This window comes from Lissotriton vulgaris, chromosome 4_1 (genome assembly GCF_964263255.1).
Source record: "Lissotriton vulgaris chromosome 4_1, aLisVul1.2, whole genome shotgun sequence".
Lineage (NCBI taxonomy): Eukaryota > Metazoa > Chordata > Amphibia > Caudata > Salamandridae > Lissotriton > Lissotriton vulgaris.
The window spans coordinates 66,365,728-66,509,906 of NC_141691.1; the positions used below are offsets into that span (position 1 = coordinate 66,365,728).

General features: G+C 47.4%; 1 protein-coding gene across 1 annotated transcript; it reads right to left on the reverse strand.

The window, feature by feature from the left end:
- Positions 1-40,729: 40,729 nt before the first annotated feature.
- LOC147718382 (transforming growth factor beta activator LRRC32-like) lies at positions 40,730-100,829 on the reverse strand. The gene is made up of 2 exons (XM_086966712.1): positions 100,692-100,829; positions 40,730-43,042 (listed from the first exon to the last, which is right to left on the reverse strand). The coding sequence occupies exons 1-2, from the start codon at positions 100,827-100,829 to the stop codon at positions 41,078-41,080; spliced, it is 2,103 nt and encodes a 700-aa protein (XP_086822838.1). The 3' UTR covers positions 40,730-41,077.
- Between the last annotated feature and the right edge of the window lie 43,350 nt (positions 100,830-144,179).

Consider the following 144,179-nt stretch of genomic DNA (forward strand, 5'->3'; position numbering starts at 1 on the left):
ACTTACGCCCTTCTTTGTCGATGTGTTGAGTCTAACAATAGAATGGGACCCCAGCTCGAATCAAAATGAGAGTCCCCTGGCGAACGAGGAGTAACCCTTGATGGAGACCTGTCCCGACACCTCCTGCGCGGCTGTGTCGGCTCGGGCTGAGCTAAGTGGGTTTCCTATAGGAATGCAATGTCCAACCCTCTACTTACCAGGCAAGAGTGTATCAGGTGGCGTTTGTAGGAGGGATGCATCCCCCCCGACGTTCCAAGTGAGTTATCATTTTTAACCTTAAATTGCATTAACTTCTTTTTTAATAGTTTAAATAAGTTATTTTAATTGAACAAGTCCCCAGATTTTGTTTTGAGTCCCTACTGCTATTATTTTCTATGGGGGGTGTTGCAGTACCAGTAGTTGGCATGTGGTGTGCTTGACTTACTCCAGCTTTGAGCAGAAGTACATTAACTACTGTTTTGGGTCCTTTTTGGCTTTAGTAACGATGGAAATGCAGTTTGTGACTAGCAATGGGCTTACTCTTTTGTGGGTGGGTGCACATCCCTTTCTACACCCCTCACTAACCTTTCCTATGCCCTCCTTACTCCTCCCTAAAACCCTCCCATTCAGAACCCTTTTTCCAGCTACTCCCAGGGCCCCTCCCCCATTTATTACTAAGTAGTAAACTTACATGTGTGACGATGTCGTATTAGAAAAGATAGGTGAGGTGGAAATTTGCACTCATAGGTTTGTGAATTGCATTTTATAGCACTTTAGTATTACTTTTGTAGTACAAAACACGGTTTTCGAATAAGTCCCTATGTGTTTTATTTTCTGCATTTATTTTAAAAATGGAAAAAACAGAAACATCTTTTTTGCCCCACTGTCAATCAAACCTGCTAGGACAATGTCTATGCAGATGTACAGAATGGTGAATTAAACAGAAAGGGGTGAGATTCCTCAACGGGTAGTGAGCGTGCCCATGTTTGATTTACAATGCTAATTTTAACAGTGCATTGTTATATTAGGTATGGCTGCTTATAGTGCTAAAATATGGTAAGCCACCAGAGGAATTACATTGACCAGTTAAATAAACATGGAACAATACCAGATGCTGCTTAATTTATCACAGAACAGAGAATAAAACATGATAAATGCAGATAAAATTAGCACAAATAAAACATAAATACAAACAAAATATCTATAGAATAAATACTTTAAAACAATGAGTTCTGCCAATAATACACGATGAATGGGAAAATATAAGGAGATGCTAAGTAGGCATGAGGAAAGGTGCTACATACATCATGTATGTGTGTATTTATGTATGAATGTATGTGGTATTTCTATGGCGGGAACCTACACAAAAGGCAGCTGACCACTCAGCACTGTCAAGGTCCAGCAAGAGGAGCCTCCTTGAAGGTGAGATTGGTGTCCACGGTGAATCCACTTGATTTGCTATTCACTGAAATTTGTGGGTTCGAAGCCATCAAAGTTTAACATAATTAGCCATATGTACTATTTATTGTCAGTCCTTCTAGGCAAATAACAGATGATCATGTGCAGGAAGACTTTGAGGCATTGGACAACTGAAACAAGGGAGATTTCCAAAAAGAGAGGTGTGTATTATCAGCATAATAGCAAATCTTTGATTTGCTTATTGGTGAGAAGAGCGCCAAGATGTTCCATGTCATGGTTGAAGATTACAGGTGACAGTATGGAACCCTGGGGGATTATGCAAGTGATGGGGATTTTTTGGTACCTAAAGGACCCCATGCAAACAAATAAGTGTCAGGTCGAAAGGTAGGAGCAGAAACAGTGAAGGACTTTGCTGTTGAATCTTATTGGATAATCCAGGGAGCCTATCAGGGTTGGATGGTCGACAGTGTTGAAGGCAACTGAGAGGTGCAGCAATATCAGGAGGCAGAGGTCACCTTCATCTGTGGTCAGGAAAGCATCGCCTAGAATGTTGAAGGTAGTAGTCTCCGTTCTACAGCCTGATCTGAAGTCAGGCTGGTAGTCATGCAGTAGATGGTTAGCAATAATGTGACCTTGGAGACGAACACAGGCTGATTTTTACATAATTTTGCTGAAGAATGGTAGGTGAGCAATGGGTTTGTAGCAGGTGAGGGAGGGCATCCGGTCTAGAGCAGGCTCCTTTAGAATTGGGAGGATCTGGCCTTTCTAGAGACCTTCTGGAAAGATGCCTTGAGTGAGGGAGGCATATTCTTCTCCTCTCCCCTAATTGTCATTTGATGATCACCTTTATTTGTTACGTGTCTTTTTGTCCACCCTTTCATTCCTTTTACTGTAAAGCGCTCTGCTACCTTCGGGTCTTGTTGGCGCTATAGAAAACTTCTAAATAAATAAAATAAAATAAATAATATTCAATGGTGGGTCAGGGTGAAAAGGCATCCCGAGAGAGATCTTTGATGAAGGGCAAGGGTAAGACATCATGCTCATGAGAAGTGGTTTGAGGAAGTAGAATATGTCAGTGAGATCTTTAACCCCTTCCATGCTGATGATGGCCCCCAGCCGTCATGCACTACGGTGCTCGTGTGCTGATGACGGCTGGGGGCCGTCATGAACCCGCCCACTCGCGATTCTGCCGCACAGGCGCAGAATCGTGGCCGCATGGAAGGGGTTAAGAGATAACGCTTCTGTGAGGAAAGGTAGTGTATCTGGTTGTGCAACATCATTGAGTAATACACTTTCCAACCCCTTTAGGACCCTTAGAATTTCATCTGTCAAACCCTCAGCTCAATCTTGGGTAGCTGTGGCACTGACCAGCAAGGCTTACACAGAGGAACAAGTGTAAATCATTTAAACAGCACCAAAACAATTGTAGAAGAAATTGATGCGACACTAAAGAAATCCAACACCAATTTAGAAAAATTGACTATATTTTTATAAGAATTCAGACTCTAGAATGAAAAACATCCACTGGCAGGTTCCGGAGATTTAGATTTTACTATCAATAATAAGTCAAAGCAATTTCACCCAACCACGAACAAGCCTTAACCAAGTCAGTGAATTGGACACTTTTTCAAAGAAAACTTAGGTAAGTGTCAATGAGGTTGGTTAGAAGTACTTGCAGTGACCAACTGCAGCAGTGAGCTTAATCAGGGGGGCAGCAAGGTCCTCAAGAACAGTTATCTCCATGTAAGGAGCAGTTCTTCCGCTATTCCAGACACTTTATCCGCATTGCAATGGATTCCTATGGAGTGCTCCTGATGTAAGGAATGAAGGATGCTGAAGATGCTCTAAGGAAGCTATGGATGCTATGCAGTCAACGGGGGTCTTCCTGCAGGGATTCCTCAGTCCATGAAGATGGTGAGGGGGTCCTGGTTGCACGGTTGCCACTGGACTACCAGTTGCCCAGTGTCGCAGTAACAGGCCAATCCTTCCGGGGTCGATAACTCACCTTCATAGGATCCCAGCAACTCTCCGACAGCAGTCCCGGGCTCAGCAAACTCGGGTGCAACTCTGTGGGTCAGGTCTTGGTCCTCAGTGCTGAATGGCGGGGGTGGTAGCAGCTTGAAGACTTTGGGCTCCCAAAATTGCCCCAGCAGGCTTCTTCAGCTGTTGTGTGACTGCGCTGAAAACAGGAGGCCAGTCAGTTGGCCATTGGAGTTCTCTTGGCTTGCCTGTGCTCTGGAGACAGCTTGCCCTTGATTAGGCACAGTCCCTCTCTTAGCTAGCCACCACAATCAATCAATCAATCATGGCATTTATATTGCGCACTACTCACCCGGAAGGGTCTCAAGGCGCGTGGGGGGGGGGTCTGCTACTGCTCGAACAGCCAGGTCTTGAGCTGTTTCCTGAAGGCGAGGTGGTCCTGGGTCAGTCGCAGGTGGACGGGCAGGGAGTTCCATGTCTTAGCCGCCAGGTAGGAGAAGGATCTTCCTCCGGGGGTGGCTCTCTGGATGCGAGGCACGACGGCGAGGGCGAGGTTCGCCGATCGCAGCTGGCGGGTGGGTGTGTAGAAGGTCAGGCGTCGTTGAGGTACCTAGGGCCCAGGTCGTGGAGGGATTTGTGTGCGTGGGTGAGGAGTCTGAACGTGATCCTCTTGTTGACAGGGAGCCAGTGTAGGTCTCTCAGGTGGCTCGAGATGTGGCTGCGTCGGGGGACGTCCAGGATGAGTCAGGCGGAGGCATTCTGGATGCGCTGGAGTCTCTTCTGAAGCTTGGCTGTTGTTACGGCGTAGAGGGTGTTTCCATAGTCCAGTCTGCTGGTGATGAGGGCCTGGGTGACCGTCTTCCTTGTCTCGGTGGGAGTCCATTGGAAGATCTTGTGGAGCATGCGGAGTGTGTGGAAGCAAGATGAGGAGACGGCGTTGGCTTGCCTGGTCATCGATAGGGAGGAGTCCAGGATGATGCCCAAGTGCGTGCGTGGTCTGTTGGCTTGGGTGCGGTGCCTAGGGCTGGGGGCCACCAGGAGTCGTCCCATGCGGAGGGGGATGTTCCCAGGATGAGGACTTCTGTCTTGTCCGTGTTCAACTTTAGGCGGCTGCTGTTCATCCATTCGGCGACGTCTTTCATCCCTTCGTGAAGGTTCGCTTTGGCGGTGTCGGGGTCTTTGGTGAGGGAGAGGATCAGCTGGGTGTCATCGGCGTAGGAAATGATGTTCAGGTTGTGGTTGCGGCGATGGCAGCTAGTGGTTTCATGTAGATGTTGAAGAGAGTGGGGCTGAGCGAATATCCTTGCGGGACGCCGCAGATGACTTCGGTGGCCTCCGAGCGGAACGGCGGGAGGCGTACTCTTTGTGTTCTTCCGGAGAGGAATGAGGTGATCCAGTCCAGCGCCTTCCCCTGGATGCCGGTGTCGTTGAGTCCTTGGACTAGGGTGCGGTGGCAAACAGTATCGAATGCAGCGGAGAGGTCTAGGAGGATGAGTGCCGCTGTTTCACCTTTGTCGAGCAGGGCACGGATGTCGTCAGTGGCTGCGATGAGGGCGGTCTCGGTGCTGTGATTGGCTCTGAATCCGGACTGCGATGGGTCGAGGGATCCGTTCGTCTCGAGGAAGGCGGCCAGTTGCTTGTTGACGACCTTTTCGATGACTTTGGCCGGGAAGGGACGGAGCGAGATGGGGCGGAAGTTCTTGAGGTCGGTCGGGTCCATTGTTGGTTTCTTCAGTAGTGCGCTGAGCTCGGCGTGCTTCCAGCTCTCAGGGAAGGTGGCTGTGTTGAAGGAGGTGTTGATGATGTCTCGGAGATGGGGTGCGATGGTGGGGGCCGCTTTGTTGAAGATGTGGTGGGGGCGCGGGTCGGTCGGCGATCCGGGGTGGATGGTGTTCATCATGCTAGTCGTGTCTTCGGGGGTCACCTCGGTCCATGTCTGGAGGATGGCGGCTGGGTGCGTAGGTTCGACCGGTGGGTGCGGGGGTTGAGCGCTGAAACTGTTGTGGATGTCGGAGATCTTGCGGTGGAAGTACGAGGCGAGGGAGTCGCAGAGGTCCTGTGAGGGGGTGATGTCGTTGTTGCCGGTGCTGGGGTTGGAGAATTCCTTGACGATGTTGAAGAGCTCCTTGCTGTCATGGGCGTTCTTGTCCAGTCGTTCCTTCAGAGATTTCTTTTTTGTGGTGCGGATGAGCTGGTGATGTCTGCGGGTGGCGAGTTAGAGGGCGGTCATGTTGTCGGTGGTCTTGTTGAGGAGCCAGGTCTTCTCGAGGGTGCGGCAGGCCTTCTTGGAGTCCTTGAGTTCGTCTGGGAACTAGGGAGCCTTCTTGCTTCTAGGTCTGGTGAGTGGGTCCTTCAGTGGGGCGAGGTCGTCAGCACTTGTGGTCAGCCACTGCGTGAGGTTGCAGGCTGCTGTGTTAGGGTCCGTTGTTCTGACGGGTGGGTTCTGGCTGAGGGAGGTGGCGAGCTGGTCGGCTGTGATCTTGCTCCAGTTCCTGTGGGGAACCTGCTTCGGGTGGTGGTGGACCGTGTTCTTTGCGAAGCTGAAATGGACGCAGCTGTGGTCTGTCCAGTTGAGTACGGTGGAGTGACTGAAGGAGACATGCTTGCTGGAGGAGAAGATAGGATCGAGCGTGTGGCCGGCGAAGTGGGTGGGGGTGTTGACCAGCTGCTTGAGTCCGAGGTTGGCGAGGTTGTCCAGCAGGGTGGTGGTGTTGCGGTCGTTGTTGTTCTCCAGGTGGAAGTTGAGGTCCCCGAGGAGGATGTAATCGGTGGAGGGGAGGGCGTGTGGGCTGATGAAGTCTGTGATGTCATCGCAGAACTGTGAACGCGGTCCCGGGGGTCTGTAGATGAGGGAGCCTCTGAGGGTCGTCTTGGGGTCGGTGTGGATCTGGAAGTGGAGGTATTCCGCGGCGCTGAATGTGATGCTGGAGTCAGTCGAGATGCGAATGGCACTCTTGTGTACGATGGCGATGCCTCCTCCGGTCTGGTTGATGCGGTCTCTCCTGATGATCTTGTAGCCGTCCGGGATGGCTATGGCGATGTCGGGGGCTGAGGAGGCGTTCATCCAGGTTTCCGTGAGGAAGGCGACGTCTGGGGATGCGGTGTCGAGGAGGTTCCAGAGTTCCACGGCGTGGCGGTGGATGGAGCAGGTGTTGAGCATGATGCACTTGAGGTGGTTGTTGCTTCCAGTCTTGGCAGGTGCGGTGCAGGTTCGGTGGTAGGAGAAGTTGCAGGATCGGCAGACGAAGGGTCCATGGGTGTGTCGCGGGGATGCTTGGTAGCATCCGGGGGCTCGGGCGGTGTTGAGTGCGATGAGTGTGGCGAAGTTGTAGGTCCTGCGGGGGGGCTGGTGGGCGCGGGGGCCAGGGGGTCTGGCGCTGGGCGCGGTCCAGGCGCTGACGGGCGCAGGCGGGCTTACCTTTGCCGCACCTTCGGCGCTCAAACGGTGCTCCCGCTGCGCGCGACCGCTGCGCTGTCGCTGAGGGGGCGTCATAAATAAGGAGCCGGGAGGGAGGGTCAGGCGGGGTGGCCAATGGGCAGGGAGGGGAGGCGGGACTGGAGGCGGAGGAGGAGACTGGGGCAGCGGCGGGAGAACGGGGGTCAAGTGACCTGGTCTGCGGCGGCGGTCAGCGGGTGAGGAAGGTGCAGCAGTGGCAAGCAGAGAGCGGCAGGCGGTACCTACGAGGCAGGCAGGCTGCTGGCAGAAGGCAGCGACGTCCCTCAGCACACACAGCGTTAGGCAGGCACCAGGCAGCGGCAAGCAGGCAGGCGGCAGAGCAGTGGGGAGGAGCTACCAGCTGTGGGGGCACAGGGGGTCACACTGACCAGTCCGCCACAGTCCCTTTAAATAAGGAGCCGGGAGGGAGGGTCAGGCGGGGTGGCCAATGGGCAGGGAGGGGAGGCGGGACTGGAGGCGGAGGAGGAGACTGGGGCGGCGGCGGGAGAACGGGGGTCAAGTGACCGGGTCAGCGGCGGCGGTCAGCAGGTGAGGAAGGGGCAGCAGCGGCAAGCAGAGAGCGGCAGGCGGTACCTACGAGGCAGGCAGGCTGCAGGCAGAAGGCAGCGACGTCCCTCAGCACACACAGCGGTAGGCAGGCGCCAGGCAGCGGCAAGCAGGCAGGCGGCAGAGCAGTAGGGAGGAGCGACCGGCTGTGGGGGCACAGGGGGTCACACTGACCAGTCCGCCACAGTCCCTTTAAATAAGGAGCCGGGAGGGAGGGTCAGGCGGGGTGGCCAATGGGCAGGGTGGGGAGGCGGGACTGGAGGCAGAGGAGGAGACTGGGGCGGCGGCGGGAGAACGGGGTCAAATGACCGGGTCAGCGGCGGCGGTCAGCGGGTGAGGAAGGGGCAGCAGCGGCAAGCAGAGAGCGGCAGGCCGTACCTACGAGGCAGGCAGGCTGCAGGCAGAAGGCAGCGACGTCCCTCAGCACACACAGCGGTAGGCAGGCGCCAGGCAGCGGCAAGCAGGCAGGCGGCAGAGCAGTGGGGAGGAGCGACTGGCTGTGGGGGAGGAGCGTCACCTCACTGAACAAAAAGCAAACTAAATGATAATAACTAATGTTATTATCATTTAAGTTTTCCTTTGCAGTCAGTGGCTCTGTGGGCGGGTGGGGCACGGCAGGGGAGAGGAGTGCTTAAGTGGGCCTGCCAAACAGTCATGCCCACTTTGCATCTTCCCCACCAGGCTGCATTACGTAGCCTGGTGAGGAACATGCAAAGCCTCCTATTCCCCATCTGAGCGCCGAGCGATGGCACTCTGACCAATTACAACGCTGCATTGCAGCGTTGTGATTGTCTTAGAGGAACCTGGGTGCTTTCTGCTGCTGGCCGAGACTGCAAGAAGATGGATGAGGACAGAGAACAGAGGAGAAGCGGCTGCAGGCCATTTCAGGTAAGTGTTTTTTTTTCTTTGTTGTTGTCTCTTGTCCCCTGTCTCCCCCTCCCCGCATCACCACCTGAATCCGGTAGCAGTCGCTACTGCCACCACATGCAGCAGGTGCCATCCTTGACCGTGCAAAAGACACACAATTGATGGACGGAATGCAGAACAAATCAAAACATTCACCCCTAGTCAAGAGATCTGGGTTAAATCCATCATTCTTTTGCTCACCATGCCACTCCAGTTTAGACCTGGCCATATGCAAATCAGTCTTGACCCTGTGCCTCATAGGAACAGTCCAGCCCGGACTGCCAAGCCAGGTCCTCCCTGGACCAGAAACAAGCCTTCTAGGACCGGTTTCAGGGTTTCACCCCTCCAGGTGTGGCTACCTCAGGGCTAGACTCCCCTGAGGAAACCAGTTTGCCAACTGGTTTCTGCTCAGTGCTTCTCATGCCAGCCTGCCTACTCAACAATGGGGCAGCTCTTCCCCTGTTGTTACAGATATGCACTGTAAAGGCGGCTTCACCTTTGAAGCCTTCCTTTTGGGGCTAACACATAAATGGCTTCCTGCAGGGAGAAGGTGACACCTCCCTGGCCTGCAATACCTCATTATTCTCCTTCCAGAGAGTTGTTGGCACGTCCCTCCAGAAGGGCATAAAGCTGCTTCACGGAGCAGGCTCCATGGGTGCCTGGGAAGGCGCAGGAGTTTTAAAGGCAACAAAGTGGCAGCTTTGCTTAAGCTGCTAACTGCAACAAGTTACATTATTTTCGACTTGAGATACAAGTCAAGCTTAACGTAACAAGTTTTTTGATACCTTGGAGTGCCCACCTTGGTTACACTATTCAAGAGTTAGCACAGCTGAAAGGTCAGCGTTTAATCCTGTACTCCCCAGTTTGGCAACCAAGCCTTTCTATAGTAAAAACAGTTATTTTCCATGTTTTATTATCAGCTAATGTAAATTACATGCCCTGCCTGTGCCCATGCCCTATGTTGGATCCAGCCTTATAGAACTTGGTAGGCCTGCCAGAGGGGTGACTTACACACGTCCAGGGAAAGTTGTGGTTTTACCACTGCTTTCAATGGCAAAGTTGGGCTAGTGGTGTGGTACTGCCTGTGAGAAGTTGACCTGATATGCAGTGCTCACTATTCTAGTGATCACTATGTATCAGTCCAAACGACCCTTATTGATGATTGGTTGTAAGTCAACCTTATAGACCAGCTATCCTAGTAGCATGGACAAGAGCAGTCTTTAGGCTAAACTCTAGAAGGCGTGTTAAGCCAGCTGTTATACCATCACATATACCCCTTGAACACCAAGTGAAAGGACACTACACAAGTTGTTATGAAAATAAAAGGATATTCATTATAACACAACAGCCCTGGACTCTTTATGAGGACAGGGCGCTAAGCACAATACAAAGCTCTTACAGAAATACTGAAAGTTGCACAATTTACGCAAATGCCCGAGGGGCACGAAAAACCATATACTCTAAAAGTGGAATGCGAAATTACTAGCAGGTAAGTACTACTCTCATAGACTTTAGAAATGCTGGACCTACAATGCTGAACCCTTAGATTAGAAGCAGGAGGCCTAGGGACGTCGTGTGCAGAGTGGAAACTCTCACGCGTAATGCGGGACAAAGTCTATGGAGGCTAGTAAATGCAAAAGTTAGTGTTCTCGGGCGAACCCGACTAGGTAGGTCAAAAACAAAAGTGGATCTACACACTTAGAGAGTGGATCTACGCTGGAGCACTGTGGTACTCGGTTTACCTAGGCCAGGGGCTGCGGCTGCATAGGGTTCAAGTGTCGACGGGAATCCTCGTTGACGAACCAGGAGCCTGAAGTTGAAGTTGCTGGCAGGCGACCAGTGAAGATGTTCCGGGCTGATCCAAGGACTGGATCAGCTGAAGAAGAGTACCTGTAAGCAGAGGGGACCAAGTTCTGAATCACTAGCCAGTGATTAGGTGGGCACCAGGATAGCACTGGACGAGGTCACTCAGCCAGGCGAAGAGGTGACACTGGATTCTGCTGCTGCACGGACCAGGGGCGCTGATGTCGACCAGGCTGGAGGTCTGCGAGCTGTCCCACGTCGGATGTCTGCTGCTGGCGATGCTGGATCCGGTGAAGGAGGCAACAAGCCTTGGCTACGGCAAGCCCACGTGGCGACACAAAATGGCGTCTTGAGTGGACCAGGAGGGTCCGAGGAGGGTCCCCTTCAGGAGGAGACTAGGGCCAGTCTAGAGGAGCTAGACCAGTGGTGAAAACAACGTAGGTCATCGTCTGGAGGGTCACTAGCCAACGGGCAAGTGACCGGACAACGTAGCAGCAACCCAGGAGCAAAATGGCCCCACGCAGATCTGGTGGATGCTGGGGGGCTGGACTTCGGTGCTCGTGCTGCTTGGGGTTGGGGCTTCTCTTACCCCAGTGCACCCACTCGAGGGTCCCTCGGTGGTCGTGCTGGTTCAGTGTCGTGCTGGTTCTGATGATCGCCGGGTCCTCTGGTCTCGTCGCACCTACGATTCTCAGCTGTGCTGTAGAGGCAGGTTGAGGTCAGAGAGGGCAGGGAGTCCGGGTCTCGTCGAGCTGGGCAGTCTGGTTCCGGAGGAAGGACGTTTCAGCAAACCGCAAGATACTTAGGTGGTGCCTGCTGCTGCAGGGTGACTACTCCTTAGTCACAAGGGAGAAATCTTAGGAAGAAGTCTTGAGTTCCTTTCGTAGAAAGTAGTTTCAGGATTCAAAGATGATCTAATTTGGAAGGGTCCCCGCTCCTACCTTTATTCTAAAGAAAGGGGCTGGTACGCGACTAGGTCCTGCCCATGGGTGGGACCAGGAAGGGGGGTGGTTACACCCCTCTCCCCTGTCCGGACTGTCCCCAGCTCAGGGGCTGGTGTGCCCCTGGAACTGGTTCAAGCCGGCATATGCACAGTGAGCACTGGGGTGCCACTTGCAGTCACCTTCCTATTCAGCCCTGCCTACCTAGGATACACAAAACCCTGTCTGGGATGGTGCTAGTACCGCCCCTGACAGGAAACCCTTTGTCCAAGCTCTCCTCGCTGGAAGGACTCCCAGCAGCAGGAGGTCAGACTTGTGTCTGTGGTGGCAGCATCCATTTTGTGATGCTGAGGCTTGAGTTAACTTTAACCGGGTTCACAGTTACATACATGTCGTGTCCCTCTAGAAGGGTGGAATGCTAACCCCGTCGCCAGAATTGGCGAGGGGTTAGTATTCCAATTCGTATGACACCTTACTCGACATGTTTTGATAAAGCGATACCAAAGTTGGCAAATAACCGCGAGGATTATAAGGCACTTAAGAGTATATGGTACGCGTTATCATATAACAGCTATTAGGACTTGGTTCCGCAAGCTGCAGACGGGCTCAGCTCATGCCAGAGCACCATCTCACATAATTCCAAGCACTCTGCCTTCAGGATTGTCAAGGCCTGCTATAGGAGTGACTGATAGGAATATATGTGTCCATTTTAGGGTTAGATATAGGTATACTATATCTAAAGCAAAGGGTGATTACACCACCTTGCCCCAGCTGTCGTGTAGCCAGTTGTGTCAGATTTAGACGGCCAGCCAGGGGTGGCATAATACATGCTGCAGCCCCTGGTAGGCCCTGGGTACACCTATGCCCTGAGTTACAGGGTCTGATAAGGTGGCCCAGTACCAATTAGTAAATGCACCTAAGGTACATGTGTCATTTTAGTGAGAGAACAGCTAGGCTGTGGGTCTGATTAGCAGGCCCACAGCCAGGGAAGTCGTAAACCAGTGAAGCAAAAAGCAAAAATCTGGGGTGATCGTAGGATTGCAGACCCTACTCTCCTACATGACCCCCCCCCAAACTTTGGGACAATAAACTAACCTTGACCAGGTGAGTCTTCTTGCTCTAAGTGGAAATACCTGGAGAGCCCATCTGCATTGCCATGATCAGTGCCAGGTCTATGCTCCACTGTAAAATCCATCCCCTGTAGGGAAATGGACCACCTAAGCAGTTTGGGGTTTCACCCTTCATCTGATTTAGCCACAAGAGGGGCTTATGGTCGGTCTGAATCTTAAATGAGTGCCAAACAAGTATGGCCTCAGTTTCTTCAGGGCCCAAACCACAGCAAAGGCCTCCCTCTCAATAGCTGACCAATTGTTCTCTCTGGGGGTCAGCCTACTGCTAATAAAAGCAATTGGCTGGTCATGACCATCAAAATTCAGCTGAGATAGAACAGCTCCCACACCCAACTCAGAAGCATCTGTTTGGACAATGAATGGTTTGGAGTAGTCTGGACTCTTTAGGATAGGTGCTGTGCACATGGCCTGCTTTAGGTCATCGAATGCTTTTTGATAGCCTGCTGTCCACTGAACTTTCTTTGGCATCTTTTTACTTGTCAGGTCATTAAGTGGAGTCACAATTGATCCATAATTTCTGACAAATGTCCTGTAATAACCAGTCAGGCCCAAGAAAGCTCGAACCTGAGTCTGGGTGGTTGGAGGAGCCCAGTCCTTGATGGACTGTATCTTGCTCTCCAGTGGCTGAACCTGGCCGCCACCTACAAGGTGGCCCAGGTATACAACCTGTGTCTGCCCTATCTGGCACTTTGTGGCCTTGATAGTGAGACCTGCTGCTTGCAGTGCCTCTAACACTTTCCTCAGGTGGACCAGGTGATCCTCCCAGGTGGAACTAAAGACAGCTATATCATCAAGATATGCTGCACAGAAGTCATCCAGCCCAGTGAGAACTTGATTCACCAGCCTTTGGAAGGTGGCAGGTGCATTTTTCAGACCAAAGGGCGTTACCACAAATTGATAATGCCCACCAGGGGTTGAAAATGCTGTTTTGGGCTTGGCTTCCTCAGCTAACCTGATTTGCCAATACCCAGCTGTCAGGTCAAATGTACTTAAGTAGTTGGCAGAAGCCAATCTATCTATAAGTTCATCTGCCCTTGGTATTGGGTGGGCATCAGTCCTAGTGACTGCATTGAGGCCTCTGTAGTCTACGCAAAACCTCATCTCTTTCTTACCACCCTGGGTGTGAGGCTTTGGCACTAGAACTACTGGACTAGCCCAAGGGCTATCTGAGGGCTCAGTGACTCCCAGCTCCAACATTTTCTGCACTTCTGATTTAATGCAGTCTCTGACATGATCAGGCTGCCTGTAGATTTTACTCTTAACTGGCAGACTGTCACCAGTGTCAACCTCATGGGTACACCAATTGGTTTGACTGGGTGTCAGAGAGAACATATGTCTAAAGGATTGAAGAACTTGTTTGTAATCCTTTTGCTGATGTTCAGAGAGGCTGCCACAAAAGACAACACCATCTACTGACCCATCATCAGGGTTCTGAGTGAGCAGGTCTGGGAGAGGGTCACTCTCCTCCTCCTGTCCCTCATCTGTGGCCATGAGCAAGCTGATGTCCTTCCTGTCGACATATGCCTTGAGCCTATTCACATGGAGCACCCTGAGGGGGATCCTGGGAGTTCCAAGGTCCACCAGGTAGGTGACCTCTCCCTTTTGCTCAATGACTGTGTGGGGCCCAGACCATTTGTCTTTGAGTGCTGCTGGGGCCACTGGGCTCCAACACCCACACCTTCTTTCCAGGCTTGTACACAGTCAGGACAGCCTTTTGGTCATGCCAAGCTTTTTGGAGTTCTTGGCTTGCCTCAAGGTTTTTAGATGCCTTTTCCATATACTCAGCCATCCTGGAGCGGAGACCAAATACTTAGTCCACTATGTTGGTTGCAGGCTTTTTGAGAGGTCTCTCCCATCCTTCCTTCACCAAACACAGGGGTCCTCTCACAGGATGCCCATACAGAAGTTCAAAAGGGCTGTAGCCAACCCCCTTCTGTGGGACCTCTCTGTAAGCAAACAAAAGGCAGGGTATCAGGACATCCCATCTACGCCTGAGCTTTTCAGGTAGTCCATGAATCATCCCTTTTAGGGTCCTGTTGAACCTTTCAACAAGCCCATTGCACTGTGGATGATAGGGTGTGGTGAACTTGTAGTTGACACCACATTCCTTCCACATAGCAGTCAGATATCCTGACATTAAGTTTGCATCTCTGTCAGAGACAACCTCCTTAGGGAAGCCCACTCTGGAGAACACTCCAACTAGGGCTCTTGCCACAACAGGTGCTGTAGTGGTCCTAAGGGGAATAGCTTCAGGATACCTGGTGGCATGGTCCACCACCACCAGTATAAACGTGTGCCCTGATGCTGTCTGGGGTTCCATTGGACCAACAATGTCAATCCCCACTCTTTCAAAGGGTACCCCCACCACAGGTAGTGGGATGAGGGGGGCCTTTGTTGTGCCACCTGACTTACCACTGGCTTGGCAAGTGACACAGGAGCAACAAAACACCCTGGTATCTTCATTCATGTGAGGCCAGTGAAAGTGTGAGTCAAGTCTGTCCCAAGTCTTATTCTGGCCTAAGTGTCCTGCAAGGGGAATCTCATGGGCCAAGGTAAGAAGGAAACCTCTCTGAGACAAGGGGATAACCAGCCTCCTGGTTGCACCAGGCTTGGGGTCTCTTGCCTCTGAGTACAGGAGTCCATCATCCCAGTATACCCTATGGGCACCTGTGGCGTTCCCTGCAACCTCAGCAGCAGCCTGCTGTCTGAGGGGTTCAAGAGAAGGGCAGTCTAACTGTGCCTTCCCCAGGTCTTCTCTGGAGGGCCCCCCTGAACCCAGAAACTCAACCTGATCAGGTTCAAGTTCTTGTTGGCTCAGTTTCCCTCAGCTCTTTGAGGTCAGCCTCCTCTGAGACTTGATCCACAACCTGGGGCAAGGGGGAAGGCAATGCCTCAACCCTACTGCTCTTCTTCTTGGAAGGTGTCTGGTCCCTTGTTCCATGATCCAGCACCTGTTCAGTGGGGCATCTTCTGGCCTGTGACCTAGTCACAGCAAGGACATGTGCTGGCAAACCTAACATTTCCATGTGAATCCTCTGCTCCACTTCTGACCATAGTGATGACTCCAAATCATTGCCCAACAAACATTCAAATGGGAGGTCTGAACTAACCACAACTTTCTTTTGGCCACTTACCCCTCCCCAGGAGAAATCAACAATTGCCTTACTATGGTGGGTAGTGACATTGCTGGCATTGGTCACTAGGTAGTCTGTACCTAGCATGATCTGACCAGGGTCCACAAAGTTAGGTGTCACCATTATGACACTGGCACAAGTGTCCCTGTAGGCCTGAGCCATTTTTCCATTTATACAAGGTGTCTGTCTGTATTTGCCCAAAGTATTGGGACTTGCATCAGGGGATATATCCACATCCCCTGTACAGACAAGGACAGCCTGAGTGAGTGTGCCAACTAAGTTGTCATACCCCTCAGATCCCAAGGTTAACCCAACTAATCCCCTGGGAGGTGCACTACCACTACTGGCTGTACTAGGGGGTGCAGTTGCCTTAGGGGCTGTAGTGGTAGGAGTTTGCCCTCCTTTCTTTGTGCACTCACTAAACCAGTGAGTTTTACTTTTACAGTATTGGCACCACCTTTTAGACTGGCCTTCTTGAGTCTTCTTTTTCTGCTGTGAAGCCTGACCCCCACCATCTTTGGTTTGTTGGGGGCCTGTCGAAGACTTCTGGTCATTTTGCTCATTCTTATTATTACCCTTCTGGTCTGCTTTCTTCTGACCACCCTGGTTCTGAGCCTGGTTCTGCTTGACCCTTGTTCTGACCCATCTGTCTGCCTTCTTTCCCAATTCTTGGGGAGAGGTCAGATCTGAGTCAACAAGGTGCTGATGCAACAACTGGTTCTGACAGTTATTTAAAATCTGTTCCCTCATGATCAGATTGTACAACCCTGTATAATCAGTAACCTTACTGCCCAGCAACCAGCCTTCCAAAGCCTTAGTGGCACAATCCACAAAATCAGACCAATCCTGAGACTGAATTTTCGGGGTATCCCTGAACAGCAACCTGTACTGCTCAGTGGTTAAGCCAAACCCTTCAATCAGTGTATTTTTCAGGACTTGGTAATTGTTAGCATCCTCAGCTCTAGTAGTGAGGAGCTTATCTCTACCTTTGCCTTCAAAGGAGAGACACAAGATAGCTGCCCACTGACTCTGGGGGACGCACTGGACAGTGCAGGCCCTCTCCAAAGCAGTCATCCATTTGTGGATGTCATCCCCTTGTTTAAAGGGGGGCACTATCCTACTCAGGTGTCCAGTGTCTAAACTCCTGTCCTTTTCTCTAGGTAAAATGCTGCCACCAGTGGGGTCTGTCCCACTCAATTTCTGCTCTCTAGCAAAGGCAAGTCTCTCTTTGGCCAGGGCAAGTTCTTCTCTTTCAATCCTCAGATTGACTTCCCTCATCTTAGCTTCATGCTCTCTCCTCTGAGGGGATGTCATCCCTCTGTGAGAAGAGGTCTGAGAGACATTGGTTCGAATGGATCTGTTAGAGCCTCTGGATAGAGACCTAACTCGTCCACTCCCAATGTTAAGCCTGCCTGAGAGTGGGCCTGGGGCTCCCCCAAGTCCATTCTCATGCCTAATTAAGTTGGTCCTGGTGAGTCTACTGACTTCTACCTGACCCTTGTCTGCCTCATCCCCTGACAACTCCTGATCCTCCTCCTCTCCTTCACTAACTGTTCCGTTGAGTTGGAGGTCAGGGTCCCCAAGGGTTCCCTCTAAGGGGGGCATGTTCCCATCTGGATTAGAAGGGCCTGTATTAGAAGCCCTCCTGGAATCATAAGTCTCTAAGAGACCAATCAGGAATGGGATGGTAGGGTTAGAACCCTGTTTTAGCTTCCTGGAGGTACACACTTGTCTCATCTCCTGGAAGCTAAGAGCTGCATATCTTGATATGACCTGTGGAGGGTCAACTGACACAAGGGGGGCCTCTGAATTCCCTCCTTTGTCTGACATGCTTCTAGTGTGGTGTAAGTGATGCACCAACCTACACTATTTGTTTGCCTACTGATCCCTTGCTAAGAGTTGTAGTCAGGGTGTGCTAGGCCCTGTTGAACTACAACAGCTGGTTCAGTAGAACTCAGAGTATTCTAAGCTAAGTTATATGTACCTTGGTACTTATGTGATCTTTCAAATGATATTCTTAGGATACGTGTGGTAAAACAACAGCAAGCTCAAATCCCAACCGCTGCTCACCAATGTGAGAAGTTGGCCTGATATGCAGTGCTCACTATTCTAGTGATCACTATGTATCAGTCCAAACGACCCTTATTGATGATTGGTTGTAAGTCAACCTTATAGACCAGCTATCCTAGTAGCATGGACAAGAGCAGTCTTTAGGCTAAACTCTAGAGGGCGTGTTAAGCCAGCTGTTATACCATCACATATACCCCTTGAACACCAAGTGAAAGGACACCACACAAGTTGTTATGAAAATAAAAGGATATTTATTATAACACAACAGCCCTGGACTCTTTATGAGGATAGGGCGCTAAGCACAATACAAAGCTCTTAAAGAAATACTGAAAGTCGCACAATTTACACAAATGCCCGAGGGGCACGAAAAACCATATACTCTAAAAGTGGAATGCAAAATTACTAGCAGGTAAGTACTACTCTCATAGACTTTAGAAACGCTGGACCTACAATGCTGAACCCTTAGATTAGAAGCAGGAGGCCTAGGGACGTAGTGTGCAGAGTGGAAACTCTCACGCGTAATGCGGGACAAAGTCTATGGAGGCTAGTAAATGCAAAAGTTAGTGTTCTCGGGCGAACCCGACTAGGTAGGTCAAAAACAAAAGTGGATCTAGACACTTAGAGAGTGGATCTACGCTGGAGCACCGTGGTACTCGGTTTACCTAGCCCAGGGGCTGCGGCTGCATAGGGTTCAAGTGTCGTCGGTAATCCTCGTTGACGAACCAGGAGCCTGAAGTTGAAGTTGCTGGCAGGCGACCAGTGAAGATGTTCCGGGCTGATCCAAGGACTGGATCAGCTGAAGAAGAGTACCTGTAAGCAGAGGGGACCAAGTTCTCAATCACTAGCCAGTGATTAGGTGGGCACCCGGATGGCACCGGACGAGGTCACTCAGCCAGGCGAAGAGGTGACACTGGATTCTGCTGCTGCACGGACCAGGGCGCTGATATCGACCAGGCTGGAGGTCTGCGAGCTGTCCCACGTCGGATGTCTGCTGCTGGCGATGCTGGATCCGGTGAAGGAGGCAACAAGCCTTGGCTACGGCAAGCCCACGTGGCGACACAAAATGGCGTCTTGAGTGGACCAGGAGGGTCCGAGGAGGGTCCCCTTCAGGAGGTGACTAGGGCCAGTCTAGAGGAGCTAGACCAGCGGTGAAAACAACGTAGGTCGTCGTCTGGAGGGTCACTAGCCAACGGGCAAGTGACCGGACAACGTAGCAGCAACCCAGGAGCAAAAGGGCCCCACGCAGATCTGGTGGATGCTGGGGGGCTGGACTTCGGTGCTCGTGCTGCTTGGGGTTGGGGCTTCTCTTACCCCAGTGCACCCACTCGAGGGTCCCTCGGTGGTCGTGCTGGTTCAGTGTCGTGCTGGTTCTGATGATCGCCGGGTACCCTGGTCTCGTCGCACCTACGGTTCTCAGCTGTGCTGTAGAGGCAGGTTGAGGTCAGAGAGGACAGGGAGTCCGGGTCTCGTCGAGCTGGGCAGTCTGGTTCCGGAGGAAGGACGTTTCAGCAAACCGCAAGATACTTAGGTGGTGCCTGCTGCTGCAGGGTGACTACTCCTTAGTCACAAGGGAGAAATATTAGGAAGAAGTCTTGAGTTCCTTTCGTAGAAAGTATTTTCAGGATTCAAAGATGATCTAATTTGGAAGGGTCCCCGCTCCTACCTTTATTCTAAAGAAAGGGGCTGGTACGCGACTAGGTCCTGCCCATGGGTGGGACCAGGAAGGGGGGTGGTTACACCCCTCTCCCCTGTCCGGACTTTCCCCAGCTCAGGGGCTGGTGTGCCCCTGGAACTGGTTCAAGCCGGCATATGCACAGTGAGCATCGGGGTGCCACTTGCAGTCACCTTCCTATTCAGCCCTGCCTACCTAGGATACACAAAACCCTGTCTGGGATGGTGCTATCACCGCCCCTGACAGGAAACCCTTTGTCCAAGCTCTCCTCGCTGGAAGGACTCCCAGCAGCAGGAGGTCAGACTTGTGTCTGTGGTGGCAGCATCCATTTTGTGATGCTGAGGCTTGAGTTAACTTTAACCGGGGTTCACAGTTTCATACATGTCGTGTCCCTCTGGAAGGGTGGAATGCTAACCCCATCGCCAGAATTGGCGAGGGGTTAGTATTCCAATTCGTATGAAACCTTACTCGACATGTTTTGATAAAGCGATACCAAAGTTGGCAAATAACCGCGAGGATTATAAGGCACTTAAGAGTATATGGTACGCGTTATCATAGAACAGCTATTAGGACTTGGTTCCGCAAGCTGCAGACGGGCTCAGCTCATGCCAGAGCACCATCTCACATAATTCCAAGCACTCTGCCTTCAGGATTGTCAAGGCCTGCCATAGGAGTGACTGATAGGAATATATGTGTCCATTTTAGGGTTAGATATAGGTATACTATATCTAAAGCAAAGGGTGATTACACCACCTTGCCCCAGCTGTCGTGCAGCCAGTTGTGTCAGATTTAGACGGCCAGCCAGGGGTGGCATAATACATGCTGCAGCCCCTGGTAGGCCCTGGGTACACCTATGCCCTGAGTTACAGGGTCTGATAAGGTGGCCCAGTACCAATTGGTAAATGCACCTAAGGTACACGTGTCAATTTAGTGAGAGAACAGCTAGGCTGTGGGTCTGATTAGCAGGCCCACAGCCAGGGAAGTCGTAAACCAGTGAAGCAAAAAGCAAAAATCTGGGGTGATCATAGGATTGCAGACCCTACTCTCCTACACTGCCCTACCAGTCTGTAGGGGAAGACTGGGGAACTTCATTTATCTGAGGGTCCTCCAGGGTGGCAAAATCAGTGCTGTAAGCCCTGGGATACCCCTCTAACATACATGCCCTGGGTACCAGGATACCATTTACTTGGGACTTACAGCTAAGTTAGCCGGTTCCATTTGGGTACAGCCAATTTGACATACACATTAGGGCTAGGGCACCAGAACTGAGGTCTGGTTAGCAGACCTCAGTGCACCTTCACAGTCAAAAAGCAAGAAGCATCAGTAAAAAACTATGGGGTGACCATACAAACAGAGGCATTTTCTTACAGTTTGAAGGATGGTCATTGTAGGATTCTACAGAAGGGGAGAACATAAGAGATGAAGCAGACTTGGTGTTGAAGAGGTTCATGGCATTGCAATTTTTCTGTTGAGTGAGTAATAGGTGGGCGTGGCATGGAATTGATGCAGTGTTTGTGCTGAACTATGTTCTGCTGCTGTTGGTGACTTCAATGATAGTGTTGGTGTAGTACTTTGCATTAACAGTATCATGAGGTCATCTGGAGTTGTTTTTCTTCAATTCTTTTTACTGTCTGCGGATGGATTGTTTCTTGTAAGCAATGTCTTTAGAGTTCCAGGGTGTTGAAGACGTTGCCTTGCATGTGCATGTTTTAATTGGGGTATGGGTGTTCACATAGTTTTCCAAAAAGGTGCTGACGTTGTTTAGAAGGGTGCGGGTATCAGACATGGAGTTGATCGGGTGAGAGAAGAGCTCAAGCATTAGGTTGTCTAAGGAGGAGTGTTTGAAGGATCCAAAGGTTTGGTCGTATATTTTGGGTTGACCTTGGTTTGTTGGTAGGAAGCTGAGCAGGGAGATAGGGAATGCAAGGTGGTCAATCCATTCCAGGAGTTTGGGTGTTTTTCATTGGACTGTTGTTTATGTTGAGAAGACAAGGTCGAAGATGTGACATTTGAACTGTGTTGGGTGTGAAACCTGCTATGCCACGTTGAGCGTGTTGATGAGGTTGAGGAAGGTGTCTCTTGTTGCGTAGTCACTGAGGTTGAAGTCCCCCAAGAGGCATGTCAGATAAGTGAGGTGGCAAAGAGATCTGAGAATTTATCAATGAAGTTCTTGTTCTACTCAGGAGGCCTGTTGATGACATAGAAGGCGGTGATCTGAGTAGCAGAGAGTGGGAAATGGTATGTCAGCAGCTGCATGGAATTGAGTGTTACTTCCTAGCCTAGGGTACAGGATTAGGAGGACTTATGGATAAAAGCAAGGCCTTCTTCTTTCCTATGTATGACGTCCACATGATGGATGTTGTAGCCTGTGGGAAGAAGACCCTCTAGGATGTGCGAGGATGTGGGGGGAACCATACTTCTGTGACGAAAACGGCATGAGGCTTGTGATAGGTGATGGTGACTGTAAAAGAGTCTGGTGCATGGAATTCTGCACATTATCTTGTCCCGTGTGTGGAATACTGCAGAGTATCTTGTCCCGTGTGTGGAATTCTGCAGAGTATCTTGTCCCGTGTGTGGAATTCTGCAGAGTATCTTGTCCCGTGTGTGGAATACTGCAGGGTATCTTGTCCCGTGTGTGGAATTCTGCAGAGTATCTTGTCCTGTGTGTAAAATACTGCAGAGTATCATAAAAAGAAGACTAGTCCCTATTGCATATGAAGATAATTTCAACTGGATGTAAAAGAGTGTTTTTTTAGCCAATTTGTAAGGCAATTGACTGAAATGTGATGCGTTGCCACCATTTTGTGGCAATAACATCATCCATAGCCTAAGGCCTTTTTGGAGCAATATTTCAAAATTGTTGTGTAAAATGTACAGTTTGGTTTAATTTTTCAAAAAATATTCTCAGGGAAAGAGGCACCCAGAAACCCTATTGCTCAGTGACCAGCTATTGATTTGCCCCTGCGGCCAATGCATTCTTGAGGCATGTTTCTGTCAGATGGCTCAGGAGAGCAGCTACATGGAGTAACATACATAGGGCCTGATTACGAGTAGTTTTCCAGTCTACCACTAGATGGTGGGCCAAGACAAGGAGGAACAAGACCTGGAAACATTCCAAATACTACAGAGACGGGGAAACAAAGGGTGTGGGAAAGAAAGGACGAGTATGAAGAACAGGTCTCTGATGCAGCATGCACAGAGGGCAAGGTGTCCACTGGCAGCACTCACATTGTAAGTTCCTACACAAAACCCAACGTGGCAGTCTACAAAGCAGGAAGGTTGTCAGTATTGAATTGTTTATCAAGGTCTTTTTTACCTGCTAAGGGAGCAGTGTGCAATTATGCTGTAGTGCGCTGTGGGCGGCCGCTATCTGTAGGGCTCACATAACAGGAAAGTCCCCAGATCTACTAAGAGCAGATGATGTTCCAAATTTGATAGCCTGATTCATCTGATCCACAATTGACAAAGCAGGAAAGAATACTGTGGGACACCTGAGCTTGAACACACCCACAGTAGCGACCACAAGACGCAGCTCGAGGCGCTAAATGAATCCGCCAGTTGCAGGCTCCAACCGGAAGAGCTCTCCACAGGAACCTTGACCTCATCCCTACTTCCTCTTTCCTCGAAAGAGAAAGTACAATGGATTAAAAAAAATCCCCTTTGTGCCATGTGGTTAAGGGGGTTCCCGCGCCTGTGGACGGAGGTGGCCTGCGGTCCGCAGACTCTCTGCCCCCGAAAACCACAGAAGCCGAGAGTGAAACCAACCTTCCTGCTCAGCTCTGGAAGTCCACCCTCCCCCAACGCATGAACCACAAGTGCCTTGTAGTTTATTTTCAGATGTTTGCTCGGCCACATTTCTGGGTAAAAGGTTAAGTATCTTTTTTTAAACATTTTTTTTTACAAAATATAGAACAGAAGTGTCCCCACTTAAATGTGCACCAGTGGTAAAGGCCTGACAGGATCAACTAATAATGCCTTCCTGGAATGTTGTACAAAGGTTAAATGATTTGTTAATTCACTGTATACCATAACTCTCCAGGCTGTGATACTTTTAATTGGACAGCCTGAAATAAGATTGATAAAATGATCAGACTGTACAATGCATGAGCTTTCATAATGGAAACTGACTCCTTCACATGACAGTAAATACTGTTAGGGAGAACACAAGGTTGTTTGAACAGCATGTTCTTAGACACAGGAAAAGACCCACGTTTGCTCATTGGGCTGCCTCATCAAAAGCAGGTCTGAGGGCACGAACGGAACATCTCTCCTGGGGTGCCCGTCGTATTCAACAGTCTGCTGTCTCACTGTAGTCAACTTAGTAACAGAAGATTCCTATCCATCAATTGTGTGTCTTTTGCTTTCTCGCCCTAAGTGCGCCAGGTATGCCCAGACGTGGGTCCTGGGCTCACTGTGGCACTGGAGTCAAGCTATAAACCCCGAAACCGGTCCCAGGATGCTTGTTTCTGATCCAAGGATGACCTGGCTTGGCAGTTTGGGCTGGATTGTTCCCATGAGGCACAGGGTCAAGACTGATTTGCATATGGCTGGATCTAAACTTGGGGTGGGAAGTGAGCAAAAGAATGATGGATTTAACCCAGATCTCTTGACTGGGGGTGAATGTTTTGATTTGGTGTGCATTCCGTCCATCAATAGTGTGGCTTTTGGGTAAATGGTGGGCAGCAGTGGTGTAGCAAGGTCCGGTGGTACCCGGTGCAGAAAATGTATTGTACCCCCGGCTTGACAAAATGGTAAAAATATGAATGATGAAACCCAGGGCGTCCCGCACCCAGCGCACCCCCCTCCTACGCCACTGGTGGGCAGAACAAAAACAGACCTTGATCCAAAAATATACGGCGGTAAAATAAGAGAATCGGAGGATGGTCATACCAAAACACATTACAGTACACTGGAAAATCCACTTGAGGCACCAGCAATTCTGTGCAAGAGAGCTCACTCACTGGTGAGTATTGCCCACCGCCACTTATTAGTCAGTATTATGTGGCAGCCTCCATTGGCCTAAGTGATGGTGGGAGCATCCCCTCCTTATTCAGTATTGTCACGAGCACTCACTCATTGACTCTATTCTGCGTGAACCTTCACTTTTGATCAGTATTTTGTGTGAGCACTAACTTATTGGTCGTTATTGTGTGGACTGGATTACAGCCAAGCGATTGCCAGTGGCTGGGATTAATTCAAGCATTCCACACATCACCTTGTTGTTGTTGTTGTTGCAGTTGCCATCCTAAGTGCAACGGGTATCTCCAGAAGTTGGCCCTGTGCACACTGTGCCACTAGAGTCAAACTGCACCTGACTGAAGAGCCCCAATCTGGATAAAACCGGTCCTAGGTTGATTGTGTTCCGGTTCAGGGTGGACATGGCCTCGCAGCTGGGGCTGGACTGTTCCCATTGGAGCAAGGTCAAGACTGATTTGCATATGGCTGGGTCCAAACTGACATGGTGTGGCGGGCAAAAAATTATGGATGGAATGCGGCCCGAGCGTTTGCCAGTGGGCAAGATTAATTTAAGCTTTCCATCCATCACCTTGTTGCTGTTGCAGTTGCCGCCTTAAGTGCGATGGGTATGCCCATACGTTGGTCTCATGCTCACTGTGCCACTGGAAACAAGCTACATTTGACTGAAGAGTCCCAATCAGGGTGACACCGGTCTTCGGATACTTGTGTACTGGTTCAAGAGGACACTGCCTGGCAGTTTGGGCTGGATTGTTTTATTGGCGGACGGTCAAGACTTATTTGCATATCAATGGGTACAAACTGAGGTGGCATGGTGGGTGAAAAAAGATGGCCTGCAGGGTGGCCCTGAGTAATTGTCGGTGGCTGAGATTAATTCAAGCATTCCACCCATCAACTTGTGGTTGTTGCAGCAATAGTAAGGATGAAAGGAATCCTTAGCATAAATACAACTTTTACACTGGAGTAGTTTGCTCTCATTTTGTCAGGTGGATCTCTGCTTTCTAACACTGTTCAACCTGACATCCTTGGCATGATTCTCCCCTAACATTTTGCCTTCAATCCTCCTGTTTTGCTGACTCCATTGTTGCTGGCTTTAGGACTCTGCACACTTTACCACTGCTAACCAGTGCTAAAGTGCTTGTGCTCTCTCCTTTAAACATAGTAGACTTGGCAAACATCCAATTGGCACATTTAATTCACCTATAAGTCCTCAGTGTACTGGAATTGCCTGTACCCAGCACCTGTAAATTAGGTGCTAATAGTGGGCCGGCAGCACTGATTGTGCCAGCCACTTAAGTAGCCTTTTAAACATGCCCCTGGCCTGCCGTTGCGGCCTGTGTGTGCAGTTTTATACTACCATTTTAACCCAGCAAAAAAAATCTCTTGCTAGGTCTAAACCATTGTTTTATATACAATACGTCACTCCTATAGTAGGCCCTGAACAGCCCAGAGGACAGGGTGTAGTGCATTTAAAAAGTAAGATATTTATTTTTAAGTTTTGCATGTCCTGGTAGTGAGAAACTCCTAATTGTTTTTCACTACTGTTAGGCCTACCTCTCCCATAGGATGACATTGGAGTTACTTTATTACATTTAATAGGCTGTAATTAGGAGCAGGAAGTCGAGTTTGATGTTTAAAGAATTGTAATTAAAAGCCCTCTTCAATGATGAAGTCAGATTTTTAATCATAATTCTGAAATTACCACTTTTAGAAACTTGCCATTTTCTTGGCCCAACTATTTGGTGCCTGCTGCCTGATCCTGGGTCACATGACTAGGTGTACTTGGCAGCTGGTCTTTGTGTATAACTCCCAGACACGTGAGACAAAGGGACGGTAGAGTTGGCAGGATTGGCCACTCTGCCTTAACAAGTGGGAGGAGCTGTCACCTACCACACATCACAAAGGCTCTGCCTGAGCACTCTCTCAAAGGGTTTGTCACTAGTCTATTTGACCCCAGACAAGCTAGTGCCAGGACAGGGAGGAAGCTTCCTCCACTTCAAAGTGGGCAATAGGTGTAAATGGGGACTCTGCCAGGAAGATGATCTGATTTGCTGCAGAAAGAACTGCAACTCTGCTGGACTGCTGCTCTGAAAGACTACTACCTATCTATGCTGACTTGCTGCCCTCTTGCCTAGGTGAGAAGGACTGGACCTGAATCTGTTGAACTCAGGACCCCAGAGTAACTCCAAGGGCTATTTGGCTGGCCTCTTGACTAGAAGCTCAGAGACAGATGGCTCCAAAAAGCTTCAACCCAGCACCTGAACTCTTCCATCTGTGATTCCTGCCCCGCCAAGTTGTGCCACCCCAGTCCTGGACACTTGGAAGTGGGCCTGATGGTGCTCTGCGAGACTATCTGTGAATTCAGCAGAATTCATGTATCTCCTCTGCTGTGCAGCACAACCCCGAGCAGAAATGACACATTGCCTCTGCTGTAAAGATTTTCCAGATGCAAGGACTCCACAATGCCCTGCATCTTCCTTTTAACTAGCTGGTGCGCGTCAAATCACGACGCAGGACTTCACATCACACACCCCTCATTGACCGCATCCTTAACGACAACAGAGGACTTCGCATTGCAGCTTCACAGCTCTTAGGAACCACTGTTGCACTGCACATAATTGATGCAGGGCTCTGCAATGTTCTGCAACCAAGATTTGAAATACTCTTGTTCAGTCAGCCTAACTGGGTTTCTGCAGTCGGCCTGAACTTGTGACTGTGTCCCGGTCTAGTGCAACCAAATACAGTTTCTTAGTGATATTTTCACTTAAATCTTTAAAATTGTATATATCCGGTTCTACTGATTGGATTTCTGTTGTGTTGGTCTTAATTCATTTATTAAAATGTACTCTAATTCTCTAAATTGGTGTGGGATATTTTTGTGTTGTGTGTTCACTTTATTACTGTTTGTAGTGCTGCATAAATACTTTACACTTTGCCTCTAAGTGAAGCCTGACTGCTTTGTGCCAAGCTAGCAGAAGGCTAAGCAGAGGTTAATTTGGGATTTGCTTGTGCCTCACCCTTACAAGGACTGTGGTTCTGTGTCAGAAGTCCTTCACCCCCCTCAACCAGTAACCTAATTTCTTACAACCACCTTTTCTGTAGGAAATGCCACTGGGGCAGCAGGTTCTTTAGTATTTTCTTGAAGGTATCATACAGAGATAACACTCTGATTGCAGGTGAGGGAGGTCCACACCTTGGCTGCTCTCCCTGAGAACGCTTGCTCTGGCTTGGTTTTTCGTAATCGAATGCTGGGGTTTCCAGAAGAAGTTTAATTTACAGGTGAGATAGTTCCGAGTACCAATGTGGAAAGCATTGTGAGTGATGAAGGCTCATATGGAAAGACTTTTTGCTTCTACTAGTAGCGATTTCAGAGTGATCAAAATATGTGTATTGTGACTGTATTTCCTTGCCCCGGTGACCAGGCTCGCTGCAGGACAAAGAGCACCTGCAAGTAGGACGAGGTGGATCTTGAGAATACCTATGAGCAAGGAGTCTTGGTAACACCAAAGATGGAGTCACTTGCTTGAAATCTTCTCTGGGATTCAGGTTTCAGCTATTATTGTGTACCTCTAGCTGGCATGTTAAAGTGCGATTGGACAGCAAGGTCCTTACCAAGGAAGCAAGCAAATGATATTGCACATTCTACGGGTTAGTGTAGGAGTGTTGACCCATTGCTGGGCCAGACTGATGCAAATCAAACCAATAGTTATTAGAAACTCTGTTATAATGGCATTTAGTTTCAGGTGGGGAGGAGTCACCCATGAGTGAAATCTATGAGAGGCTGAGTAAGGGAAATAATATTATTTAAAAAAGAGGATTTAATGTAGAACTGAGTCTCCTAAGTACAGAAATGGTAGGATTTTTTCACTCTGTAAGCAGAAATGCAAGATAGTTCATGTACAAATTTAAGTTCAATATTCTTTACTGATTTTCACTTAGAACAGTTACAACGTAAATTCCCCCTGCTCTAGTTCCCCTAGCCCCTCCCTAAATCCCCCATGACCTCTCAAAAACCTGGAAGTGGAATTCCTTCCCCCAAGCAGCATTTCTCCTCCCCGTGAACCCGTCCCTGCTGCCATTCCCTGACCCCTTTTGTTCCCAATATTTTGTTAGCTCAGTCCACAAATAATTTCCATGTACAACTTTAAAAACCTTAGAGAAGGAGTGGACCCCTTGTTGGAGATCAGAAGTGTTGTTCTTTTATTTTCAGGTTTATATTGTGCGAACTCAACCCAAAGGTATTGGAGTGCATTACATGAGCACCAGTTACATTGCACAAGGACACATTCATTTCTTATTTTATTTTTAGCCTCGGGTAGATTAAGTGATTTGCTCACAATCACAGGATGGTGTGCTGACACCGAGACCAATGATGGTAGCTCTGGCCCTAACACCACATCCTCAATAGGGACCAATTTTTATTAATGATTTTCTGCTTTCCAGGTAGGACGTAACTGGTTAATGCCACCGGCCTTTATACCCATTCTTTCCCTAAGGATATGCTAGAGAGTGGAGTGTTTCACTGTCTCAAACGCTGCTGACTGGTCCATATCCAGAAGGATTAGAAGACAGGAGTCGCCTGTTTCTAATGTGCCAGCATCATCATCAGCATTTTATTGACTAAGATGTCTCACTCTGTGCTGCAATCTGCCCAGAGATGGGATTGATACTCTGTAGATTGTTACTTAATTAAACTTTGACACCACAAATCTTTAACTAGAAAGGGTCATTTCAACACCAGGTGAAAGTTATTCTAGGCCTGTTTGTTTTTTAGGAGTAGATTAACTTGGTAGATATTGAGGCATTTGTAGCAGTTCTCTGGATCCAAAGGTGTTTTGACCAAGTTCATCCAGCATGGTGTCACAGAATGGCAGATGGGTTTGGGGATATTTGTGTTGATTGATAGCGGCTAAGAAAAGAGTTGACAGATCTGGAAATCGTTTTTATAATTTTATGATGGGTGTCTTCCCAGAAGATTGATTAATTTGTGTCTGCTTTCTGTAGACTGGTTTTCAGGTCTTCTATCCTCATTGATCAGTATTGTGTTAGTGAGCACTGCCTTGTTATACAGCATCTTCCAGGAGAAGACAGGCGCAGGTCTTGCGTCAGAGTTCAGACTCATCATAAACTATTATGCAGGATTATCCAGCCAGTGTTGTGCAGGCACCACCAGTCATCATCTAGTATTATGAGGGAACCTCCACTCATTGCTTCCCTACTAGTTACTGTGTGTTTCAGAGCTGAACACCTTCAAGCTCCACTGGTCACATCCTCCTTCCAACACCTTGGTCCATGTTGACTCAACATTATCAACTCTTGCTTGAACAAGAGCAGTTTCTGGAATGCCTCAAGGTTAGTCAAGTTTAAATTTCAAGGTTAAACAAGGTTGAATCTCAGGTTAGCCCAGGTTGAATCGCAGGTTAGCCAAGGTTGAATCTCAGGTTAGCCAAGGTTGAATCTCAAGGTTAGCCAAGGTTGGATCTCAAGGTTAGCCAAGGTTGAATATCAAGGTTAGCCATGGTTGAATCTCAAGGTTAGCCAAGGTTGGATCTCAAGGTTAGCCAAGGTTGAATCTCAGGTTAGCCAAGGTTGAATCTCAGGTTAGCCATGGTTGAATCTCAGGTTAGCCAAGGTTGGATCTCAAGGTTAGCCAAGGTTGAATCTCAAGGTTAGCCATGGTTGAATCTCGAAGTTAGCCATGGTTGAATCTTACTGTTAGCCATGGTATAATCTCGAAGTTAGCCATGGTTGCATCTCACGGTTAGCCATGGTTGAATCTCTTCAGAAAAATCTAAAGCTAATCCTTCGGATTTTGAACAGTTTTCGTCCAATTTCGAATCTTTCCATGTTAGGCCAAAGGAGTGAAAGTTGTATTGCTGCCGAACAATGTTGTTCTCAAAATGTAGTAATGAAAGCTTTCCAAACAGATTTCAGACTAGGCTACCACCACTCAAGTTGTGGTCAAAGCATAATGTGTTATGAACAAAGGGTATCACCAAGTGAGTGCCTGAAGTAGTTTACCTCCTTCTTCAAACATCAGGTTCAGGAAGTGAAACCAGAAAACCCATTTCTGTGCCTTATGGTGTCCACCATAGGACAGTCTACCACTGTCTATCTCCATTTGCAAGAATACCAATATGCTAATGATGCAAAATGTTAAGAAAGGGTAACCACCAAACTAAACAGACCTCATCTTGGCACCATAAACCTCGACCACAGCCACAAAATGATGGGAGGAGTACGACTTGAACTGCAAATCCAAAGGGAATATAAACAGATTCATCCCAGCAGATCACTTTCCCACAACGGTTCAGGGTGTTGTGTAATGGCATGATGGCTGAGTCAGTGAAACTCTAGTCACTGACATCTGACGTGAACCGCAAGCCACAAGTTTAAATTCTAGCAAGTCCAACTCAGTCATCTATCCTGGTTTTGGTAAATTTAGTACTATTATTTATTGGCCAACAGTAATACAGGTTGGGTGATTGTAAAACTTGTCATCTGCTCAGAAACACTGCACAAAAACAAGGTATTACTAAACAATGCAAATACCCTGGTGACGAGCCTCCCCAAAAATATTCAGCCCTACTTAGTGGAGCTGAACAAAATGTTGCTTTGTTTACCAGACATTCCACGTTGTGGCCACTCTCCACTGTCTCCTGGGTCAGTGTATGAGCCCTTCTGCCTCCCTAACAAAGCAGGTCAACAGTATTTTCCAAGCAGTCTGGCTCACAAGAGACTCTTTTTTCATTCCAACATTTTTGGGGGTGCTAGCAAAAATGTGAGTCTTATCACCAATGGGCTGCAGGCATGACACAGGCAGAGGTTCTCTTTGCAGTACAATGCATCATTTGGAACCAGTTTTACTGACATGATAAGACAAACTTATCTTTCCAGTGGCACCTGGGGTCTGTGTAGTGGACAATTAATGACACACAACATACAACTGTACTTTCACACGAGTGATGTATGTCGTCCATGCTCTTTAGAGCACTTTCCCACCCACAATACATAATCACACATATTGGCTTGTGTCGCTAGGGCCCAGAACCTACCTCCTCTTTCATAAGCAGCTGCACTCACCTGATTCCAGGTGGGTCCTGGGCTCTGCCACCGAACATTCTTCCAGCCCAGCCTCCCAGGACTTGTGCCTTGATCTGTGGGTCCCTGGTAGAAAAGGGTGGTTTTCCAGAGTGCATGGACAGCAGGACAGGGTTTGTAGCTGGCTGTGGTATTCCACTCATAACAGTATTTCATACTCATGTTGAAAGGCAAGAAAAGAGGAGAGTGTGGGTCCTCATAGGGCAGATGAGGTGAAGACAACAAGCAGACTGTGGAATACGGAAGTGATCAAGGCCATTCTGGAGAAGGCACTCAAAGCAATAAAGGACCAGTGAAGGATTGAAACTCCCTAGGGCTGAACGTGCGACAATCTGCTTCTTATTTTAACATTCTGGCCACCCATATTGTACCGAAAACCTATGTCATGATGCCCCTGCCCAAGTGCTCTGCATGAATACGGTTTGAAGTTTGTTGTTTATTGATGTTTAATTAATTAGAATCATAGCATCTCAGCAAAAATAGCAACTATAAAATGTAACGGGACATGATTAAAACAATATTTCCTAAAGAGGTCAATATCAAGTTTGTGGTCACACTGAGGGGCATCACGCTCCTCGTTCCAGGTAGCCGACATAGCACATGTATTGTGGCGTCACACCCAACCGCAGTCATGCAACCCACAAGGCCACACAGTTCTACGTTTTCGCCTCACGCAGGCTCTTAACCACGGAAGCCACAGAGCAGCGTACATTTCTATGGTGCTTCCAGCTGAATGTGCTTCCTGACTTTGTGCTGGTAAAGTGTGACCCAGAAACACAGGGTGCTCCATACTTAACCCCTCCCCTGCTGGTGACGGAACCACTCCGTCATCAGCCGCGGTCACGCTGTGCTGATGACGGAGCGTGGATTCCGCGCCTGGACTGAGTGTTCTATTCAGCGGGCGCCGCACTGCCCCCCCCCCGCCCCCTTAGCACTGCGGCGGAATAGCCGCCGCAGTGAAGGGGTTAATTGGTCACCAGAATAAGGACCATGACGCAAAACCTTAATCATGAATACGGTTTGTTTTTTACTAATAGAGTTCTAGGCTCTGTTTGGGTTTTGGAGTTCTCCCTAAGTGGCATCGCTTTCGCCACAGGCGACTACAGTTCTCAGACTACATACCTACTAATAGCTTGTGGCATCTGATTCCAGAAGTGGGGGAGGGCACTTTTTACCTGATCCTCACTGTGGGGGTGGGGGTGAGGGTCATTAGGAAATCTTAATAGTAGGCCCTAGCAGCACCCCTTAGCCCCTTTGCATACATGAAGCATGCAAGCCCTTGGGTACCAGTGAGGTGGGATATCCAGGTTGGGATGCCCCCTGTGCATGAAGGTGACCCTTGCTGCACAAAAACAATCACCCCCTCAGCACAGGCACCCTTGCAAAATGAGGCAAGGGTGTATGTGCTGCTGTCTTTCTGCCAGTGCAGGGGGGAAGGACAGGACTGCACCGTATCTTGTAGATAAGGCACATTCCTGCCCTTTTATTTTGACGCAAAACGACGCACGGCTGCTCAGCAGGATGGCTTGTTGCGCTGCATTGTGTCAAAATATAGTAAATGAGGCCCCTAATACCAAGGCACATCATATTATTATAGGGGTAATCTTTGGCCAAAGCACCCAGTCATATTGGCACTACTGTAAAAATCAGCTGGGCGGGTCTTAGACGGAGCTCAAACCTTTGTTTTGGATTCATGCAGCATATGGGGTGGGCCATGAGAGTGTTCAACCCCCACCACCTCCAGTCAGAGTTGGTTAAATTGCTCCTCCAGCTAATTGAACTTGCTACATTTTAGTACATGATTTTCAGAATCCAAGTACCAAGTGCAATTGATATAGCTCTGCTTTGTGCCAATTGCTATCATGCTGGTATGCTGCTGAGTTAACTTTGCTAGATTGTGTTGTGAGAGCAATAGTTGTGCTACATCCGTTCAATAAGCAATAACGTGAGATGAGCCCCGAGTAATGCCGGCCATAGGGCTTGAACACTATTAAAAGATAGTGTTTCACATTGGCTATCCAAAATATTATCATTTGGCATTAGGACCCATTGCCAGGAAGACCACAGTCTTGATTGATCGAAGAACAAAATGCCCCATCACTCACCAGCACACAGCAAACAATATCGAAGCTCTTTATGGGGTGAGCAAAAAAGTAAACAACATAACCTGATACCAGGTAAGGACCTTTACATTATATTTAATAAATACCAAATCAGACTTTTACATTACACATAGATAAATAAACAGGTTATGTTTCAATTGGGGCAATTGTTGTCTGAAACCAGGTGTATATGAAAATCAAGAAAGCTATTAAAAAGAATACAGCAGTGAAGAATACAAAATTAAAAGTAATAGACGATTTTTAAATTTAAGACTGACAGTAATGAAAATCCCATGACTATGATGAAGACTGTAGTAATGATTTAAATATGGAATGAACTACCCTAACCTTAAATCTAACAATTAAAGTAAAACTAACCCTTCCCAAAAAAATCTAACCATTACTATAACAAAACCCTACACATCCATAAACTAACCCTTGCCCCACCCACAACTACTCCACTAGCCCGAAGCTTAACCCTATTTATAACTCTTACCAAAGCCAGCACCTATTCTTTTTTGTTCATTGTCACCTTGATAGTTTCACAAAGGTTGAAATGTACTTGTTTTTAAATGATCTTAGTTCTTCACTATTAGACTCATTCCTAATTTTCATACATCTTCATTGTGTATCAATCTTATTATATTACTTTATATGAGGCATTTCTTTTCACAAAATACCTTAAGCAGGACCACCCTTTATGACTGGTGCCCATTGAATGTTCCCGGGTGGGGAGGTTGCGATGTCAGCCTGCGAGGACCACGCACTACCCCACTCCACATTCTGCAAGCAATGGTCCCAGCGCAGAACATACCCTAGAGTATGGGGCTTGGTCTTTAATGATGGAGCCAGTGACGATAAAGACTGAGAAGCATGCATATACTATCCAACAAAGTGGGGGAGGATCTGCTAATAGTAACCAGAAATACTAAAATGAGGAGACAAAAACATTTCAAATATACACCAAATTCCTCACAATGGGACAAAAATTGTGAATATCTGATGCATCTTCAAGTTCGACTTGAGCAAAACTTTGTAAATTTTGGATCTCTAAATTAACTCCAGTATAAAACGTTATGGATGGAGAGTACATTGTCTGGTTTGCTGCAACTTTCTCCCACGTTAATGTTTGTGAATCAGCAGGGCAATATCCAGATTAACAATGGTTGCTCGAGGCTGTCTTGGGGGCGTCATGTGGTGCACCTTAGAATCCCTTTAGATAGAGGGGCACTAATGTACTAACATTTGCACTCCAGCAGATCTAGATGTGCCAGACCATACTGGAGACGTGAAAGTCCAAATGGAACCCCCTGAGATTTGCTGACAACTGGTTGTCCTATCAGAGAGTCACAGAGCAGCCTCTATCTCGCTGGAGTGCTATTAGCTACTTTCACACTTCTTGGTCACCTAAGTACTGGACCTCCTAAAAGACAGAGGTAGAGAGGTGGTTATTTATGGCATGCTCTTTGTTCATCACTTCAAAGAGTCTGTATTGTTGACTCAAGCAGCCCACTGTTGCCACCACATAGTTTGAAAGAAGGGGAGGTACATCTGAGCATATAGATGCTTTCTTGAATTCAAGGTCCGTCTCTCCCCCACCATGCCACCGCCCTCTCATGCCTGCACCCACCAACCCCATACTGACGGGGTGCAGGATGGCCTCATCTACTCTACTGTAAACCTGATCCTTCTCACTCTAGAAACAAATAAGGCAACCCCAGCAATGGGTTAGTGACAAATTCCTGTCAGAAATCCAAAGATGTTCTGGAAGAGAGGCTGCAGGAGACAGCCACTGTGCAAGTGAGAAGGACACAGGCACACGCTAGTGGCATGGAAATCCCTAATGAGGGTGAAGCCTCTAGAGGGCAAGTGGCATCCAACATATGTTTGGGGAAAGGCATCTGCCTAAACTAACAAAGTAACATCTGTCTCTTTTGCACTAGAAAGGTATCAAAGAAAAGCAAGGAGGGAGGAAGATGGTGGACGCCAAATGTTGGAAGAAAGATTCACAAGTTACATTTGAAAATTAATGTTGATTCACCAAAACTGCAGTGGCAGCGGAAATGACATCACGTGCCCTTTGATCCTCGCTTGACCCAATGAATACACAGAAAGTACATTCAGATGATCTGTAACCCTGATTGTGTGTTATCGCTGTCACAACAAGAAGATACAACAATTAGCTTTTGGGACACAAGACATCACATCACAGTGGTTGACATCATAGAAACGGATGATTACTTAATATGCTAAATTGATAGAAACACTTTGAAATGTCATTGTGGCACAGGAAAATACTCAAAAACGAATAGAAAACATACTATTAACCCAAACCCTATGGAATTATTTTTAAATAATGCCAGAATTAGTGTTCTTAAAAACGCGATTAAGATATTAATTTTAAGATTAATGCAAACAAATAGTGTTCTTACTAGTGAATGTGTTTTTTATGCAACACGAAGCTGCTTCGAGTGCCCTGCACACGCGGCAGATGATATTACACAAGGTCGGATGCATGGGTATTCTAAGGACGGGGAGATTAAGCCACTTCCCCAGAAACACCGGATGTTGAACCGACGCAGGGACTTGAACCTGGCTCCCTGTTCCAAAGCCAGCAGCTCTGGCCGCTAGGCCGCATCTTCCCCCAAGCAGACTGTGCGGGCACCTGCTGCTGTGACTCACCCTAGCAGTAGAGTTAGTTATTCTAGCACTGCTGCTCATGTACAGAGGTGGCAGTGATGCAGAGTGGTGGCTATGCTTAGTGTCCGGTGAAACAAAGGAAGGAGCACAACGTGTCATGTATTTTTGTGTCATAAGTGTAACAACAATACAGAATGCAACTTCTCCTAATATGCATACATTTGTGTCATGGAAGGGGCAGGACAGAGGTGGGATGGAGTTTTGGACTGCTCGTGGTTCTACAGAGGTACCAGAAATATCACTAAATGCCTAGATTTATTATAACCAACAAACATTTTCACAAAAGTGATATTTCCTGAAGATGGTTTGAAGTCTGATGAATTCAGCAACGTTAAAACCTCTCTAAAAGCAAGCCTCAGCTTTAGGTGAACAATCTTAAAGGAGGAACGAGACACTTATACACATATATTCATTCTTATCTCTCTTAAACATTCTAATACATTTGATGCTGTTCACTGAACAGCCATAAGTGTCAGAAGATGCCACACATGAAACGACCAATCGATTAACTATGTTTTTCTTTACAATAGCACCTGTTGCTCACACATTTAGAAGGACGACCTGTTTCTTTAAAAAGTCTCTTTCACCAGGACCACGTCGCACAGGCATAGTGTAGGCTTCTCTTGGATTTTAGCCAATGATAAGCAACGACACACACCATAGCTTTGAGGACACCACAGTCTGTGTATGCTGGCACTCACCTGAGTGATGAAGAGAGTACCAAAGAGACGTCAGACTGCAGGAGAGAGCTGCCAAAATGCACTAATTTCAGTCTCAACTTCAGAGCTCTCGATTGTGTACCCAGGAACTCCTATCCACAAAGTAAATCCGCTTAAAGAAAAGGGGTGACCCTGTGTCCCTCAGAACCTGGGTAAAACCATTACTTTAGAAATGCTCTTACATGCACTTAGCAAAGAAACTCTCTGATACACAAATGCAAATGAGAAATAAATACTCAAGCAACAAGAAAATATTCTTTTAGCCAAATAATGAATTCATGTATCTTTATCATAGAATTCAAACAGTTTTTTAACTGAATTAACTCATTCAGTGATAAACATTAGAGATCAAGTATGACTGTCAAATACAAGTGAAATTTGGTGACAATAAGTGAAGACAAGTGCCCAGTGCATGGAAACATATACAGTGAAAAACATTTTATACAGTTATATACACAATTGTAAAAAGGCCAGAAATAGATTAGCCTCCAAGGAGTCCTAGTGATTTTTAAGGGATCCTGGAGTGTCTGGGCCTAGGGTTTGCGTCAAAGTTTCGACTCTGATGCGCCCCAGTTGGTGGTCGCCGCGGGTCTTTATCAAGACAGGTGTGTAGGGGTTGACAGTGTGGATCAGGTGGAGTCTCTGCCTGATGAATTGCCAAACAATGGCTGGTTGAATCCGTCTGGTGAATCTCTAAGACGGTCCGTGGGGAGCGAATGGGAACGTATCTCCTCTCCTCGCCTAGCCGGTTAAGCCTGTGCCGAGGCGATCTGAGTAAAGTAATTCCACCCGAGCACCCAGAGGTGACTCTATATTATGTATATCCACTATACCAGAACATCTAGAGACAGCAAAACATAGAAGGGACTCCAAGATGAAATTATACATTGGCAATCTAAACAGGGATTGCATCACTGGCAAGGCTACCTCTTTAAGGACTTTTACACAAATTTCAGGAAATTGATTGGTGTTTTCACCTGAAAAGGACATGAATATTGGGCCTGGTAAAGACCCATTTCAATGTCAGATTTTAGCACAGACAGGACTTTTAGTCATTTTAAACTGTGCCGCTGGTACCCACTTGTGCACATAGGTGCCCACGCTGTCAGCCACCTTTCATGCTCGCTCGAGCTGCATTGTTGTAGGTTGAGCCCACCAGGCACCGCAAGCACTCTGGTTGCAAAAGACGCATTGTGGGCTTACCAGGAACATAGAGGGGCTTGCAGCCTGCCCATGGCTTATAACCGGTTGACTTTACTGTCACTATTGTTTGCCTACTTCTTTTTCAATGGCTTGCCTTGTCCATCTTGTGTCTGTCACTCCCCTGGCTCAGTGCCAATTTACTTCTGTCCTTCCACTGCTCCCTTTTACTGCACTACTTCTGTCTTTTGTCTTAAACATTCCACGAGAGTGCAAGTGTTTTCCAGATGTCTCTGTCTCCCTAGTGAGCTTCACTTCCACCCGCGCTCCATGTTTCTCTCTGCTATCCGCGTGCTTCTCCCTCACCCCATGATGTGCTCGCTCTTGTGTGCTTCTCTCCCACCACGTTGCTTCCTCGCCTGTGGGCTTCTCCCCGCTCCACGACGCTCTCTCACACGTTTCTTTCTCCCCTGCGCCCCACATTGCTCTCCTTCCTGTTTGTTTTTCTATGCCCACCACCCGTGCCCTAATTTTTGCTTCCTCCCACCTGCACCCCCATATTGCTTCCCCCACAGCCGTGGCCTGCGTTTTGCTTCAGCCCCTCCTCCGGTGTTGCTTCCCTCATTCCACACTTTGCTTTAAAAAAAAGGAATTTGCACCTTTTTTATTTAACAACACATTTTGAGTCAGTAAATAAAGAAGAGAAAAAGTGCCTGCACCATTTTGAGGGCATGTGCGGTGTTCGCGTCTACAAAATGACGCAGGGCATCTGCACCCTAAGTTTTTTCTTTTACACATACTTCTTTAGCCATTTTGTACAGCATCAAGGATGCTGTCCAGCCTGGCGGATGCTGTGCAACATGGCTAAAACATATTGACAAAGCCAATAGGTCCCAAAGGGTGATCAGCTGGCTTTTCCAATGCTTGTTTAATAGAGTGACTGGCGATGCAGTCATCCTGCTATAAAGCATCGTGGGGCATATTATCAAGGGGGTTTATCTCCGCTTTTTTGGCTTTAAAAGCCAAGAAAGCGGAGATAAAATTATCTCCCTATTACCTAGCTGTCGCTAACACCAGTTAGCGACAGCTAGTAGGAGATAGCGACTATCTTGGGCCCCACTTTGCATGTCAGTGATATTTATCACTAATGACATGCAAAGTGGGCGTGCCAAGATATTAGCGACTGGAAACAGTCGCTAACATCACTATCTTCTATTACCAACTTTAGGAGATATTCGCGCTAAGCGCGATTATCTCCAAAAGCTAACACCTGCCCCTGAGCAGTTCTTAGCCATGTTATCCAATGGTAGGTGGATAACATGGCTAAGAGCATTAGCTCAGTAATGCATGAATATCGCTGACTTTTCAGCGATATTCATGCATTTCGGCCGATTTTTATCGCTTAGTAGATAAACCTTGATAATAGCAAGGTTCCTAAGCGATAAAAATCGCCGCAGCTCGGCGATAAAAATATTGCTGCTAAGCTAACATAGCGATAATTATCGCTAGTTGTTGGTAATATGCCCCCTTGTCCCATGACAATATGGAGACCACCCTCGCGTGGACCACAGAGACTCTCCATTGTGTGCCTGGGGCCTGCCTCTGCTGCTTTCCTTTCCGTGCCTCCCTGCCCTTCCTAAAAGTAAACCGAGGCGGGTCACAGTCAGATGCTGGCAGAGCTCCAGCTGGTGCAGGGCTCTCCCTTCTCGGCCTCGGTGCAGCGCACCGGCTGCACCAGGGGTGGCTATGCTCCAGAGTGTGGGAAGCCACAAACCTAAGCAAACTCATGCTTGGCATTATGGCAACCTGGGCGATCTTGGAGGTGCGCTGCTAGAAACCCAGGGCGCACACCAGTTTGCAGAAAGCGCTGCCTTGACCAGCCAATGCCCTGTGCACCGTCAGAGGGCAAAGGTTGCAAAGCTGTGCCAGATTTAGCAAGAGGGACACCAGGGGTACCCCTGAAGACCCTCAAATGAGGTGCATGCCTGGACATTCGGTCATTTAGTGCTGGGGGCCATCCAGTGCCAAGAAACATGTTAGTAAAACTCCACCTTTAATATATCCAACTGGACATGGACGCGACACAGATCGAACAGGCCTGTATGTGAACGCCGAAAGCCTCCTCATCTTCTTTCAGAAAGACTACTGTAACGTTGAGACCTGTAGGTACTGAGAGATGTTTGGGGGCAGATTTACTAAGGGCTTGCGTTACCCTTGTGTGACGCTAGCTGTCGCAAGGAAACGCAAACCCTTAATTGAGATTTACTTACGTGGCTCCGTGTGGTTTAGTAAACCCGAAGAAACGCCAGGCAGCACATATTGCTGCATTGCGCCACCTTGCAGCAGGGAGGCGGTCTACGGGTGGAGCTCGGGGGTGCCCATGCATCCGCCTTTGGATTTTGACGCAATCCCAGATTTGCAGAGCTATAACGGTGCACTTCCCCGAGGCGTTACGATGGGAAATATTTGTATTTCTCCTCCTTCCTTCCTCTTTGTATGCATGCTACAGAATGCCTTTCAGGATTGTTTTGGTGTAGGAAGGTGTGCCTTCCTGCACAAAAACAATTCTTCCCTTAACACAGGTGCCCTTGCATCATGACACAAAGGTGCCGGCATTGGAGTTAGGCAGCACACGGTGCACCAGCGCAAGGATCAGGGGCGGCCTTAGGCCTGTGCAAGCTGTGCAACTGCACAGGGCCGCCAATCCCCTGGGGCTGCCACGCCAATATATATCCTTAATATAATAGTCCTCTGAGGAAGGATACATATTTGCGTTGTGACCCCTGGCAGTGATTCCACTTCAAAACACCCTAACTCCCCCCCTCTTCAGGGCCCGCTCGGACCCCGTCTTCTGGGGCCCCCTACCTACGCTCCCTGCCCAGGGCCGCCATGAGCCTAGAGCCGCCCCTGCAGGATGGAGCAGAAGAGGGCGAAATATGTTAGTAGATATGGTGTGTTTCTGCTCTCTCCCTTTCACGCAACGCAGAGCAGAAATTGCCTTGATGCGTTGGGTGAAACCTTAGTAAATCTGCCCTTCGGTTCTGTACTAGAGGGGGCAGTAATAAGCCATAATCCAAAATACAGTAATTTCCTTCATAAACGTAATTTACACAAGAGGATTCTCTGCGGACGGAACTACCACTGCTGTGCTGTAGACTAGTAATGGTTGGCAATGGTAATTCCTATAGAGAAGAATCGACATACGGGGGGAAGAAATTACTTTAGCAGTTCCAGTATCACTGAACTCTAAATCAGACCCAAATGCTGCAGCTGCTGAAAGCTCCTATACTTTCCTTGTCATGTTCTATAATTTGGTCATTCTATCTGCTGGAGCCCCTTCTACTTTCTTCTCAGTGGATGGCTGATAAGATGTTGAGGCCACCCTGTGACCCCTGAAACTCAGGGACTTTGATGACCTCCCTTCTTTCAGATAGATACCCATGCCACAGAGCAGAACAAGGGGAACCAGTATGGCTGCCAAGAGATAGCCAGGACCAACCGGGTGAGGGCAGAGCCCCATCAGATTACTGTTGACTCTTACGCGGGTGACTCCACTCATGCGGTCCGGCACACACTCTACTTCGGCCAGATCAAGCACATTCACTTTTGCTGCCTTAAGGCGCTCCAGCCAGGCAAGGTGGCAGCATTTAAGTGGGTTACCACTAATAAACAGGGATACCAGGGTTCCAGCCAAGCTCTCTGCCACCTGATGCTGGAACAATTCGAGGCGATTGTTACGCAGGTCCAGCCTTTTAACGGGCGCACACTCCAGGCTGGGTGGCAGCAGGTCCATCTGGTTGGCCGACAAGTCCAACACAAGGAGCGCCTTGAGGCAGGGAATGCCTATGTCACTGGAGTGTAGCTGGTTTCCTCTCAAAGATAGTGTCTGAAGGGAAAGTTCCAAGCCCCTGAGTGAGTCCTTGCTGAAGACCAGTCCTTCGTTTTCAGAGAGGTCCAACGAGCTCAGTGCGGTTCGATTGAACGTGTGAGGAGGCACCACGCGCAATCCATTGGCACGTAAACTCAGGTGCTTAAGGCTCATTACGCCAGACAGGGAGGTACAGCTGAGGTCATTCCTTTCTGTGTTTGCGTCAACACAAAGCATAATGCTGTTCTGAGTAAGGTCCATGATCTCAAGTTTTGGCGTGACCTCAAAGAGCTGTCGCGGAACTACTTGTATGTCATTACCACGGAGATTCAGGTTACTTAAGGACTCAAGTTTTAGCATATACCATGCCAGTTGCTTGACATCCCCCCGTAGCGACATGCTGCCAGCTCTGGAGTCGGGGGTGAGATCCTGAAGACAATTCATAGCCATGTTCAGAATCTGGAGCCTGTTCAAATTATGCAGGAAATAGATCGGGAAGGAAGTCAGCCTGTTCCAGCTGAGGTCTAAGTGTGTTAGTGATGACAGCGCAGCTCTACTGAGCATCATATAGGACAAGTCATGCCATGAAGTGTCATCGTACCACAGTGCAGTGTCAGAAAGGTCCTCTCCTTCTGCTGGCTTTGGCACCAGAGAGCCCATGCGGTTGCCAGATAAGTTGAGGTGTTGAATGTGGTGCGCCACGGGCAGTGCTGGGAAGTGGCGCAGGCGGTTGTGGCTCAGGTCCAGCACCTGGAGCTCATGGTCTTCTTCAGTCTCACCGGCGACAAAGATCTCCAATGCATTGGAGCTCAGATTGAGGACCCGGAGCTGTGGGAGGTTGAAGCTGGCAATGCAGCGGAGGTGGTTCTTGGCGAGGATGAGCTCACGCAGTTCTTTCAAGCTCTCGAAGGTCCCCACATCTATCTCCAGGACCAAGCAGCTGGTGAGGTTGATGATCCTCAGATGTGGCGCTCCACGGAAGAGCTCAAAAGACAGCTTCGGCATCTTGTTCCAGGAGAGGTTGAGCTCTTTCAAAGATGTTGTGTTGGCCAAGTAGGAGGCCACCATCTCACTGTCCAGGTTATTTGCTGAGAGGTCCAAAGCTTTCAAGCCGTGCAATGACCTGAATGCTAGGCTGTTCGATAGATGCTCCCTGTCGAGGAAGTTTGAAGCCAGGGTGAGGGACTGGAGCTGTGGTGCTGCTCGAAAGGCTTCTGCCTCTATAGTGACTAAGTTGTTGTAGCTGAGAGTGAAATGCTCCAATGCATGCAGAGTCCCCATGGCCTTGGCACTTAGAGTTTGGATAAAGTTGTGGGAGATGTCAAGGGTCTTCACATTACTCCTCATATCATGGGGTAGGTAGTGCAGGTTCTGACCACGGCAGCTCACATTAGTCCCGCTCTGCAAAGAAATGAAGACAACAAAGAGATGAAGCTCACAGTCCATCAACCACAGTGAATACATTAGGCATATGCACCTACTCACTTTCAGATACATGCTCTTCGTGTAACGTGAACTCCCCAGTACATAGTTGCATTAGCTTACGCATACCTCCCCCCCCCCCCCATGGCTTCAGCATGAATCAATATGTGTGACGTTGCCTTGTTTGCTGTGTGGTGAGTGCCTATGTCAGACGTTTGTGTAACGTTTTATTGCTATAAGTTGTACATCAAAACTGGTGCAATTCTGAGACCTCTGGTGGAGCTGCTTTCTTTGCATTCAGATACCTGTTGTTCACACTGGACGTGGCTGAGCTCATGTTACCATTCCTGCTTGTGTCGGCCCCGTGTGCAGCCTTCTCACATCATATCCCATTCAGCCATTAACATTTCAGATGAAACACACGAATCCTAAATCTAAAGGTATGCAATGCCTTCACAGTAGGTGGTTGAATACTTCGGCCTCTCTTTGTATCCTTACGCTGGCTACATCCAGCCCACCCGTCCCCTGACATGGCAGGGGGCACTGCTGATGCTTTCAAACCTGCATGGTAAAGGTCTCAGGGTGGATGGCAACCCGCAGTCTGAAGCTGAATTCAGCTCAGGCTGAGGAGTTTGGCTTCTCTCACTCTACCCTTGTTAGGGCACCTGCTAGTGTCCTGCTCAACTGGATCTCTTCCCTCCCAGACAATGACGTAAGCAGCCCAGCTCTACTCTTTGAGGCTCCACTTTCCTTCACACCTCAAATTAAGAGAGTTGCTTCCACCTGTGTTCGTATATGGAGGACTCTGAAGAAGATCCTCGAAATACTCAGTTTTGCTACCTGTGGGCTTGACCTTCGAGGCACCATACCCTCCGGGCTTTGCTAAGTTAAGGCAATGGCGTTCGTTCAAGTCCTTCGAGGCACTTTATCCTCCAAGCTGTGCTAGATTGAGGCAATGGTTTTCATTCAGGTCCTTTGAGGCACTATATCCTCCAGGCTATGCTAGATTGAGGCAATGGTGTTTATACGGGTCCTTTGAGGCACTATATCCTCCCGGCTGTGCTACATGTTAATGTTATGTTAATGTTAATGTTAGGCTGCATTTATAAAGCGCACTGACACCAGAGGTTTCCTGGCGCTGAGATTGAAAATAAGGCAGGAGAAAAGGGCTAGTGAGAGTTTGAAAAGAGCCAGGTCTTTAAGCCTTTTCTGAAGCTCAGCAAGGTGTCAGAGGTTTTAATGTGTAGGGGGATGGAATTCCACAGCTTGGGTGCAATGGCAGGACCTTTGAGGCACCATATCCTCCAGGCTATGCTAGATTGAGGCAATGGCGTTCATTCAGGACCTTTGAGGCACCATATCCTCCAGGCTATGCTAGATTGAGGCAATGACGTTCATTCAGGACCTTTGAGGCACCATATCCTCCAGGCTATGCTAGATTGAGGCAATGGCGTTCATTCAGGGCCGTTGAGGAACCATATCCTCCAGGACATGCTAGATTGAGGCAATGGCGTTCATTCAGGATCTTTGAGGAACCATATCCTCCAGGATATGCTAGATTGAGGCAATGGCGTTCATTCAGGACCTTTGAGGCACCATATCCTCCAGGCTATGCTAGATTGAGGCAATGGTGTTCATTCAGGACCTTTGAGGCACTATATCCTCCCGGCTGTTGTACATTGAGGCAATGGCGTTCATTTAGGACCTTTGAGGCACCATATCCTCCAGGCTATGCTAGATTGAGGCAATGGCGTTTATTCAGGGCCTTTGAGGCACCATATCCTCCAGGACATGCTAGATTGAGGCAATGGCGTTCATTCAGGACTTTTGAGGCACCATATCCTCCAGGACATGCTAGATTGAGGCAATGGCGTTCATTCAGGACCTTTGAGGCACCATATCCTCCAGGCTATGCTAGATTGAGGCAATGGCGTTCATTCAGGACCTTTGAGGCACCATATCCTCCAGGCTATGCTAGATTGAGGCAATGGCGTTCATTCAGGACCTTTGAGGCACCATATCCTCCAGGCTATGCTAGATTGAGGCAATGGCGTTCATTCAGGGCCTTTGAGGCACCATATCCTCCAGGACATGCTAGATTGAGGCAATGGAGGTCATTCAGGATCTTTGAGGCACCATATCCTCCAGGCTATGCTATATTGAGGCAATGGCGTTCATTCAGGACCTTTGAGGCACCATATCCTCCAGGCTGTGGTAGATTGAGGCAATGGCATTCATTCAGGACCTTTGAGGCACCATATCCACCAGGACATGCTAGATTGAGGCAATGGAGTTCATTCAGGACCTTTGAGGCACCATATCCTCCAGGACATGCTAGATTGAGGCAATGGCGTTCATTCAGGACCTTTGAGGCACCATATCCTCCAGGCTATGCTAGTTTGAGGCAATGGCGTTCATTCAGGACCTTTGAGGCACCATATCCTCCAGGCTATGCTAGATTGAGGCAATGGCGTTCATTCAGGACCTTTGAGACACCATATCCTCCAGGCTATGCTAGATTGAGGCAATGGTGTTCATTCAGGACCTTTGAGGCACCATATCCTCCAGGACATGCTAGATTGAGGCAATGGCGTTCATTCAGGACCTTTGAGGCACCATATCCTCCAGGCTGTGGTAGATTGAGGCAATGGCATTCATTCAGGACCTTTGAGGCACTATATCCTCCAGGACATGCTAGATTGAGGCAATGGCATTCATTCAGGACCTTTGAGGCACCATATCCTCCAGGACATACTAGATTGAGGCAATGGCGTTCATTCAGGACCTTTGGGGCACCATATCCTCCAGGACATGCTAGATTGAGGCAATGGCGTTCATTCAGGACCTTTGAGGCACCATATCCTCCAGGACATGCTAGATTGAGGCAATGGCGTTCATTCAGGACCTTTGAGGCACCATATCCTCCAGGACATGCTAGATTGAGGCAATGATGTTCATTCAGGACCTTTGAGGCACCATATCCTCCAGGCTATGCTAGATTGAGGCAATGGCGTTCATTCAGGACCTTTGAGGCACCGTATCCTCTAGGCTATGCTAGATTGAGGCAATGGCGTTCATTCAGGACCTTTGAGGCACCGTATCCTCCAGGCTATGCTAGATTGAGGCAATGGCGTTCATTCAGGACCTTTGAGGCACCATATCCTCCAGGCTGTGGTAGATTGAGGCAATGGCATTCATTCAGGACCTTTGAGGCACCATATCCTCCAGGACATGCTAGATTGAGGCAATGGCGTTCATTCAGGACCTTTGAGGCACCATATCCTCCAGGACATGCTAGATTGAGGCAATGACGTTCATTCAGGACCTTTGAGGCACCATATCCTCCAGGACATGCTAGATTGAGGCAATGGCGTACATTCAGGACCTTTGAGGCACCATATCCTCCAGGACATGCTAGATTGAGGCAATGACGTTCATTCAGGACCTTTGAGGCACCGTTTCCTCCAGGCTATGCTAGATTGAGGCAATGGCGTTCATTCAGGACCTTTGAGGCACCGTATACTCCAGGACATGCTAGATTGAGGCAATGGCGTTCATTCAGGACCTTTGAGGCACCATATCCTCCAGGCTGTGGTAGATTGAGGCAATGGCATTCATTCAGGACCTTTGAGGCACCATATCCTCCAGGACGTGCTAGATTGAGGCAATGGCGTTCATTCAGGACCTTTGTGGCACTATATCCTCCAGGACATGCTAGATTGAGGCAATGGCGTTCATTCAGGACCTTTGAGGCACCATATCCTCCAGGCTATGCTAGATTGAGGCAATGGCGTTCATTCTGGACCTTTGAGGCACCATATCCTCCAGGACATGCTAGATTGAGGCAATGGCGTTCATTCAGGACCTTTGAGGCACCATATCCTCCAGGACATGCTAGATTGAGGCAATGATGTTCATTCAGGACCTTTGAGGCACCATATCCTCCAGGCTATGCTAGATTGAGGCAATGGCGTTCATTCAGGACCTTTGAGGCACTGTATCCTCCAGGCTAAGCTAGATTGAGGCAATGGCGTTCATTCAGGACCTTTGAGGCACCGTATCCTCCAGGCTATGCTAGATTGAGGCAATGGCGTTCATTCAGGACCTTTGAGGCACCGTATCCTCCAGGACATGCTAGATTGAGGCAATGGCGTTCATTCAGAACCTTTAAGGCACCATATCCTCCAGGACATGCTAGATTGAGGCAATGGCGTTCATTCAGGACCTTTGAGACACCATATCCTCCAGGCTATGCTAGATTGAGGCAATGGCGTTCATTCAGGACCTTTAAGGCACCATATCCTCCAGGACATGCTAGATTGAGGCAATGGCGTTCATTCAGGACCTTTAAGGCACCATATCCTCCAGGACATGCTAGATTGAGGCAATGGCGTTCATTCAGGACCTTTGAGACACCATATCCTCCAGGCTATGCTAGATTGAGGCAATGGCGTTCATTCAGGACCTTTAAGGCACCATATCCTCCAGGACATGCTAGATTGAGGCAATGGCGTTCGTTCAGGACCTTTGAGGCACTGTATCCTCCAGGCTAAGCTAGATTGAGGCAATGGCGTTCATTCAGGACCTTTGAGGCACCGTATCCTCCAGGCTATGCTAGATTGAGGCAATGGCGTTCATTCAGGACCTTTGAGGCACCGTATCCTCCAGGACATGCTAGATTGAGGCAATGGAGGTCATTCAGGACCTTTGAGACACCATATCTTCCAGGCTGTGGTAGATTGAGGCAATGGCGTTCATTCAGGACCTCTGAGGCACCATATCCTCCCGGCTGTGCTACATTGAGGCAAAGGCGTTCACTCAGGTCCTTCGAGGCTCTATATCCTCGAGGTTAATGCGAGATTAAGTCAATGGTCTTCCTCAATTCCTAATAAATCACCTATTACTTGTTCAAAATGCTCCAGCAGGGCTATGTTTTGGGCAGGGTAAATGTGATCTCATCTCCATCAGGCCAAGTTCATGAAATTGGCTCCTGTTAAGAGATCAATTCTCTAGAAGACTCTGAACTGTGCTGTTCTTGCTGTAAGCCCCATCTATCTCCACGCTCTTGGTCTGAGTCTTTCCTCTTCTCTCTGCGCCAGGGCATCCCCTGAATGTCTCCCATGTCGGGTGAACCCCAATTGGTGGACATTCCTTTTGAGACTTTGCTGTTCAGTTGACCGAGGTTCCACTTAGTGTCAGGTTTCTTACTGATCACCTTCATATCCGCAAAGCACTGAAAACTCCGCCATAAGTCGATCAATGGCTGAGATTGAAGTCTCAGCCCCTGGGTAGCCTTGGGTATCCGAGAGAAGATGCCAGCGCCCCCCCCCCCTCTGAGCCGAGAGACCCTGCTGAAAGGGTGAAGTCAGTGCTGTGTGTGTGTGTGCACCAGCCCTGCTCCAGCTTCTCTTCTCGGAGGGTAACCACAGCCCAGCTGCAGCATGACCACATCCTGCTTGTAGAGGCTCCAACGGAGGAGGCCCCACCCCGATAAGAGGACACAGGAGGAGGAGGCCTGGAGCAGATCCCCCGGTCCTTGCAGAGTCACCCTTACATATTTCCATTTCTCACCACAGCCTGGTGCAGGCCATATCTGCCAGAGAGCGGAGCCCCCTAACCCAATGCCCACCCTAAACATGGACACAACGACACGGGGCAGCAGAAGTGAGATCTGGAGGCCTGCGACGTCCCAATGACATCACAGAGTTGACCCCGTATCCACTCATCAACCTATTTGAGAAGTGTTGAAAAGAGCAAGGAGTGGAAAGCACAGGGGGTAAACACGGTTTTGGGGCCAGGAGTAGTAAGAGCAATGCCAGGAGTATGGGTACAAAGCCACCCCTGGCTCCCTAATTGACATCTATAGATATACTGATGCCTCCTGCTGAATGAAACTCGGTGGCTAGTCATTGGCTAACATGGTTTGAACCGTGACCCTGGGTTTAAGGGCTGACTTACACCACATACATACATACGCATATAGATTGGGGCAGATTTACCAACACCTTGTGCTGGGTTTGACTCACAAAAGTGGTGCAAAACCCAGCGCAAGTGTTGTGGTGGATTTACTGTCCAATGCATATCATGATTTGCCTTGGAAAATTGCCTAAAGTAACTAAAAATAGCATAACTCACCAAGGTCAGGCGTTGCCAAAACAGCGACTAGTACACAGTACATAGTATCAAGCACACCAAACCGAAACCTACATCTAAAAGACCCAGGCCCATGCAACCCAAACAAGCGCAGGACAAGCATAGCACTCTTTAAGAGATGTGTGTATGGAAGCGAGTCATGTATGGAATAATGAATTAATCTAAAAAATACTTTCCCTAACCAGAGAAATTCTAGGAAAAAGTATGGTTCTCATGATATAGGTCCCGGCGACCAGAGGAAGGCTAGAACAGGTGACGGGTCCGGCAGGAGGATTCGACGGGCAGGCAGTGGAAGTGATGGTTTACTGAAATGAGATGGCATCTCGGTGGGATCATGAACTTGCTGCAGAGATCTGCACAGCCTTTTAGTCAATGTCCTCCTTATCCTATTGTGATGGAACCAGGGCCAGACTGGCCATAGCGGGCGCCAGGCATTTCCCCGGTAGGCTGCTAGGGTGGGGGCTGTTTTGGGCCCCTGGGGGCCATTTGGGTCTGATAGCTCCTAAGTATTGGTGAACTTCAACTTTACTGATATACTTTGGTCTGGAACAGCGCATGGCTTACACTACATAAAGGAGTCATGGAGAGGCTTTTTGGCACCGGACTAAGATCTCTCTGTTAGGAGGTAAGGAAGATGCCCAGCGATTACCATATGTAGCAGCTATAAGGCACGTTCGATCACAATAGCCTACAGAGAGCATCAATAGCGCTAAGCAGAAATGCACAACCATGTCTTTCTTTGGTCCTGAGGAGGCCTACATTTAATACAGCCGAAACACATTGACCTTTATAATTTGGAGGAATCTCTATGGATCAAATGGACTTTGAACTCATTCTTTTTTAAACAAGAAGCAAGTAAATGGACAGAGGCTTCTCCAGCCTACTTTCTGCTGTTTTGGATTACCTACAGGTGGATTATGAACAAAATAAGTAGATAAATACCTCCATCCTTAAAGACGCGCATCGAGGGACAAGGATAAAAAAGCAAAATGGTTTGTCATGTTTCTATAAGTGCATTATGTATATATGTGTGCATATGTATGCAAAAGTGATGTATGTCAAGTGTCTACAAAACGTAACATGTATCTTTGCGTTGAGCATTACAAAATAAATGATGTTTGTTCTGCAGGCAATCCTGATGCACTCGGGCAGACAATGAGAACGGATCATTTCACTGTTAAAGAATACGAGAGGAAGGCAGTTTGAAGTGTCAAAGCCTTAAGGAGCAGGCGCTCAAAGGACATGCCCACGAGGAATGTCACGGTCAAGAGCAGTTCCCATTGAGGGGGAAACATGAGTCAACCTTTCAGAAAATGCATCACAAACAGTGACTTAAACAAGACAGCTGGGGCTAGATGTAGGTAATTGTAATTTACCGATTCGAAAATACCGAATTTTACCGATTTGGTATTTTCGAATCGGTAAATGCAATGTAGATAAAAAGTCGGTAAAAAATACCGAATCGTTAAGATTCGGTATTTACCGAATCGGTATTTACCGATTCGGTAATTGCCATTCATTCCTATGGGCCTGGAGGCCCATAGGAATGAATGTCAATTACCGAATTAGTAAATACAGATTCAGTAAAATTGGGAAAGAGTCAAGGGTGGCAGGGTGTCACTTTGCCACCCCGTTGCACCCCTGAATAGTGCTGGTGTGCACATGTGGCACACATACATGCCCTAAGGGCATGTATGTCTGTCACATGGCACAGGTGTAAATGCACAGATTTGCATTTACACAGGTATTCGTTTTTACCACCAACTAATAGTTGGTGGTAAATAACAAATCCTTAAAGCACAAAGGGCCAGATGTAGGTGGCCGTTACCGACCGGTAAATGGTCATTCCATATGTAGGTGGCCTATTACAATTAAATGGGCAAAAATTAATCCCTCAGATACAATTAAATGGGCAAAAATTAATCCCTCAGACATAACGAAAAAACTGATAACCCGGTCCTACCCAAATATTGTAAAATGCCTGGACCTCGCATCAAGCCATAAGGAAGTCCTGACAAACTTTAAACTAATCTTAGATTCTATAAAGGACCTCCTTACCTCAAAACCCAAACCAAACTGTTCCACAAAATTAAAATGGTTTAATCATAATTGCACAGCTGCATTAACAAAATTGAAATCTGCACTCCATAACAAACCGCGAGATGTAGCCCAGATCCAACTTTTAAGACATCAATATATAGGGGAAAGAAAGCTGAGAACCGCCCAACTTAAGCAAAAACTATGGGACGACCTTCATAAAGGCGCAGCCTCAAAAAACAGCGAGCTTTTTTGGCGCACAGTTAGAACTCCTTATCTCACAAAAACTGGTACCCCAAAAATAGAAGTCGCCATTGACGAAAACACATGGGTTTCTCATTTCGCAGAGATCTTCAAAAACACTTCACCAACAGACCCACTACCCTCAAAGGCCCAGTACCTCATTTTGGTTCCTTTTGACATCCCAGACCTCTTGGAGGCATTGCAGAACAGTAAACCAGGCAAGGCACCAGGACCCGATGGGGTCCCAGTGGACTTTTTTAAAAGCAACTTAGATCTCTGGGCCCCCATCCTAACTAGAGTCTGCACAGGGGCCGCAAATGAGGGAATCCTAACCTCTTGGACCAAATCAATAATGGTCCCCATTTTTAAAAAGGGGGACCGCCAAGATGCAAAATGCTACCGGCCAATCTCACTGCTGGATTCGCTTGGGAAAGTAGTGGGGAGAGTGATTCTAGAGCGTCTTCAGCAGTGGAGTGAGGATCAAGGCATAATTTCTGACATCCAATTCGGCTTTCGAGAGGGCTTTGGCACACTAGAGCAGGTCCTTAACCTCACCCTAATAATGGGCAAATACACCCAGGCCATACCAACTAAGATCTATATGGTCTTTGTCGACCTATCCGCAGCTTTTGACTGCGTCTCGCACGCAAAGCTGTGGAAGGTCCTAGCCCAATTAGGAGTAGATCTACCCCTCTTGGACTTCTTAAGAGAGCTTTATACCGGGGCAACTGCCAGAGTGCGCTTCGGCGTAAACGGAGAGCTGACGTCGCCGTTTGGCGTAGGGCGTGGAGTCAGGCAGGGATGCGTCCTGGCCCCCTTCCTCTTCTCACTCTACACCAATGGTTTGGAGGGGGAGATGTTGGGGGGGGCCCAGGACCTCCCATGCATAAAACGCCCCCTGATTCCAGGCCTCCTCTACGCGGATGACGCTGTTATCCTCGCACGAACACCCCGTGAACTCCAGAAAGCAGTGAGTAGGTACACGACCTTCATTGGCAATTTAGACCTAATGGTGAACGTGAAGAAAACGTTCGTAATGACAGCTGGTAGAGGCCAGAAAAGAATAAAACCCATACAGCTCAATAGCCAAAAGCTTGAAGCCACCCCTCAATATCCCTACTTGGGGGTCATGATAGACGACCAACTTAGCTGGAAGCCAGCAGTGAACACAAGGGCACATTTATTCAAGAGGTCAACCGCCGCCTTAATGACCTTTTCCCAGAGACTAGGTAAAAGGCCACCAGTGGAGCTACTAAAGATTTACAATGCCAAATGCCAGGCAATCGCCACATATGGTGCGGGAGTCTGGGGCTACACTGATACCAGCCCTATTCAGAAGACAGAAAACGCCTTTCTAAGATTCCTATTAGCCGCCCCCAAAGGTACCTCAACCTATGCAATGCACCTAGAACTAGGTATACCGTACATTGAGGACCTAATTAAACTAGAACCGCTGATGCTGTGGCGCCGCATTTGGAAGTCAGACAAAAATGCACTGACACAATCCATCATTACAGATACAATGAATTTGGACAATTCTTCGAAAATAAAGTGGCTCCTTTATGTTAAAAACTTCTTTAATGATCTAGGCTTTGAGAACTATTACCTGGATCCGGTATCCATAACAGACATTTCGAAAAAAGACCTCAAACATAAAGCATTAAGACATCTGGAATCCTTAAGACTTGCATCCAACTCATCAAAAACGGCAGTTATACATGCAAACATGATTCAAATAGCCTATGACATCCACCCGTACCTGGCACTCCAAACATCAACTTATGAAAGAATGTTAATTACAAGATTCAGGCTAAACACCTTTTTTAGAATGGTCACCTTTCCGTCACAAAACTGTTGGAATGCCACACTCCCCCCTTGTCCATGTGATGGTTCATCAACACAGTCCAACCTGCATGTGATTCTGCTTTGTAAATTCCATCAAGCCCACAGAAAGATCTGGCTTCTACCGATATTAAGAACTTGGGGGTTGAGACAATGCAGACCTGCCCTCTTAAGACTGCAAATGCTAGAAACAGAAAATGTCTGTTATTTTGTTAGTAGCTTCTTAAAATACATCATGAAACATAGAAAGAACCTCTAAAAATCCTGGTCAAACCCATTTTGAGCGGATTCCTGCACATTTTTTGATTAATTTTTTCTTTTAACTGTGAAATGAATTTTATATGAAATATTATACAACATGTGTACTTTTGTAATGTATGATATTACTTGTCTCTTTTATGGTTTTTCCATTGTGAATAAGCCGAATAAAGATTTTATATATATATACAATAGCCTACAGAGAGCATCAATGGGCCTGGAGGCCCATAGGAATGAATGTCAATTACCGAATTAGTAAATACAGATTCAGTAAAAGTGGGAAAGAGTCAAGGGTGGCAGGGTGTCACTTTGCCACCCCGTTGCACCCCTGAATAGTGCTGGTGTGCACATGTGGCACACATACATGCCCTAAGGGCATGTATGTCTGTCACATGGCACAGGTGTAAATGCACAGATTTGCATTTACACAGGTATTCGTTTTTACCACCAACTAATAGTTGGTGGTAAATAACAAATCCTTAAAGCACAAAGGGCCAGATGTAGGTGGCCGTTACCGACCGGTAAATGGTCATTCCATATGTAGGTGGCCTATTACCGAATCAGTAAATTTTCCGAATCTGTAAAATACCGAATCAGTATTTTTACCGATTCGGTAATTTTGAAATGTAGGTGGGACTCTTCTGAGTCCCACAGGCCTTACCGAATCGGTATTTTACCACCCAATCCAATTGGGTGGTAAAATACCGATTCCAGGTGTGCATGCACATGTGTGCATGCACACCTATGGCATGTCACAGACGGACATGCCCTTAGGGCATGTCTGTGTGGCACATGTCACACATGCCTTAAATCGGGGTGCTAGAGGGTGTCAAAGTGACACCCCCTGCACCCTTGCAAAATTCGGTATTCGGTAATCGGCTTTAATGCCCATAGGAATCAATGGGCATTACCGAATCGGTATTTACCGATTCGGTAAATACCGATTCTTACAGAATAGGTAATTCAATTACCGATTCTATCTACATCTCCCCCCTTCTATTTTACCGATTCATAAATACCGAATCGGTAAAATTCGGTATTTATGAATCGGTAAAATATACTTACCTACATCTGGCCCAAAAGCACTCTTTAAAGTGCTTCCTACATCTCATTTACTGATTCGGTAAATACCGAATCGGTAAATGATGATTAGTTATTTACCGAATCGGTAAATATACCACCTACATCAGAAAAGGCTATTACCGGTCGGTAAGAGCAGATTTCGGCCATTACTGGCCTTCCTACATCTGGCCCCTGGTGAGGTAAACACCAAAAAATTGTAAGGGCTGACAAATAACATTTCACTATGCCCACCGCAAGGCCTTGCTGGGCAAAAGAAATAACACACAAAAGAATGTCAGAAAGTTTGGCCTGTAAAAGGTCAGTGTGTTGGGCACCACACCAGGCAACACATTTGTCATATAGAGCAGCATAAATGGCTTTCATGAAAGAGGGTCTCGCCTGCAAACCACCTCGATCAACAACTCACTCTCTTAGCTTCCATGCAGAGATGTGTAGGTTTTGGAGAATGATGGAGGATCCTTCCCAGTTGTTGACATAAGATCCTCCTGAAGTGGGAGCTTGATGGGAGGACAAATGCTCAGGCGCTCTGGCTCAGTCTGGGATGATAAGAATCACCTGGCCCAGTCTGTCTTGATCTTCTTCAGAAGTGGAGGCAGAAGATGTGGCAGTGGAAATGTGCACCAGAGTCCTTCATTCTACTCCAGCTGGAATGTGTCTCCGGATGAAGACACCAGTAATGGTCCACCAGAAAACACCCGCTCAGTTTCTGTCAGGTTTGTACTGGTCTTTTCTATATTTGTATGTCTCTACCAGTAAAAGAATTTGAAAAAGAAGTAAAAATAACCGTTTTTTACATCTTTTTAAAGAACCACAAAATGTAGAAGGCACTTACAAGTGTTTGACAGCTGTTTGATTACATTTTAAATGATAATTTGAATAAACCGAAGTATAGTTGCCATGTTACAAAGAATACTGAGCATTTTACACATATTTCTTTGACCTACCAGGACTTGTCCCTTTCAGTAAAACAAAACATAAACAAATGGATAGTATTTATCTCTGCAATTGGTGGCAACTTTACCACTAGATAGAACAAGATGCTCTGTTGGTCCAGCCGCCTCTAGAGATGCAGTGCCTAATGACAGGTACCAGTACTCCACTTTATTATGCTTGCTACAGTACCGCGTGGTGGTTGCATGGTCCATGAGGACCCTGCACCAGGCTCATTTTGATAGAGAGCACAAAGTCTTGTAGAGCCAGATGGATCACTCAAACTAAATAAGAGAGATAGGGGGCGTGGCCAGGGAGGCGACCAAGATGGCCGCATCCGATTGAAGCTCCGCCGACCGGGCACGCTAACACTGCCTTTTCTTCATGTAGGAGCCCCAGTGTGACAGCAAAGGACTTCCGTCAGCCCCCGGAGAACATCCAGCCCATTTGTGAGCGGGTCGATGAGTCTGGAGCCTCCCGAGATCGGCGCAACTAAGATCTGCGTTTCCAGTGGAATCCATGCGAACATAGCAGCCGAGGTGGAGACTGTTCTTGTGGAATGTGCTCTAACTGTTCTTGTCAGGTTTGGCTACTTTGTCGTGGCAAAACTGTATTGTGGCTGTAATCCATCTGGCAGTAGGAGCCTTCGTAACAGCAGTAATCTGATGACCTTGTCCATAGGCTACAAACAGTTGATCAGTTTTGCAGACAGTCTTAGTTTTGTGCAGATATAATTTAAGACACCTCTTAATGTCTAGAGCCGAGGTCTTCAATGTGTGGTGCATGACCCCCAGGGGGGCCGTGGAGTCTGAGAAGGGGTTCACACAATCCCCAGCCTCACTTGTGCTTAGGGTGACCAACTGTCCATAAATTTTCAGTCCTTGATTTGGATCTCATGTCCAATGTCTGTGATGATCCCTTTTACGGACGCCTTTTGTCCGTAATTTTGGGTATTCCAGGGAGCAGGATGTTCCCCTGCAAGAGGCCTGAGCTCCCTGATGGGCCCGCCTCGCACTCATTCTCGGAGCACAAGAGCAGCCGCACCCACCCATTGCCCTTCTGTATGGGGCTGATTGCCACATACAGAATGGCAATGGACCAGTCTGGGCTGTTAAAGCATGTGGTGGCCTCCTCCAGCCTCGGTCCAGGGCAGGGCATTCTGTTTCAACAGTACATGAAGACAAGCATTTGCAATGCAAATTGGTCTCTTTTGTGAGAGTTAAAGCTATTGGTTTTGTAAATGAGAAAGTCTTTTACCCATGTGTTTTGGATTGGAGTGAATGTATGCGGTGTGGATGTATGTGCCTTGGATTTGTTAGTTGTGGAATAGTGTGTGGTGTAAATGTGTAGAGTGGATTTGTGGAGTGGAATTATGTGGCATGGTGTGCAATGAAAATATGTGGATAGTAATTATGTGGTATTGAGTGTACTGTAATTATGTGGAGTGGGATTGTGTGTCAGAGTGTAATTATGTGGAATGTAATTTTGTGCGGTGGAGTGGTGCTTTGTGGAGTTTAATCATGCGGTGTGTTGTTGAATTTTGTGGCATGATAACACATTCTGTGGTGGGGATTGGATGTATGTGGTGTATTGTGTAATTGTTTTGTTGATTTGAAAAACATGGTGTGGAATGGAAATGTGTAGAATTGAATTGTGTGGCGTGGAAGTGTGTGGCGTAGTGACATAATGCTGATTGTAACACAATTGGTCTGGTATTTGTGAGATTTTGAGCTATTGGCATTGTAAATGACATTGCCTTTTATTTATGCATTTAAAAAACATGCAATAATAAAAGGAATTGTCATTTACAATACGAATAGGTTGAAGTTTAGAAAACGCGAGACTTATTGCATTGCAAATGTATTTTTAAGGTGGCAGGTGTGATACAATGCCATATATGGGGTATGTTGTAACTGACGAAAACACTTTATTAGCATAATAATCCGATAATTTCCTAGATGTTCGATGCTTGAACAAAATACATCCTGTCCAAGAAAACAGCATTTTACAATTCTCATTTCTTTAGGGATCACTGCAGCTATTTGGCCATACAAACTCTGACACTCTTGTAAAAATCCTCACTCAGTCTCTCATTCCCATCTCATTTCCAAGCACAAACGCAGCATGTTTGCTGCCGCAAAAGTGTGCAATGCTTCCTACCGCCCAGGGATGGACTCTTGATAAAGATACTATACAAGTGGTAGGACATAGCCATGGCAACTGGAATTATGTGGCATGGGAGGGCCAAAATATGCGTAAGGGCTGAGTAAATTATGCGGCAAGAAAAAGCAATTTAAGTATTACTTAATTATTTTTCCATTTTAGCAGATTATGCGGCAAATGATGGACTATGTACTAAATACAGCAAATCTTTTATTATGAAAAAATCGCTGTGGCTGCACAGTCACATAATTCCCGTGGCCCTGGACATAGCCTCTAGGCTTGACATGACAAACAGTTGAGTAAAGGTGCCTGTGGAGAAGTGTGGCTCAGGGTGGAGAAGTGTGGCTCAGGGGTTAGAGTTGGCAGACCTGGAAGCTGAGATCGGCCCTGGACCAGGGTTCAATTCCCCGCCTCGGCGGGTCTTGGGCTCAAAAATTCCATGGACTTGATAATTCTCGCTCCGGTGCCTCCTCAACTCACGGGTTCACACTCTGCGACTCTGGGCAATAGCTTGCTTAATCTCCACAATGGCCCCTTGCGGTGGGATGCCTGGCTTTCACCTTGTGGATACCCTGCCGGGGTTATCTCACAGGGGAATGCCAGGACGGGTTCCCTAAGCAAGCGCCGGGAAACCCTTTGTGGGTAGCTGTGCGCTATATAAGCTCAAATACATTACATTTAGACACCATGGTGTGTTTGTGATGCAAATGTATTTATATAGCGCCTTCTACCCAGAGGTCTCGTGGCGCTGTATTCATACCGCTGTGGAACCCTTCCTGGCTTTCCTGTGAGATGTCCACTCCTGGGCAACCCCAAGGTGAAGCCAGGCATCCAAACGCTGCTGGGGCCGTTGTGGAGATTAAGCAAGCTATTGTCAAGAGTCACAAAGTGGGACCCATGATTAGAGTATTCAGTGGTTTACTTTATTGTACAGTTAATTAAAACTCACAATATAAAACGTACATCATTAATATCGTTATAAGCTTAAAACGCGTGTATTATTAAAGGAAAAAAAGGTAAATAAAACCATATTGAGTTATTGTTCTCGATTACAGTGTCTCTAACCCACTTGTGAAAATTAAAAGTGTGAGTCAATGTTCTCAGCTTGCTTTGGCTTGGCTAGACCTTGGCAGACTATTTCTTGATTGGCGAGTTATTAGATGCTGTTGATCACTGTGCCGTGTAGTTGAGCAAGTCTTGTAGATACAATGTCAAAAAACGTCGTCAGTCTGCAATTTAATTGGACCTCTTCTGGGTTGAAGCATATCATCACGGCTTGCCTGCAGCTTTTTACACCTTTTTGATTCCAAAGTGGTCGAAATAAAGCGCGCCTTATGTCTATCAGGTTAGGGCAAATACAGATTATGTGGATTAAATCCTCGTTCCCTGATTTGCAAAGACGGCAAAGATGTTCGTCCTGCCTCCTTTTCCATGGTGCCAAGTGAGGTAGAATTGGTAGAATTCCAAAGCGCAGGTTTAAAAATGTATCTTTTGTCTTCCGCGTGAGGCCCATTTTCAAATATTTATGCGGTTTCAGGGCATTATAATCTTTCAGCACGACCCACCCGTGTGCCCTCTTTAGAGTAGGCCCATGATTAGAGTAGGCACCGAGGCGAGAATTAGCCGCTGAGGCAGGAATTGAACCCTGGTCCTGGGCTAGACCTCTGCATCAGGGTCCGCCGCTCTAACCATTGAGCCACACTTCTCAATTCAGATTCCTCGCAAGAGGCAAACCTTCACTCCTTACAGATATCTCCAAAACTGATGCTGGGGCCACCCACATCTCAAACCCTTCTGCCGCTGAAAGTCAGTAGGCACCTCACACCTAACTGCAAATGGAAGACAGAACCATCTGAGAGCCAGCCTGGACGGCTATCCAGATGCGCCCGACCACTGCCCAGGCATGCGTTGTACCATGTGCTGCGGAGCAGCTAATCACAAGAGCATCATCGCCACATGATAACCTGTTCCCAGTGCAGACGTGATGTGAGTGCTCTTTATTTCCTGCAGGTCCACGCCAACGTTGCAGGAATTACGCGTTTCTCGTCTATAGTGATTCGCGGAGACAGGGCGATGCTGTGCAGTGATACTGTCACCAGGGTGAGACGCCACCTGGGATGCCCCGCAGAAGTACAGTGTAACAGGGCAATGCGTCCGGAGAGTTATTCCATGCTGTTACCACTGGATTATTTGATGTATTTCACACAATGACACTTGTCTTGGATGTTCTTTACTGCAGGCTTATGAACAGAATGAAATGAGTGCTGTCACTCGTTCCACACATTCAAGAAGAATAAAAAATAAATAGCCAGAGACTGTTCTGTTTTCTAGGCAGCGAGTTACAAGAAATGATTATTATGCCATGCTTCAATACAGAATGGCAGATGTGAACGCAGTGTTCTTTATTCCATGCAATGGTACATGAATATATTGCCTGGGCACGTTGTTTTCTGTGAAGTGATACATTGCTAACAGAGATCAGAAATGCACGGGAGCATACGTGATTGCTCGGCTCCTGATCAGGGAGCACGCATGCTGTAAGGGTCCAATCGCATAATAATGGGCAGTTTACATGTAACTCCGTGTACGATCTGGCATTTATTGAACATCGCATGGGTAAAATATATTGAAGACACTGCCCTTTTGTTTTGACAATCCGAAACAGATATTGTAAATGGTATATGAACTTTAAAATTACTTTATGCAATTGTGATTGTACTTATTACCAGTCTTTTGATGTTACATTTCTTCGATTGCCCTATTTTATTCAAGTGCCCAGTCGTTTCAAATCTGCAGAAAGTTTTTATAAAACGTTTGCGTAAGACGGCAATTATAACAAGTAGTTACCACAAATGGGTTCATTCCTAGTAAGTAGTTCCACTGGCTCTCTCATGTGCATGGGGTGTGTCGTTTGTTCCAAAAATATGGGTCACTGGAAGCGAAGAGTCGGTCCGAACCGCTTTGGACTACTGCTGCTATGACGATGCAGGAGCTAAAATGGAGGCAGCGCTTGCGCACCAACTTCCTAAGAATCCTTCTCACACCAGTCACAAAATAGCTACCACCCCTGCCTGTGAACCTAGCTCTAGACACTACTGTGCAAGCTCGTGCCACGAACGGGCTACAAAACTGGTCACCCCACTGTAGTCGTCTATGCTTCATCTAAGCAAACCGGACCAATTTCAATGCTGACATCTAATATAATTCCCGATCTTGGTGTGCCATGTCGTAAAGTTTTTACACTAAAGAATAATCGGATTCCGGGACTTTTCCCTAAACGGAAAGCATCACAGCGGGGAACAATATAATGGAGCTGCTTCAAGTTCTAACATGGCTGCTAATGGTGTACATCTTTATGATGCACCTACAGGATTGTACTAGAGAGCTAGAGTTCCAACTTCATATTGTAATAATAGAACACGAATAAGCCCTATCTCTTCTTTAAATACATGGAGCCCTCCAAAGAGCGGCCTTGCCGCTTAAAATAACACAATGGGTTCCAGCTGAGCAGCACACATCCTACCTACAGTAAGACCAACTTAGTAAAGCAAATAGGGCTTACAAGACTAAATAACAAATATTGTGTAACAACAGAAGTAAAAGGGCCAGTCGACATGGGAGGTTACAAATGAAGACAAGGCGGTACTAAGGAGGGACTAACAAGCCTATTTATGAATCAGATGCCAGCATTTACGAAGGACAATGACACAGCCAATGACAAATCTGAGCGGAGAGTGGGTGGGGTTTCTAGTCCATCCTCTAGTACAGCAAGTCGCGCAGAGCAGCGCATGCGCGCTGACTCTAGGCTAGACCTAAAAAATGTTGCACCTCACCAGATGGAAGAAATCTACAGAATCCAGTTCATAAAAAGAAGCCAGCGAAAAAAGTTTAAAAAAAAGGGTTATAGTTCTTTCACAGTCTCATCCTTTTAGAACTGACACATTTTCAATATTACATATAAGGAAGACATAGTTGTTGCTTTTTTAGGTCTAGCCTAGACAGCGCTTGCTCTATGTCTTCGAGACATTCTGTATTCAGGACAAAACCCCTTTTTTCCTAAAAAAAAGTATTCAGGATATCGGCATAAAGCTCCACCCACTTTCCGCCCATCTTTTTAATTGGCTTCTGTCCCTGTCCCTTGTAAATGGTGGCTTTTCATTGGTCAATAGGCTTAGTAGTCCCTCGTTAGTACTGTCTTGTCTCTTATTGTAACATCCCATGAGGACACCCCCTGTTACATGTGTTGCTAATCCCTAGGTTTGAATTGCAGCCTCAAGGCACTATTTTCTTAAAAGGCTTCAGGCAAGACACACACTTGGTCCTAAGCTAGGCTGGCTGTGGTTACTATACTCACTAGAACATCTCACTTTTATTTGAGATCGTCTATAAATTTCCCTTCATCAGTTCCGCACAGAGTACAACGTAATCCAAAATCAATGTAATAATTATTTTGTCCCATTTCAAAGCTCCTAATTGTATATACGGACATAGCTATTTGAATGTACCCGTAGTACTGTCTTGCATGCAATGCATTATGAGTTGGCTGTATTTACCATATCTTCTGCAGGGTGCAGTGCCATATGTGACCGAAGGAGGTCCGCAGGGCTGGTGCCTTGCTAACTAGGTACCTCTAGGAGCAATTTGCGGTACTGCACAGAGACATGCAGTGCTGGTGCCTTGCTCACTAGGCACCACTAGGAGCAATTTGCGGTACTGCACAGAGACATGCAGTGCTTGTGCCTTGCTCACTAGGGACCTCTAGGAGCAGCTTGCGGTACTGCACTGAGACATACAATGCTGGTTCCTGACTCACTCCGCAAGCATTTGCACTGCACTAGGTCACGCATTACTGAAAGTATGAGCTATTGGCATTGCCAATACCTCAAACTATCAGTAATGCAAGACCTATTGCATTGCAAATGCTTGTTATTTTATGCAACTAACAACCATTGACAAAGTCAATAGTCCTGACTTGTTGTATGTGTAATGTATTATATAGCTGGAAGCAGTAACAGATTTAGCAGAATACCAGTTGGGCAGCACACTATGCTAAGCACAGATTTTTTTTTAACAGTTCTTTTTATTGAAATAAAACACCAGCATAAGAGACATTGTACAGTTCGTTCAGAGTTACAGTTTCTACAATGGGGGTTCTAGGATAAACAGTACATACAAATGAAAAGGAACTTCACGGGGAAGGGCGGGTCATCAAGAGCAACATTTCTGGGTGGCATACAAATTTCTCCTCTGTAACAGTTCCAGGGCCCCCAGACCAGTGACCACTTTCGAGGGCAGCCCCTCGCAAGATATGTTGTCTTCTCCCTAAACATACACCAATCTAAGTTATTTTCCCACGCTTCCAAGGTGGGAGGCTGCTCCGCACCCCACAACTGGGCTATGTTCCTTTTTGCTAACATGAAACCCAGAGTGGCCCATTGTGTCTGTGAGGTGTTTAAGTCAGTAGGCTCCCATATATTCAAGAGGCACCTCCTCGCCTCCAGTCTTAGGTAGACCCCCAGTACTTTATATAGAGTGTCATGTATATTGCGCCAGTAGGTGGTAATGTGTGCACACTCCCAGATGATATGCATAAAGGTACCTGCAAGACCACACTTTGCATAGCCCCATGTCTGACCGTCCCATGCATACCAGCCGGGGTCCCATGATGTAGACCCTATGCAGAATCTTAAGCTGGACTAATCGCAGGCGGGCTGGGATGGCAACTTCCCTTGGGGATGACACTGCTGCCTGCCAATCTTTGTCATCCAGCTCTATCCCATCTTGTACCCATTTCTCTCTTAACGCCTCAAGGGGATCAGCTTTGCAGTTGATTAGTTTTTTATAAATCAAGGAGATCTTTTTTTCGGGAAGGTGACCATCCAGTATTCTGTCCTCCAGAGGTGAGGCCTCTGGGGGCTCCATACCTCCGGGCAACACTGAGAGAAGCGAGTGCCGGACTTGTACATAGCGGAAGTATTCAGTGTTTGCTAGTTCATATTCCTTCTGCATTTCCTCGAAGGATTTAATCCTCCCCTTCCCCCAGATATCCTTGACAGTGGATATAGCTATAAGGTCCCACTTGTCGAAACCTTCTGTCCTCGAGAGCTTACCCAGTCTCTCGGAGTCCCAGAGCGGGGTGGCCATGGTCAATTTATCCCTCCAACCCAGGGAACTCGTGGCAACATGCCAGACCTGGACTGCATGTTTTGTTGGCCCTGTTAAGGCCAGTTCTTTCGGTCGGGTATACAGGGCCCTGTGATACCTACCCCCAGGGAGAAGCCATCTATCCTGACATAACCAGGATCATCAACTCGGCCATATGTACGGTGGTTAATCGCAGCCAGCTGTGAGGCCCAGTAGTATCGTCTAATATCCAGGAGGCCAATACCCCATCATACCAAGTAAGTGTCAGTTTGTTCAGAGCAATGCGGGGCCTGCCATCCCATAGCAGACTCCCCTGAAGGCTCTCAATCTCACGAAAGTCACTAGCTGGCACAACATCCAAGGTATTTTGCAAGGCATAGAGAAAGTGAGCCAGAGCCATCATCTTAAAGAGGGCTGCCCTACCCAATAACGAAAGAGGAAGCTTCCTCCAGTGGGCGATGTCGCTCTTAAGCCTCTGCAGGGGGGAAGGAGATTCCGGGCGTACCGAACTGAGGGATCCAGAGAGACGAAGACTCCCAAATATTTGAACCCCTCTGTGTTGACCTGTATAGTACAATTTTGTGGAGGGACATGGGGATCCCCACTTAATACAAATAACAAGGATTTCTTCCAGTTGATTGAGAGTCCCAAGTATTTTCCAAAGGAGGCCTGGACATCGAGGATCACAGTAAGGGACTTATGGGTAGAGGTCAGGTAAAGCAAAATGTCTGCATATAAAGATATGCGATCCTCCCATAGGAGGGACCACCGCATGCCCCTAATCGTTGTCTCCCAACGTATCCAGGCGGCCAGAGGCTCCAAGGCCAGTGAAAAGAGGAGAAGGGACATAGGGAAGCCTTGAAGAGTTCCCCGACCAAGCAAGAACGGAGTTGAGGCTCTGTTGTTTACCACTACCTGGGCCAGGGGTTCCGTGTATAACAGGCACACCCACCCGATGAATTCAGGGCCGAACCCAAATTTGGTCAAGACAGACCACAAATAGGGCCATTCAATTGTGTCGAAGGCCATTGTTGCGTCTAGCGACGCGATTATGGCTGGTTCCCGCAGAGTGTGAACTCTGTCTATCACTCCGTGCAGTCTGCGTAAGTTTTTATGACTGGGCCAGACTGCTGATCACTTTCACCAGTCTATTTGCAAGGAGCTTGGCCAGGATCTTCGGTTCAACATTTAAAAGAGAGATAGGCCTGTACGAGGCGCAGTCTGTTTTAGTCTTGCCCTCCTTATAGATCACAACCACAGTAGCCATTCTTTGTTCCCTGGGTAACACTCCTTTATCTCTAGATTCCACAAACATTGCTTTCAAATAAGGTGCTAGTTTGTCCGGTTTGAGTTTGTAGAGTTCGATTGGAAGCCCGTTGGGGCCTAGTGCCTTACCCAAATTTAATGAACAGATCGCTTGAGCAATCTTGTCCACTGCTAGTGGGCTATCCATATAGTCCCGGTCTTTAGAGGAAAGACATGGGAGCTGCACGCCCCGGAGTAATCTCTGGGAATCAGTGAGGGGACACCGATTCATAAACCATCCGAAAATGGTCCGCAAACTTGTCTACTATGTCCTGTGGATCGGTAAGTGATACCCCTCCTCTGTTATGAGCTCTGGGACAAGAAGGCTAGTCCATTCCCTCTTGTCCAGCCATGCGGGTAGTTTCCCAGCCTTGTCCCTGAGATCCTATAGCCTGCCCTGCTTTTCCCTACCAAGAGCCTTAGCCCTGTCAGTGACCAGTTCTTTGTAATCGTTTAGCCTGTGTTACCCCCGGTTCCAACTCTACCTCCAACCTACTAATTTCAGTCTCCAGCTCCACCACCTCCCTCTTCCGCTCCCTTTTAGAGCCTGCTATCGAGGACAGAGCCTGACCCCTGACTACAGTTTTGAAGGTTTCCCACAGGGACCGGGAAGAGGACACCGACCCCACATTATTTATGAAATATTCATCTAGCGTTGCAAAAGGATCCCTACGAATTTTTGGATCACCCTGATACCAGGGATTGATGGGGGCCACCCTCCCTGCAGTGCCCCGACTTACCACTATGTGGACCCAAAGCAGAGAGTGGTCTGAGATGCCTCTGGCCAAGTGTGTGGCTTCTGTTATGTAGGATGCTTGTGAGCGGGGGACTAGACAGTTGTCCAGGCACGAAAAACTGTTGTGGGCCCCCGAGTGAAACGTGTATTGCTTTTGATTCGGATGAAGCACTCTCCAACTATCAACCAGGCCCATTGTGTCAATAAAGTCCGGTAGCCATTGTGTCGCCTGCCCCGTCTCCCGCGGGGGATGTCTGTCCATCATACCAGAGACGACTATGTTAAAGTCGCCACCCAGGATTAAAAGTCCGTCAGGGACAGTGAGTAGGACCGCCCCCAAAATCCGCAAATGTCATACCCTGTAGCCCCGGTGGAATATATATAGATAGGAATGTTATGTGTCGACCTTCCCACATGCCCGTAACTCCAGTATAACTACCTCTCACTTCCTTCCCACGTGGAAGTCACTGCCATTGGGAACGTATTACGAGTCAAAATGCCCATCCCCTGGAACTCGATGTGAACCCTGAGAGTGCGACTAATTTATATCCCATTCTGTGTAGAGCTTTGCACGAGTTCCCGACTAGGTGTGTCTCCTGAAGCAGGACCACATCCGGCGCCTGCCTTTTAAGATACTGTTGAACCACACTCTGTTTGATTTTGCCCCCTAACCCGTTTACGTTCCAACTCAGAACCATCACTTCTCTACCCCCATTCGTCTACTTGGTACAATTGACAAACCTCCGCATTTTCTCTCTGAAACAAATGCACTGTGCTGATGCAACTAACAAACCACCTAACAGGTGAACGAAACAACCCTCCCCAATACACCCCACCCGCTGCCCTGCCTCTGGGCTCCAAACTGCTGATCGAAAACGCAGAGTGCCTGTCATCCTGGAAAGATTCAAAGAAAGAACCAAACTTAGGGGGTAGCAGGTCACGGGTTCCGGCCCACGCCCCAGAACCATGCAATAGTTTCTATTAAGTGAGAAATAGCAATCTAGAAAAAATCTTGCAACCCCTTTATCCCAGCGCAAATGTTGCATTCTCCCCAAGTCCCCTACAACCAAAGTCTACCATGTGATCAAATCGAATATTCAACAGGCCTCAGCTTCAGGATGGCTGACTGTCAGCCATCTCACCATCACCACGGTCTGTTGGGGCCCGATTTCCTTCATATTCGAGCCACTCCGCCACTTCCTCCAGATGATCAAAGAACCACAGCCGGCCCCCACTTCAACTCTGAGACGGGCCGCGAACAACATTGAGTATTTCAGGCCTTTTTCCCTTAGGTCTCGCTACACCGATAAAAAGGATCTCCTCTGTTTTTGCACTCTCTGTGTGAAGTCTGGGAAAAGGGAGATAGTGGCATTCTCATACCTGATTGGGGCATTGGCTCTCGAGTTCTGGAGGATTCTGTCTCGGTAGTTCAGGACTCGGGCCAGCAAAGGTCGCGGGTGAGCGCCCGGTCTGGGACGGCCGCCTGGGACCCTATGTGCCCGTTCTATCATGAAAAACTTACTGAGGCCCTTCGGCTTTAGATGCTTGAGAATGAGGTCTTCGACAAATAGGTCAGGAGTCTGCCCCTCTGACAAGCACAGATTTTTTACTTATCTGTTTTAAGGCAGCCTGCAATTAAATCGGACACACCCTTTGGAGAGACCCCCACGTTTTCTCAACCCACTTAAAGCCTTGGAAACAACACCATGCCACAGTCACCTCACTTCCTGGCACTGTGCATCATGCATGACTCATGACTTCCAAGTTTTCAGATTGCCTATGTTCAGGGGCATCGTGAACCCTTCCCTTCCTCACTCCTTGCTTTACGAACCACAGCAGAGGTGGAGATTTTGATGGGCCTCTTCTTTCTGCAGACAAATGCTCAGTTCATAATTAATGTAAAAAGATGGGTGAGTAAGTAAGTGAAGGAATGGGTGAATGGCAGGATGGATTACTGAAATGATGAATGGATGAGTGAAAGGGTGAATGGATGGATAATAAGAGAAAGGATGGATACATATTTGCCCAAACCACATTTCCACACATTAGTATGTGTGCACTATATAGTTTTATCAGTCAAACTGCATGTTGGCATTTTCCTTCCATTCAATAGAAAATGTTCTTTACGTAAAAGACAGGGGCATATTACCAAGCAATAGCGATAATTATCGCTATTGCTTGGTTAGCGTGAAAAAATTATCGCCGAGCTGCGGCGATTTTTATCGCAGATAAACCTTGGTATTACCAAGGTTTATCGCAAATGCGATAAAAATCGGCCGCAATGCATGAATATCGCTGAAAAGTCAGCGATATTCATGCATTATCGAGCTAATGCTCTTAGCCATGTTATCCACCTCCCATTGGATAACATGGCTAAGAACTGCTCAGGGCAGGTGTTAGCTTTTGGAGATAGGAGATAGCGATGTTAGCGACTGTTTCCAGTCTCTAACATCTTGGCACGCCCACTTTGCATGTCATTAGTGATAAATATCACTGACATGCAAAGTGGGGCCCAAGATGGTCGCTATCTCATTATAAAATAATGTCAACTCCTAGCTAACCAATTTGTCCCACAATAATACCATAACATTCAGCATTGGACACTTAATTATAGCTCATGCAGGCTGGTTAATAACTCGCTTTTCCTGCTTAATGCTTTTACCCTCACACATGACCTGTCCGCTATAGGTCTTAACCATTACTCAGTACTGTACCAGCCCCTAAACCAGTCATCGCCAGCTGAACAGACATGGAATACCTGAAGCAATCTGACACATAAAGCTGCCCACTCGTAGATCTGCACTCTAGTCCAGCACTGCAGGTCCCAATTAGCTACATCCTATGCGTGCAGTTTTAGATTTTACAATGGCACTGATGTGCCTGTAAAACGTAAGTTTTGTCCCGAAGTTTTTCCTGAATTTTGACCTGCTGTCCTGAATTTTCTTCTGAATTTTGACTCTTTGTCCTGAATTTTTACACTCACTGTCCTGAATTTGCACCCATGCCAGTTGGTCACCCTACTTGTGCGCCTGGATTCTTAAAATCTTTTTTCATTTTAGAAAAAGACAGCCCTATTGAGACAGCTAATTTTGCTTGTTAAAATGCTTCATCTGAGTCTTCTGTGCTGTGTAAAAGTTTTGTGCCAAGTAGCCTGGTCGCCTAAAAGAAATGTAAATGTGACCTATTAGTGAATCTGCAAGTGCAAAGGGTACTTGCGACCTTGTGAATCATTCCAACCTTTGTGATGATCACCAATTTAAACCTGTGGACAGATTGACCTTTAAAAGAAATTGGCGTAAGCTTAAAATGGAGGAGTTCGTTAATATCCTCGAGGCACAGCCCTTGGGCAACCTGTTGAATGTTGAACAGGGATATGAACAGTTCTGTGCCTGGGTTCGTACTGCCCTCGATTCTCTTATACCAATGCGTTGGTCGAAATGTCATGCTAAAACTCGCAGCCCTTGGTATAATGAGTCCCTTGCTGAGCTCAAGAGAACTTGCCGACAAGCGGAGAGGGCGTGGAGGAAGTCTTTTGACCCCCACATTGAAATCATTGTACTTTACCCAGCTTAAGAGCTATCACAGAGCTATCTGTCAAGCCCGGGCGGCATATTATGCGTCTGAGTTCTCTAACAGCCCTAACCCATCTAAACTAATTTTTAAGGTGCTCAAAGATCTGATGGGTAAACGGGCCACCTCGCTAGAAATCTGCACGGACTCTCATTGTGAAAGCTTGGCATCCTTTTTCGTGGAGAAGGTGCAGGCAATCTACCGAGGGTTTATGCCAGCTGTGCCCGATGCTGAGCCCAGGCCTGTTAGGGCTACAGATTGTGAACCTTTGTCCTCCCTGCCTGCTATGTCGGTCGAGGCGTTTGACACCCTGAGCCTCAAAATTAAATCTGGCTCTCCTTTAGACCCTTTGAAGCCAGAGCTTATCACTCTCCTCCCGCCCCTATGTCGTGAACCCATACTGGACCTGATTAATCTTTCACTTACGGAAGGCGTGGTCCCTGCTTCTTGGAAGCAAGCTGTGGTCAGCCCTATATTGAAGAAGCCTAGTCTAGACCCTCTGCTTCCTGAGAACTACCGCCCCATCTCCCTCCTGCCCTGGACCGCCAAGGTCACTGAGGCACACGTGAATTCCATCTTGTCTGCCCATCTCTCTCGCAATAATATCCTTGACGAGAGCCAGAATGGCTTTCGGGCACAACACAGCACCGAAACGGCTCTGCTCTTTATGAGCGAACATCTCCGTTCGGTGCTGGATGCGGGGCAGACAGCGGCGCTCCTTCTGTTAGACCTGAGCGCCGCATTTGATACGGTGTCTCATGGCATTCTGTTGCGGAGGCTGGAGGAAGTGGGACTTGAGGGTAAGGCTCTTCAATGGTTCCGCTCTTTCCTTTCGGACCGGTTTTTTAAAGTGGCCATTCCACCTGGTCAGTCCTCGTTCCATCCTCTGGGGTTAGGAGTCCCTCAGGGATCTGCGTTGAGCCCCACGCTGTTCAACTTGTATGTGAAACCGCTAGCTGCTGTAGTTAGACAATCTGGCTTAACCATGACATCTTACGCCGATGACACGCAGCTAGCGGTGACACTCAGTGGGGACCCTGAGGTGACTGCCCCCAGGTTTCGCGCAGGGCTTCTTGCCGTGGCGGACTGGATGCGTATTAACTGTTTACAGTTAAACGCCAAGAAAACCGAAGTCCTGATTTTAGGAAAGCAAGCGGAATTGTGGGGAGATCAATGGTGGCCTCCTGAGTTGGGGGTGACTCCCATTCCAGCGGCCGAAGTGAAGAACTTGGGGGTCTGGCTGGATTCCAACCTTTCTTTTACCAGCCACACTAAGAAGATCGCAGCCACCTGTTATGGGATTCTGCGAGGACTGAGACCTGTCCTCAAATTCTTCGACCCCCCTACTCGGCAACTGGTGGTCCAAGCCTCCATTCTTTCCCGGCTGGACTACGGGAGTGCTCTGTTGCTCGGCGTTAATCAGGCCGAGGCGACCAGACTGCAGAGGGTGCAGAATGCCGCTGCGCGGGCCATTGTAGGCCTCCCGAGACGGTGCTCTGTATCGGAAGTCCTGACCTCCCTGCACTGGCTGCCGGTCAGACAGAGAATCAAATTTAAGGCACTCTGTCTGACATTTAAGATCTTGAAACTCTCGTCTCCTCCCGCCCTGATGGGCCTTGTTTCCCCATATGTCCCCAGGCGGTCTCTCAGGTCGGAATCCCTCTATCTAGCGAACATGCCTAGATTTAGACTGAGTAGGATAGGAGGCCGCTCTTTTCGTGTCATGGCGGCTGGATTATGGAACTCCCTTCCTGTCCATATCCGTGCCCTGAATAGCCTGACTCTCTTCAGACGGGCGATTAAGACCCATCTGTTCACCTCCGCTAACTAATTTCCTCTTCTCAGCGGCGATCTGTTATGTTGTGGTACTTGATCAGGCCCCAGGACGCCCCTTCGCTGGGGCAGCTGTGCGCTGAATAAAAGTTATTAACATAACATATTAACATAACATGACAAAGATTTTAGTTTGTTTAAGTGATAGTGCAAAGAGTTAACAACTGGGTTGTGAAGTTCTTGCTATGAATCCTAACTGTAGTTACACAGCCCTTAGTACCCCTAAGGAGGTGTTGAATGGACAGATATGTGAAAAAAGATTGTATTATATACTCCCTGGTATTACTAAAATCTACATTTTGGAAGCACCATTTTATCGTAAACCTATTTACACATTTTGTATCAACCTGTCTTATACTGTGTGTAATGGGGGAACAGCGTTTACAACGCAACTGTTACAACGCAGTACCTTTACGACGCAACCATTACAACGCAAGTCATTACAACGACTTGCGCTGGGGGGCGCTCTAGGATAGGGAATAGTTTAATTTACTATCCAACACCTTCCCTACTATCCACGGGGACTGGAGATGGAATAGTAAATTAAACTATTCACTATCCAGCACACCCCAACGCAAGTCGTTGTAACGACTTGCGTTGTAAAAGTTGCGTCGTAAAGGCATGCGTTGTAAAAGCATGCATTGTAATGACGTACATCCTGAATAATGCAATGCATGTCTAAAATAATGACTTACATAATCAAAGTGCTTTTTATCACTGGCTGTGACCTCATAGCCCTACAACTAAACAAGTCACTATTCTCCACTGTACCAACCAAGATGTAGGTGTGTGGCTCCTTGGTTACCCACAGACCTTTGCAGTGTATTCATTAATAGAGGTTTCATAATGTACTACAGTGCATTTTACACTGAGTAACAACTTTTTAAATGTATTTTTCATTTACGCTGCCCATTATTTTCTATGTAGGTACTTGATGGTGAAAGACATAAAAAACATACAGAATATTTTGTAACTTATTGAAGAGAGGCTTGCGCCACCAAAGAATCACTTTTTTTGAAGCTTCAGCGGAGCAAGTGTCTCACCCATACCTATGAGGCGGCACAAAGTCCCCCTGCATGGCCTTGCATGACCTCACATACATGGAGTAAGACAAAGCAGCGCAAGTCACTGCGTTGGCTAACTCTGCATCAAGGATGTGTTCCATAGGCATGGCGTGGGGGTTCCCGCGCCACACCCATGGATTTTGATGCTGCCCCATATTTACAAAATCACGTAAACCTGCGGTAGCACCAAGCGGAGGCGTAACGAGGAATTCTTTTTAATTTTTCCTTGTTTTTTCCTCTTTCCATGTTGCTGCATTCTGCAGCTCACATAGAAAGAGGAAAACGTTTGTTGTTTTTGAGAAGGAAGGTGCCCATTCCTGCACAAAAACAATCCTGCCTACGTTGGTGCTAGGCAGAAATGTGTGCGCCAACGCACGCAAAAGGAAAGGACAGGAATGCACTGTATTTCATAAATATGGTGCAACCCTGCCCTTTCACATTGGTGAAAGGCAGTAAAGCTAGAAGCCTTGCAGTGCTGCCCTACGCAAAGTCCTCATAAATGAGGCCCATTGTATTTAGCTAAACCTTTGACCAAGCCCCCACGCTCACCGACCTTTGGTTTGCTAAACACGGTTTAATATTATTTCCCAACTGGAAAATGATTTTCTGTGGGAATTGGGGACGTTTATGGTTGTGAATGATGAGGAGTACCAGGTCCTAGAAATTTTTGTCAGTCCGGGGTCCTTACATCTGAAACATTTTGACAAGGAGGTCTTGGCATCAAAAAGTTTGAAGACCTCTGGTCTAGAGTATGCAGAGTTCGTTCCGCTCATGTAATTTGATCAGGGAAGAAAGTTATGAGAAATATAGGTAGAATTGCAAAGGAACCTTAGGGTTGAATTTAGGATTCATTCGGAGGATTACAAAATTTGTGAAGCATAAAAAAGGTTGTTTTATAGTAAAAGCCTGTATTTCACTGACTCTCCTCTTGGATGTCAGAGCGAGGAGAAGAGTAGCATTCCACGTCAAGTACTTGATGTCCACTCTATGAATAGGCTCAAAGGGTTGCCTCATCAGTTGTGATAGGACAATATTGAGATGTCATTCCGGAGGAGGAGCTTTCACAGGAGAAAAAATACGGTACAGCCCTTGCATTAATTGCTGTACAATTCTGGTGGAACAGAGTGACGGAATTTTAGACAAGAGTCTGAATCGAGATTTAACGAACAGCTGGACTTTCTACAATGAATATACCAGGCCTGATTTTGCCAGTGAAAGTAGGCATGGGAGGATCTGTTCTGGAGTATCGAGGTATGGATGTAAATTGTTTTGATGGCTCTGTGACAGAATCATCTCCATTTTAGTCTGTATGTCTTGTTGGTGCTTTCCGCTCAAGACCTGGCGAGAAATCTTAATATTTTGGAGTAATTCCGATCCTTAAACTCTTAGAATTCAGGAGCCATGCATGCAATTGGAGAGATGCTGATTACGGGTGGCACATCGGGCCCTCTATCATAGTTAGCAGTGTCAGCGTCAGTAGAAGATGGATGGACCTGGCTTCTGAGAGAAGTAGAAGCTCTGAAAACCAGTGTTGCCTGGGCCATCTTAGGGCAACATTTTGCTTTCATTTTGGTGACAACTTTGGGAATCAATGGGATGGGGGAAAGGCGTAAGCATACATCCTGGACCATCATATTGAAAGGGCATTCCCCCATGAGCTTGGGAGAGGGAATCTTCTGGTGAAGAACAGCATTTGGTATTGGTGTTGGGTGCAAGCAGATCCAGTGCCAGTGTTCCCCACTGTGAGAAGATCCTGTCCAATTGAGCCTGGTCCAGTTACCACTCGTGGCAACTGTCATTTGTCCTACTGGGAATGACTTTGACTTCCGTTGGTTTATGGTAAGGCCCAGCTTGTGAAAGAGTGTTATGCAGGCTTCCATAGCCCTGGCAGCTTGATGAGCCATTGGAGCTTTTAGGAGCCAGTTGTCCAAGTACGGGAATACTTGATGACCTTGGTTCAGTAATGTGGCTGCAACTGCGGCCAAGAACCTGATGAATATCCACAGAGCGGATTTCAGGCCGAAGGAAAGGACTCGGAACTGATAATGGGTTCCAGCTACTGTGAATCATAGGTACTTCCGGTGCTTGGGGTGGATAGGGACATGAAAGTAGGCGTCTTCCAGACCAGGGATGTCATGCAGTCTCCGCTGAAGGATATTTGAGAGTGTAATCATCTTGAAGGTTTGACTTCTGGGGAATTTGTTGAGCTGTCTCATTTCTATAATAGATCCCCACTCCCCTGATTTCTTGCGTATCAGGAAAAAATAGGAGTAAAAACTTTTTTGTCTTTGGGTCACAGGAATTTCCTCTGTAACTCCCTTTATTAGCATAATGTTCACTTCTTGTTTAAGTAAGAGAAGACGAGGGGGTGTGACCCCTGGGTGAAGTGTTTGGTGGTCATTAGACAAATTCTAGAGTGTAGCCATAGAATTTCAAGTCCAGGATCCATTTGTCGGTAGTAATGTTCTGCCACTGAAGGATGTGATTGGAAATATTTGCACCGACTGCGTGTAGGGGGGTGGAGCACTAGCTGGTACCTGAATGAGGTCACTGCTTGCAACCTGAGTCACGTACCTGGAATGGGGGCTTCCTGCGAGAGCCCTGTCTGGAGAAACCAGCTGTAGTTGGTTGTCGATATGCTGGTTGCTGATAACTTTGATGATACTGTGGTTCAAAGGACTGGTACTGTTGGGTGCCTTGTTAGACACCTCCATAACTAGAGAAACCCCATCCACATGCTCCTCGAAAAGGCACCTTACGATATTGCATGGTCCCCAGTGACTTGGCCGTGTCAGTATCGGTTTTAATGGCGAGTGACATCGATGTGCTTTCAGAACAAACTGTTGCCATCATAAGCCATGACCAGGATTTTAGATTGCACTTCCGGATGAAATGATGTTGCTTTAAGCCATCCTTGGCATCTTAACACAGCTGCAATGGCTGGATGCCTAAAGACTGTGGTGCTATGTCCATGGCACTGTAAATTATCTCAGTAGCTGTGCGTTTTGCTTCTACTGATATCTTTCTAAATTCCTGTCTTTTGTCTTCAAGGATGAGGTCCAACATGGCCCCAATATCGGACCACATTTGCCGATCATAACAGCCAAGAATGGCCAAGGTGTTAGCAGCTTGCTCAGTAATTGCCAACATGGATGAAAAGCGCTTTGAGATGGTATCCAAGCAGCGCCTGTCCTTGTCTGAGATGTAATGGCTGTTGAAACATTCTTTGATCTCCTCTGTGCCACTCGAGAAATTACAGAGTCCAGTTTGGGGTGCCCTGTATGGCATGCAGGGGAATCCTCAGGTGCTCTGTATTTCTTGTTTATTTGAGGCAATACAGGCACCGCCATGGCTGGTGACTTCATAACTGTAGGGTCCTCCTGCCAGATATGGTTATTGATAGGCATGGACCGTATTGACTTCCTTGACTGTTTTTTGAAATCATAGAGGAAGCAACCTGGTTGCTTCACTATTTTGGGCAGATGAAATCTGGAGGCATCAAGTTATGAAATCCTCTGATATCCTCCGGATGGGATTCGGAGGGATGATATGGAGGTATTGATTGTGTGGGTATGGTATAATTGCTCCATTCATCCATAGGCAGTGGAGAATCCTGAATTTCACCCTCTACCGAATCATTTTCATAGGAAGATGGATCATCCTTAGGAGGAGCTGGAATGATAGGACAAGGCATCAATCTAGGAGTAGGAGGCAATATTGGTGTAGATAGCAACATAGGTGGCGGTGATGCAGTAGTCTGTTCCTACTGAGATGGGAACCTTCTCCTGTAATCCATTAGCATGGCCTGTAAATCCTGGATCAAAGAGGGCAGAATTTGAGGAGATTCCTGCCTAAACTGTTTTGAGTAAGTAATCCTCTGATAAAGCCAATGGAGGGTCCATCGACGGAATACTTAAGGTACGCCTGTCTCTAAATAAGGAGGGCGGACCAAGGGTTTGGCAGGAGGGTACTCCGTCACATTTGCGGCAGAGTACCCAGATTGCCAAACTCTAAATCAGGCTCTTGGTACATGAATCAACGTTCTCACAGTCAAGGGGACAAATGCCTCCAGTCCCAGGTTTGTATCACACAGAATGTTGAACCTGTATTTCTATCATTCCAAATAGTGCCACTGAGTTTTAACTGCTATCAAATATTATCTTTCTATGATGTGCTTAGGCACTCCCAAGGCCTGAAATGGAACCCACATTTATTTATTATTTATTTATTTATTTTTTGCATTTGTAATGCGCGCAGATACCCACAAAGGGTTTCCCGGCGCCTGGACTAAGAATCCAACAATACAGAAAGCAAAAAACGGCCAGAGACCACCATTATTTATTGAAGAGCCAAGTTTAAACGCTTTTCTTAAAGCTGGCGAAATTTTCCTCCTTTCGTAAAGCTGGGGGAAGGGAGTTCCAGAGGACTGGTCCCAGATAGGAAAAGGATCTCCCTCCCATTCTGGCCAGATTAAATCTGGGTACCACAAAATTTGCTGCATTTGAAGAACGGAGATTACGTGCAGGAAAATAGGGCCTAACTAGTTTTTCCAAATACTTTGGAGCAGTTCCTGCCTTTATTTTGAACATATAGCTCAGGGCTTTCAATCGAACCCGGTTCTCCACCCTGAGCCAATGCAGGTCCTTAAGATGCTTAGAAATCCTCGCTGTCCTGGGGATTTTACACAGCAACCTGGCTGCGGAGTTCTGGACAAGCTGAAGCCGCCTAATCACGGCTAAGTTGGAACCCAGGTAAAGGATGTTACCGTAGTCAAGCCGTGATGTAATAAGGGCATTGACTACGGTCTTCTGGGTATCAACAGGCAACATCCAGATAATCTTCCGCAGCCATTTGAGGATAGTAAAGCACATGCCAGCCACTTTGTTGACCTGCTGTTTCATCGATAGTGTGTCATCGATGTGTACCCCTAAGTTTCTGACATGGGTAGCTGGAGTGGGAAAAGCGCCCAGGGATGGCGGCCAGTGAGTATCCTGCCAAAGGTCTCTATTTTTGCCTAAGAGAAGGATCTCCGTCTTCTCCCCATTGAGCTTCAGCTGGTTTGTTGACATCCAGCTGAAGACTTCATGAAGACCTAGTTTCAGCACGGAGGGGGATGAAGGGTCTGAATTTGTGAGAGAAAAGATAATCTGCGAATCATCCGCATAGGTCATTAGTTCTAGACCAACTCGCTCCGCTAGATCGGCGAGAGGGCGGAGATACAGATTAAAAAATAGCGGACTCAAGATTGAGTCCTGAGGCACGCCGTGGGGCGAAAAAAAGGTGTCAGACTGGGCCTGTGAAGACGAGATCTGAAACGTCCGGTTGCACAAATAGGATTCAATCCAATCCAGCGCGGTCCCTCCGACACCATCCTCACTCAGCCTGGTAAGCAGTCTGTCGTGTGAGATGGTGTCGAAGGCTGCACTTAGATCTAGCAGAACAAGTGCAACCGTTTGCCCATCATCCAAGAGCCCCCTGATCTTCTCGGTGACACCCAGGAGGGCGGACTCTGTGGAATGACCAGCCCTGAAACCTGACTGGGAGAAGTGGAGCAGATTGTTTGAAAAGATGTTGACTGTAGAGACATTCAGGAAACACAGAAACTGAGCATGAAGTGTGATTACCCAAGGTGCCACAATAACACACATTCAATGCCAAAACTTGCATCAAACCCATAAACATTGATATCTGTAGAATATTAAATAGTAATACACTTCATAAAACTATATGGCTCACAAATTAATAAGATTTTTAATGTTGCTATTGCGTTCTCTTTTACTAATATTTTCTTAGTTAGTTTGGTACTTCAATGGTATCATTTAACTCCAGGCTATGAACCAATAGATTTACTATTGGCTGCTGCATTTCATTTGATTACATCAAATTGGAAACAAGCTCATAACGTCACTTTCAGGTCTTGGTGGAATGCCATTTCTTTCATCATGGATTGGACACCAACTACGTCTCTCCTATTTCTCTAGCTATTAAAAAACACATTTTAAGGCTCCAACTAACCAAGTATGTATCCCTTTGTGCCTCTTCCGCGAATACCATTATCTCTGTACCAGATGGTGTACGGAAACCACCTTGAATTTCTTCCACTTTGCTTTTGTATAATGTTGTAAATTTGTTTTTGAAGACAAAAGACAAAAGGTGTTTTACTTTTTCATTTCTTGTTATAGTGTCTACAGTTTCCTAGTTATTGTTATGTTTCCTTATTTAATATAACATGCTACATATCTCTTTCCCTTTTCTTCCCCTTCCCTCTTTTTCCTTATATCACTATACAGTTGATTTCAACATAGAGTTCATATTTTTTCATATTTTCTATTTATTTTTTATGAATATATTTAATGCCTTATGCCTATTACATATGTTCTGTCTTGTTTTTTTATTGGCGTATGTTTATTATTCAAACGGTGTTTCTCTACTGTTTTCAAATGAAATCAAACTTAAAACAAATGATTACGCCAACTTGCGATATCTAGGAATCCCTGCCAGTCTGATCAATAAATTACAGATGATTCATAACATGAAAAAGAAAATAAAACTATATGGCAACATTGTTTGTACTGAGCTGCAATTTATGTCAGTGGAATCTTACAGGCGCCATAATAAGTGTACTTCAACTGAATTCTTGTGTGAGGCTGGGCGGACTCAGTCAATCCCTGCTTTTCTATGTTTATCTCTATGGTAAGCATTATTTTTTGCTTCTGTGGGCTATAAAATGAATACCATTGAGGTGGCTAATAACAAAGTCTGTTATTCACATTTTATTTTATGAGGCATAAAAGTCATGGGTTAAGAATTACAAAATGTTCAGTACTTGCCTAACAAAAGAAAGAGCGCTAAATGCATGAAACTGGCTAATAGTAAGAGAGATGATGTTAAATCAGAAATAGAACTGAAAAAAGGGCTTGAGCAGCCATGGGTATTTATAGTGTTAGGAAAAGAGGGAGTTTCTGGTGTACCAGGAAAGTGAGAGGAACGGATAAACACAGCAATCTTAACCCAAACTCATTTGAATTTCAGAGACTTCTCAACAGAACCCAAGTACTGCAAGATAATGAATACATCCTCTTAGCATTTTCTATTTCAAGAAGTGCCAATCCTGTTGGTTGAACCCATGGACATCTCTAAGATGGTGGTCTTTTAATTACCATCCTTTCCTGTAACGGGTCATCTTCTACTTCTCTGTTCTGACCTCCTTCTTTTCTCTCATTTACCCCTTGTGCTCATTGTCTCTTCTTTTCCATCTCTTATGCCTTTCTCTGCGTACATTCTCTTCCCATCATTCTCGTACTCACTCTGTGTAGTGCTCTACTCTTTATATTCTTCTCCTTGTTTATTTCAGGTCCTTATCTCGGTATGCCACTGTCTCTTTTTCCATTCTCCTCCTTTCCTTGTCTGTATCTTCTTTGTAAATTTCTACAATTTCGAGACTATTCAAGGGCTTTGGCGCACCCTCAAACTCTGCATGACTCCATACCACGCAACGCGCCTTCGATAGGTACAGTGCATTTAACAGGTGGCGTAGAGTGAATGCTCTCAAATGTTATCAAGTACAGAAAGCTGCCAATCCAGGACACCTTGCAACCTCTGGCTGATGCACAAACCAGGATTGTCGAATCCAGCACAGCCATGCCCGTCAATCACCAGACGCCTGGCTATCAGCTGAAGGGCATGCCTTAAGAGCATGAGCTGTGAATTTGGGAGAGAGATGGTATTACAGCTAACAATAACTGACAGAAATGAATGTAAGTGATTTGGATCATAATCCCTACATTTCAACCCATAGTGTGATGCAATGATGTCATGAAATCAAAATCTTCATAATTCATGGCTCTTGCGTTTGAACCTTAACCGAATGGAAGCCTGGTGCCTAGTATGGTCGGCCACAATGTACAACAGTATTCAGGACGTATCGATGGCGTGTGCCGAACAAAGTCGTATTGAGTGAGCTTCTGAACAATATGAGGTGGGCTGTTGGAGCTGGTGATAGTCATAGTGTTTGAAGGCTCAAGTTGGAGGTCCTTCACATATGTAAAGGTTCCTGCAGAAGACATCCTTCTACTTTTGCTTTCAACATTACTTATTTGGGCTTCTGTAACCAATCCTGTATTGATCCGGCACAGTGGGATTTCAGTTCTACTTTGGCTTGGTTTAGCAAAGAACGTTATTCAAGATGTCCTGTATAATTCACGTAGACAAAGTACTACTATGTCTTTCCAGGAATCAATCAGCAATATTGCAGCTGCACTGTTTCCATCTCTGATGAGTAAATGTAGTGCAGTTGCACTCTCGTGATTTTGTAGTAATGATGCTGAAGCTGCATCTTCCTCACCTCAAGTGCTCAAGAAGCCCACCCGCACCCTGCTCACTACATTTGTATGAACTGCCAGTGCATCACCATTCCACTGTGGTTTCTCCTGCATGATTGTCATTGCTTTGCACCCACGCATGAATTTTGGTAAACTGAAATCCGTCAGGTTCAGAGCGCATTTTTGAACAAAAACACTTAATTAAACAGTTCAAGAAATCTTACAAGAACACCCTTTTCCTGTGGCCTGCTGGACAAAAGATCATTCTCTGCATCTGTTACTTTGCTGGCACTTTTGGTCATGGATGGAGACACGTTGTCAAGGCCAATCTACAAATTATCATAGCATGCTCAAGTAAGTCTTCACCTGGGGTAATCATTGGGCAGCTTTGCAAAATACATGAGTGCATTAGTGTGGATTTAATATTGAAATGGCCACATTTGTAGTCCCCTGTCTTTGAAGCCAAGAGTCACAGTAGGATTTTCTCAAGTGTGAGGGATGCCCTCAGTACTGGAGGCATGGACTCGGTGAGGCCTGGACGTGCTGCGCGCAGTCCTCAGTCAAAGCAGAGTTACACACAAGGACTTGAAGTTGAAATCAATGTTATCTATGCAACCATGCAACCGATTGACATGCTGTATGCCGTTATGGACTCAGCATGACCTCACGTATTTACCTCTCAGATTTCTCCAGATCAGGAGATGGAACAGAGGATGCCATCAAGGCTCCAGGAGACAAGTAGGGACAGGCTCTGCTTTCCCTGTAATGCAAGTAAGATCAGGGACAAAAGGGGCTCATCAAACAGTGATGCTGGTAACAATGCTTCCTCTGGGCCCAGAAGATGCAGACAGATGTAGGGGTTTTCCCTATACATTACCTTGGCAAAGTTGTGTCTTGTAGCTACACAGGCTTCACAACTATAGCTTCAAGCGGTCCTCAAATGGCTAGTCTCTTCAGCTCACACAGGGTTGGCTCCAGACAGAGTTCTTCGTCTTGAAAGGCTTCCAAAGGGATTCTTGTTACATGCTCAATCCGCAGTCTGGCAGAAGGGCCTTAGTCAGGAAAACTCTAGACCTGAATCAACCTTCCTCTCAAGTGTACATATTCTTCCACACATATCATAATCATATGGATAGAGATATGCTATCATTTTAATATGGAGCAGACCCTCTCCACCTACCGAAGGAGACAGAAAGAAAGGTTTGTTTCTTCAGTATGATTTATGCGGTCACTACCACAGATCCCACAAAGCCGACACAGGGAGTGCTTTCCCACCTCTTGGACATTGCTGTGGGTCTAAGTCTACATAACATGGAGTGCTCAGTAATCTTACGGATTGTTGGGCTCACTGGGGAAAACGAAACAAACATAGAAACTGTTACAGGAAAATCATTGAGGACAGCACACTCTTCCGAGCCATACACGAGACTTTGAGTCCGAATACAGTCTTTAGAGACATTAGCCATACAAGAATATTTATTAATGCTGTTCTCACCGAAAGACTTCCCAGTTGGGCCCCAGAGGCCCATGTTCGAGTGGTGTCAACCAATTTACTATGGTTGCCACATTTCATTTTCATACGGACCTCATACACCTAAGTAAAAGTGGCGTCTCTTGATTTTCTTGAGATAGCATCTTCTGCTCCTGAGTGGACACCACAGATACCTCTTAACCTACACCTACTCATGAAGCACAAAGGGCAGTTCATCCCTGTGTCGCCATAACAAACAATGATGGTAAGTATCGTAGGGTAGAGATAGGAAATGTAGCTCTGTTTCCACATCTTCCTGCTTCCTGACCTGTGTGAGCACAGCCACGCGCTTACTACTGCATGTTTGGAGCAAGCCTCGGAAGCTCACACACAGCTCCAACATACTTCCAATGTAGAATAGAATAAGAAACACACACTCTGTTAGCCATGCATAACAACCTAAGTAACTGCGAACATCATTACCCCAAAAGCACTTTGAGACATCGCCAGGGGCAGAAAAGTGATATGCATGACCAGGGACCTGACATGATGCACTTCTGCACTCTGGCCTCCGCTTTTTGACATCATTGTAGATTTGCTGCATCTGCCATATAGTCCCTCATCTGCTGCATAATCTGCAGATTTTAACGACCACAAAACCCTCCACATAGTTCACCTGCTCACCTTTCAGTTGCTCATTTCTGTATTTGATTGTTAAACTAATGAGTTGAAATCTTTGCTCGGACAGTATTACCATGTGTAATAATTACAAAATAATTAGGTAATACTATCAAAAAATGTGCCGTATTGTGCAGCTAAATTTGCCTCTTCTTGCCACATAATTTAGTTAACCCTCCCCTATAATTTGGTGCTCCTCTGCCGAATCATTCCAATGGCCCTGGATATAACTTACTACTTTGCAAAGACATTAACAAAGCAAATGAAATAGTGATGGGCATTATCCAGTGCATACGATAAGGCACTGCTAAAAGTAGCTGCTACGAAGTCCACTTCGTTAACTATATGGCACATAGGAACGGAGCCTAAACAAAAGTACATTTATTCTAATTAGTGTACATTTGGGCAAACTAAGGTAGAGTAATTCCAATCAAAGGACACATTGTGAGACTGACGGCTGTGCTCAACTTAACTTTACTTATCATTCACTTAATACTTAGGGGCAGATTTACAATTACTGGCGCATCCCGGCATATTGGCAGGGATGCGCCAGTTATTGTGCGCCATGTCTCCGACACCCTTGATGCGCCGCATTTACAATGCGCCGCACCATGCGGCAAAAACGGCACAGATGCGTCACGCATCTGTGCCGTAAAGGCGGCGCATAGCTGGAGTTGCGTCGCAAGCACGACGCAGCTCCAGCAATGATCGGGGGTCCTATGTGCACAATGCTGCGTCAAGCCTTACGCCTCCTTCAAGCAGGCGTAGGATTTTGACGCAACATGGGCCCAAATGTGACGGAGTGAAATCTTATACATTTCATTCAGCCACTTTTGGGAGGCGTTCCTGCGCCGGAACGCCCCACCCCCCCCTCTGCGCCGGAACGCCTCTTCTGGCACAGGGCTTTACAAAGTGACGCATCTGGCAGATGCGTCACGTTGTAAATATCCCGCACCATGGCGTTTCTTTTGCGCTGCCGCTGCGTCACAAAAGTGACGCAACGGTGGCGTAAAAGCGGCGCAAGGGGCTTGTAAATCTGCCTCAAAGTTTCTATTAAGAGCCAGGCATTGTGCACGGATTATGGGAGCCACAGGCAAATGTGTTTTCTGGCAGTGGACCCCTGAAAAGAGCCATGTGTGCAGCTTCCCTGTGCAAGATGGACTCTTTGAGGTCTATTCCTGGTAGCGCATTGAGACAGCTGTACATCACTTATGGTGCTTTTGAATAAACGCATTACTGTTGAACACTCACAAGAAATAACATAACTGTATGCATTATTTTACGTAACGTTATGATTTGTGCACCGCTATGTTTTTTAAATAAAAAAGCACTTGAAAATGTGTTTCAGTGCTTTTTAAACTTCTTCTACTGATATTTGATCTGTAGCTTCTGTACTGCTAACTTTCATGAGCAACGTTTCTTGATGTATTAAAAGTATTGTATCGCGCTAGTCCATGATTGGTCATGTGGTTTAGCCTTGGACATTCATGGAAGCAATCTATGCATTTGTGTCTGTTTCCTTAAAAATAGAGCGAATGCAATGATAGTGAGGGCTTGATGGCATCATGCATGTTACTGAAGAGGTGGACGAAGGGGCTAGAATGGACGGGCATTGCTAGGTTTCTGAGTGAGGGGGCTGTGATCTATTGAAAGGAATTATCTAACTCCTTTTCGGTATTTTGTGTAGTGCTGACACCGCTTTTGTTAGCGGAGACATTTCAGTGGTTCCGGTCTTGAGGGTGGCCCTATTATTTGACATACATGGCACTTTGTCACCATTTCCTCCACCATGCCGTCAAGGCCCGGGAACCACACCTTTTCCCGCAGCATCTTTTTGGTGGCCACCATGCCCCGGTGTGACTCATGCGCCAATTCCACTGTCCTTCTTCTCAGCGTTTGGGGCATCACTATTCTAGTGCCTCTCATTATTGTTCCGTTTTCACATTCTGATAGTTCCTCGTTTATTCTTTTGAATGCCAGCAGTTCTTCTTTGTCTGCTCCTTTGCCTACACACATGTTACTATTCACGTGTCTCCATCGTTGAGCCTTGTTGATCCTCATTACCTCTTGCATGGTGTCGTCCTGTCTCGTTGCTTGTTCCAGTTCACTCGCTGTTATTGTCAAAGGTGTACTGAGTTTCAGCGCAAAATTTAAGTATTCTTCTGCCATTGTGGTCACTTGGGAGTTTCGCGGTAGGGGGTGTCTTGACACGTAGTCTGCTGGATTTTGTTCTTTGCCTGGCTTGTGGATTATTTTAAAGTTATAGTCCATGAGCCTGATTCCCCATCTTTCTATTGTTGGCGGTATCTTTGCATTCGGGTTGCCATATATTGTGACCAAGGCCTGATGATCCGTTACAATCGTGAACGACTTCCCGTACACGAACATGTGTTAGTGTTCGCAGGCCCACACCACCGCCAGGCTCTCTTTTTCAGGTTGTGAGTATCCTTTTTCAACCTCTGTCAGACTCTTGCTCCCATACACGATGATGTGTCTTGGGGAATCTCTCCCAGGTTGATGTTGTGCTAGAATTGCTCCCAAGCCCACGGGGCTTGCATCCACTGTCAGCTCTGTGCATAGTTTCGGTTCGAAGTAGGCCAGATGATCCACTGCTGTCACTGCCTTTCTTATCTCCTCGAACCCTTTGTCGCACTCGCTGGTCCATCGAAAAGTTTGTCCCTGTTTCGTCAGCTCTCTCAGAGGTGCGCTGACGGTGGCAAAGTCCTTGATGTAGCGCAGTAGCTCGCTAGCCCCAGAAATGATCTCACTTCTGCCACGTCTGTGGGCTTCTTTGCCTTTTCCAGAGTTTCCACCTTGCTGTGGTCTGGCCGCATTCCTTTTTTTGAAAAAATGTGACCAAAGAACACCAGCTCATTTCACCCCAGTTCACACTTTTCTTCATTCAGCGTTAAACCTGCTTCTTCTAGGTGTGAGCACACCTCTCTTAGGGCAGTGTTGTGGTTTTCATCTGATTTGCCGAACACCAGGATATCATCACTGTAGTTCAGGCTGTTCTTGACCGGCCTGATCACTTGACGAATTGTCTCTTGAAATATTTCCGCAGCTGACGAGATCCCGAAGCTCAGGCGCTTGTATCTAAATAGCCCCAAGTGGGTGGAGAATGTCGTAATATACCGCGACTGAGGGTCGAGTTCCAGTTGGTGGTATCCCTTGCACAGATCTAATTTTGAGAACCTCTTTGTACCCGTGAGACAGCTAATCATATCATCTAGGTGTGGGCCTGGGTGTCGCTCACGTTCAATTGCCTTGTTCGGAATCCTCATGTCCACGCGTATCCTTATTTTCAATTTGTCCTTCTTTGGGACGGCCACGATGGGTGACACCCACGGTGTTGGTCCATCTGCTGGTTCTATGATGTCCTGTTTTAGGAGTGCTTCCAGCTCTTCCTCCACTTGTGGTTGTAGATGTATGGGCACCCTTCTATGATGTTGCGCAACTGGTCTTACCGTTTCATCAATGTGTAACGTTATCTGTCGACCTTTCAGTTTTCCTAACCCTTCTATCAGCTTTGGATATTCTTTTAGAATGTTTTTTTTTTCTGACATGTGATACGTCATTTCCATCAGTCCCATCACTTGTGCTGTGACGTTGCTCAACAAACATGGCGCGGGGATGTCTCCTTTGAGCACATGTATCTGTTCCATTATCCTTTGGTCCTTGTATCTTAATTCTTCCTTGAATTTCCCCAGGTTGATCACTGGTCGCTTTGCCCCCCATTTTCTCATACTCAGAGACGCACATAATATTGCATGTTGCCCCACTGTCCAGAACAAAAGTGGCATCATGTGGCCCCACTTTTATTGTTACCGACTCCGTTTTCCTTATCTTCTTCTTGTCCAATGTCAATAGCCATACAACTTGTAATTACATTACACACACAGAGGGTCACACGCACACATACAATCTTACTACCACACACAATTTCTCTCTCACACACAGTCTTCTCTCTCCCACACAATCTGTCTGTCTCTATCGTGCACACACACTTACAATCTCACACAAACGCTCACACATAATCTCTCGACCACACACACAATAATTATCACTCTCACATACACACTCACACACAATCTTTCTGACGCAAACACTTGCAATTATTTCCACACACACAAATGATCTTTCTCACGCACACATAATCTGTCTATCTTTTACACACACAATCCCTCTCACAATCTGCCCCCCTCTCTCATACACACACACACACACGCAGTACGGAGGTGACAATCAGATGCACCCCTAAGAAGCCTGCCTCAGTAGACAGGCGTCCCTTGGAGACACAACCAGGGTGAGACAAGCACACACTCTCTCAGGAGCCGTCACGGGTTGAGCGAGCCTATCGGCACCAGCTGCGCGTCACCAGAGAGGCCTTAATTCGGGGTTATTCACACATTCACGGAAAGGTGAAATGAGGAGCGGGGGTGCAGACTGCAGGCACGAGCAGAAATGTGCACAAACGCGTCTGCACGTATATGATTACACACTGAACATACGTGTGTGTGTGTAAATAATATCCAATGTATAGCTATATTAAACTGCCTCACTACAACCACATATAAATGTTATTATATACATATCTATATGAGCATAGATTATGCAGCCCTATATCACGGAAATAAACGCCCCCTTCATCGCCGTTCCTGCCCGGATCTCACTGTCCTCAAGAGCAGGTTCAAGCCTCGGTTGTTTTAAATGTCTATGCTTCTCAGAAGTAGCGCCCAGATGCCCCACCCGGGCATTATAGAGTAGGGATCAGATTTAGATAAAATAAAATCTTAAAAAAACAAACGCGTGCCTTTCATTGCTATCCATGTAGACTCCAAACGGAATGAAAAAACACATTAGGTACAAGCCGACCAGGCAATCCGAGCAGAGTGAAGCTGAACTGCCCGTAAACTGCTGAGCTGCCGGTAAATTATTATAATGCAGCTACAATCTATTGCCGGAACCTTCAGAAGACTAGAATATCATAAGCAGCGGCTGCGTTTTACTATCATATAGCACCTTACCTAATTGAAAACACTGCCCCATCTTTAAAAAAGTACACTTAAAAGCCAGCGCTGTCACAATATTAAATCAAAGCCATCAACGAAATCAAGTAATAGCCGCTCTAATGACTTACCACCGCTGAACCGTAATTACAATGTTTTCCATTGTTTACCAGCTCCGACAGCGGAAGCGAAACCTTCCTTGGGGCGGGACTTCCGTCTTTGGAAGCCCGCACACGCGCCCACGGAGAAGCAGTGCTGGTGACGCGGGGCTCATGCCTGAGGGAGGGCTCATGCCCGAGGGAGAGCCCCGCGGAGGCTGCAAGACTTTAGAATGACGGTAAGTGGGGGGGCGCTTGCATGTATGCGGGGGGCGGCGCTTGCATGTATGCGGCGGGCGGGGGCGGCACTTGCATGTATACGGCGGGGGGCGCTTCTTTGTATGCGGTGGCGGCGAGGGGGAGGGGGGCCCGCCTCTATGTATGCGGCGGCGGGGGGAGGGGTCCTTCTATGTATGCGGCGGCGGGGGAGGTGGGGGGGGCTTCTATGTATGCGGCAGCGGCGGGGGCCTTCTATGTATGCGGCGGCGGGGGGGGCGCTTCTATGTATGCAGCGTCGGTGGGGGGGGAAGGGGGGCCTCTGTATGTGTGTAGGTGCGTTCCTGTGTGTGTGTGCCTTCCTGCCTGCATGTGTGTGTTCAGTGTGGCTTTCCTTGCGCATGGGATTATGAGGCACGGCGACGTGCGCGCTCACGAGGTACAATCTCCGACAGGAGAAGCTCGTGACAGTCTGCTGTCCACATTCCCCCAAAAGTGATTGCATAAGTTGTCTCGCCCTAGACGCAAAAGCTTTGCTTTTGCTTCATCTAGGCGAGACCTAAAACAGGGAAGCAAATACGACACAGAAAATTACAGTGAACTGCACCCAAATGCGTGAGTGTGGGTAAGACTCACCTAAAACAGTGTGTAGTCTGGACTCATCTGGTGCAGCGGTTATAACGACAGCCAATCAGTGGTGTCACTTAAAATGGAAAAAAGTCGAGTTCATTGAATACAGAAGGCAGGCAGATACGGATGCGTAAGGTCTGCAACGATTAGAAGAACACGTGCCTCAGGAGTAGATACTGTTTCTCACATTATAGAGCCAAAGAGGTCATGAAAAATGTTGGATATAAAACAATGTTGTATTTGCTTCCCTGTTTTTCTTGTAACATGCCTGGTCTCCCTTCCTTAGGAGGACATCCCTTAGGAGAATGACAGTGGCAGGTAGCATAGCACACTACCACACTTTTTATGTAGATAGTTTATATTTTTTCACAACTTGTTTTATGCACCGTTCTGATGAATCGCCAACAATCTTATATTGACGATTACTAGGCGAGAAACATGTCGACCATCTGGGAGTAGAGTAGTTATTCTGTAGCATGTTAACAGAACACACTACCCCTCCCATAGTATTTTATTTAGGTAAGGTACCCAACAGAATAAAGTCTTCCAGAGGAATCCTCAACCTATTTTAAATCACATCACATGCATCTACACCTGATTAGGCCCCTCACCCCCACTGCACCCTTACTGCAAGGAACAAAAGATCTCCGATAAAGAGCCCTTTAAGTGTGCCCATGGGGCATTGCAGCGCCGGCCCAACGAGGAGCAGGCTCATATGATGAAGCATGACACCTGACACCTGGCTTGCTGGGGGTGTAAGCGTCCTAGTTCAGAAAGGAGAATTTCCTCTCCTCCTTTATTTGATCCCTGTTTTATATACTTTACCAGACATACTAGTCTTGGTTTCTTTTGGAGAACAATATTTTACCTAGGAACTGCGTACTCTTCTTTGTTTCACTGCATTTAGGGCAGGTATGCTGGAGCTAGTAAAAGCCCAACTATCTTTCCCTCCTTTTGATACAAACATTTTCCTAGCACATGAGGCTCTGGTGGCATAAAAAGACTATAATACAAAATTAGAGTTCGTTTTCATTGCGGGATTGCAGGCTTCCATGTATTCTGCTCTCAGTCTTGCATGTCAGACTGCAGGCACTACTTATCTGCAGTAATAGAACATTTCCTACCATTCATTACTGGGAGTGGGACTACTGTACTCTGGGAACACACCAACTGAGTGGGGGGAGCTGAGAACGTGTTCAGACATGAAGGTAGAGTCATGAAGGCAAGTACCTTGAACTACAGAGTCAATGGCAGGCAGCTTGTGCCTTTTTTCTTTTACAAACTCAACCCTCGAGGAAATTTCCAACATGGAAGATATGATGGTAAAGCTAACCTTATTTACTTAATTGGTCACAACAATCACATTTTAAGAAAGGACAGATGGCTAAGGCATCTACATTACATAGCAGTGTGTACCCAGCTTGTTTCTTGGTGTTATACTAGCATACTGGTACATGGATAAAACCATTGCTAGAGATCTCTGATAACTGATTTGAAGCATCAAGGAGTTAAGGTGTCTGCTGCAGAGCATTGAATTGAAAGTATAGTTCCAGATTTCTATATTATGCAAGATGGCTCAGTGGGTTAAGGGTTGACCCGGTCACCCCACTCACCCCATGGCCCCCGTGTGCCCGGCTCCACCTCTGCTGCTACCTGCTCTTGGATACCAGCTCTTGGCCCTCTGCCTGCTGCCTCTCTTGGGCCCCTGCTCTCCAGGATTGCCCCCACTCTCCCCGCACCGTCTCTTTCCCGCTCTTTCCCACGCCCCCTCCGCTCCCCGCCGCTACTCCCGCCTCCCAGCTGCTCCTCCCTCCCACTTCACCATAAATGGCGGGGACCGCGCATACATGCAGCGGCCACGCGCAGCGGGTGCGCACATTGCGCGCTGAAGGCAAGCCCGTCTACGCCCGTCTACGCCCGGACCGCGCCCAGCGCCAGAACCCGTGGACCTCGCCGGAGCCAGCAAACCCAACTGAGCTACGACGCCACCACCCTCCTCGCACTCAACACCGTCCGACAGCCAGCCTGCTATCAAGCCACCCCGAAACACACCCACAGAGCCTTCACCTGCCACGCCTGCATCTTCACCTGCACTAGGTCCTGCAACGCGCCAGCCAAAACAGCCACCAACAACACCCACCTCAAGTGCATCCTGCTCAACTCCTGCTCCGTCCACAGGCACGCCGTCGAACTCTGGGACCTCCTAGACAAAACAGCACCGGACGTCGCCTTCCTCACGGAAACCTGAGACAACTACAAGATCATCAGGAGGGACCGCGTCAACCAGACCGGAGGAGGCATCGCCATCGCCCACAGAAACACCATCTGCATCACCACAAACACCGACAACACCCTCACCACCGCTGAGCACCTTCACTTCCAGATTCACGCCGACCCCAGGACCACCCTCAGAGGAACCCTCATCTACAGACCCCCGGGACCACGCTCACACTTCAGCGAAGCCATCGCAGACTTCATCAGCCCGCTTGCCCTCGCCTCTCCGGAGTACATCCTCCTAGGAGACCTCAACTTCCACCTGGAGAACGACAAGGACAGCAACACCACCGCCCTACTTGACAACCTCGCCAACCTCGGATTCAAGCAACTGGTCAACACCCCCACCCACTACGCCGGCCACAAGCTCGAACCTGACTTCTCCTGCAGCAACCACATCTCATTCAGCCACACCACGAGCTCCACTGGACCGACCACAGCTGCGTACACTTCAACTTCAGGAGAACAACGACCCACCACCGCCCGCGTCCAACCCCCCGAAGATGCTGGAGCAAGATCACCACCGACCGACTCACCACCTCCTTGAGCCAAAACCCTCCCACCAACACCACGGACACCAACGAAGGAGCCCGCAACCTCACACAGTGAGTCACCGACTGCGCCGATGCCCTTGCTCCACTGAAAAACCCTCCTAACAACCCCGACAGCAGGAAAGCCGCGTGGTTCACCAACGATCTCAAAGTCTCCAAGAAATCCTGCCGTGACCTCGAGAAAGTCTGGCGCCATAACCAGTCAGCTGAAAACATGACAGCCCTCAAGAATGCCACCCGCAAACACCACCAGCTGATCCGTACCACCAAAAGGTCATCCTTCAGAGAACGACTGGACAACAACACCCTTAACTGCAAGGAACTCTTCAACATCGTGAAATAGCTCTCCAACCCCAACGCCAGCAACAATGACATCATGCCTTCACAAGACCTCTGCAACTCTCTCGCCACCTTTTTTCACCGTAAGATCGTCGATATACACGACAGCTTCGGCGCTCAGAACTCGTACCCCACCCCCGAACCCACCCCACCCACCACCACCCTGTGCACCTGGACCCCGATCAGCACGGAAGACACCACCCACACGATGAACACCATCCACTCGGGCTCCCCAGCGGATCCCTGCCCACACCACATCTTCAACAAAGCCGACCCCATCATGGCACCCAAACTTCGGGACATCATCAACAACTCCTTCACATCCGCCACCTTCCCGGAGAGCTGGAAGCATGCAGAGATCAGCGCCCTCCTGAAGAAACCCACTGCAGACCCCTCAGACCTCAAGAACTTCCGCCCCATCTCGCTCCTCCCGTTCCCCGCAAAAGTCATCGAGAAAACCGTCAACAAACAGCTGACAGCCTTTCTCGAGACGAACGGCTCCCTCGACCCATCGCAGTCCAGATTCCGAGCACACCACAGCACCGAGACCGCCCTCATCGCAGCCACCAACGACATCAGGACCCTGCTTGACAACGGAGAAACCGCCGCCCTCATCCTGCTCGACCTCTCGGCTGTGTTCGACACGGTCTGCCACCTCACCCTGACAACCCGCCTCCGTCACGTTGGGATCCAAGGAAAGGCCCTGGAATGGATCACCACCTTCCTCTCCGACAGAACCCAAAGAGTCCGTCTCCCACCCTTCCTCGCAGAAGCCACCAAGATCATCTGCGGCATACCTCAAGGCTCCTTGCTCAGCCCCACAGTCTTCAATGTCTACATGAGCCCCCTCGCAGCCATCGCACGCAAGCTGAACCTCAACATCATTTCCTATGCCGACGATACCCAACTGATCCTCTCCCTCACCAACGACCCCACCTCCCCCAAAGCCAGCTTCCAGGACGGAATGAAAGACATTGCCGACTGGATGAAGCTCAGCTGCCTGAAACTGAACTCAGACAAGACGGAAGTCCTCATCCTCGGCCCATCCATCTCCGCCTGGGATGACTCCTGGTGGCCCCCTGCTCTGGGCTCCCCTCCCAAGCCCACGGACCACGCACGCAACCTGGGCTTCATCCTTGACTCCTCCCTCATGATGACCAGGCAAGTTAACGCCGTTACTTCCTCCTGCTTCAACACCCTCCGCATGCTCCGTAAGATCTTCTGCTGGATCCCCACCGCAACCAGGAAGACGGTCACCCAGGCTGGAGTCACTAGCCGTCTGGACTACGGGAACGCCCTCTACGCTGAAACCACTGCCAAACTACTGAAAAGACTCCAGCACATCCAGAACGCCTCAGCACGATTCGTCCTGGACATCCCCCGACCCAGCCACATCTCCTCCCACCTGAGGGACCTGCACTGGCTGCCCGTCACCAAGAAGATCACGTTCAGACTCCTCACCCACGCACACAAGGCTCTCCACGACTTGGACCCTGAATACCTCAACAACCGCCTCACGTTCTACACACCTACCCGCCAGCTCCGCTCCGCCAGCCTCGCCCTCATCACCATCCCACGGATCCGCAGAACCACCACCGGAGGAAGATCCTTCACCTACCTGGCGGCCAAGACCTGGAACACCCTGCCCACCCACCTACGACTCACCCAGGACCATCTCTCCTTCAGGAAGCAACTTAATACCTGGCTTTTCAAGCAGTAGCAGCCACCCCCCCTCCCCCCCCCCCACCCCAGCGCCTTGAGACCCTAGCGGGTGAGTAGCGCGCTTTACAAATGCTATTGATTGATTGATTGATTGATTATTACAGAGATCCTTGTGTAACCTTCATGTTGCAAGCTACCATGCAGTTAGTAATGCTGCAACCGCAAGCAGCTCCATATAATTACAAGACATACGTTTGAACAGATTTGAGGTTATAATTCAATGTTTAAGTTTTTCTAAGCCAATTAAAAGAGATTCATTGGTAGTAATTAACTCTTCTTAAATGCGTAAAAATCAGTTTGTATGTTTGCTATTTATGAATGGTTGATATTGTAATTGCACAAAGAGGTATACCTACTTATGTTAGAAAGACATGGACAAAAGCCAACATTCACACAAAAAGAATGCGCTCAGGGTATGGAATTCTATTGCACCTTCAATCATTATACATTCCCAGCATCTTCCAAGAAAGTGTAAGGGGTGATCCATCATGCGTGGGCTGAGAAAAAGGCGACCCGAAACAGGTTTTTCCCCATTCAATTTTTCAAAGAAAAATTATACAGCGATGCTGCAAAAATTGCTGAACGAAATTACTTCGAATTCAGCAGAAAACAAAATCTTGATCCAGAAAGCATGCTTTTTGTGATTTGTTGTAAATCCATTCAGGAGTGTTTGAAACAATAAACATAAAAATGTATGTATATTTCCCACTGTGTTCGTGTAGCAGTTCAACTGAGAAGGATCCACAGACCTGTTAGGTCCAGGGCACGTTATGATTGGCTAGTCGACCCTGAAGGCCAAGTTGAGCCTGCCATCTTTGAACCCAGTGACTTAGTCCTCGGAGTCTTACAAAATAAAATAAAAAAAGACATAGGGGGACATGTCCTACTTTACATTAGAAAAGAAATCTTCGAAATTGAATGAAAAAAACAAAGGGTAAATGAAAGTTATGGCTACATGTAAATGTCAGATAAAATACAAACTAACAAAACCATTGAAACCCACAGTTCTAGTTATCTCAGATAACTATAACTTGTGCCCTAAAATAACTATAAATCACGTCTTCGACATGCACTGCTTGGACCCATATATATATATAATTTTAGGGGTGTTGTAGTTAGCTGGCCATTTCACTCATACAAAACCATTGAAATTGCTCCTATATAGTTAGTTGTACCAACTATATTTCACGCATCCGCAATCCACTGCTGATGATGTCACATATTACATCATTCATGACATGGTCAGTGACATCACTGATGACATCTCAAATTACATCACTGATGACATCATCCACGTGGCAATCACATACACCTTTTCATACACTAGTAAAATCTTTCATCACTCTTTGTAAAACACAGAGTATCATATTTGAATCCATTGCTACAGTAATACAAGTATCTAAAAACCCACTCAGTGATTCGTAGATGTATACACACATCTAATCACTTACCTGTAGATTCACTCATACATGCTGTCAATGAACAATAGGACACTATCAAAAATACTTACACACCTAAATCGACATTACAAACCAGCACACATCCTATTCACATATGAAGTCATCCTACTCACTTATGCAAACAATGGATCATACTTACATATTTACTTAGCTACACACTTATAAAAACACAACTTCATCTATTCATTTAGATAGTAAGTCATACTTAGTGAATTATAAAATCATTATTACAAGTATAAAGTTATCCATACAGTCACTCACACAATCATTGAGTATTATGTATACTTATTTATATACAACAACTAACACATACACTGCCTTATATTTTTCTAGTTTGTTGGACATGTACCATTGAGAAATATATTTGCTCATCACCACACCCATAAAGATATTCACTCACCCAAACAACTGTTAGAACATGTTGTTTTAACTTCATATATCTAGTGAATCAACTATTCACACATCTTTGGGCAGTCACACCCCCCCCACCGAACCACACACACATTCACTCTCCCATACAAATACTCAGTTAACTAATCAATAACTAATATAGACTTTCACATAGCTAGTAACCAACTGGAGAACCAGTTTACACAACAACTGACAAAGTGATACAGATATTAAAACAGTTTAGTCACTATCCACTATATTTAGTGAGACACTATAAATTGGTCAAGTAAACAGTCAATTACACTGCTACTAAATCCTCCATCCAAATATTTATTTTTATATATCCACTCATTCTTCAATGCAAATTGCTATATATATAATGCATATTTAAATAACGAAGCAAACCACATTCACTGGATGATGTCATCAGTGATGTCATCAGTGATGTCATTTGAGATGTCATCAGTGATGTCACTGACCATGTCATGAATGATGTAATATGTGACATCATCAGCAGTGGATTGCGGGTGCGCGAAATATAGTTAGTACAACTAACTATATAGGAGCAATTTCATTGGTTTTGTATGAGTGAAATGTCCAGCTAACTATAACACCCCTAAAACTTATAGTTTTTTGAGTGAATTTTAAAGGTTTTTTAAATGCTAATTCCTAACTATATAGGGCCTGAAACCTATGGTTTTTTAAGTGAATTTCAAAGGTTTTTTAAATGCTAATTCCTAACAATATAAGGCCTGAAACCTATGATGTTTTAATGAATTTCAAAGGTTTTTTTAATGCTGATTCCTAACTATATAAGGCCTGAAACCTATGTTTTTTTCAGTGAATTTCAAAGGTTTTTTAATGCTGATTCCTAACTATATAAGACCTGAAAGCCCACCAGGAATCTCCAGTATGCGCCAGGGGACTGCATTGCAGAGAGGTGTAATGAGGCCACACCCTTTTTTACAACTCTGCAACGCAGCCCCCGTGCATGTTTGAAGAGGGGGAACTAATTCCCCTTGCATACTGGGGGTTCCTGGGGGCCAACTAGCCCACCTGGAACCTCCAGTATGCGCCAGGGGGCTGCATTGCACAGAGGTGCAATGAGGCTATACCCCTTTTTACACCTTTCTGCAACGCAAACCACTGGCGCCTTTGCAGAGGGGGGAGGATGCTATAAATTACTCAAGTCTGCCCGAATTGTGTGGGTAAAATTGATACCTAGTCACTTTGAATAAGAATGTACTTACGTCTCGTCTAACATTTGGAAGAAATATCTAGTATGACAACAGGATACCGACATAACTTGAAGGAAATAAGAACACCCTGAAGAATGCCCTGAAGAAGTTCTGTTGTACAGAACGAAACGCGTCGGCTGGCTGTGGTACATAAACTTAAGGAAAATAAAAGCATTTGAATATACAACAAGATTCAGCGCTTCAATAAGGACTCTAAGTGATATGATTTGATTGGACTTATTGTGCAAGTGGTGCTGTGCCAAACTTTGGAATATTCTCCACTACTCTCTACCACTTACTCTCTACTACTCCACTACTCTCTAATACTCACTCTCTACTTCTCATTCTCTACTACTCTACTACTCTCTACTACTCTCTCTCTACTACTCACTCCCTACTACTCACTATCTACTACTCTCTACTACTCACTCTCGACTACTCTCTACTCTCTACTACTCACTCTCTACTACTCTCTCTCTACTACTCACTCTTTACTACTCACTCTCTACTACTCTCTACTACTCACTCTCTACTACTCTCTACTACTCACTCTCTACTACTCTCTCTCTACTACTCACTCTACTACTCCCTCTCTACTACTCTCTACTATTCTCTCTCTGCTACTCACTCTCTACTACTCACTCTCTACTACTCTCTACTACTCACTCTTTACTACTCTCTACTACTCACTCTCTACTGCTCTCTACTACTCACTCTACTACTTACTCTCTACTACTATCTACTACTCACTCTCTACTACTCACTCTCTACTACTCTCTACTACTCACTCTACTATTCACTCTACTACTCTCTACTACTCACTCTCTGCTACTCTCTCTACTGCTCTCTACTACTCTCTACTACTCACTCTCTACTCTCTACCTCTCTACCTCTCTCTACGTCTCTCTCTACTAGTCTCTACCTCTCTACCTCTACCTCTCTACCTCTACCCCTCTACCTCTCTCTACACACACACATATACACATATATATATGCATATATATGTATATGCATTTATATAAATGTATGTGTATATATATATACATATATATAAACATATATAATCTGCATATCTATATAAATACAAATATAAATGCATGCATACATATACATATATGCATACATATGCATGTTATTTACATGAAAGTTTTAAAAACACTAATAAAAGCAAAGCTAAAAAGCCACCTCATTACAAACAGAATGGCTTTAACTTAAATGAGGGCGAGATCTATTGCATTTTCAATGCTTGTTTACTTTGGTTCCATCAAGAAGGCATTCAGATGTGTCACACATTTGCCATGAATTCTGAATGTTAGCACTTTAGTTGCTCATTAGATCACTGTAATAAAGCTACCGCTCACCAGGGAAGTCTGCTGCTGGTGTTCAAAGTGCATGTTTCAGTCTGCATGTCAGAATTTTTTTAATGAAATAGAAGAGGATTTGAGAAGTCACTCAAAATGTGCCCTAATTTTTCTTTCTGAAGCACTAATCATACTTTCTATGGCAAAATGAGCCCCATCATTTTGTTCCTTTTCAAATTAAATGTTTTTAGACTTATCACTTCATTCCAATCAAGATGGTTTCTGATGTGCCATAATTTTGTCATAAGTAAGACTGTTTGCGCTCTAGTTGTTCTTTAGAACACTCTGGGACATTCTGTCATTGGGCTATACTTGGGCTACATCTGGGTGATATTTGGGCTACATTTGGGCTCTTTTGTCTCTGGTGGCCATCTTGGGAGACTGCATGTCAGAATTGTTTTAATGAAATAGAAGAGGATTTGAGAAGTCACTCAAAATGTGCCCACATTTTTTTTCTGCAGCACTAATCATACTTTCCACGGCAAAATATAACCCCTCATTTTGTTCCTTTTTAAATTAAATGTTTTAAGAGTTACCACTTTATTCCAATTAAGATGGCTTCAGGTGTGCCATACCTTTTTAATAAGTAGGACTGTTAGCGCTCTAGTTGTTCTTTAGAACACTCTAGGAGGCTGCAGTAGAACACAAAGGAATCAACTGACAGTCTCTGTCCTTGTTGTATGTACATGTTTTACTGAGAATGTCAGACTTCATTCTCACATGACTGAGAAAGATAATGTGAATTTACAGAAAATATGCTTTCAGTTTAGCTTATAGATCCCCTTCCAAACCACTGTGGGAAAAGCATGAGGTAATAGTTTTCTTTCAAACATGATTCATGATATCCCAGCAGAAGGCTTTTTCACATGGTAAAATCACCTTAGAACACACCACAATTCCTAAAATGAGTATGGTACCATCAACAAATGATTTATAATGTAACTATTAACTACAATGCTTTTTAATGAGGTGCTAACATGTATATTGGTCCCAAGATGGCTGCCAACACTTCTTGGATGAAGTGCTGACAGCCAATAAGATCTCACGATGAGATGTGTGGTTAGGCTCCGCCCAGATATATGTGTTTTTGAAGTTAATTTTCATAAAAACCACTGGAGCAATTTTCACCAAATATAGAAAAGGCACTTCTGCGTACAAGTCCCTACAATTTTGCAAAGTTTGGTGTAATTCCATTCAGCAGTTCGGGCTGTAGCCTTGTCTATTCGTCCTATGGAAATTAACATAGGGAAAACACATTTTGGGACCCCACTTTTTTCTTGGCCCCCGCATGACGAATCCCCCCGAAACTTCCAGGGAAGAAGCAGAGCGGAGCTGGCCTAAATTTTGGAAAATTACACGCAAATTCCTCAACCGGCGCCAAAGTTATTCCCAATAGAATGTTGCGGATTTCCTATGGTAGCTGGGTCCTAACTATATATACCTACTGGCTATCGCCAGTAGGTATATATAGGTATATTTAGTAGGTATATATAGTATATATATATATATATATATGTATATATATATATATACACACATACACACACACTGTTGTTTAAATAGACATATCATTGCAGTCTATTTTTTACTGCTTTTCTCTATTTCAAGTAGCCTGACCTCTCTTATTTCTCCCTACACTATCTACCACTCACAAATACAAATATCCCTGCACTGCCACCTGTTCATAACTCTGTGCTGCCTGTGACACATAAGTAACCCTACTCTGCCTGCCACATATTCATAACCATACATTGCCTCCCATCCATGACCCTGCTGCTCCTGGCACTATTGTACTATTTGCCACCTATAAAGGGCCCTACATTTCCTTCCAGCGATGCCTACACCTTGTATCTCCCTCCCATCCATACCGCCACCACGTCTTCCACTTATTTACATCCTATGTCGCCTGCCACCACTAAATATCCCCATTCTGCCTTCCAACGACAAACAAGGCTACACTGGCCTCTCCCCATTCAAAACCCTGCACTGTTTTTAACCTATTTATGGTCCTGTGTTTCTTGCTATCCACAAACAATCATACACGTCGTTCCATTTACTCCACATTACATTTTGCAACTAACAACCCCGCACCCCCTCAGCATGCCGCCCATGACGAGGATAAAGCTACCCTCCTCTCATTATGACAACCCCTCACTTCCCGGCTCCCATCACCTGGAATAGGGCCACGCTGGTTCACACCCGTTCACAAGCCTACACTGACTTACACCCAATTACAACCCTGCAATCCCCGACCCTCTTTTTAAGCCCTAGTCTGCACTACACCCTGTGGCGTGGCAGGGGTGCCTGGGCGCTGATGCCCACAACCCCTGGCCTGGTGGCAACACAGAAACATGGCCCTGGTGTTACTGCGCCAGCTGCACTATTGTCTGGCTCCAACTGTGTCTGCCCCAACCCAGTACACACACTGCCCGCCCCAGACCTAGAGTCCAGCAGTGGGTCTGGCCCTCTGGTGATGCCCTCTCTTCCAAGAGCCGGACATGTGCCTTACCTGCTGACACCCTGCCCGAGGCGCTGTGCTCGGCTGCAGATGGATCCCGGCAGACACCCCGAGGAGCAGGACCTGAAACCAGGGGAGCAGCTGCAGCCTCGGCGGGGGCTGGCCGAGTGTGGCGGGCAGCAGGCACATGGCAGGCCCCGGGACCGCTGCCAGCTCCGGCTGTGCAGGGCTGTCAGGAGCAGAGTCTTATAAGGAGGGAGGCAGCGCCATGATGAGCACTGGCCCCCTCCCTAAGGAAGTGAGAGTGCTCTGGGCACAGAGATATCTGAGACAAGGGGAAGCCCATGCTGGCATGGAGAAGCGGAGAGAGTGCACGAGCCCTGATAAGGGACACGCGCGGTGAGAGCGACACAGAGAATGAGAGACACAGAGGGACCCGGAAGCTGGGATGTTTATTACAAGGATCAGAGAGAGTAGAAACCCAATGTGGTGCTTCTCCCTATTGCACAGCTCTAAACAAACATGATGGAACTGGGAGATTCCCGATGGGGTTCATACAAGGCTGGATGTTGTGCTATGTTATAGGTATTTGTATCGCCAACAGCTCACCCGCTCGGGTAACCTGACGCTGAAGCAAGAGCTGTATGGGCTGAGCCGGGGCCGGGACTGGGTAAAGAGCCAGGACCTCATAATGGGCTGGGACTAGATAAGGAGCCAGGGCCTCATGATGGGCTGGGACTAGATAAGGAGCCAGGGCCTCATGATGGGCTGGGACTAGATAAGGAGCCAGGGCCTCATGATGGGATGACCCTGGACCAGGACTAGGAAAAGAGCCGGCGCCTCATGATGGGCTGAGACAGGGCCGGGACTGGGTAAAGAGCCGGGCCTCATAATGAGCTGAATGTGAAAACAAGGGAACCCTACTCACAGCGGAACCAGGGCAGTACGTTTATATAGAAAGACAATGGTTCCTATGGCATACGATTTTAAATCACTTAATATTTATAACAGGCTCAATGGCAATGGAAACTTTGGAAGGAGGGTGGCAAAGGAAAGAGAGACGCACACTCGTACCATAAAGGACATTTCCTTATATTTAAGAATTTGATCATGAAAAATACATGTAGATAACTTGCGACATACAAATATTACACAAAGTGCAGTGTATCCCAAGTGAATAATAAGTGAACCAAGAAAGTGTATAAAAAAGTGAACTATACAGGTTTCAGCTGTGAATATTTACAAAAGACAGGAAACTAGACTCTAAACCAATTATATCGACAAATGATTAGCCAGCTGCTATAAAATTATAGAAACTGTGTTGGTCTGATTTGTTTCCTGAAGCGTCGACGGCGTTTCGACCATTAGAATAAAGGTCTCATCAGGACTGGGCAGTGAGGGACATCTATCAAAATACAGAAACAAAAATAGTTTGTAACTATTGGCAGTCGCCATGAATAAATAATATTCATGAATAAAGTCAGGGAGGTTTTGTACCTTGCACCAGGGTGTAGATAGCCCAAGCGTGTGATAGTAAATTGAATTTACTTACAGTGAACCCGGCCGGGCACTGTCAGAAACAGGGAGAGACCAAGCGTCAATGTAATATATCTGGAAATGACTGAGTCCTCAAAAAACGGGGGTGCCCAATTACAAATGCAACTTACCACTGTAGCCACAGTTGGTAGCGTGTCTTTGTTTTATTTACTTTTGAATATTGAATATTCGCGGTCAATGCCGTTCCACCGCCAAGTTTCACAGGTGTGCTAAAGATAAAAAGTGAAACTGAGTCAACCGCTCTTGTAGAGCGAAATACTTCCGCTATCTTTCCTAGTTAGTTACAGGCTTTTTACAGGGCTTCCACATACCTTGGCGCTTTCGAGTCGTGCTGCTCGATGGCGGCTCCGATCAAACCTCTAGTAAGGGGAGTGTCACGGAAGGCGGCGTGATCGCCGTTATGACATGAAGGGCGGTGTGTGTCAGCATAGAAAGAGGACTTGCGCGTCCTCATAGTATTTACTCTTGCAAATGGCCACTGTGCCGATATCTACGTATTATATCTCGTTCTTTCATAGCTACCAGTTCAAGTAATGAGCATTTTACAAATAACAAATCACAATTGCATTATATAACCAGTGAATTACAATGGAGCTCTACAATTTCATGGGCACCCACCCTTATGAAAACATAATGAAGCCACAACTATATACAGGCATTAACACATATATACATTTTAAAAAAAAACATTTTGCAAAAGAAGACTCCTTTCTTTACAGAAACACTGAATGCACAATGTCAATATTTGGAATTACATTATTGCACATACTAGACCCAATAACGATGTTACACCATCGAGTCAACCAATTGAATGTTTACAGAATCTAACATATTATCTATGTCATATTGGATACAAAACCTCTCCATTCATCGGCCGTATTAAGACCTTTATTTATGGAATTGATCTTATCAATCCAATGGCACTCGCGACGCTGCAATATTTGGGCAATATCGCCGCCTCTTTCTGGTAATGTTGCGATATCAATCACTTGCCACCTCATTTCATCCGCAGAATGGTTTAACTCTTTGAAGTGGGCAACAAGAGGTGCAGTCAAAACAGATTTCCTTATGCGGCTGCGGTGTTGTCCTATTCTGGCCTTTACTAGTTGTTGCGTTTGTCCAATATAGGGTAAGCCGCAGGGACACCAAATGCAATACACGACATTCCGTGTGTTACAATTTGAAAAGAAATCAAGTTTATAGTCAAAGTTGCCATGTTTAAAATTCAATGTCTTACATGTTAATGGGCAGATCACACAATTTCCACACGGGTGATGTCCCAAAATGGGAGGCAGGTTCCAATTAGATTCTAACGTGCCACTCTTCTGGACAGCTGTTTCAGTGGACGATCTAACTAAATGATCTTTTAAGTTTTTTGCTCTCTTATAAGCAAAGAGGGGTGTCTCAATCGCTGAGTCAATGCTCCTAATGATGTTCCAGTTTTTCGTGATGGTTTTACGAATCATGTTAGTATGAACTCCAAATGTCGTGACACAGACAATTTTATCCATCACTTTTTTCGGTCTAATGACCAACAATTCCTCTCGGGGACAGTACCAGGCTCTTTTTAGTGATTTTTTAACCAATTTATTTGGATAGCCTCTCATTAGTAGTTTGTTTTTTAGGACTTCTGACTCTCTCATATAATCTTCACGTCGTGCACAATTACGGCGGATTCTCAAGAATTGCCCAAAGGGCAATCCATCTCTTAGAGCCCTGGGATGTTGACTCTTATACGATAATAACGTATTTTTCTCCGTAGGCTTTCTATGAAGAGATGTTATTAGTTTACCATCCATATTCATGATATTGAGATCCAGAAAAGGAATGGTTTCATAAAGAAATATCCGCCGTAATTGTGCACGACGTGAAGATTATATGAGAGAGTCAGAAGTCCTAAAAAACAAACTACTAATGAGAGGCTATCCAAATAAATTGGTTAAAAAATCACTAAAAAGAGCCTGGTACTGTCCCCGAGAGGAATTGTTGGTCATTAGACCGAAAAAAGTGATGGATAAAATTGTCTGTGTCACGACATTTGGAGTTCATACTAACATGATTCGTAAAACCATCACGAAAAACTGGAACATCATTAGGAGCATTGACTCAGCGATCGAGACACCCCTCTTTGCTTATAAGAGAGCAAAAAACTTAAAAGATCATTTAGTTAGATCGTCCACTGAAACAGCTGTCCAGAAGAGTGGCACGTTAGAATCTAATTGGAACCTGCCTCCCATTTTGGGACATCACCCGTGTGGAAATTGTGTGATCTGCCCATTAACATGTAAGACATTGAATTTTAAACATGGCAACTTTGACTATAAACTTGATTTCTTTTCAAATTGTAACACACGGAATGTCGTGTATTGCATTTGGTGTCCCTGCGGCTTACCCTATATTGGACAAACGCAACAACTAGTAAAGGCCAGAATAGGACAACACCGCAGCCGCATAAGGAAATCTGTTTTGACTGCACCTCTTGTTGCCCACTTCAAAGAGTTAAACCATTCTGCGGATGAAATGAGGTGGCAAGTGATTGATATCGCAACATTACCAGAAAGAGGCGGCGATATTGCCCAAATATTGCAGCGTCGCGAGTGCCATTGGATTGATAAGATCAATTCCATAAATAAAGGTCTTAATACGGCCGATGAATGGAGAGGTTTTGTATCCAATATGACATAGATAATATGTTAGATTCTGTAAACATTCAATTGGTTGACTCGATGGTGTAACATCGTTATTGGGTCTAGTATGTGCAATAATGTAATTCCAAATATTGACATTGTGCATTCAGTGTTTCTGTAAAGAAAGGAGTCTTCTTTTGCAAAATGTTTTTTTTTAAAAATGTATATATGTGTTAATGCCTGTATATAGTTGTGGCTTCATTATGTTTTCATAAGGGTGGGTGCCCATGAAATTGTAGAGCTCCATTGTAATTCACTGGTTATATAATGCAATTGTGATTTGTTATTTGTAAAATGCTCATTACTTGAACTGGTAGCTATGAAAGAACGAGATATAATACGTAGATATCGGCACAGTGGCCATTTGCAAGAGTAAATACTATGAGGACGCGCAAGTCCTCTTTCTATGCTGACACACACCGCCCTTCATGTCATAACGGCGATCACGCCGCCTTCCGTGACACTCCCCTTACTAGAGGTTTGATCGGAGCCGCCATCGAGCAGCACGACTCGAAAGCGCCAAGGTATGTGGAAGCCCTGTAAAAGCCTGTAACTAACTAGGAAAGATAGCGGAAGTATTTCGCTCTACAAGAGCGGTTGACTCAGTTTCACTTTTTATCTTTAGCACACCTGTGAAACTTGGCGGTGGAACGGCATTGACCGCGAATATTCAATATTCAAAAGTAAATAAAACAAAGACACGCTACCAACTGTGGCTACAGTGGTAAGTTGCATTTGTAATTGGGCACCCCCGTTTTTTGAGGACTCAGTCATTTCCAGATATATTACATTGACGCTTGGTCTCTCCCTGTTTCTGACAGTGCCCGGCCGGGTTCACTGTAAGTAAATTCAATTTACTATCACACGCTTGGGCTATCTACACCCTGGTGCAAGGTACAAAACCTCCCTGACTTTATTCATGAATATTATTTATTCATGGCGACTGCCAATAGTTACAAACTATTTTTGTTTCTGTATTTTGATAGATGTCCCTCACTGCCCAGTCCTGATGAGACCTTTATTCTAATGGTCGAAACGCCGTCGACGCTTCAGGAAACAAATCAGACCAACACAGTTTCTATAATTTTATAGCAGCTGGCTAATCATTTGTCGATATAATTGGTTTAGAGTCTAGTTTCCTGTCTTTTGTAAATATTCACAGCTGAAACCTGTATAGTTCACTTTTTTATACACTTTCTTGGTTCACTTATTATTCACTTGGGATACACTGCACTTTGTGTAATATTTGTATGTCGCAAGTTATCTACATGTATTTTTCATGATCAAATTCTTAAATATAAGGAAATGTCCTTTATGGTACGAGTGTGCGTCTCTCTTTCCTTTGCCACCCTCCTTCCAAAGTTTCCATTGCCATTGAGCCTGTTATAAATATTAAGTGATTTAAAATCGTATGCCATAGGAACCATTGTCTTTCATAATGAGCTGAGACAGGGCCGGGACTGGGTAAAGAGCCAGGACCTCATAATGGGCTGGGACTAGATAAGGAGCCAGGGCCTCATGATGGGATGACCCTGGACCGGGACTAGGAAAAGAGCCGGCGCCTCATGATGGGCTGAGCCGGGGCCGGGACTGGGTAAAGAGCCGGGGCCGGGACTGGGTAAAGAGCCAGGGCCTCATAATGGGCTGAGCCAGGGCTGGGACTAGGTAAAGAGCTAGGCCTCATAATGGGCTGAGCCAGGGCTGGGACTAGGTAAAGAGCTAGGCCTCATAATGGGCTGAGCCGGGCCCGGGACTAGGTAAAGAGCCAGGGCCTCATAATTGGCTGAGCCGGGGCCGGGACTGGGTAAAGAGCCAGGGCCTCATGATGGGCTGAGCCAGGGCTGGGACTAGGTAAAGAGCCAGGACCTCATAATGGGCTGAGCCGGGGCCGGGACTGGGTAAAGAGCCAGGGCCTCATAATGGGCTGAGCCAGGGCTGGGACTAGGTAAAGAGCCAGGGCCTCATGATGGACTGAGCCAGGGCTGGGACTAGGTAAAGAGCCAGGACCTCATAATGGGCTGAGCGAGGGCCGGGACTAGGTAAAGAGCCAGGACCTCATAATGGGCTGAGCCGGGGCCGGGACTGGGTAAAGAGCCAGGACCTCAAAATGGGCTGAGCCGGGGCCGGGACTGGGTAAAGAGCCAGGGCCTCATGATGGGCTGAGCCAGGGCTGGGACTAGGTAAAGAGCCAGGACCTCATATTGGGCTGAGCCAGGGCCGGGACTGGGTAAAGAGCCAGGGCCTCATAATGGGCTGAGCCAGGGCTGGGACTAGGTAAAGAGCCAGGGCCTCATGATGGGCTGAGCCAGGGCTGGGACTAGGTAAAGAGCCAGGACCTCATAATGGGCTGAGCGAGGGCCGGGACTAGGTAAAGAGCCAGGACCTCATAATGGGCTGAGCCGGGCCGGGACTGGGTAAAGAGTCAGGACCTCATAATGGGCTGAGCCAGGGCTGGGACTAGGTAAAGAGCCAGGACCTCATAATGGGCTGAGCCGGGGCCGGGACTGGGTAAAGAGCCAGGACCTCATAATGGGCTGAGCCGGGGCCGGGACTGGGTAAAGAGCCAGGGCCTCATAATGGTCTGGGACTAGATAAGGAGCCAGGGCCTTATGATGGGCTGACCCTGGGCCGGGACTAGGTAAAGAGCCGGGGCCTCATAATGGGCTGGGACAAGATAAGGAGCCAGGGCCTCATGATGGGACGACTCTGGGCCGGGACTAAGTAAAGAGCCGGGGCCGGGACTGGGTAAAGAGCCAGGGCCTCATGATGGGCTGAGCCAGGGCTGGGACTAGGTAAAAAGCCAGGACCTCATAATGGGCTGAGCCGGGGCCGGGACTGGGTAAAGAGCCAGGGCCTCATAATGGGCTGAGCCAGGGCTGGGACTAGGTAAAGAGCCAGGGCCTCATGATGGGCTGAGCCAGGGCTGGGACTAGGTAAAGAGCCAGGACCTCATAATGGGCTGAGCGAGGGCCGGGACTAGGTAAAGAGCCAGGACCTCATAATGGGCTGAGCCGGGGCCGGGACTGGGTAAAGAGCCAGGACCTCATAATGGGCTGAGCCGGGGCCGGGACTGGGTAAAGAGCCAGGGCCTCATGATGGGCTGAGCCAGGGCTGGGACTAGGTAAAGAGCCAGGACCTCATAATGGGCTGAGCCGGGGCCGGGACTGGGTAAAGAGCCAGGGCCTCATAATGGGCTGAGCCAGGGCTGGGACTAGGTAAAGAGCCAGGGCCTCATGATGGGCTGCGCCAGGGCTGGGACTAGGTAAAGAGCCAGGACCTCATAATGGGCTGAGCGAGGGCCGGGACTAAGTAAAGAGCCAGGACCTCATAATGGGCTGAGCCGGGGCCGGGACTGGGTAAAGAGTAAGGACCTCATAATGGGCTGAGCCAGGGCTGGGACTAGGTAAAGAGCCAGGACCTCATAATGGGCTGAGCCGGGGCCGGGACTGGGTAAAGAGCCAGGACCTCATAATGGGCTGAGCCGGGGCCGGGACTGGGTAAAGAGCCAGGGCCTCATAATGGTCTGGGACTAGATAAGGAGCCAGGGCCTCATGATGGGCTGACCCTGGGCCGGGACTAGGTAAAGAGCCAGGGCCTCATAATGGGCTGGGACAAGATAAGGAGCCAGGGCCTCATGATGGGACGACTCTGGGCCGGGACTAAGTAAAGAGCCGGGGCCGGGACTAGGTAAAGAGCTAGGGCATCATAATCGACTGGGACTAGGTAAAGAGCCGGAGCCTCATGATGGGCTAAGCCAGGCCGGGGACTAGGTAAATAGCCAGGGCCTCATAATGGGCTGAGCCAGGGCCAGGACTAGGTAAACACACAGTTCTGGCCTACAGAGTTGGGCCCCCCGCCCATCCCGGCTAAGTCGGCAAAGAGCCTGGGGGTTATCATAGACTCAGAGCTCTCCCTCAAGCCTCAGGTTGGTGCAGTCGTATCCTCGTGTATGTTTCAGCTTCGGAAAATCAGGAAAGTTTCCCATCTACTTTCGCCTGAAGCCCTGATACAATTTCTGATCGCCCTTGTGCTCTCCCACCTGGATTTTTCTAACTCCTTGTATCATGGCCTACCATAATACCTGCTTCATAGGCTGCAAGTTGTGCAGAATCAGGTGGCCCGACTAGCCTATAAGACCCCGAAGTGGCAGTCTGCAAAACCATTGCTCTGCAAACTCCACTGGTTGCCGGTCGAACAGAGAGCTGTGTGTGCTCTTAAGATCGGCAGCCTGACCTACAAAGCTGTGACTGGTACGTCTCCAGTCTTTCTAAGGTCCCTAATGACTCCTTACCGTCCGGCACGTAACCTTCGGTCCTCCCATCTTCAACTTCTGACTGCAGTCCCAATCAAACTCAAAAAATATGGTGGCTGCAGATTTGCTCATCTGTCTCCCAAACTTTGGAACCAGCTGCCGTTATCGCTCAAATCTTCCATGTCTCTGCTGGACTTTAGAAAACTCCTTAAAACCAATCTTTTTACACAGTCTGGCTAGCTCCCCTTCTCTACATCTCTCAGTACCACCCAGCGGCAGGAAACCTATGGTGACAGAGCGCTATACAAGTCTCCCTTAAGATAAGATAAGATAAGATAAAGAGCCGGGCGTCATGATGGGCTGAGCCTGAGCCGGGACTAGGTATAGAGCCAGGGCCTCATATTGGGCTGACCCAGGTCTGTGACTAGGTAAAGAGCCAGGGCCTCATAATGGGCTGAGCCAGGACTAGGTAAAGAGCCAGGGCCTCATAATGGGCTGAGACAGGGCCGGGACTAGGTAAAGAGCCAGGGCCTCATAATGGGCTGAGCCAGGCCCGGGACTAGGTAAAGAGCCACGCCTCATAATGGGCTGAGCTAGGGCCGGGACTATGTAAAGAGCCGGGAACTCATAATGGGCTGAGCCAGGGCCGGGACTAGGTAAAACGCCAGGGACTCATGATGGGCTGAGCCAGGGCTGGGACTTGGTAGAGAGCAGGGCCTCATAATGGACTGAGCCAAGGCTGGGACTAGGTAAATAGCCAGGGCCTCATTATGGGCTGAGCCAAGACTGGGACTAGGTAAAGAGCCAGAACCTCATAATGGGCTGAGCCAAGGCCAGGACTAGGTAAAGAGCCAGGGCCTCATAATGGACTGAGTCAGGGCTGGGACTAGGTAAATAGCTAGGCCTCATAATGGGCTGAGCCAGGGCTGGGACTAGGTAAAGAGCTAGGCCTCATAATGGGCTGAGCCAGGGCTGGAACTAGGTAAAGAGCCTGGGCCTCATAATGGGCAGGGACTAGATAAGGAGCCAGGGCCTCATGATGGGCTAACCCTGGGCCAGGACTAGGTAAAGAGCTAGGGCATCATAATGGGCTGGGACTAGGTAAAGAGCCAGGGCCTCATAATGGGCTGAGCCAGGACTAGGTAAAGAGCCAGGGCCTCATAATGGGCTGAGACAGGGCCGGGACTAGGTAAAGAGCTAGGGCCTCATAATGGGCTGAGCTAGGGCCGGGACTATGTAAAGAGCCGGGAACTCATAATGGGCTGAGCCAGGGCCGGGACTAGGTAAAAAGCCAGGGACTCATGATGGGCTGAGCAAGGGCTGGGACTTGGTAGAGAGCAGGGCCTCATAATGGACTGAGCCAAGGCCAGGACTAGGTAAAGAGCCAGAGCCTCATAATGGGCTGAGTCAGGGCTGGGACTAGGTAAAGAGCTAGGCCTCATAATGGGCTGAGCCAGGGCCGGGACTAGGTGAAGAGCCGGGCCTCATAATGGGCTAACCCTGGGCCAGGACTAGGTAAAGAGCCGGGGACTCATAATGGGCTGAGCCAGGCCCAGGACTAGGTAAAGGGCTAGGGCATCATAATGGTCTGGGACTAGGTAAAAGTTCGGAGCCTCATGATGGCTGAGCCTGGGCTGGGACTGGGTAAAGAGCTGGTACCTTATAATGGGCTGAGCCAGGTCCGGTACTAGGTAAAGAGGCTGGGACTAGGTAAAGAGCCAGGGCCTCATAATGGGCTGAGCCAGGGCCGGGACTAGGTAAAGAGCTAGGGCCTCATAATGGGCTGGGACTAGGTAAAGAGCTGGGGCCTCATAATGGGCTGAACCAGAGCCAGGATTAGGTAAAGAGCCAGGGCCTCATAATGGGCTGTGACTGGGCCGGACAAGGTAAAGAGGCAGGGCTCATAATGGGCTGAGCCAGGGCCGGAATATGTAAAGAGCTGGGGCCTCATAATGGTCTGAGCCTGGGCCGGGACTAGGTAAGGAACCAGGGCCTCATAATGGGCTGGGACTCGGTAAAGAGCCAGGGCCTCATAATGGGCTGAGCCAGGTCCAGGACTAGGTAAAGAGCCGGGGTCTTATAGTGGGCTGAGCCAGACCCGGGACTAGGTAAAGGGGCTGGGACTAGGTAAAGAGCCAGGGCCTCATAATGGGCTGAGCCAGGGCGGGGACGAGGTAAAGAGCTAGGGCATCATAATGGGCTGGGACTAGGTAAAGAGCTGGAGCCTCATGATGGCTGAGCCTGGGCCAGGACTAGGTAAAGAGCTGGGGCCTTATAATGGGCTGAGCCAGGTCCGGTAGTAGGTAAAGGGGCTGGGACTAGGTAAAGAGCCAGGGCCTCATAATTTGCTGAGCCAGGGCTGGGACTAGGTAAAGAGCCAGGGACTTATAATGGGCTGAGCCAGGGCCAGGACTAGGTAAAGAGTCAGGGCCTCATAATGGGCTGAGCCAGGGCCGGGACTAGGTGAAGAGCTGGGGCCTCGTAATTGGCTGAGCCAGGGCCGGGATTAGGTAAAGAGCCGGCGCCTCATAATGGGCTGAGCCAGGGCCGGGATTAGGTAAAGAGCCAGGGCCTCATAATGTGCTTCACCAGAGCTGGGACTAGGTAAAGAGGTGGGGCCTCATAATGGACTGAGCCAGGGCGGGGACTAGGGAAACAGCCAGGACCTCATATTGGGCTGAGACTTAGTAAAGAGCCAGGGCCTCATTATGGGCTGAGCCAGTGCCGGGAATAGGTAAAGACCAGGTGCCTCATAATTGGCTGAGCCAGGGCTGGGACTGGATAAAGAGCCGGGGCCTCATAATGGGGTGAGCCAGGGCCGGGACTAGGTAAAGAGCCGAGCCTCATAATGGGCTGAGCCATAGCTGGGACTAGGTAAAGAGCCAAGGCCTCATAATGGACTGAGCCAGGGCCGGGACTAGGTAAAGAGCCAGAGCCTCATAATGGGCTGAGCCATAGCTGGGACTAGGTAAAGAGCCTAGGCCTTATAATGGATTGAGCCAGGACTGGGACGAGGTAAAGATCTGGGGCCTCATAATGGGCTGAGCCTGGGCCAGGACTAGGTAAAGAGCAGAGGCCTCATAATGGGCTGAGCAAAGGCTGGGACTAGGTAAAGAGCCAGGGCCTCATAACGGGCTGAGCCAGGTCCAGGACTAGGTAAAGAGCCAGGGTCGCATATTGGGTTGAGCCACGGCCGGGACTAGGTAAAGAGCCGGGGCCTCATAATTGGCTGAGCCAGGGCCGGGACTAGGTAAAGAGCCAGGGCCTCATAATGGTCTGAGCCAGGGCCAAGACTAGGTAAAGTGCCAAGGCCTCATAATGGGCTGAGCCAGGCCTGGGAATATGTCGAGAGTCAGGGCCTCATAATGGGCTGAGCCAGGGGGGGGATGAGGTAAAGATCCGGGGCCTCATAATGGGCTGAGCCATGACCGGGACTAGGTAAAGAGGCGAGGCCTCATAAGGGGCTGAGCCATGGCCGGGACTAGGTAAAGAGCCGGGGCCTCATTATAGGCTGAACCAGGGCCACGACTAGATAAAGAACAGGTGCCTCATAATGGGCTGAGCCAGGGCCGGAATTAGGTAAAAAGCAGAGCCTCATAATGGGCTGAGCCAGGGCCGGGACTAGGTAAAGAGCCGAGCCTCATAATGGGCTGAGACAGGGATGGGACTAGGTAAAGAACCAGGGCCTCATAATGGGCTGAGCCGGGGCCGGGACTAGGTAAAGAGCCAGGATCTCATGATGAGCTGAGCCAGGGCCGGGACTAGCTAAAGATCCAGAGCCTCATAATGGGCTGAGCCAGGGCTGGGACTAGTTAAATAGCCAGGGCCTCATAATGGGCTGAGCCAGGGCTGGGACTAGGTAAAGAGCCGGGGCCTCATAATGGGCTAAGCCAGGCCGGGGACTAGGTAAATAGCCAGGGCCTCATAATGGGCTGAGCCAGGGCCAGGACTAGGTAAAGAGCCGGGGCCTCATTATGGGCTGAGCCAGAGCTGGGACTAGGTAAAGAGCCAGGGCCTCATAATGGCCTTGGACTAGTTAAAGAGCCAGGGCCTCATGACGGACTGAGCCAGGGCCTGGACTAGGTAAAGAGCCAGGGCCTCATAATGGGTTGGGACTAGGTAAAGAGCCAGGGCCTCATAATGGGCTGTGCCAGGGCCGGGACTAGGTAAAGAGCCAGGGCCTCATTATGGGCTGAGCCAGAGCTAGGACTAGGTAAAGAGCCCGGGCCTAATAATGGCCTTGGACTAGGTAAAGAGCCAGGGCCTCATGATGGGCTGAGCCAGGGCCGGGACAAGGTAATAATGGGCTGGGACTAGGTAAAGAGCCGGGGCCTCATAATGGGCTGGGCCAGGGCCAGGTCTAGGTAAAGAGCTGGGGCCTCATAATGGGCCGAGTCAGGGCTGGGACTAGGTAAAGAGCCAGGGCCTCATGGTGGGCTGAGCCACGGCCGGGACTAGGTGAAGACCCAAGGCCTCATAATGAACTGAGCTAGAGCTGGGACTAGGTAAAGAGCCAGGGCCTCATGATGAACTGAGCTAGAGCTGATGGGCTGAGCCAGGGCCGGGACTAAGTAAAGAGCTGGGGCCTCATGATGGGCTGAGCAGGGCTGGGACTAGGGAAAGAGCCAGGGCCTCATAATGGGCTGAGCCAGGGCCAGGACTAGGTAAAGAGCCGGGGCCTCATTATGGGCTGAGCCAGAGCTGGGACTAGGTAAAGAGCCAGGGCCTCATAATGGCCTTGGACTAGTTAAAGAGCCAGGGCCTCATGATGAACTGAGCTAGAGCTGATGGGCTGAGCCAGGGCCGGGACTAAGTAAAGAGCGGGGGCCTCATGATGGGCTGAGCAGGGCTGGGACTAGGGAAAGAGCCAGGGCCTCATAATGGGCTGAGCCAGGGCCGGGATTAGGTAAAGAGCCAGGACCTCATAATGGGCTGAGCCAGGGCCGGGATTAGGTAAAGAGCCAGGGCCTCATAGTGGGCTTGGAAAAGGTAAAGAGCCAGGGCCTCATGATGGGCTGAGCCAGGGCTGGGACTAGGTAAAGAGCCAGGGCCTCATAATGGGCTGGGACTAGGTAAAGAGCCAGGGCCTCAAGATGAGCTGAGCCACGGTCGGGACTAGGTAAAGAGCCAGGGACTCATAATGGGCTGAGCCAGAGCTGGGACTGGGTAAAGAGCCAGGGCCTCATAATGGACTACGCCGGGGCTGGGACTAGGTAAAGAACCAGGGCCTCATAATGGACTCTTTGCTATCACTTATCCACACAATTACACAGAAAAACCCTAATAGTGCTTCAGGTTCTGCCCAACCATGCACTAACTTCCTACAGGTAAGTGACCTCAGCGCGATGTGGCTTCTATTTACCACCCGCTATTCTGCCCCCGGGGATTCCAGACAAAACATATAACAGGTACGAACAATTTTGGTTAATACATTCAGTATAGCAGCATCAAATAAACATTTCAATAATACCACATTTTGATCGATCAATGAAAATATGAATCTTAACCTACTAACTAGTTGACTACCTAACTTTGACTAATCCCTAACCATACTACTGCTACCAGAAAAGTATACTGATAGAGTGCGCAGGTCACCCAACTAGAATTTATACGGATACTCACCTGGGCCCATAATTTCAAAATCATATGCCTTAACCTTTATTTGGTTAACTCACGCTCTACTATCAGTATATTATGATTGTTTATTAGGTATCTAGTGTCAAAGATTTGTAAGATACTGGTATAGACCAGTATCTTACAAATCTTTGACACTAGATACCTTTACAAAATGGATCAGGGAGTTGAGTCAAGAGCAAGGCACTCAAATATCATAACAGTTGCAATTATAATAACCACAGAGTCAGGGTAGGTTCAAACTCTTTATCTAATCCTCATCATCATCATATGTCATGAGCAAAAAGTTGAAGGTGATAAGACTATCAATAACTAAAATCAGAACTAGCGTATAGCTATGAATAAGATAGAGTATGTTAAGCATTTAGAACTTAAAGTAAAGGGAAGGTAAAACAAGGAACATGCTAATTTTAGGAAAACAAACTTTTTCGTATCTTGATTAAAGGAGGGTACAGAAAGGGAACATACTAAACCCAAAGACTTTCGCAATAAACCGACAGTAAAGAAAAGGAGAAATGCAACTATGTTAATTCAAGAATTCGGTTTCACCACAATTAAACTATCGGGAAGGTAAGAGTTGGAACATACTATTAAATTCAGCTTATCTCCTTAAAGGGAGGGTGAGATAAGGGAACATATACTATATAGAAACGATTTAGCATTGACTAAAGGTGGGTTGAAAAGTGGAACATGCTAATAGTCATTAATACACGAATATCTCATTTACCAAGGGACAGGAAAGAAAAGGAACATATGCAATCAAGCTTTGTAAATTCAGGATGGGGAAAAAAGGAATACAAATGAATCTACAAACACCCACACAGACTTATATTTACCTAGGATAGAGTGAAGACCAACCCTGGCCACAGGTCAGTTGGAAAGGACAGGAGAAAACCCAAGGACTTCAGTGGCAGTAGGCGAGCAGGTGCAGCTCATGGACAATCAGGACAGGATAGCCCCAGGATTTGGATAAGGACCGGTTCACCAAAGGTTAAGACCAACACCCACAGCTTCGGTTTCAATGCCTGCGCTACTCCCTCTCTGCAAGGAATCTGCCAAAACCCCGATTGGGTTATAAATTTATTAGCAAAGTGCTTCGCCAGCACTTTCACTTCCCAAAAACCCTCGATTGGGTTCTCGAACCTCCCAACAGAGTGCTCCGCAGCTCTCTGCTTTCAGTCACCTATCAAGTGCGTTGGGTCAGTGACAGGTCAGCTAATCAGACAAGTCGGACAATTTCTCTAGCTAAACCTACGCTAATTATACTGTTTTTCAGGTCAGTGTACCACCCCCCAATGTTGCAAGTGTAAGGATCCCCAATTTTGATTGGACAAAGAAGGAGGACAGGTCATCACACCACTTATTTTCTAGATTTTCTCAGGCTCTTTATTCAGATTCCGTTCACGCCCCTTAAATTCCAGGTTCTCATGACATATACCTTTGGTTAACAATGGTGAATATAACATTGAATACAATTGTAACAATTTTTAGTACAGTTCAGCTTCGTCTAGCTGGGTCACAGTTCGGGTTCCCAGGCGCATCTTGGCTGTTGCTGCCATCTGGCTGGGTTCCAATGCTGCGAAGTTCATTTTTCCTCCTTGGCTGTCATGCGTAGAAGGGACTTCCAAAATGGAGTAATAAGCACCTCCCAGGCCCAAAGAGTACGATACATGAAAAAAAAGGAAACAATTTAGAACACACACAAATGATTACACTGTATACCATGAATCTCTATACTATACCCATTACTTCAATATAAACTACAGCATTAGGATTAAGCAAAACGAACAGCTCAGCGAAAGCAGCAATGCAAGCTTCTCTCAACGGTGATGGATTAAACCCAGATCAATTGACTGGGGGTGAGTGCTTGTATTGTCAACGCTCCGTCCATCATTTCCTTTGGTTTTTTCATTTTAGCACTAGTGCGCAGATGCGAAAGGGTTCCTCCAGAACTGCGAGTACATCATGTCACGTGGGTATGACAGACACATGCGCAGTAGAAATTCCTGCGTAGCAGCAGCCATTTTATATGCAAGCGTATTAGGATTAGAAAACACATAAGCAAGCTTCACTCGGACACCCAAATGAGGAAAGAATAAGGGGCAATTAGTAAGACAAACATGTTGATTACATAGTTAGGGTTATTCGAGGTTCATGAGTACGAGCAAGTCGCTTTACGTGCGAATCCATGCTCCATCACAGGGATGGGACTAGGTAAAGAACCAGGGCCTCATAATGGGCTGAGCCGGGGCCGGGACTAGGTAAAGAGCTGGGTGCTCATAATGGGCTGACCCAGGGCTGGAATTAGGTAAAAAGCAGAGCCTCATAATGGGCTGAGCTAGGGCCGGGACTAGGTAAAGAGCCGAGCCTCATAATGGGCTGAGCCAGGGCCTGGACTAGGTAAAGAGCCAGGGCCTCATAATGGGCTGGGACTAGGTAAAGAGCCAGGGCCTCATAATGGGCTGGGACTAGGTAAAGAGCCAGGGCCTCATAATGGGCTGCGCCAGGGCCGGGACTAGGTAAAGAGCCAGGGCCTAATAATGGCCTTGGACTAGGTAAAGAGCCAGGGCCTCATGATGGGCTGAGCCGGGGCCGGGACTAGGTAAAGAGCTGGGTACTCATAATGGGCTGACCCAGGGCCGGAATTAGGTAAAAAGCAGAGCCTCATAATGGGCTGAGCCAGGGCCGGGACTAGGTAAAGAGCCGAGCCTCATAATGGGCTGAGACAGGGATGGGACTAGGTAAAGAACCAGGGCCTCATAATGGGCTGAGCCAGGGCCGGGACTAGGTAAAGAGCCAGGGTCTCATGATGAGCTGAGCCAGGGCCGGGACTAGCTAAAGATCCAGAGCCTCATAATGGGCTGAGCCAGGGCTGGGACTAGGTAAATAGCCAGGGCCTCATAATGGGCTGAGCCAGGGCTGGGACTAGGTAAAGAGCCGGGGCCTCATAATGGGCTAAGCTAGGCCGGGGACTAGGTAAATAGTCAGGGCCTCATAATGGGCTGAGCCAGGGCCAGGACTAGGTAAAGAGCCGGGGCCTCATTATGGGCTGAGCCAGAGCTGGGACTAGGTAAAGAGCCAGGGCCTCATAATGGCCTTGGACTAGTTAAAGAGCCAGAGCCTCATGATGGACTGAGCCAGGGCCTGGACTAGGTAAAGAGCCAGGGCCTCATAATGGGCTGGGACTAGGTAAAGAGCCAGGGCCTCATAATGGGCTGCGCCAGGGCCGGGACTAGGTAAAGAGCCAGGGCCTAATAATGGCCTTGGACTAGGTAAAGAGCCAGGGCCTCATGATGGGCTGAGCCAGGGCCGGGACAAGGTAATAATGGGCTGGGACTAGGTAAAGAGCCGGGGCCTCATAATGGGCTGGGCCAGGGCCAGGTCTAGGTAAAGAGCTGGGGCCTCATAATGGGCTGAGTCAGGGCTGGGACTAGGTAAAGAGCCAGGGCCTCATGGTGGGCTGAGCCACGGCCGGGACTCGGTGAAGACCCAAGGCCTCATAATGAACTGAGCTAGAGCTGGGACTAGGTAAAGAGCCAGGGCCTCATGATGGTCTGAGCCCGGGCCGGGACTAAGTAAAGAGCTGGGGCCTCATGATGGGCTGATCAGGGCTGGGACTAGGGAAAGAGCCAGGGCCTCATAATGGGCTGAGCCAGGGCCGGGATTAGGTAAAGAGCCAGGGCCTCATAATGGGCTGAGCCAGGGCCGGGATTAGGTAAAGAGCCAGGGCCTCATAATGGGCTGAGCTCGGGCCGGGACTAGGTAAAGAGCTGGGTGCTCATAATGGGCTGAGCCAGGGCTGGGACTAGGTAAAGATCCAGGGTCTCATGATGAGCTGAGCCAGGGCCGGGACAGGGTAAAGATCCAGAGTCTCATAATGGGCTGAGCCAGGGCTGGGACTAGGTAAAGAGCCAGGGCCTCATAATGGGCTGAGCCAGGGCCAGGACTAGGTAAAGAACCGGGGCCTCATTATGGGCTGAGCCAGAGTTAGGATTAGGTAAAGAGCAGGGGCCTCAAAATGGCATTGGACTAGTTAAAGAGCCAGGGCCTCATGATGGGCTGAGCCAGGGCCGGGACTAGGTAAAGAGCCAGGGCCTCATAATGGGCTGGGACTAGGTAAAGAGCCAGGGCCTCATAATGGGCTGAGCCAGGGCCGGGACAAAGTAAAGAGCCAGGGCCTCATAATGGGCTGAGCCAGGGCCAGGACTAGGTAAAGAACCGGGGCCTCATTATGGGCTGAGCCAGAGTTAGGATTAGGTAAAGAGCAGGGGCCTCATAATGGCATTGGACTAGTTAAAGAGCCAGGGCCTCATGATGGGCTGAGCCAGGGCCGGGACTAGGTAAAGAGCCAGGGCCTCATAATGGGCTGGGACTAGGTAAAGAGCCAGGGCCTCATAATGGGCTGCGCCAGGGCCGGGACTAGGTAAAGAGCCAGGGCCTCATTATGGGCTGAGCCAGAGCTGGGACTAGGTAAAGAGCCAGGGCCTCATAATGGGCTGAGCCAGGGCCTGGACTAGTTAAAAAGCGAGGGCCTCATAATGGGCTGGGACTAGGTAAGGAGCCAGGGCCTCATGATGGGCTGAGCCTGGGTCAGAACTAGGTAAAGAGCTGGGGCCTCATAAAGGGCTGAGCCAGGGCCAGAACTAAGTAAAGAGCCAGGGGCTCATAATGGGTGGAGCCACGGCCGGTACTAGGTAAAGAGCCAGGGCCTCATAATGGGCTGGGACTAGGTAAAGAGCCAGGGCCCCATGATGGGCTGAGTCGAGGCAGGAGCTATGTAAAGACCCAGGGCCTCATAATGGGCTGAGCCAGGCTGGGACTAGGTAAAGAGCCCGCGCCTCATAATGGGCTGAGCCAGGTCCGGGACTAGGTAAAGAGCCAGGGCCTCATAATGGGCTGAGCCTGGACTAGGTAAAGCGCCAGGGCCTCATAATGGACTGAGCCGAGGCTGGGACTAGGTAAAGAGCCAGGGCCTCATAATGGGCTGAGCCAGGGCCGGGACTAGGTACAGAGCTAGACCTCATAATGGGCTGAGCCAGGGCTGGGACTAGGTACAGAGCTAGTCCTCATAATGGGCTGAGCCAGGGCTGGGACTAGGTATAGAGCCTGGGCCTCATAATAGGCTGAGCCAGGGCGGGGACTAGGTGAAGACCCAGGGCCTCATTATGGGCTGAGCCAGGGCCAGGACTAGGTAAAGAGCCAGGGCCTCATAATGGTCTGAGCCAGGGCCGGGACTAGGTACAGAGCTAGTCCTCATAATGGGCTGAGCCAGGGCTGGGACTAGGTATAGAGCCTGGGCCTCATAATAGGCTGAGCCAGGGCTGGGACTAGGTGAAGACCCAGGGCCTCATTATGGGCTGAGCCAGGGCCAGGACTAGGTAAAGAGCCAGGGCCTCATAATGGTCTGAGCCAGGGCTGGAACTAGGTAAAGAGCCAGGGCTTCCTTTCTTTGCTGAATTCATGAACTGAGGAGGAGGCTCTGATGTCCAGGGGCATGTCCGTCTAGGCTTTAGGAGTGAGGTAGGAGAAGGCAGAACTGCCGGATCTTATTCTAAGTATGTGGGATATGTGTGCAAGTAGAAACCCAGCTCAGTGGAAGTTTATGCGATTGCTGAGGTACGGGGGCCAATGCTATGTAAGGCTTTGTAAGTGTGTTTGGAGAGTTTGAAGTGTGCTTGTTTACGGATTGGGAACCAGTGAACCTCTTTGAGGTGTGGGCTGATGTGAGTGTGGGGTGGGAGGTTGAAGGTAAGCCTGGCTGCTGAGCTTTGAATGGTCTGGAGTCTTCTGGTCAGTTCAGCGTTGATTCCAGCATAGAGTACACACACAACAAGTGAGAGGGGCCCCTTAGCCGCCAAAGGGGTAGGGCTTTAAGTACACTTCACAAAACAGAGCCAAATCACTCTTCACATCCAAACTATCACCAGGGCATAACACCTTCAAAGGCTTAATATATCCACAATATAAAAATATTTTATTAAAAATTTTCAAATATTCATGAACAAAAGATCATTATACAGCATTAAAAAAGATAAAAACATACACAGAGTTCAATATACACAATTAATCATAGGGAGAAATTGCTAGAAAATACTTTTTAGTCATCAAATGGCTAAACATTAGATTAAGATCATCTGTGAGACGTCAACAGTTTTATACATTTGATATTGGCAGTTTTCACAAATGTCACCACACTCTACAGTTTGCTTTATTTTTAGTATGCGTCAACACGTAGATATTATCATAGCCTGACACCAGCAACAATGGAGCAGACCTCGCAGCAGAGCTGTCTTAAAGAGGGTGGTCACAACATCATTGTTTTTTTAGGTCTCGCTGGCGAAAGAGCGAAGCGCGTTCTCGCTGCGAGAACTATAGTCATCGGCTTAGCCGACAACGAGTGGAGACAAGAGATGGGCACGCGTGCATCATTGTCAATGGGAGAGACATGCGCGCAGCATTGTGAATGGTATTTGGTCGCGCGCGTGAGCTTCTACCATAGTGGCAGAATCAGATCACAATGCGCGCCTCATGAACAGTTCACGTAACTTTTTTATTGGCTGCAGTTTGGGCTATACAAAATGACTAGGATAGTCACGAGTCTGGACATTTTTTCTCCTGTAGCTTGGGCTACTTTACTTCCTGGTTGGGAATTACTAAGTTTTCCTATGTTATTATGGCATATTATTGCTTTTTTATGTACCGTCGGACTCCCACTCCGACGATGGGGAATGATTCAGGCATGTGAATCTATGAAAGACACCAATACTGGAGAACCACAGATTACAGGTAAGTAACTATTGTTCTTCTTGGATTGTTCATATTCTTCCTAACACCCCATGGAGACAATGGAGATTAAGAGCAATGTTTTGCCCAGGCATGATGCCTGATTGGTCCGGGGGCACAATTTTGGTGATAATGGGGTCAATCGAATGGTCAATACTTTCGCCAGAATTTAAGCCTCTGCGTTTAGTAACAAAATGGACCAATAAGACCTGCAGTCTTACTCCGGTTTGCCTTGTTTATGTATCATGACTATCAAGGCCAGTCTCTGGTCATTCGAAAGGAATCCATCTAACAGCTTTCCAAGTACATGTTTTGGAGAAAGGGTGTTATTTTAGAGGCCATTAGCTTAAACAATTATATTGCCATGCCAATGAGCCCCATAGCCTTCCCGGCTGTATGCTTCAAATTTTCAAATTGCTGCATGAATTTCCTCTCCTGTAAGGTCCCGCTCTAGAGCCTTCCGATCCTTAGGGGATAAGGTGACAAGTGGGATGTCTGCTGGTAAGTCTCATGAATCTGCAGCTGTTGTTGTGGTGGTGGGTGTGTAAATCTTGGCGAAGAAGGTCGCAAAGGCATCTGCTATCTCCTGTGGATCCCTCAATGCCTCCCCTTGGCCCCCCCTCAGCAGTGGCACCCAGCGGTGGGCGTGATTACGCCTTTCCAGCCAGGCAAACAGTTTGCCCGCCATTTCCCCCATTTCATATATTTTGTGTTGTGTTGCCTTTAGTTTGGTTTTGGCAGCCCCGACATCAGCTGCACATATTCTAGTCTCTAAATGTTTAGGGTGTGTCTAGCGGACTCATCAGCTGTGTCTATTATCATCGCTTCTTCCTACAAAATTTCCTTATTCAACGTTTCTAGCCTTGCATATTGTTCCCTCTTGTGCCCTACCGTAAGTGTGAGTGCTCGGCCCTTGATCACCATTTTAAAGGCCTCCCAAAGAGTTTGTGCCGAGTCTACTGTACCAACCTTTTCATTGAAGTATAAGTCTATGTCTTTCAGTAACTCTTTTTTGACATGTGGAATTTTCAGGTACCACGGATTAAGTGTAAGGGTTGTCCGTCTGAATGGAGTGTCCATACCAATCCTGGCGAGGTCTGGGGAGTGATCAGATATATCCCTCAACAGACAGATTGCAGCTTTGAGGTAATGGACGTCATGTGCATGTGTCAGTATGTAATCTATACATGATTGGCTGTCATGGGCGCCCAAATGGAATGTGTACCGGCTAGGAAATAGAGGTGCCGCCATATATCTATGAGGCCCAAGGAAGAGAGGAAGTCTGCTAGCTGTGATCGCTCGCCTGGGTTCCGTCGGGTAGGGCCCTGGTCCAACTGCCCACTTACTGTCATATTAAGATCACCTCCCATCAGGAGGAGCCCATTGGGAAGGTCTAGAGGGAACTAGCCTATGTCAGCTAGTGTCGTCTTTTGCATAGCTGGGGAAATGTACACAGACTGTAAGTTAACTGGCTTCCCTTCCCATACTCCAGCTGCAGCAGTGAATCTGCTTTGTGTGTCTAGCCATGTTTTATGTTATGAACAGGCAGCTTTTGTGTAAGAGTATACCAGTTCCTCTGGAACCAGAGGTGAAACCCGCTTGTTATTAATTTGAATCCCCATTAGTCCAAGGCCTTACAGATGTTGCCAGCCAGGCGCGTTTCTTGCAATAATACTATATCTGGTGTATGACGTTTCAAATATTGAAGCACTATTCCTCACGTGAGTTTATCCCCCAGTCCATTTACATTCCAGGTGAGGAATTAGAGTGATTTCCCTTTTCTGCTATCTGTCATGTGCTGTCTAGGTTATGTGTGTGTCTGTGCAGTGGTTTTCATAACTGTTCCCTACTTTGTACGGGACCTGGTTACCATGTTTGGAGCGTGTGCCTGGGAGTACGAGACTTCCCCTCTTTCTGCCATGAAGACTGAATTACAACTTGAAGTTAACCTTCCCCCCAAAACTAAACTATCCAACTCCCCCTCCCTGCCTCCCTGAGTGACAGGAGAAAAACCTCTTGCCTCCCCAACATTGCAGAGTGCCTGTTGCCCTCTTCTCAAAGATCGGTGGTGCATGACAGCCCCCACCCAGCAACCCAATATTAACAAAAATGGAGCATGCAACTTGCCTGAAGATGAACAGTTCTCCCCATAATGTTAGATAATTCATCTTTCTGCTCTCCTGTGCGTGGGATCTGACCTTGAGCCATTTTCAGTTTGTGCCCTGCAGGTAGGAGTGTACTATATCAGTGTCTCGCTCTGGCTGGAGTTGGTTAGTTCATATTACTCTTAGTTCAGCCTCCCAATTGGACAGTAAAGTCGTCTGTAAAGTCGTCTCATTATTCATTTTATTCCATGTCTGCCGCCTCCGCTGTTAGGTTCCGACCCTAGTGGCCACCACCGCTTGTTTTCTTCTCTGGTTTCTCTGTTTGTGTGTGGTTCCCAACTTTACTCCATCCGTCTACACATTCCCATGCGTCTACAGGGTTAATGGAGAACCAAGCTTTACCTTCCACTTCTACTCTCAATTTACTGGGAAATAACATGGCATATTTAAGATCTTTCTCTTTTAGGGCTCTTTTAATTTCTAGGAAGCTACAATGTTGTCTTTGTACTTTGAGTGTGAAATCTTGGAAAAGATTTATTTTACTGTTTTCATAACTAACCTTCGGTGTGCTGCGGGCTGTTTGCAAGATTATGTCTCTATCACGAAAATTAAATACAGGTGCCAGTATGGGCCTGGGAGGGGTTCCTGGCTTTGGTCTCCCCCTGGCATTCTGTGAGCTCTTTCAATTGAAAAGTATTTTGACAGGCCTCGAGGCTGTAGATGTTTCATGACAAGGTCTTCTACGAAGAGATCCGCTGCAGGTCTCACCAACCGTTCAGGCACTCCGAGGTTACGTATATTGTTTTGTCGCACCCTACCATCGTAGTTGTGTAGTTGGGTTTCCATTAATTCACTTTTGGCTTGAAGGTCCTTGATTTGTTTTTTGAACTGAGCGGTTTCACTGACTAGCGGCTGAGTAGTAGTCTCTGTAGGAAGGTGGAATCTGACTAAATGGTTGGCCCCAATTTTTCCCTGGTGTTTTGATGGTTTTTGACTTAGTTTGGCTCGGATCCTGCTATTCAGGGCCCCAGCCTATCTGCTTTCCTCTCTAAATTGATTCCAAGTACTTTAGGTACACCCCAGTTTGGTTACTGAGGTACTCTTGTGAGTCCCTAGTATATGGTACACTAGGTACTAAGGGCATAGGTACTCCAGAGGCCTACCAGGGGCTGAAGCATGTATTGTGCCATGTATTGTGCCACCCCTGGGAAGCCTTCCAAAATGGCACCAGAGGACTGCAGCCTGGATAAGGTGGTGCATGCACTCCTTACTAAGACATAGGTTACCTATATCTACCTTTAATCACTGACACTTGTATGAGCAGTACCCCTCTGCAGCTTTCGGAGCCTATTCTCTGAGGCTGTTCTGTGATGCAGCCAGACCATATACTCTTAAGTGAATTATAACCTTGCGGTAAATGATAACTTTCGAATTGCTGCATGGGAACATGTTGTGTTTGGTGTCAAAGGGAGAGACATGTACACACTGGTCTAACCGGTAATAGTTTAAAAGAGCCCTGGCATCACAAAATGGATTCTGCAGCCACAGACACGAGTCTGGCCTCCTGCTGCTTGACGAAACTCCGGAAGGGGAGGCCTGGACAATAGGTGTCCTGTCAAAGGGAGGTGTAACCACCTCCCAGACAGGCTTTTGTGTATTGGGTCTGGGTGGGTGCACTCTGAGAGTGCTTTGAAGTCTGCACTGAAGGCACATTTGGTGTCCCTGTGCATAGTCCAGTCCAAACCGGTTGCAGGGGCTACCAGTACCTGCCCTGGCATGAAACTGGACAAAGAAAATGGGTGTAGCCACCCCTCTTTCCAGACCCTCCCATAGGTGGGTCCCCAGATTATGTCCAACCCCTTTTCTTAGTATAAGTAAGGGAACCCTGGCAACAGGCCTTTAGATTACAGCTGGACAAAACTCTGAAACTGAATCCTGGAACTTCGACGCTCTTCTCAAGACCAGAGGACGGAAGAATCTCCCTTGGGGTCAAGGAGTGACTCCCCTGTTCAACCAGGCACCAACAAAGCATTTGCCGGTCTGCATCTCCGAAGCTCCCGCCGGACTCCGAAGTAATTGTAGCCCAGGAGGAGGATTTCCACACTTCTCGAAGGCCGACCCGAGTCCCCAGCATAGCTGAGACCCGCAGCCCTCACGAGTGATGTGGAACCGGAAATCCTGAACACCGTGCACATTTGCTAAGTGCATTGACTTCCTTGAGCTTTCCTGAGTTGTGCTTTGGGTTATTTGTAGCCAAAGCCCAGAGCACCATCTGCACCATAGATTGTGGGCCTGCACTCCACAAGTGTTCCGTGAGCCGCTTCTTACATTTCCGCTTGTGGCTCCTTCGCGATCCCTGGTCCGTCGACTGTTGGGTCCCCTCAAAGATAACTCTACTTTTCCTTGGCTTCCCTGGTTGCTCCAGACATGCCCTGACTCCCTACCAAGTGGTGAGTCCCTCAGACCTTGCTGGTCTGCACTGAAGCCTATCTTTGCTTTCTGCGTGGGTTGCTGTTGCCAAGGCTTGTTGGGTCCAATCCGGAAGCCGACACCGAAGCACTTAACATCCTTTGTGGGACAGCTGGAATCCAGAACCTGGTTGTCGTCGACGCCTCCTGGTCCTCGTGGCTGTAGTAGAGTCAAGCTTCACCTTCTTCCCCTTCTTAACCTGAAATCACCCGACATCAGTGGGCATTCGACTATCGTGCCCCTGGTCACTGGCAAGTGACCCAGACTCTGTCCCTTCTGCTTTCAGGTTCTTCTCATCTTCAATCCAGGCTTGGATCACACCGGACACTTTCCACTTGGACGCCATCAGCACTTTGCAGCAGATCGCCATTGAAAACGACAATGAAACCCGACGCCAAAATACACCTATGCTTCCCTGGGTGAGGTAACTCAAGTACTCCGGTGCTCCCATGTGTGTTGACTCTAAAACCTCCTAGTTCTAAAGGGGTTTGCTCCAAGTCCTCTTCTAAGTGTCCTTTATCTTTGAAATTCCAACTGCGACTTTCCCCATAGAAGTTAATGGTGATTCACAGTTGTGTTTAGACACTGCACGCGTCCCCCGTGAGTCTCCTGTGTCACTACCTTGGGTGGTCCCTGGTGGCCCCACCGGTTCTAAAGGCTCTACGCCTTGTATCTATGCAAGTTGTGGTTCTTATACCACTTATTGATATATGGTTTGGTACTTCACTAGGGCTCAACGTATAATGTGCTAATTTACTGTGTGTTATTGAGTTTACTGAATGTACTATTGCCTCTAGCCTCATAAAGAGACTAGTGGGATGTGTTTAGAATAAATACATATATTTAATATATATACCTGGTGTGGTTCTCCTTTCATTTGGTCATTCACGAGATTATAGACTGGTAAAACAAGCTGCTTTACATTCCTTCACGACTTAGCCTGAAGGCTGCTCTCCACATCTACCACTAGGATAGCTTTCTAAAAAGGTTGTCTTTAACCTACCATCAATAAGGGTCATTTGGACTGGTTCAAGGTGCCCACTAGAATAGTGAACAGCATATGCCAGGCCGACTTCTCACAGTCTCTACTTCTTTGACTCTAATGTCCATTTTGCAGATTTCCCCTCTGATCAGGGAGACTTCGGTGGAAACAGAGTCTAGCCTTGGTTGTAATGAGGTGTGCACATTATTTATGGCTGTCATTATATCCTGCAAGGTGAGGTCTGAGTGTTGTTCAGCCTGTTGCGACTGTGTGGGCAGTATCCATCACTTTTTCCTGTGCGTCTGCCCCTTTTTGCCACGCCACTTTCGCCTGTAGCGAAGTCCGACCACTTTTCCCTCTCGTCAATTCTGCTCCTGGTCGGCCATGTGGGATGTGCTCAGTAGAACTAGAGTCCGCCGATTTCTCTCCGCCGCCTGCTCAGAGTTGAAAAGACCCCCTTTGGGAAAAGACATTTTGCTGTGGAAAGAGCTGACGTAAAAATAGAATTTTATTTATTTATTTATATATTTATTTATTACATTTGTATGGCGCAACAGCTACCCAGAGGGTTTCCCGGCGCCTTGGATCTGTTTAACTGAACAAAGAGTACTGTGGACGCTACTGATTAAAAAGCCAGGCTTTGACTCCCCTCCGGTATTGGAGGTAACTAGGTTCCAGACGTAGTTTGAGTGGAAGAGAATTCCACAGAACTGGGGCCAAATAAGTGAATGAGCGTCCGCCCAAGCGTGCTCGTTTGAACCTGGGGACAACAAATTTGGCTTGAGACATAGACCGAAGAGTGCGGGAGGGCAAGTATTTTTGGGCCAGTTTACATAAATAGGTAGGTGCTTCCCTCACATTGATCCGAAACATATAGCAGAGTGCTTTAAATTTCACTCTATTGGCGATCTTCAGCCAATGCAATTTCTTCAAATGTTCTGATATGCTTGTACGCCCTGGGAGATGAAGGAGCAACCTAGCTGCGGCATTTTGAATAACCTGAAGACGGTTAATAGTGTCTTTATTAGCTCCTAATATAAGGATGTTTCCATAGTCTAATCTAGAACCTATTAAGGACTGTAATACTCTTCTCTGTGCCCCTTCCGGGAGTTGCCACAGTATTTTCCTCAACCATTTGAGGATTGCAAAGCATGTTGAAGCCGTTTTAGTGGTTTGTGCGCTCATTGACAACTTATCATCAACTATTATCCCGAGGTTGTGAGCAGATTGTACCGCAACCGGGGTCGGGCCCATTTCAACCGGCCAATGAGTGGGGCCCCAAAGATCCTTATGATCACCAAAGATAAGTAACTCTGTCTTTTCCCCGTTCAGTTTTAATTTGTTTGAGTGAAGCCAATCAGCCATTCTCAGGAGTCCAGAACAGAGAGGGGAAATATTAGATTTGTCAGTAGTTGCTAGAGAGAACACTAATTGCGTAGGAATAAATAGTAAGGCTCATTTCTTCAGCAATTTTAGCTAATGGGGTAACATAAATATTGAATAATAATGTACTCAATATAGAGCCCTGGGGTACCCCGTAGAGGGAGTTCAGGATATCAGAGGAGTTGTTTCTGGAAAAGACCTGAAAGGTCCGATGTGAAAGGAATTGTTCCAGCCACCTAAGTGCTTTCCCTCTTACTCCTATGTCCTCTAACGTCTGAATCAGGGTTTTGTGGGAGATGGTGTCAAAGGCGGCACTCAAATCTAAAAGAATGAGTGCCGCTGTGCCACCGCCATCCAGTTCTTTTCGGATGGCTTCAGTGACCCCTAATAGGGTTGACTCCGTGGAGTGGCCCCTTCTAAACCCTGACTGAGAATAGTGCAGCAGATTGTTATCATTGACAAAGTCAGCTAGTTGTTTATTTACGTGTTTTTCCAAAATTTTCGAAGAAATTGGTAGTAATGATATTGGGCGAAAATTAGAAAAAATCTTTGGGTCGCCATTTGCCTTTTTTAGCAAGGGAACTACCATAGCACGCTTCCATTCATCAGGTACCACAGCTTCCTCTAAAGAAGCGTTTAACAAAGATCTGATTACACCGAGAATGAAAGGATCCAGCTGCTTTAAACAGTTGGCCAGATTAAGAACTTCCCATTTGCATTGAAATGTTTTTTTTTAAATTATCCCTATGCCGCCCCCGCCTTGGTTCCATCGATCTTTTCTAACTATGGCATAAATTGGGGGGAGGGCCGTGGCAATATCTGGCCCTGAACTAGCATTTAGCCAGGTCTCAGTTAAGAATAATGCATCCGGCTGCTCATCAGTTAGAAAATTAAAAATATCCTCTTTATGTTTAGGCAGTGATCTGCAATTCGTACTGAGGAAATTGAACTGTCTGTCATGAGCTATATTCATATCAGAGGTCTTATTCCTGCCTTCTCCATTCTCCCCCGTTATTCCTAACTGGATATGGGAAGGGGAGAACTTACAATCAGGGCAGCCGACTGAAGAATCATCTAACAGCAGCGTCTCACAGTTGGCATAGTGTTTGGGCCTGAGTCTAAGTAGGTCATCACGGGAATAGCTGTAAGCTGTAGGATTTCAGGCAGGGGGGGGTGGCCCCTGGCCCCGTTGGAGCACGAACGGGCGCAGACGGGCTTGCCTTTGGCACGCCTTCGGCGTGCCCGCTGCGTGACAAACAAATAACCGTTTAAATAGTGTTCCAGCAGGGTTGTTCCAGCCCCCCGACCTCTGACCCGTGACTGAAGCCCTGTCCCGCCTTCACTCCCTCCACGTCAAGCGGGAGAACCCGTGGTGGAACGGGGAGCCAGCGGACAGGACAGCGGGCGTCAAAGAGGTGAAGGTGAGCTCACAGTAATTTAAAAATGAGTAAAAGCAGGAGTAGCGTTAAAAAATAGCAGTTCCACAATGAGTACTTTAAAAGGTTCAGTGCAAATGAGAGTGTGCAAAATAGCAAATATTTTTAGTCATACCCGCCACTTTGCCACCCCAGTTAAACAGCAGATCCAGCGAGTGCCTGTGGAGCCCACAACTAAATAGTGCTCCAGCAGGATTGTTCCTGCCCCCGACCTCTGACCCGTGACTGAAGCCCTGTCCTGCCTTCGCTCCCTCCACGTCAAGCGGGAGAACCCGTGGTGGAACGGGGAGCCAGCGGACAGGACAGCGGGTGTCAAAGAGGTGAAGGTGAGCTCACAGTAATTTAAAAATGAGTAAAAGCCGGAGCAGCGTTAAAAAATAGCAGTTCCACAATGAGTACTTTTAAACGGTTCAGTGCAAATGAGAGTGTGCAAAATAGCAAATATGTTTAGTCATACCCGCCACTTCGCCACCCCAGTTAAACAGCAGATCCAGCGAGTGCCTGTGGAGCCCACAACTAAATAGTGCTTCAGCAGGGTTGTTCACGCCCCCGACCTCTGACTCGTGACTGAAGCCCTGTCCCGCCTTCGCTCCCTCCACGTCAAGCGGGAGAACCCGTGGTGTAACGGGGAGCCGGCGGACAGGACAGCGGGCGTCAAAGAGGTGAAGGTGAGCTCACAGTAATTTAAAAATGACTAAAAGCAGGAGCAGCGTTAGAAAATAGCAGTTCCACAATGAATACTTTTAAAAGGTTCAGTGCAAACGAGAGTGTGCAAAAGAGCAAATATTTTTAGTCATACCCACCACTTTGCCACCCCAGTTAAACAGCAGATCCAGCGAGTGCCTGTGGAGCCCACAACTAAATAGTGCTTCAGCAGGGTTGTTCACGCCCCCCGACCTCTGACTCGTGACTGAAGCCCTGTCCCGCCTTCGCTCCCTCCACGTCAAGCGGGAGAACCCGTGGTGTAACGGGGAGCCGGCGGACAGGACAGCGGGCGTCAAAGAGGTGAAGGTGAGCTCACAGTAATTTACAAATGAGTAAAAGCAGGAGCAGCGTTAAAAAATAGCAGTTCCACAATGAATACTTTTAAAAGGTTCAGTGCAAACGAGAGTGTGCAAAATAGCAAATATTTTTAGTCATACCCGCCACTTTGCCACCCCAGTTAAACAGCAGATCAAGCGAGTGCCTGTGGAGCCCACAACTAAATAGTGCTCCAGCAGGGTTGTTCCCGCCCCCGACCTTTGACCCGTGACTGAAGCCCTGTCCCGCCTTCGCTCCCTCCATGTCAAGCGGGAGAACCCGTGGTGGAGGCGGCGGACAGAACAGGGGGCGTCAAAGAGGTGAAGGTGAGCTCGCAGTAATTTAAAAATGAGTAAAAGCAGGAGCAGCGTTAAAAAATAGCAGTTCCACAATGAGTACTTTTAAAAGGTTCAGTGCAAATGAGAGTGTGGAAAATAGTAAGCATGGGCGTAAAATCCGTTCGCTCGTGGAATTTGCGGATTTTCAGCAAAGTCGCAATCCGCGAACTCTCGCGCATTTGCCGAAAATTCGCACGCAGCGAATTTTTTTGCTTGGTGATACAATATTGCGGCGCACGGCGTTCACTTACCGACATTCAGAGTTTGCAGAGTTGTTTTTCTCCATATTTTGCGTGTGCTGCGCCATTTTGGATCTTGCTGCGGGATCCCGCGGGAGTTTGGCGACCACGATTACGTCATCGCGGCTTGCCACCTTGCACAGCACGGATCGCGAGAGCTAGCAATTGCGAACACGTAGATGCGGCGGGCAGCAACAATCTCGCACTCGCGAAATTGCAAAATTTGAAATTCTGCACAAGAAATCCACCAGCAAGCAGCCTAAACATTCTAAAAATGATGATTTTTATCAGAATAATTTCTCAGGTTGACATTTGCCTGCACTTTTTTTTGCAAGGAGTCCATTTTGGGGAGGGGGGGGGTGGGAGGAAGGAAGTGCCCCACAGTCTCCAACTTCCTGTTCCTGTCCAACAGGCTCCTCCCAGTGCTTTCTTCATGTGCTGGTCACTTTCATTTGGATCTTGACCTGGAAGGATTACTTTTTGTGGATGCTGCTGGATATTTGGATTTGAGGCCTTTTTGACTTTCTTTGGATCACTTTTGGATTAGAAATTTCACAAGTAAGTTTGTTTGGGGCATTACAGTTGCTGCAACTACAAATTTGGAATTTTCGATTTTTGGGCTGTTGTTGGGGCCTTTTGCCTAGGGGTACTCAGTGGTGGATGGACTGAGTCTTTCTGTGGGGTCTCTTTAATGTAAACATCATGGAGGGCATGGATGGCATGGGATTGTGCTGATTTTTGTGTGTTTTTCGATTTTTTTGGCTGCTGTTGGGGCCTTTTGCCCAGGGGTAGTGAGTGGTGCATGGACTGAGTCTTTCTGTGGGGTTTCTTTAATGTAAACATCATGGAGGGCATGGATGGAATTGGATTGTGGTGATTTTTGTGTGTTTTTTGATTTTTTGGGGTGTTGATGGGGCCTGTCCATGTGGGTGTGGGCCATTTTGAGTGCTGGTACAGGCAGGGCCTGGCCATGTGCTGGGGGCAAGGGGCCATTTTGAAGGCAGGCAGTGTTCTCAGGCCTGCACCCATTTTGCCTAGCTTTCATCCATTATGCCCAGGGGTAGTGAGTGGTGCATGGGCCTAGTCTTTCTGTGGGGTGTCTTGAATTTAAACATCATGGATGGCATGGGATTGTGCTGATTTTTGTGTGTTTTTCGATTTTTTGGGCTGCTGTTGGGGTCTTTTGTCCAGGGGTACCCAGTGGTGCATGGACTGAGTCTTTCTGTGGGGTCTCTTTAATGTAAACATCATGGAGGGCATGGATGGCATTGGATTGTGGTGATTTTTGTGTGTTTTTCGATTTTGTGGGGTGTTGATGGGGCCTGTCCATGTGGGTGGGGGCCATTTTGAGTGCTGGTACAGGCAGGGCCTGGCCATGTGCTGGGGGGCAAGGGGCCATTTTGAAGGCAGGCAGTGTTCTCAGGCCTGCACCCATTTTGCCTAGCTTTCATCCATTATGCCCAGGGGTAGTGAGTGGTGCATGGGCCTAGTCTTTCTGTGGGGTGTCTTGAATTTAAACATCATTGAGGGCATGGATGGCATGGGATTGTGCTTTTTTTTGTGTGTTTTTCGATTTTTTTGGCTGCTGTTGGGGCCTTTTGCCCAGGGGTACCCAGTGGTGCATGGACTGAGTCTTTCTGTGGGGTCTCTTTAATGTAAACATCATGGAGGGCATGGATGGCATTGGATTGTGGTGATTTTTGTGTGTTTTTCGATTTTGTGGGGTGTTGATGGGGCCTGTCCATGTGGGTGGGGGCCATTTTCAGTGCTGGTACAGGCAGGGCCTGGCCATGTGCTGGGGAGGCAAGGGGCCATTTTGAAGGCAGGCAGTGTTCTCAGGCCTGCACCCATTTTGCCTAGCTTTCATCCATTATGCCCAGGGGTAGTGAGTGGTGCATGGGCCTAGTCTTTCTGTGGGGTGTCTTGAATTTAAACATCATGGAGGGCATGGATGGCATGGGATTGTGCTGAATTTTGTGTGTTTTTCATTTTTTTGGCTGCTGTTGGGGCCTTTCGCCCAGGGGTACCCAGTGGTGCATGAACTGAGTCTTTCTGTGGAGTCTCTTTAATGTAAACATCATGGAGGGCATGGGTGGCATTGGATTGTGGTGATTTTTGTTTGTTTTTCGATTTTTTGGGGTGTTGATGGGGACTGGCCATGTGGGTGGGGGCCATTTTGAATCCTGGTACAGGCAGGCCCTGGACATGTGCTGGGGGGCAAGGGGCCATTTTGAAGGCAGGCAGTGTTCTCAGGCCTGCAGCCATTTTGCCTAGCTTTCATCCATTATGCCCAGGGGTAGTGAGTGGTGCACGGGCCTAGTCTTTCTGTGGAGTGTCTTGAATTTAAACATCATGTAGGGCATGGATGGCATGGGATTGTGCTGCTTTTTGTGTGTTTTTCGATTTTTTGGGCTGCTGTTGGGGCCTTTCGCCCAAGGGTACCCAGTGGTGCATGGATTGAGTCTTTCTGTGAGTCTCTTTCATGTAAACATCATGGAGGGCATGGATGGCATTGGATTGTGGTGATTTTTGTGTGTTTTTCGATTTTTTGGGGTGTTGATGGGGACTGGCCATGTGGGTGGGGGCCATTTTGAGTGCTGGTACAGGCAGGCCCTGGCCATGTGCTGGGGGGCAAGGGGCCATTTTGAAGGCAGGCCGTGTTCTCAGGCCTGCACCCATTTTGCCTAGCTTTCATCCATTATGCCCAGGGGTAGTGACTAGTGAGTGGTGCATGGGCCTAGTCTTTCTGTGGGGTGTCTTGAATTTAAACATCATTGAGGGCATGGATGGCATGGGAGTGTGCTGTTTTTTGTGTGTTTTTCAATTTTTTTGGCTGCTGTTGGGGCCTTTTGCCGAGGGGTACCCAGTGGTGCATGGACTGAGTCTTTCTGTGGGGTCTCTTTAATGTAAACATCATGGAGGGCATGGATGGCATTGGATTGTGGTGATTTTTGTGTGTTTTTCGATTTTTTGGGGTGTTAATGGGGCCTGTCCATGAGGGTGGGGGCCATTTTGAGTGCTGGTACAGGCAGGGCCTGGCCATGTGTTGGTGGGCAAGGGGCCATTTTGAAGGCAGGCAGTGTTCTCAGGCCTGCACCCATTTTGCCTAGCTTTCATCCATTATGCCCAGGGGTAGTGAGTGGTGCATGGGCCTAGTCTTTCTGTGGGGTGTCTTGAATAATTTAAACATCATTGAGGGCATGGATTTGTGCTGTTTTTTGTGTGTTTTTCGATTTTTTTGGCTGCTGTTGGGGCCTTTTGCCCAGGGGTAGTGAGTGGTGCATGGACTGAGTCTTTCTGTGGGGTCTCTTTAATGTAAACATCATGGAGGGCATGGATGGCATTGGATTGTGGTGATTTTTGTGTGTTTTTCGATTTTTTGGGGTGTTGATGGGGACTGGCCATGTGGGTGGGGGCCTTTTTGAGTGCTGGTATAGGCAGGCCCTGGCCATGTGCTGGGGGCAAGGGGCCATTTTGAAGGCAGGCAGTGTTCTCAGGCCTGCACCCATTTAGCCTAGCTTTCATCCATTATGCCCAGGGGTAGTGACTAGTGAGTGGTGCATGGGCCTAGTCTTTCTGTGGGGTGTCTTGAATTTAAACATCATTGAGGGCATGGATGGCATGGGATTGTGCTGTTTTTTGTGTGTTTTTCAATTTTTTTGGCTGCTGTTGGGGCCTTATGCCGAGGGGTACCCAGTGGTGCATGGACTGAGTCTTTCTGTGGGGTCTCTTTAATGTAAACATCATGGAGGGCATGGATGGCATTGGATTGTGGTGATTTTTGTGTGTTTTTCGATTTTTTGGGGTGTTAATGGGGCCTGTCCATGTGGGTGGGGGCCATTTTGAGTGCTGGTACAGGCAGGGCCTGGCCATGTGTTGGTGGGCAAGGGGCCATTTTGAAGGCAGGCAGTGTTCTCAGGCCTGCACCCATTTTGCCTAGCCTTCATCCATTATGCCCAGGGGTAGTGAGTGGTGCATGGGCCTAGTCTTTCTGTGGGGTGTCTTGAATAATTTAAACATCATTGAGGGCATGGATTTGTGCTGTTTTTTGTGTGTTTTTCGATTTTTTTGGCTGCTGTTGGGGCCTTTTGCCCAGGGGTACCCAGTGGTTCATGGACTGAGTCTTTCTGTGGGGTCTCTTTAATGTAAACATCATGGAGGGCATGGATGGCATTGGATTGTGGTGATTTGTGTGTGTTTTTCGATTGTTTGGGGTGTATAACTGATGTTCCTCTGTCTTCCATTGCTTTTAGGTGCACAAGAGAACCACCAGTGCCAGGAAGAAGTCCTGCAGCGGTGTGTGCAGTATAACGTCACGCAACGTCATGTGTGGCCACAGACAACACAACTCTGCAACTCGTGCAACTGCGGCCTGCTGTTCTGACATCTGAAGAAGATGGCCCCAAAAAAAGTTCCCCGTAGCTCCTCTAGCAAGAAAGTTGCCAGTAAGGAGCAGAAGAAGCAAGTGGCCCCACTTACCAAGGATACTGGTGTGCCGCCCGCCACATCTTTTGGTAAAAAAAAAAAGTATGCCTGCAGCAGCAGCTGGATCTGCTGGGGACCAAGCTGGAAGCAGCACCCCCGCTCCATTTGGCTCAGTGCCACCACCACGCCAACTTAAGTCCGAACCCTTGAGTGCTTTAGAGGCAGCCAGTCTAGTTGTTCAATCACCATCGACCAGTGATGTTGGCTCATCGCAAGAAAGTAGCAGCATCCCTCAATCAACACAGGTTGTTGTAACTCATCTGACGAGTGTTCAACAACCACAGCCGCAACAACAACCACAGGTACAAGTACAAGCCCAAGTACATGTGGAAGGAGAGGCAGCTCAAGGATATGCGCAAGCAGAGGTGCATGGAGCGGCACAAGTGCCCACAATAGTTCTTCCTCCCGAAGTAGGGGCACATCAGGAAATCGACATTCAAGCCGAGGTATCATTTGAGGAAGCCACTCCTCCTGATCATTCATTGTCTCCCAGATCCCTAGCAAGGAAAAGATCAAGGATGGTGTCTACATCTTCTTCAAGCCCCCTTCCTTCTGATGATATGGATCCAAATTGGGAACCACCACTGCCGTCTGAGAGTGAGGCACACCATGATCTGACAAAGGTAGCTAAGCGTAAAAGGAAGGTCCCCGAAACTCTCGTACTTATGGAGTGTGATGATGACGCTGAAGAAGAAGTGGCGTATACTACTCCTGCCGATGAAGACTCTCACCACGACGACGCAGTCATCATAAACGTCACTCCAGGCTCAGCGGGCATGCAGCAAACAGACATTTTTACCCTAGCCCAAAATGCTGCTGAGCGTGATGTTGGCGACTTGGGAATGGGACCACCACCATTGCAGTTAACTAGTACACCACCACCTACCGCTTCCATATTTTCTCCCCAGAAGGGACCTCCATCCACCTCGACCTCCATTTCCTCAATTAGTGGTGCTGCAAGTGCACAACGTAGTAAAGTTCCGCAACACACATCCTCCACTTCATCTGGCATTAGCATCACCAGAATCTCCTCCTCCGCCCCCACAGACATTTGAAGTCCGCAGTTTGGGACTTCTTTAGTGTTTGCACAACAATGGAAAACATAGCCATTTGTACCATTTGTAAGCTTGCAGTTAGTCGTGGTAAGCTTGGTTGGTACCAACTATGGTACCGGAGGCCAGAGAGGTCATCTTGAGAGACAGCACACTGTCAAATGGCATGCACACCTAAAGGAGATCAAGGAAGCCCGAATTGCAAGTCAACAAACTGTATCCGTTGATGTTTCATCTGATGATGACGAGGAGGAAGAAGCTTCAAACATTTCTTCACTTACACCCAGTACCCCTGACAGCAGCACAACCCCTGTGAGCCACACTAAGAGTGTGGGAGAGAGTGAGACACCAATGCGAAAAAGTTCATCATCACCGAGCGTAACTGGGTCGAAGAAGTCATCATCATCATCATCCCGTAAAATCATGGTCCAGCCCACCATTAGAAGCATGTTGTTTTCAGATGCGCCATTTGAAGGCAACCACCCAATGACGCGTTTGTATAACACTAAGCTGGCTAAAATGCTAGCGCTGGACCTTCTCCCTTTTTCTTTTGTGAAAGGGGTTGGTTTTCTTGAATTAGTGGCAACGCTGTGCCCTAAATGGAAGGTTCCTAGCCGGTTCTATTTTGCGGTCCCAGCACTACATGAAGATGTGCTGCAGGTGATTGGGGCAGCTTTGCAGAAGAGTGCTGTTCACACTATACATCTGACAACAGACATGTGGACCAGTTGCCAAGGAATTGATTACATGTGCATCACTGCACACTGGGTCTCTTTTTCAGGGGTTACAGCAAAGCTAAGGGCAGGTGTTGACCCGGACAACGTTTTTAAAGCTGCTCGGAAACATGCAACACTAGCCATGTTTGGCATGGAGAAAAGTCATACAGGAGAAAACATTTTGCAGGAGTTTAACACAAAGGTCTTTCAATGGCTGTCCCCACTAAAACGCAAGATTGGTTATGTTTCCATGGATAATGGCGCCAATGTAGTTAAGGCCATGGATATGGGTAACTATTTCAGAGTGCCGTGTTTGGCACACTGTATAAACCTGGTTGTTAAAAAATTCTTGAGTGAAGAAAGTCCAGTGTGCGAGTTACTGACCACCTGCCGAAAAATGTGCACACATTTCAACCATTCTTTTAAGGTTCGGAAGCATCTGAGGGGCCCGCTACATGAATGTAAACTGCCAGTGAAAGCACTCATCCAGGAGGTGGCAACACGTTGGAACTCAACCTTCTACATGCTTGAGTGTCTGTTTGAGCAGTGTGCAGTAGTCGATCAGTATTTCTTTAGACAGGGTGCAGCTATGAAGGACCTGAGGATACATGCGGAGCAATGGAAGCTAGTTCAAAGCCTGACAGACATGCTTCGTTCTTTTGAGGTCTTCACGCGTACAGTCAGCAGGGAGGACTGTAATTTGGGAAAAGCTATCCCATTGTTGCGCATGCTAGAGCACCAACTGAAGGCGGTGTCTTCTACGTTTCAAAAAGATGAAAAAAAGCAAGAAGCTTTTGATTTGGCGGAGAAATTATTAGAGCGCCTAGTTTGTGATGAACGTCTTCAAAAGATCCACACAGAACAGCATTACATTTGTGCTACTATTCTGGATCCTAAGTACAAAAAGGCACTGGCAGGCAGAGTATTCTTTCCTTTTGATGACGCAGAAGTTACAAAGTACAAACATTGGCTAGCTATGTCAGCCATGAGGTTTGAAAGAGAACGGCAGGAAATTGAAGGAAAAGGCAGTACATCAGCATCAGCAGGCCATCCCGAGTCAAAAGAATCCACTTCTGCATCTGTGGCTGTGGCAGAAGTGAGTGATTTTCCCTCTCAGCCGTTAAAGACACCAGCAACCGGATCATCTGTACCAGACACAACAGTAACATTGTGTGAAGAAGAGGATTGGCTAGCTCGGCTTGGGTTTGCTTCTCAAAAGGTCCCAGCAAAAAGTAAGCAAAGTGGAGGAACCGTGGCGAACCTTGAGTCGATGGTGCAGGACTATCTGAATGACTCAACAGAGGTCTATGTTCATGATGACCCATTGGTGTATTGGCATGGGAAAAGAGAATTGTGGCCAGAGATCACCAACCTGGCTATAAATTACTTGTCTTGCCCACTCGCAAGCGTGTCTTCTGAACGTGTTTTCAGTGCTGCTGGTGGCATTGTAACTTGCAAAAGGACACGCCTCTCGCCCAAAAATGTGGAGAGGTTAACAATGATCAAGATGAATCAGCACCTCATGCCACCAGATTACAAAATACGAGAATACACGCAGGAAGAAGAGGAGGAGGACACCAACTCAGATGAGGGACGTTCTTCTCTGTTAGGTGGCCTACTCCCGCCTGAATTCGCAGAGTATGAGGACAAACTCTTCTTACCTGACACCGAGCCCTGAAAATGAGCCAATGAATCAATAACTTTCTTTTTCGTCCTTATTCACTTTTATTCCTGTGTGTCTGTCATTCTTTGTTTTGCAAAATCTATATAAAAAAATCTTTAATCACCTAATCACAAAAACAAGCCCATCAGCAGAACTGTCTCCATTTATTTGCTTATTGATTTGAAGGTGCCGCAGTCTGCATTCCTCAGGTTCACAAGTTCACAAGAACATGCTCCTCTATCCTCCTCCTCCAGACTCCTATTTCCCTCAAAGCAGATGGCTGGATTACGCCCAATGAAGAAAGACTCTGCACTTGTCGGGGTGTTCTACTTCTTTGCAGGTGAGTTGACGGGTCTGGGCCATTGCTGGGAAGGTCTAATACCGGATAAAAGTGGTTTGGAGAAAATCGGAGTTGAAAAAGTTTTTGCCTTTTTGCTCACTATCATGTTTTCGGGGGCCTGTTTGGGGGGCTTCCTGGTGTTTGTGGGTGGGTTTTGGGGTCTTGGAGCAACGCTGGGTATGGATACTTTTGATTGCAAGTGGTTTGAAGCAAATCCATGGTGGCAAAGGGGAGTTAAGGCCTAGCTGCAGAGCGCGCGCGGAGTGATTTTGGAAATTTGCCTGAAAATTTCAAAGTCCCCATTTTTGTAGTTTTGATTTTTGGCTGTTTGGGGGTCTTCTACTTGTTTCCGCCTGGGTTGGCGGCTCTGGGGCCATTGCTGGGAAGGTCTAATACCGATAAAAGTGGTTTGGAGAAAATCAGAGTTGAAAAAGTTTTGCCCTTTTGCTCACTATCATGTTTTTGGGAGCCTGATTGGGGGGTTCCAGGTGTTTGTGGGTGGGTTTTGTGGTCTGGGAGCACTGCTGGCACAGTCTAATGTTGATTGCATTTGTTTTCCAGGACATCCATGGTGGAAAACTGGAGTTATGACCTAGCTGAACAGCGCGTTTGGACAGTAGGCCGAAAAATATTGTAAGTATGAGATTTTCCATTTTTGCTTTTTGCCTGTTTGGGGGTGTTGTGCTTTTTTGTGGGTGGGTTGGCGGGTCTAGGGGCATTGCTGGGAAGGTCTAATACCGGATAAAAGTGGTTTGGAGAAAATCAGAGTTGAAAAAGTTTTTGCCTTTTTGCTCACTATCATGTTTTCGGGGGCCTGTTTGGGGGGCTTCCTGGTGTTTGTGGGTGGGTTTTGGGGTCTTGGAGCAACGCTGGGTATGGATACTTTTGATTACAAGTGGTTTGAAGCAAATTCATGGTGGCAAAGGGGAGTTAGGGCCTAGCTGCAGAGCGCGCGCGGAGTGATTTTGGAAATTTGCCTGAAAATTTCAAAGTCCCCATTTTTAGGGCTTGCCCCTTTCCTATTCCGCAGGAATAGGAAAAGAGCCCTAATGCAGTCAAACCATACTTAAGCCCAAGGGCTCTCCAGCGGATTTTGGGAAGTGCAGGCCTCGTGCACGAGCTTGCCTGAGCCTTCTGCCTTTCAGCCTGCCAGTTCTCCTACCCTAATTATTCACTTCGCTCACTCTGGCTCTTCAAAGGCTCTGCTCCCCGCCCCCCACCTGCACTTCACAGCCGCGTGCCTTCTGTCCCTTAATCTCCCCATGACTCCCCCCTCACCTCTCCCACTCCACTGCTTCAGGCCCCCACCATTTGCTCAGGACATTGCTTGTTAACATTTCTTACTATAACTCTCCCTTTCCTAACCTGCCCCACTTTGTTGTTGCCAGCTTGTAGTTGTGTCCTCTCACCCTCACATTTAATGTCACTTTCTTTATTTGCACAACTATTTTACTTTTTTGCAAACACGGCCGCTGTCTTAACTCGTTTCCCCTTCACACCCCCGTTTGCCTGGCCGCTGTCTTCACTCTCTTTTTTCTCACCTTGTATTTAATTTAACTTTCTATTATTGCGTTTGCAAAGTGGCTACCATTTTCACTCCCCTCCCTCTGACCCAGCTTTTAATAACCACATAATTGTGTAGCGTTTCCTTTTCTTTTTTCGATTATTATATAGCTTTTAATAACACTCGTCCTACACTTACCTATTATAGAGGTCAACTTTTTCTTTTATAAAAATGCTCCTGTCACACAAAACAAATACAAAACAGCTCTTACGATATACCCCTCTTCACACCTTCATTCATTCACCGAATCAACTCAAACGGTTAATATACAAACGCACGCACAGATTAGGACCGCATTTAAGCGCTTTGCTAAAAAAATTCATTTACATGCATCATCATCACTAACTTGTGCCCTGATGCAATGTCTATAACAACTGTTAAATGAATGACTGTTCGTCCTGTCCTTATTTGTATCTGCCTTCTACCTGCCTTCCACACAGAGCACGCTTCCACCCGCCCACTGACCACGTTTACTTTGCGTCCTCACATTGCTGCATCCGATTGAGCAATGTCAAGTGTTCCATTTTTAAAGGTGGAAAACAAATATTTTATTTAATCTGGATGTAAATTGTAATTTTTTGTTACTATAACTCTCCCTTTCCTAACCCGTCTCTCTTTCTTGTTGTCAGCTTGTAGTTGTGTCCTCTCACCCTTGCATTTAATGTCACTTTCTTTATTTGCACACAGCCGCTGTTATGTCATGGACATTGCATCATGTATTTTGTTTAAGCACAATAAAGGAATAAAAAAAAGGAAATGCTACACAATTATGTGGGTATTAGAAGCCGGATCAGAGGGAGGAGAGTGAAAACTTCAGCCAATTAGCAAACGCTGAAGATTAAACATACTTTGCAAAAAAATTAAACAGCTACCTGTCCTCCTTCTGTTCAGGCATTTGTTCTGGAATTTAATTGAACTTTCGCGCGTGATTAGCTGTAGCAGTTTAATTTTTTGTCAAACTAAGGTTAAAGAAATTGTGTGTTTAGGCTAACTTTTTTAAATAAATGATGTTTTACACTCTTTTAATGCACATTTCTGTGTCAGTGTTTCAGTTCCACAGCTACAATGCTTAATTAGCAACTGTTAGCTGAGAACAGGCAACAGGCGCCACTGTGCCAACAGGCCAACAGAGCCCTCCTCTTTCAGTAACACCTCATTTTCAGAAACAGCACGTGCATCCTGCTTCTTCAGCTCCTTCAGCTCCGCTGGAAACAGACAGCCGGTGCCACAGGGGCAACCAGACAGAGCCATCCTGCTTAATGAATGTTTAGGGGAATTCACGTGTTTAAAGGAAACAAACCCAAGGCACAAGAGAGAAAAAAAAGCCACACACAGACATCTGCTTTAATTAAAGTTTGTCCTCTAAGATTAATTATTTGACGCCGAATTCTAATGTTTTGGATTAAACAAAAGTCTGTACTTTTTAAAAGATACAATGTTAGTTTGTATTGTTTGCGGACACATTTTTTATCCATATAATGTGCTTTTAAATAAAGGACAGAAGTACAATAAAGGGAACTCGTGTTAATGCAGGACTATTATATGTTAATGTAGGGTCTTATGAAGCATTAAAGTTATTTACAAAACACCTCAACCTAGTTTGTGTAAACAGCGCTCTGTGACACCCTTAAATAAATTTTTATAAATGTGCTCATTTATCAGCCTGGTAGCCATGTTATCTTTATTAGCCGCCATGTTAGGCGTTCTACCCCTAATCTGTCTTTAAGTAACTACAGAATTATTTTGTGTCTACTTTTTTATGCAACTTTTTAGCTTATACAAAACATTGTGTGTTTATGTAGGGTCTTCTGAACAATTATAGCTGTTATTTAATAAACACCTTGCCATCATGTGTGTAAACAGGGTTCAGTGCCACCCTCAGACTTATAGTAAAACTCCTGCTACATGTGTTCACCCCTCAGCCTGTCCGCCATGTTAGCCCTCCTTCCCCTAACACAGCTTTAAATAAGCACACATTTATGTAGCGTTTACTGTTGTGGGCACATACAAATAAAATAGCGCAATGTCCATAAATAATTTCACACACAACCACAATCACACACAACCACGCACACAACCACACACACACAACCACAACCACACACACAACCACCCACACAACAAACAAACACACACAACCACACAAAACCACACACAACCACACCCAAGCACACCCAAGAACACATCCACACATACACACCCACACCTACACCCACAACCACACCCACACACAACCACACACACAACCACACAACCACAAACACACGACCACACCTACCCAACAACACACACAACCACACCAAGCATTGGCATAGCCAATAGGTTTTGCATTTGGGACCTTATAAGTGTTTAGCCACGTAACAGTTGATATAGTTGCACAAAGGATATTATGCTGAATAATTAAAAAGTTATTTACAAAAGTTTAAGCTATTGCCATTATAAATTACAATATCTTTTATTTAAGTATTAATTATTAAAAAAAAATAAAAGCCATTGTTATTTGTAATATCAATATATCTAAGTCACGTAAATACAACACAATTTGCATTTCAAATGCTATAGGTGTCACATTTGCAAAAGTTAAAACTATTGACATTGTAAATGACAAAGGTATAAATTTCGCTATTTTCAAAAACAACACATAAACAAAAAATCTGTCATTTACAATACCAATAGCTCAAACTTTCCTAATGCGAGACCTATTGCAAATGCTTGTTGTAGTTTTGCTTTTTGGCTGTTTGGGGGTCTTCTACTTGTTTCCGCTTGGGTTGGCGGCTCTGGGGCCATTGCTGGGAAGGTCTAATACCGGATAAAAGTGGTTTGGGGAAAATCAG

Coding starts and splice junctions, on each gene's coding strand:
- LOC147718382 (XM_086966712.1), bottom strand. CDS start 100,829: ATGTGCCTGCTGCCCGCCACACTCGGCCAGCCCCCGCCGAGGCTGCAG. Junction 43,043..100,691: donor CTCGGGCAGGGTGTCAGCAG/GTAAGGCACATG, acceptor ATTTCTTTGCAG/AGCGGGACTAATGTGAGCTG.